We start from the raw sequence: 139951 nt of genomic DNA, 5'->3' as shown, positions 1-139951 counted from the left end.
CGGCGCGGTCGGGGCCGGCGGTGACCGTGGGGCGCCTCGGGGTCCGCCCGGCCCTGCCCGGCCCTGCCCCGACCCGACCGAGCCCCGGCGGGCGGGAGCGCGGCCGGAGATCCCGCAGGTGCTTTTCGCCACCCGCGGCGCGGTACCCCGGAGGCCGCGGGCTCCGCCGCAGCGGGGGGAGCGGGCGCGCCGGCGTCCCCGGGAGGGCTGGGGGGCACAGCGCGGGGCTGTGGGTGTGAGCTGGTGCTCAGCGGCTCGGGTGCTCGGGGGCTGGTTTAAAAGTTCTTAAACACGCGCAGTGCTGCTCCCCTGCAGGCAGCCTCGTCAGTGAGTGTCTGAAGGGAGTGCCAAGGGTGTGGATCCTGGCTCTTGCCCGTGGTGCCAGGCCATGAGACAAGAGCCAATGGGCAGAAACTGAGGCACAGATGTTCCACCTGAACATGAGGAGCAACTTCTTTACTCTGCAGGTGGTCGTGCACTGAACAGGTTGCCCAGAGGGGTTGTGGAGTCTGCCTTACTGGAGATATTCCAGACCTGCCCAGACACAGCCCTGTGCCATGTCTCTGGGATGACCCTGCTTGATGAGAGGAGTTGGACGAGATCCATTGTGGCCCCTTGCAGCCTTATTCAGTCTGTGATTCTGAGTGGGCAGCTATGCTGGAGAAGTAAGGCAAGTTGTTCAGTCTCTGAAATATCAGTGAAGAGCCTTTCTTTTATTGAAATGAGTTGCAGTGAAGTCATGCTAAAAAAAAAAAAAGGAAAATACTTTCAGTACTACAAATCTAGGTTGTTTAAAGAGCCTTAGATTGATTCGTGCAGTAATGATGTTAGTGTGAATGACACACTGGAAGGTAACTTGGCTCTATCAAAAGCTGTCATCAATATTCTGTCATCAGTGCTCAATATTGACTTAAATGGAGCTCCAGTAATGTGAGTTAATTGAGGAACTGATCCCTGATTTCTCCATGCTTCTTTGATTATTACTTCTGCCAGTAGTTAAATTACTCACTGTAAAATTAGGGATACTTCCATTGTAGCACTTAAAATTTTTCACATTGTTAGGTTGCTTGGTTGTTCTTGTTTTTTTAATCTTGATAATGGTAGAACACAAGAGGTCTGCCACCAGTTTGACCAATTACTGTGTAGGAAAACACATGCCAGGTTATATAACATTTCTAAATAATACACTGCTCCTTCTGTGCCTCTTACCTGAGCAGGTACATATGTAAAAACCCAATATTATATCTTACTTCTTGTTCTGTATATCACATTATTTTCAGTTTATTAGGATTTAAAAATTAAGAATTAATTCTAGTTTTGTCCAAATCACGTTTTCTCAAGGACTGAAACTCCACTGATGCTTAGTTCAGTAATGTGCATAGGCCAAGGAAACTATTAAATGTTCTTGGGTGTGTTTTTCTTTTTGCAGACCTTTCATATTTAAATACAAATGTGGATAAAATTAATGGGACTGGGGGATTTATGTCCTCAGCTTTATGTGCCTATGCCAACTTCACAGACAATTTAGCAAAAAGAAAAAGGATGGTCTTTTCTTGTACTAGTTGTTATTCTTCCATCTCTTCTTTCTGTTTTCACAGGATAGATAAATTATATAAAAATACTTCTGGTTTGCATGCAGCATTTCTCTGACTGGTTGTGAAGGCTCGTCATATGATACAGATAACTTGAAGAGATTTTGGACAGTTCTTGAAGGTTGACTGCATTTTGAATTGCAGTAAGTATAGCTGGTTTAAGCTGTTTTATTTAGGAAGCAGTAAAATCATCGTAGAAGGAGGAATTTCTAGCATCCTCCAAGAAGTAACCTATTGTCTGTTAGTGTTACTAAGAATAAAAATGTGCATGTGTTTTCTTTGTGATTTCTGACAAGTTTTTTTCCCCTCTTATTGCAGATAAGTGTTGCAACACAGCACATGTCTAAATATGCAGTTTGCTAATATGCTTCTGAGAAGAATTGTAAGAAGTTCTGTCCTTCCATTTGCCACACAACATGGGATGAAAAAGGATTTGTTTCCACTCAGTAGAACTCTGAGTTTATCACTTTGTCTGAAGCAAGACAAGTCATATGAACCCTCAGAAAAACTGGATTTAGATGAGTGGAAGAAGGTAATGAAATCTGGGTTGCAAGAAGAGGTCACTGAGATGGTCTCAGAGCCTAAGGAGCTTTCCAGTTTGGCTGCTGCACGTGAGACTTTGGAGATGTGGAGGCTAGCTGGCAGAGCAGTTCCAGAAAATATTAGTGAAGAACAGCTAAAAACCTTTATGGAGTGTCCTTCTAAGTCAGCTAAAAAGAAGTATTTAAAATATTTGCATCTCAAAGAACTTCACAAGAAAAATGACAAGAGAAAGATGGAAGAGAAAAGGGAAAGGAGGCTGGAAGCACAAGATCAAGATTCAAAACCAGATGAGATCAAAAAGAGTTCATTCCTGTATTTCTGGTCCCACACTATGGATAAAGCATACAATTGGAGGGCTGCTCAGTCCATGATCTTTGGCCAGCCTCTAGTATTTGACATGTCTTATGAAAAAGAGATGTCTCTCCGAGAAGTCTCAAATACAGTGAGACAGATAGTAATGAGTGAAGGCAGCAATCGGAGATCTGTGGACCCATTCCACATCCACTTCTGTAACTTCAAAGATGATAGCCTCTATCACAGGGAATTTATCAAGAATTATAGAGAGGCATGGGACAAACTGCTTATCACAGTGACAGATAAGTGCTACACAGAAATCTTTCCAAAGGATAAGCTCATCTATCTGACAGCTGATTCTCCCAAAGTAATGAAAACATTTGATCACGATAAGATCTATATTGTTGGGTCAATGGTTGACAGGAGCATAAAAACAGGAGTCTCTTTAGCACGGGCAAAGCGACTAGGACTGGAGACTGCAGCCCTTCCACTGGAGAAGTATTTGCTTTGGAGTACTGGTGCCAAAAATCTCACACTGGATCAAATGATGCATATTTTATTAACTGTGAAAGATACTGCTGACTGGAAGAAGGCTCTGGAATTTGTTCCGAAAAGGAAATACTGTGGCTTTGTAAACAAGCCTGTGAAGGAATTGAAAAAAACGTTAGACCTGATCAACACACTCAAACTTGGAAAGGGACGGGAAAAAGTAGAAAAGCAATTTGCCAAAAACTACCCCCAGAGGTATAAACTAAAGCAGAAGTAGAGTGATGGGGAGGAAAATGAATTTTTTACACACAAACTGTGCCGTTTTCTTGGAACCCTGTTCAGCTTTTAATCTCAAAACATATTTTGTTGCTTATGTTTGAAATTACCGTCATTAAGAGTTGGGTTTTTTAATTACTTTAGTAGTCCAGCTGTTTAAATTTATTCACACATTATTGAAATTATGTAAGAGAAATAAGATAATATGTTGTAAAAAATCTACACAAAGACTGTCAGTCTGTTCAATTGAACTGTGCTTGCACAAGGGTGATTGTTACTGAATGCAAAGGTCTTCAGAGCTCTCTGCTTTGGAGGCTGTCTACAGTTTTATTCTGTAAGATCACTAAGATGAAGTAGAAGAGACTCTCCCCATTACTTCCTGAATCCTCTTGTGTGCAAATGAATTGACCTTTGATAGCTGAACTAAATGGTTAAAACCTTGTGTGAGTTTGGGGAACTGCACCATTTATTTCTGGATGTTCTATCTGCCACAAATAAAGTCCCTGTTTGGAAGGAACCAGGCAAATTTCTTGACTGTGCTGAAAAAAAAATAAATTAATCTTACCTACTTTTGTGTAAGACTTTTGTGCCAGAGTTCTTGTGTTTTCAGGCCATGTAATGAAGATTTCCCGAAGTGCTGGAACTTCTGAGATGGTAAACTGTCCTATTAGTAAATACTTAGAAGAGCAGAGAGCCTTTTAATATTCCTCACAGCTCAGAATATATTGGTGTCTCTCTGGAAGTCTGTGTTCAGGCTGCAGAGCTGCCATGGGCAGCTGAATACAGGTCTGGTGCCTGTGGGATGAGGAAGGCTTTCTGTGTGGGTGATGCTTAAAGTCAGTGATGGCAGATGACGAGTTGGTGGTGACCCACTCCCTGGTGACCTCTTCCTACATGCTGTTGTAAGGTGGGGGTTGGAAGGCAGAAGATTCGCTAGCTTGATACTGCCCTTCACTGCCTGTGGTGAGGTGCAGGGGCCTGCAGGCATGGATCACCTCTGGCACAGGGAAAGACCTGGCTCCTTTCAGCTGTGTGTGGTTGGGAAGTACACAAAGCTTCACCCTAGGGTGGTGTTCCAGGTGATGCTTCGGAGCTGCCTTCAGCTGCCTGGGAAGCCCTAAAGTGCAAGGACTGGCTGTGTGAGTGCGTGTGCCTCACTCAGGCAGACTTTCCTCGAGGAAGAAACAACAGTGGAGCTGCCTGCTGCTGAGTGTCATGCTGATGTGGAATGGTTTGGGCTGGAAGGGGCCTCATCTAGATCCAGCCCCTGCCATGGGGTGGGTACCATGCCCCTTCTGTCATTTGCTCTTCCTCCGTACAAACAGCCTCTCCTGATCTGTAAACTGCCTTGCACGCTGGGGTGGGGGAAGGTGGTGTCACTGCTCACTTGAGCTCGTGTTACAGAACCACAGACCAACCTCCCGAATCAAGCAGGGTCATCCCAGAGCACATGGCACAGGGTTGCATCTGGACGGCTCTAGAGTATCTCCAGTAAGGGAGACGCCATAGCCCTCTGAGCAACCTGTCCAGTGCTCGGTCACTGCGCAAGAAAGAAGCTGTTCCTCGTGTTCAGGCGGAACTTTTGTGCATCGGTTTCTGCCCGTCGCCTCTTGTCCCATTGCTTGGCACCACCGGATCCTTCTTGGCGCACCACCTCCACACACTTTAGATATTTATACACACCGAGGAGGCAGTGAGGGAATGAATGATACTGTGAATCACGGGAGGTAATCGTTAAACCACGCGCAGCGAGGAGGGCGCAGCAGCGGACGTGGTTCCTTCGCACCCCCGAGACGCAGAGGCTCAGGGTGCGGTGCCGGGGGGTGACTTGGATCCCCCGCTTTCCCCGGGGGAGGGAGTGGAAGCCGTGCCCACGTGCGCGGCGGCTCCAGACGACCGTCAGCCGCGGGGGCGGGGCCGGCCCGGCCGCGAGCGGGGCCTCGCGGGGGCGGGCCCGAGCGGCGCGCGTGCGCGGCGCGTGAGGCGGCGGAGGAGGCGGGGGAAAATGGCGGACGGCAGAGCCGAGGGGGAGAAGGCGAAGCGGCCGCAGCCCGCAGGAGGTGAACATGTAGCGCCTCTCGCCGCGGAGCTGTGGGGTGGGATCGGGCTCTGGGCTGGTCCTGCGGGGGTAGGGAGGGGCTCCAGGTGTCCCTCACCCGGCCGTGAGGTGCCCGGCCCTGCGGGGAGAGTGGGTGGCTTGGGCCTGAGGGGACTGCGCTGGAGGAGAGGCCGGTCGCGCCTGCTGTGCTCAGCTTTACCGGCGCTTTTGTAAAAATACACCAGCTTCTCCTTGTCCATGCAAATGCGTTATTTCTCTTTCCTAAAAATACACGGAGTACTTACGCCGTGTTCTGAGAGAAATACGACTGTTGCTGTCTGCAAGGATGAAGACAGCCTTAAAGATTAACTTTCAACAATTATGGTACCTTTTTTATAAATGGGTACAGTGAATATTCTTTAACTGGTGTTTTAAGCATTTGGGGATTTTTTGCATGGCAACAATCTGTAAGTTTGCTGTTTGGTTTTATAGTATTTATGTTCTGACTGGATATTCCTGTAATTTCTGCAGTATTTGGTTGGAAAGTTTTAATTGTATGTTTCTTTTCTTCTTTCTTCCCTTAAAGTTGAGAGGACAGTGGCTTTGCAAAGATAAAGCTTTTCTTTCTTGGTGTGTTTCTTCTTTTTGTTTTAGTGGGGTTTTTTTTTGTTTTAATCTGTCTGTAGGGAGAGGGCACTTCTTAGATCTGTTGAAAAATTAAATCGGGCTTGTAAACCAATCAGGATAACCTCCACAGTAAATGTTATTTCTGATAATCGCTGACATTTGAAGAGTATTGATTTTAGGTAGTTCCTTGACTCTTGGTTCTCTGTTGGGCTTCGGTGGCTTTTTGGTTTTTATTTTTTGGTGGTGGTGTTGGGTGTTTTTATTAGTCATACAGTAAGTGGACAGCATCAGCACATCAGTAGTTCATACTGTCTTGTGTACTGTTTTGTGTGCTGAAACATGATCTGAAGGAGTTGAGGTACCTTGGCCCTCAGGAGGAATAGTTGTTCTTTGAGGATTTTTGAAAGCAATTTGCAGTTCTTAGCTTTTGGCAAGATAGTGGGGCTTATCTTAAAATTAATTTAGCTGTGACTGGTTTGTTCCCACATGCCCCAGTGGTTCCCAGGCACAACAGATCCTGAAATGCTGTGCAGCTGGCACTGTCACTCTTGTCACTTCAGCCACCTGGGCTGTGGAAGTTGTCCACTCGTGTGGCGTGTTGATTCCCATGAGTAAAACTTAGCTGTGAAGGAGGACAACTTTTCATGTCTGCAATCCATGGAAAGGGCATTAGCCAGTCCAGTTTGGAAATAGTACTGGTGCTTTCTGCAGGTGAAGTATGACCTCCAGGAAATGATAAAGCAGCCTTGATATCTTGGAATATATATGTGGACTGGCATGGGAGATGGTAGAGACCTGTTTAATGGTAAATATGCCTGCGTTTCTGTTTCCTGCAGAAATGAAACAGCACAACAGCTCCCTCCCCTTCCCTCATTGTCCTGTGCCCCTTACAGCTTTCTCATCAAGCAAGAGTGTTTCTTTCAGCAGTCTGGTGTTCATCCTTTGGCAAGCCCAGTAGAAATAATGCTCAGAATGCAGTGCTGATAGGAACTAATTCTGGGAGAGATACTCTTTAGGATTTGGTGAGAAAACAGATGTGGGTAGATTGTATTAGGCTTCATCTTGTGCTTAGTGGTATTTGAGAATTTGCACTTTAAATAAGTAAGCTGTAAGAAGTAGTGTAATAACCTTCAAGCTAGCACTAGTCTAGGAACTGGTTCCCTCTGCCCTGACTTTTGGGCTGCTATGGATTTTGTCTATTATGAAAAAGAAGACTTAGCCCTACGGTTCCAGCAATTTTAAGGCCAGTGAATCTTCTACTTACCCTTGAATCAGTCTCTAGTGTACTGAGGCTGCACTTGGAACATTGTTTAATGTGATTTTATGGATGAAATATAAGGATGCTCTCATAGTCTCTGCAGGCTGCTGTTTGGTAAACTCTGCTAAGACAGCTACCAGTGCCCAAGGTCACTTGTGTAAATTTTGATTGTTTCTCTTTCCTCCTTTGTTTGTCATTTTTATATCTGTATTTTCTGGATCAGTTTTCTAGTAGCATTTTTTTTAATACAGTGAAAATTATTAAAGTTACAATTTTTTTGTGGTCTGCATATTTCTGAAGGTGAATGATAAATCCATTTTGGTTTCAATCACTTATTGATACCTGGAAGAATGGGCTAGAAGTAGTATATTCTGCTTCTTCTGATTTGGGAAATAGCAGACAAATACATATATAGACTGAGTCCCTAGTTTTTCTCTTTCCTGATGTTGTTTGCTTCTTTTTTTTTTTTTTTTTTTTCTCAGAGCTACAATCTTGTTGACCCCCAGTTCAGACTTTCTTCTCTCCCATTGCTTCATCTTACCTAGCAGCTTTTTGCATTAGCAGTGCAAAGAGCTTTGTCCCCTGATGGTCGGAATTTGCTGTGCATGGAAGGTGCTCTTCTCCATTTGATGTTATGAGGAACTTGTGCTAGCTCCAGTTGTTTTAAACTGCTGCTGTGAGCACTTCCCTGTCCATTCCTTAATGTGTGTTTGTTCTTTCCCCCCTTCTGCTGCTGCAGTGGTTTGCTTATTGCAGCAGCAGGGAAGTGTCTTTTTGCTGAAGCATTTACTCTCTTCAGTGTGAGTTTTCCAAGGACACCTTTGTCTCTTGGTGTAGCTGAAGAAGCTGATTTTATAGGAATGGAAGTGTTACTTGAATGTTTTTTCTCTGTGGATCACTGTTCAGCTGCTGTGTTTTCCATGCCTATACAAACCCAGAAAAGATGAAATCTGTATATATGCTTTTTTAGTGCTGATTCCTTCCTCAAGCAGAGCTTGGCAGATTTATTACAGATGAGATGCGGACAAGCAGTGACTTGAAAGATGATTGAGACAGCCGGCCTCACTGTAGTCACTCCCATGATTTTAGACTTGTGCCAGACAAGCATAGAGACTGGCATGGACATGATTTTGTAGAAATTTAGTAGAATTAATTTTAACTTAGATTATCTACTCTAGATTTGGAATTGGGATTCCAATTATGAAAACTTATCTGTGGCAACTTAAAAATTTAAAAAGATTTAGTCATCTGCATTTAATTTACTACATGAACTTTGACTTCCATACTAAATAAAGAGATGGTGCTTCAAGATTGTTTTCCTGGCTCATACAAGAAGTTCTTTACAAGTAGTGGAGTGCTTGCAGTTTCTTCTTCTCTTTGTGTTTTGCTGTCCACTAAATATACATTGGTGGAAACTGCTGTCACTAAAAACATCTTACCTATTGCACCCAAAGTATAATGCTTTTTGAGGTTGCTGCTCCCATCAATCTGCTCAGTAAAAGTAGCTCATCTTGGTAAGTTGTTTCGACTTCACCAGGACCTGAAGAAGAGGCAGAAAAACCTGTGAAAACTAAGACTGTTTCTTCCAGTAATGGAGGAGAAAGTTCGAGTCGCAGCGCAGAGAAACGGGCAGCTAATGAAGAAGCTGAAGACTTCACCACAAAGCCTGCTCCTGCCAAAATGTCCAAGTTTGGATTTTCCATAGGCAGTCAGACAACAAAGAAGGCATCTGCAATATCCATCAAACTGGGAGCAAATGTAAGTTTACTGTGGGCTTTTAATTTTAGGGAAACTGAGGGAAAAGGAAAGTGCTTTGGGGGAGGCTTCCTTGCAGAGGAAACCTTGAATTCACGTGAGGGTAACTTGGGAAAAGCTTAAGCAGGCATTGCAGGGCCAGCTAGTCGTGCATGTGTAAGTACTTCAAGGTGATTAATAACAGGTCAGTAGTCTCAGGAATCATAAGACTTGATTGAAACGAACTGTAGGTCTTTGAACATGCAGAATAATTTTATAATGAGATTTGATAAGTCTGCAATAATTTCCTTAGGGAAGTGAGCAGACTTGTTAAGCTGTTCAGGCTACTTTGAAATGAGTGCTGGGAGCTTCATTGCATAGGATGCTTAAAGCTAGAAGAAAGCATCTAGATGGCTTAATAGGTTGTCTTCCACTCCAAAGATCTTATTTTAGCATGGGGAATTGTAGCATATTTCCATGACTTTGCCAGTTCTTTGCAAGGTCAGTATGATTTATTTGTGTTAAATGCAAGAGATGGAGCTTTGTTAGATAGATTTCTAAGAATTCTGATTTCCTTGCTTGTCCAGCGCAAGGTATCCTTGTGCTTGTTCAGATGTGAATCTGATGACTCTCTGTGCTTCCAGAGTAATCCTCCAAGGACAAGCCAGGGGCTGCCTCTCTGTTTAATACAGTTCATGTACATTTCCCACCTGTCACTGTGGTGGATAGCTTATCAGTAGCTGTCTGCATCAAATTCAAACTCTAATCATGAAAGGCTTGCACCCGCAATGCCAGCATTTTAGGAACCTGCGGAGTATTAAAAGGGTGCTCTGTTCTTTTGAGATGGAAGGGAGATGTGGGCTGGCAGCATTCTAGGGTATAAATGCAGCCAGGTCAGCTCAGACTTTGGAAAAATGAACAAGCCTTCCTTCTCTGGGCTTTTAGCATGCTTCAGTTTCTCATTTCCAAAGTGGCAATAAATTTGGCTCAGGATTTCTGGTTCACTGAACTTAGTGGGTGAGGGACAGTGCTGAACTTTACCTGTTTCTCTTCAGTCATTTTTACTCCCCTAGTACACTCCCCATTCCTTGGGCGCAGATGCTTTAAAAATGGTGTGGTATTTGTCTGTTGTGCAGCATCAGCAGGAACAGCTGTAGGCAGTTGCATAAGGGCTCTGCTGCAGTAGCAGCTTCTAGGAGTGTGCAAAGAATTACCAGTAAAGGCAAAATGGAGAAAGCACTGTATATGATTGATTTAGTACTATAGTAGCAATCTGTTACTACTTACTTGGTTTTTTTCTCAGTGGTGTTGAAGTAACTCTTGGTACCACTGTTGTAGTACATGTAACAGTTGTGAGTTTGACAGCTTCCTACACTGTAAATAGAGGAATAAAAAATTGGAAATAAAAGAAATACTCTTTAAAGGAACTTATATTAATTGGACTGTGTGCTAGATACTGATAGTAGGTTAAAAGCATTGAATTGTTTTAAGCCATCACATTGTTAAAATGGAAGAAAATAAACATTTTTTTTCTGACATCGATGGATAAGAATATCCCAGAAGAATAATGGAAATAGTGATGCAGTAAAATTTTGAATACCACAAGTTATTCAGGTTCTGTTTTAATTGTTCATGTCATGCCCCTTGGCTGAGTACCCCTGCAGTGTGCTAGAAAGTTAAGACCTGCATGTGGGGAGCTGTTGTATGAGAGGGCTCAGCTTGCTGCTCAGTGATCACACATAAATGAGCGCTCGTTTTCCTTTGTCATTAGAGAATCCTTTATGTGCTTGATTCAGACAAAAACTTTTTTCCCAGTTGCCCATTTCGGTGAAGATGTTTGATTTAATTTGACCAAAATACTTGAAAAGCCAAGGGTAGCTTTTTTGAGTTAGTAGACTTACGTTACTTGTGCATTTTGTCTTTTCCAGAAGCCTAAAGAGCCTGTTCCAACCCTGGCTCCAAAAACCCTTTCTGTAGCAGCAGCTTTCAATGAAGATGAAGATGTGAGTAATAAGCCAGTGATAACACAAAATACCATTGGTGTGGTAGGCAGAGACTGGGTTATTTATGGTTCTTAACATAAACGTCAGGAATTTTCAACCTAGAAGCATCTTTTTTGGCTCTGATTAATTACACACAATAGCTCTGTGTTAGTTCAAGAAATCATTAAAATGTTGATAACTTCTCCCTGAAAATAAGATGCACAACATAATTTGAATTAATACTTGCTCTCTCTAGGCTTGATTAGGGAGAGGCCAAGGAAAGTTGTGCTTCTGGTTTGCTAAATATTTTGTTGTCATATTACTGCTCCTTCTTTCCTGGAGTTGAACAAAGGAGTTTATATTTTGTTCTGGAACCGTGTAGGAGCGGCACTGTGTCCAAAGTCGCTTTGCTGCCCTGTAGGGCCGTAGTGCAGCCTTTACCTTGTGAGGCGTTTGAAGTGTGCACAGGCGGGCTCTGACCTCCTTTGTCCCTGCAGAGCGAGCCGGAGGAAATGCCCCCCGAAGCCAAGATGCGCATGAAGAACATCGGAAGGTAGGGCAGCTTTGAACTGTGCTTTGGAGAAGGGTGTTGTGTGGAACACCTGCTCAGGGCAGATCTTCAGGATGGTTTGAGAATACAAGGAGGTAGAATAGGTTAAAGAAGCATTTCTCCAGAAACAAGATTTTCAAATGGGTCATCTACAGGTTAAAAGTACTACATTTGCATTTGAACTTTGAATCTTATTTCCATTTTTTGAGGAGGAAATTGAGTCTGCATTAAATAGAAGCTCTATCTTGGTGTGGGTTTTTTTTGTTTGTTTGGGGGTTTTTTTGTTTGTTTGTTTGTTTGTTTGGGGTTTTTTTTTGTAAGTGTAATAGGTAGGAATTCCTGCTTGACTCTACTTAGTATTTTTCTGGTTCTCCCTTTTATAAATTGCCTTGAAGCAGGTAGTCTGGTCACATTTTTAAACTCATGTGCAAGGGGAAGATAAGAATCATCTCTCAGACAAAGAATTGCTTCTTTACTTTATAATAAATCGTGTCATTTTTCTGCTTGTCCACATTTGAGATGGAAGGGGAACAGTCCTAAAATAAGTAGGGATCTTTTCAGAGGAGGCTTCACTTAAATTAGGGATGAATTTTGAGAATTTGTATTTCAGAGGTGTTTATCATGATACACTGCTTTTAAAGTGAGTCATTCTGAAAGTTCTCTAGTTTGGTGGCTTTTCTTTTTTCTACAGTAACAAATTTAGATCTTCAGTTTCTTAATCTTAGGAGTTGGCAGCGGTTACTGCCACTGCCACCTCCTCTCCTGCCCCATCTCATTGCTGTATTTTGACATACTGTGTACAGATCAATTCTGTGGCCAGCTTACAGTTGCTAGTAGTGAGGGCTCCTGATGTAACAGAAGGAAATTTGTGTGGTAGAGGGGCAGACTGGGCTTGAAATTGGCATTTTCAGTGTCATGTGGCACAGTCTACTGTAGTTGAGCTGGCTTTCTCAACTGCTCTTGTTTTACTTTTCACAGGGATACACCAACCTCAGCAGGACCAAATTCATTCAATAAAGGAAAGCATGGATTTTCTGACAACCAGAAGCTATGGGAACGAAATATAAAATCTCATCTTGGAAATGTCCATGACCAAGAAAATAACTAAATGATGTGGATTACAAGTTGGGTGTTTTGGGGGGAGGGGAGGGTGTAACATTAAAGGAACAGTTTCCTTTTTTAAGAATGGTATGAGACTATCTTTGGAGCCACTTTTTTAAGACTTTGAGTGGTACACTAATAAATGAGTTTGAAATTAGAGGTAATTTATGTTTTGTATACAGATTTCAAGGCATTTGCTAATTTTGTAGTTCATGTGATTAGTTTCAAAAGGTTACAGATAATAAAGAAATTGGAGTGGTACCTTTTTAAGATAATTTTTTTTGTCAGTGATTAAATAAGGTGGATGAAAAAGGTTACTGTCTCTTTAATCAGGTTAAAATTGAATGCTCTTGCATTCTCACTTCTGGCTCCCTCTTCATAACAGGAGAAACAGTTCACTCCTATGAATTCTGCTAAAGAGAGTGAGCATTGTCTTGAACTAGAAGTGTTACTGGACTATTACTTTGAATATAATCTTACACAGGAAATAGTAAGAACTTGGATTTTTTTTCTCCCTGCAGTCACCTTTTGTTAAGTCTCTGCAAACTAGGAATTACGTTGCTCTGAGTGGCTCTGGTAACTTAGCTCTGATTTTGTTTAAAACTTCATGTAGGGTGTGTAACCTTCAGTGGCCTGTTCTGTCCTAAGGAAACTGGCCTTGTCTGTATATTAGATACAGTCTGTAAAGAATATTCATTACAAGGGTAAATCAGTATTTTCAGTGTGCTCCTTTTAAATCATTAGCCTTGAGTAGTGCTTGTCAGCATTTCCTAGTGGTACACAAAAACCACCACCAAAAATACAAGCTAATGTACATTAAGCTACACCTTTGATTGAAATATTTTTCTTTACTATGCCTAGAAGGAATAAAAGCCACACCAAAAATCAGTAACTCACTGCTTAAGTATGAAAAATCTAAGATGCACTTTCCCTGTCTTGCCATTTAAGACAAAATGCCTTGATGCTTATGACCTCAGTGGACACTATCAGGTCAAAGAATTCTGTGTCTGCAGTCCTGATGTTCCTAGCAAGTATCAGCTTCAGAAATCAAACTTGACCTTTTCCTGCCTGTCTTCCTTTTGCAGTGATTTTCAGCAGTGACATGAATCTGGTCAGTTTATTTCTTAGCTTCCATGCTGCAGGACAGTGCTGAAGGATTTCAGTGCTAGTAATGACTGCCTAAATTTTAGTCTAATTTAGATTGCCTATTTGTAGAAACATTTTATTAACAGAACTGGTTAAATAGAACATTGTCAACAGCAATACCACCACCTGCCCCAGCAGTACCACCTCCCATACCCCAAATAAGCATAAGGTTCTTTTTAAACTCAAATACCTGATAGTGTCAACCACTAAATTAATTTCAGCTGGGAAATGGTTGTAGCATTCAATATATTAGTTGCTTTCATCCTGCCTCTAAAACTGTCTTCTTGTGAAAGTTGAATTTGCAAGTGCAGAAAGGAAAGTGCATCTTGAAATGTATTTTTTTATTATTATTATTATTTTAGGAAAGCTCTGACCACTTAGACTTTTGAGTTTGTAAGTTCTAAAAATATTTTTTTGTATTTTTGTATTGTATGTGTAATCTTTTTTCTTTTGAAGTCTGATGCAGTTGAATACCTGTAACTGTTTTCTTTTAAAAGCCTTGTTATAAACTTAACATAAAAATGTATACATTATTTTTCTTCCATAGCAGAAATACTTGGTTTATTTAAAACACACTTTCAAAACTGACTTTCAGGACTTCCAAAACCAATTTGGGCATTACTGGAACTAGGCAACACAAACTTTTCACTTATTTTCATCACATGTGGTTATGTTTGTTTAAATAAATCCCTTTAAGATAGTGGTAATCCATAGTGAATAGCTATTTTCTTGTGCTCCTCAGTAGCTGGTTCGTACTATATCAATCACTTGTATAGGAACAAAGCAAAGCAGCACTTCAAATAAGAATGATTCAGAGATCTATTCCTTGTTTTAATTAACCTACCACCACTTTCTTTCACATCTTTGTCTGAAGTAGATGTTCATACCCAGAATCTCCTTGTACTTCAAAATCATTTAGGAAATTGCTAGGTGAAGGGCAGACATGCTATGAAATACCTTCCATGCAACTGAGAGAGCAAAAGTTATATTTATCTTCATACTTCCGTGGTCATTAAATAGTCCTAGACCTTGTGAGAGACTGCAGAAACTTCTAAATCTAAGCTGAAGGTGAGCAGTGATCCTGCCTCACGCAGTGCAAGTGTTCTCTTCCTTCTCTGGGCTGCATGGGAGCAAATCCATCAGGATGGCCTCAGTCTCCTCAGGACTGGATGCCAGACAAGCTGGATTTTGTCTGCTGGTGTTTAATGTCTGACACTTGAAAGAACAAACTGACTGATCTGAACAATATCATCAAGGTAAATGTTAGCTGGGATTTACTTGAAGCTGTAGGCTCTTGTTAGAGTAGTCATGGTTTCTGTATGCAGAGAGCCTTCTTTTTTTTTGTTGTTCTTGTGGGGGTTTTTTTGTTGGGTTTGTTGTTGTTTTGTTTTGTTTTTTTTTTTTTTTTTTTTTTTTTTTTTTGTTTTTTTTTTTTTTTGGGGGTTTTTTTTTTTTTTTTTTTTTTTTTTTTTTTTTTTTTTTTTTTTTTTTGTTAGTTGGTTTGGCTTTTTTTTTCTAAGGATGTTCAAGGCTCCTGAAACTCGTGATCAATGACCTGATTTAGCTGAAGTGCTTCCAGGAGGTGTGCTGAGACCTTGAACTGCTTAGTACGGCACGCTGTGTGTGCCTGTCAGTGGTTGAAATGCCAGCTTGTGTGGTTTTATCCCATGGGACTCGTGCTTGCTTAGCAGGAATTGCTACCTGAGCAGCCTGCAGAACATTGATGACACAAGGTGAGGGTGGGAGCAGTTACCCACAACCTTCTCTGCTATCCTGCAGCTGGGCTGCTCTGAGCCTACTGGCTTGCAAATGGATCCAAACTCATCTAACTGTATTCAAATAATAAAAAAGCCCAACAACCCCCACCCCCCAAGAAAATCCCAAAAACAAACAAAAAACAAAAGGCAAGAAAAGTCCCCTCCCAAAATTCCAAAACGAAACAGCCCCACCAAACAGTGCGGTGAACTGTGATGGCGTGTTCCAGGCAGTGCTGGGTGTGGCCCTTACCTAATTTCATTCCTTGAAAGGTGGGAGGTGCATTGTCCAGCATCTCAGAATGAAGATTTTACCAGCAGGAAGCAGTCCCCAGCCTGTCTCTAAGGTAACTGAGGGGTGCCAGTTCCCAGCTTGAGCCATTCTCGGAGATGACCCAATCCCGGTATTCACTGAACTTTGGCAAAACCAGCTGTGGTCCTCCTGGGAGCCCCAAGGCAGCAGCCACAGCTGCCATCAGGCCTGGTGAGCTTCACCTCCACGGCTGCCAGGTTTGTAGAGCACCCCTTTGTCAGAACTCACAGGACTCTGCTGAGCTCCGTGTGCTGCCAGTGGCTTCACCTAAGTTGGCTTTCCAGAGACTTGGCAGGAAAAGTCAGCTTTTGAGAAAACGGTAACTTGATTTCTCAAGAGGCAAACAGGTTTTAAACTATTGGAATTCATCGTGTCACCAGAACTCTTTATAGGTTGCTGTAAAATAAGATAAATCTGTTTGAAGAAGCTACAGAGTTTCAAAAATGCTTTTTGTCTGTGTATTTGGTAGCCTTAAAGGGTGTTCTGCAAAGAGATTTGGTTTTTTTGAATTCCTTATATAACTACAAGTTGAGGAATGCTGAGTAGTTCTGCTCTTAAGCTACACAAGCAAAGGTTATGTTCTAAACTCACCAGAATTTGTTTAGTATCTCTGTCAGGACTCACTAGAACACCATAAATATTGGAGAATTAAGTTTGCTTTTTTACTTTGTCCTATTAACACAGCCCTTATTTCTTCTGCTTTCATTAACAAAAAGATCTCCTGTTTAATTTTGAAATACTGGCATCTTATATTGTGCTTACTTAGGAAAGTGGCTCATATCTAAAAATGTGGAGCCATTGCCTGGGGTAGGTGCACAGTTATGCATGGAATTAAAAGCACGGAACATCAACTGTTGCACTTTAACGCTGGACACAGCATGCTCAGTTTGTGTTTGCAAACTTGCATTTAGCAGTCTGCAGTGGTGGGAGCCCAAGATTTACTGCCCACACCTCTGCAGCTTTGTGAGATCTGGACACTCCAACGCCAGCTGCCCCTCAGGCTGGATAAGGAGGAGGCAGGAGTGGCTGGGAATCAGAGCATGGACTTCCTGATGCAGTGGCATGGAACAAGGTCTGGAAAACTTCTGCTTGGCATGTGGCTCAGTTCTTAAATTTGTTTCTGGGGATTGGATTTCCTGATGAGATGGATATGCAGGAAGTCTTTGTGGTTCTGTAGCAAGAGCTCCACTAAAACTTGAAGTCATGAGCCCATATGGATGTTTTCTGGGGAGTACAAGTTTTTAATCTGAAGTTAATGCAAGTTTTAATAAAAATGTAATTACCTCTCCTTCCCCCCCCGCCCCCCACCCCCAGCATCCCCTAATTTGTAAAGATGGTAGTTGCATGTAAGGTGTTGGCTGATGCTCAGTAGCTCGTTACAGAATCACAGCAGTGCTTTGGTGACAGAAGTGTCCCCACTCACAGCAGCCGCCATCTCTACAGCTGCAGGGCTGAACAGGTAACTGTGAAACAAGGGCCTCAAGGGGTGCTTTAGTTCTGTTCCTGTTACTCAGGTGCTTGTGTGACAATCCTGTTCACGTGTAAAATTTAAAGCCATGACAAGAAGAGCTTGCACTACTCCACACCTAAAAGCACCACTTAACTCAGCAGTGCTGGAAGGCAGGGCACTTGACCCCTGAGGAGAGACAAAGCCTGCAGCATAAAACTTTTCCTAGGGGAACAAGAAACATTTCTTTTCTGCTAAGTCCTTTAAAGGTCACTCGAGACTTGTAAGGGTGCTTGCTCCCCAACAGCCCTGCACTTGAGGATGACAGCAGTGACCAGGGCCTCTCGCCTGCAGCAGCTGGAATTTTTCTGCAGAATAGGCCTTGGTTAAGGGCTGCTTCAGAGAGTGACCAGGGCCTCTCGCCTGCAGCAGCTGGAATTTTTTCTGCAGGAGAATAGGCCTTGGTTAAGGGCTGCTCCAGAGATGCTCGGGTGGGGGGTTCCACCACACTGCTGGCCACAGCTGTAAGACTGGTTCCTGAATGTTAGCATTAAACACTGGGGCTGCAGAAATTCATGGTGCTTCCTTCAACAGCAAGGAATGACATGGACATGGTTGTAACTCCTGTAATAACTAAGTGGGGCAAAAAAATTATCCACACGTCACTTGGCTGCTGTGCATCTGTAGTTGCATCCCTGCAGAGCAGTAGTTGTTCAACAGAAGCCTACCTTACTCCTTCAGCACTCAGCCTTTTGAAAGCCCACTTTTCTTTATAGACTTAGCTTGGTTACTTACAGGGGCTCACAGAGGAGTTAAGCTCCTAGCGTTCCCTTAGGATGAACCACAGAAGATAATCAGGCTTTTTGCAACATCGGTGCTGCCTTGAAGTTCCCGTAACAGCAAAGGGAAAGGCACGGGACCCTGTTCCCAGACCTGGAGGCAGCTGTACAGCTCATCCTTCAGCCAGGAGACTGACACTGGAGGACAGCCTCCACACCACAACCCCTTCTCAGCTATCCATCCCAGGGCAGAGCCAAGATGGAAGTGCTGGCTGGGGCTTGCTCTGGGGTGCAGTGCTGTACACCCAAGTCAAGAGAAACAACGTCTGAAACAAACCAGAATGGTTACAGCTGGGGTAACCAGCTGGGGTAACCAGAATGGTGCCAGGGGGCTGAGCATCCACCCTCATCCACCCCGAGCTCTCGCAGCCAAAGCAATTTCAGTGTCAATATGCCCAGTGTTTCATTAGCACCGTGCTCTTGCACAGCCATGTTCTGACACAATTCAGGAGGGCAGTGTGTTTCCTTTCCTCATACAACGTAACTCTTTGGGCCTTAAGCAAGAATTAAAAAAAAGGTGTTAGTAGAACTATCCAGGCCAGACTCTGTATATGGACAGTGAAATACTGCAGAGGAATCTGCAACATCTTCTTTCCCTGGAGAAAAAGAAAGTTTCTTGAAAGAGCAATTCATTGCAGAGCTTAGTTTATTTGGTGACAGAAATAACCATAACTTTATACATCTAACACTAAATAAAAACAGCAGAATGTACAAATCTGATTCATTATGTACAGGAACTCATTAGGAATACTTAATGAACAGATACTTCTCATTAACTTTATTTTTTAAAAAATCAAATACCAACTGCATATTTGCAGTCTGACTTCTGCAGAAGGGTAGTGAATGTCTTAAGTGCTGAAGTCCAAATTAAAACATAAGGCAACCCCACAGAGATAGGAAGAGCAAAGCCAAGAGTGACACTCCCTTCTTACCTCACACCGTTCTGAAAAGGTAAGGCACAGCATGTTAAGAAAGGGGTGCCACAACATTCAGCTTTGACATTCCTGGCTGAGTCTTGTTTAGAAAACAACCTTTTGTTATTAGTTTGGTTGGTGGTTGTTTTTAAACAGCAGATCATTGAGTCAGTAAAAGCGTTTTGACGGTGGATAAGAAGGCTCCAAAATTCAGATTCACTTTTGCTTTTTCCAGAGGTTGGGCAAATAAATAAATGCACCAAAGATTAAACTAAGGTGCTGGTAATATTATTTTTGTAAGGTAACACACTAAATATACAAATAATGTTCTAGCACTATTTACAGCTATTTTTCCTTGAACACTGCTTCACTTTAGTAATACATAATTAGTTTTAGGATACAAACATTGAAGTAAGTTTTCAAGTTTATCTAGTGCTCTTTTAAATCTTTTTCCATCATAATGGCAGTATTTTAATTTTAAGCAGGATGGCTATCTCCAGATTCTTTACCATACAAAATTCAAGTTACAGCTAACAGTATTTTTTTTTAATATTCATTTTAGTTTTACTCCATTTGGTAATTAGAAAATAATACAATTGTAAAGGGGTGCAGGATATATAAATAACCACATTATTTCTCTGAAATACGACCCTGACTTTTGAAATAGTCATCTACAAATTAATTTGGATCCAAGACTCAAACATAAAAAAATTTCAACAACTGCTTATCTACAGAATTGCAAAGTATAAAAAGAACAGTCCATTCTGTAGCTTAGTAGACAGATATCCACATAGTTAAATACAATGAAAAGCAGAAATACTAATTCAAATGAGGTGGTTACTTTGCCACAGGGTTTGCTGAAATTTTGTTTAGTGGATCTGTTTCACAGGTACCAGAGTTATATGCACGTCACTTTATTTATGAAATTTACCCTGCAATATTACAAGTTTCTGGCTGCTCAGGTATCTTACTGCTGTCCTAGAAAACATGATACCACTACAGACTGAGAAGAATTTAAAGACTACAGCTCTGATTGTTCACATGCAAAGCACTTTCAGTTTCCTTGACAGACATGCTGCTTGCTTAAAAAAACCCCACACAGCAACAAAGGAACCCACACCTTGTACAGATTAAGATGTGCCCTGTTCGTGGTATTAAACCAGGGACACGGAAACCTGGGCCAAGCACAGCTGTCATTCACACTTACTTGCAGGAACACCCCGTCAGGATTTTTCCAACTATGTGGTGAAACACCAGGTATCAACCGGCACTAGAAGTATTTCTCTTAAAGCAGCAGTAATAAGGTCTTCTAGAGATTCTGGTAATTTTGAAACAATTTAATTTTTACCCCATCCTAATATTTTCATATTTCCCTACCCTGATACTGTCATAATACCTGCTTGGCAATTATCAGGGCTCCTCCTTTCAATACAGTTCAAGAGAACGTCCGTCCATAACGACCTGGACTTAGTTCCTGAAAAAGTGTGCCATTAGACCTTTTTCCTTTGACAGCTTCTACATCAAATGTAAAGCTAAAACAGAAGCATCCCTCATGAATCTGCCTGCGTTGTGTTCACACATCAGTGCTGGCAACAGCTTCCAATTAAACATGGAGCTAACCGTGGCTGTGTGCAGAGGCTGCAGTGCAAACTCCTCCCTCGCAAAAGAAAAGGAGTTTACTTCCCTAAGCAGCCTCCCTGTGGTGGGCTGTCCTCTGGTCAACTTCAACTCACAACCACCTCGGAGAGCCCGATCACAACCATCTTGCTCAGACTCAACAGGTCCCCCTGCCCATCAGCTATAAAACATTTTACAGCATTTTGCTGAACCTTGAACCTGCCACCCACACACCTGGAATTTAAGTAAGTTCTTCTGAACTGGGATTCACTAACTACCAATGGTGCATTTGCCCAGAGAAAAAAGCTTCAGTTTTTCTGTATGCCACAGGAAGCGCAAGCCTACACAAAGCATTCTACCACCTCCCTTGTCTTGGGAGTAAACAGACAGAATCCAATACAGGAAATTTGCTCACAAACTTGATGAAATGCACATCAGAACAAACAAAAAAATTACCAATTGCTGTGCATTTCTAGTCTTTAGTGCAGCCTTTTAATGTTTTTAATTTTTCAAAGTTACAGTATGATGCTTCATGACACAAAAACATTATTTTAACCTTTTTGTTTTGTTTAAAGTTACAGCCAGCATAGAAATCTTAGCTTTCAAAGCCTTGGCCCACACTGGAGTATTGGTACTTTTTCCATCTAATGTGTGGTGCAGTATTCTGTCATCACAACACTCAGTACTGAGGATTAACCATTTGACAACAGTGAAAGCCTCAGATAACCCATTAAACACTTGGCTCTCACAGATACAGAACCTCACCCTTCTTGCTCTCTCATATACTAAATCGACTCTGTTGTTGTTACATGGGCCACTTCTACTTCTACAGTTTCAATGGCCTGTGTCACTTCAGCCATTTTCTGTCCCTGCTGTTGTGCCAGTACATAATTTACCACTTGCATGATGCTTTGGTCAGAAAGGGTAGAGACTGATGTGCATTCCTCAGTAGCTGCCACTGCTTCGATGGCTTCCAGCGTCTCTCCCGTCACTACCACAGTCTCGCCCTCGCCAGCGCCAAAGCTGATCTCGGTTTCTTGCTCCTGTATGTCTGAGGCTAGAATGCTGATGGCGTGTTCCACCTGCGTGCCCTGGTTGTGGAACTGCAGGGTATCTTTTTCCAGCATGATTTTGCAGGGTATGTAGTCCCTGTGGAGCTTGGTCATGTGCTTGCGCAGGGTCCGCGCGTCGATGTAGGCCTCGTTGCACACGGGGCACACGTAGGGCCGCTCCCCCGTGTGCGTCCGCACGTGGCGCTTCAGGGAGCGCGCGTCCGCCCAGGCCACGCCACACGTCAGGCACTCGAACGGCTTCACACCTGTGGGGCAGGCAAGCAAAGGTCACAGAGCTGGCCAGGAGCAGTGACAGCCAGAACAGCAGCGCGGAGGAACACAGCTCTCGGGTTTCCTGCGGTCAGGATGACCCCGAGAGTCCTTTTTTCCCAGCCCAATGAGGAGCGAGTCGGAATTCCTTGGCTCTGGTTTTCAAGGTTGTTTATTGTCTCGTATCTAAAACATTCTTTTTCTGATCGCAGAGCTCTGATCGCAGAGCTCTGTCTAGCAGGTCTGTAAGAGGCACATTGCCCACCCTTGGGCTGGTGTCAGCATTTTATACTATGAACTACATGTACTTTATTTACCATTATTTACCAATACCTATCACCTATGTTAGACTGTCAACTTCTATCCTAAACCAATCCAAATGTGCCAGCATCACCCAGAATATGGAGGCTAGGAAGAAGAATGAAGAAGGAAAGGACAACGCCCAAATCCCTCCATCTTGCCTTCTAGACCCCTATAGTAAAATCCCCAAAATTCCACTTTTCACCCTATGATTAATTCATTATCATTCTACTTAAACTTCTGTGATTGTAATTCTTCATACAAGGTTGGTAATTTGCACCATGGATTAGGATCAAAATCCCAAGTCTTTGGCTTCCTGCCAGGATTCCCCAGCCACCTGCCAGGGGCTTGGGCCATCCAGGGCACCCAGAGGGATGCTCTGGGATCCGACACAGAGCAATACTGTGATGTTTGCTGTGTAAGAAAGAGATCCTGTTCTATGGTATGTTACCATTTCTGTGTAACAATATAATGCAAACATAATGCATTCAGTAGATAAGATTCTCCACCAGTGCCCAGGCCAATCCAACACTTTACTTTAAAAAACTTTTCAAGATTCCTTTTAATGCAGTTTCTTCCTTATTTTAAATGTACAATGCTCAGTTCTGGAATTCTGATCATTTTGATGCCTTTCTGGACCATGTTTTACTTCACAGAAATTGTCACTTGCATTTCCAGTTATCCTTTTGCTTCTGTCAATCCTTCTGTACACCTACAGCTTTACCCCTCCTCTTCACTGCACATGTTCAGATACAGCACCTGATGTTTGTATGATCTTATTTTCCCTCATAACTTCTGAGTTCTGTGGTCTGTAATACCTCATGGGGCGTGTGGGTGGTGACAAATGCCATCTCACTACTGGCTTTTCCTCTGTGACACTTACTGTAGATTTAGGCTACATACCTACTACAGGACACTTTTGCTATTTAGAAACAAAATCTCTATTTCAATAGTTAGATAGCTGTCAGATTTACTCTTAAGAGCTCTTTAAAAGGAGACATGCTTCCAAAAAAAGTGGGTTTTGCCCTGGGACAGGAGAATATAGACTCCCAACACAGCTGAAAGAACCAAATACTCAAAAATCAATTTCACATTTTACATCTGAAGTAAAAATGCACACAATTCTTTAACAAGAAACACAAAACGTTTTCATATTTTCTCCGAATATCATACAACTTATCACTTGTCATAAATTAAGAAGCTGATCAACTTCCAATATTGGTCCTCTTTTCTTTTTAAATTTAGGGCAATCATTCTCCTATCTGAAGAGTACTTTGTTAACTGTGTGTGCCTTTGAGAATGGAGAATGTTTTAGTGCATCCAATTCTTTGCCAGATTTAGCCCTCTTAGTCCCTTGTAAAAATGTTCCTCTTCTATTCAGGTACTGAGGACAAACTGGCACAGTCCCTGTGTGTGACTGGAGCTTTAGAAACTCCCCAACACCAACTTCTGGGAATCACTGACAGCAAGTTACCAAACCAGGATTCACATAAAACTGGAGAATCTCTAAAAACTCCTTCATGTCTTGCCACACAGGGCACACAGACTCAAACAAACAATTAGCCCCTTGCACATTGTGTTTTTAGGGGTTGAGGGATGTAATGACTATTTGTGTTCTACATACCTTCATGATTGTTCATGTGTCTCCTATATTCCCGGAGTTGTGTGAATTTTCTTCCACAGTGCTCACAAACTCGTTCCAGATTTTGTTTTGCTCTTCCTTTTTTCCCATGTGTGGCTTTCTTTACATGTCTTCTGTACAAAGCTTTCTCATAAAACTCTTTTCCGCATACATTACATCTAAAATGTGTTAATGTGAGAAATCTATTAAAACCATTATTGCACATTTATGTCTTTTAAGCCAAAATGCACTTATTTATGGTAGGCAAAGTTTAATGGCAATACTGTCTTATATGGTAAGTAGTTCCATAATTAGAAATAATATTGTTGGACTCAACTACATTTCCTCTTATCCACAGCCACAAAGCTTCCACTTCCCCTTCTAGAGAAGTGAGATCACATAAGTTTCTAACTTTACTGATAGTATTTATCCTCCAATGAGTTCACTTTTTAGTTCCAGCACTGTGCCCCAGGTTAGCAGCCAACCCACGCTATGTAAAGTCACCCATCAATCCTCAAGTACTCAAGACCCCAAGTGACCATCAATCCACTGGTACTTCAAAGGTGGACTAGGCAGTGCCTTGTTGACAGGCTGTAGATCTCTACAGCCTCACTCTGACTAGTACATTTTATCTGTTAAATTAATTTCCTCTTACCTATAAGGGTCTGTGACAGAATGAGACTTTACATGAGAATACCAGTCTTTCTTCCAGCTGTAACATTTTCCACAGAACTGACACTGAAATGGCTTTACACCTAAATGTTTATTCATATGCTGCCGAAGATCCCGAGCTTCATAGAAACTCTTGTCACACCTGTAAAAGCAAATGTTTTAGCATCCATACAAGAAAAGCACTGATTTCAAAGGCATTGGGACCCTCTTTTTTAATAGCAACTGAAGACTGAGAACAGCTACTGCATCATCAGTATTTATTTAAAACACAATCGCATTCTAAAGTAGGAAAAATTAAAAAGAACAGCAGCTTATTTGAAAGCCTGGAATAAAACTTGAGGACCTCTGAAACCCTTTTGTCTGTTATGAGTAACTAGATTCTTTCTGCAGTTTTAGTGGTGAATAATCAAAGGCAAATCAACTGGGAGACATCAGAAATTTGTATTACACCATATAACCTCTCAGTAACAGCTGCTTCTTTCTTTAACCAAAGAGGACTGACACAAAGATAACTGGAGTTTGTTGTTTTTAATGTAGGGGTTTTTTTTAGAAAACAAAAAAAACTCAAATTCACAATCCTGCAAGAAAGCATCTGAAAGTATCAATACTAATTCTTTAGCTTGCTGCTTGTACATATCTTAACCCAGGCTAGCTTATGGTTTTCCTTCACTTATACTTTGCCATAGTATGATTATATAAGCTCCTCTTGGTACAGAATTCGGTCTAATCAAAAACATGGTTTCTCCCTTTGAAAGAAATTCTGCTGCTCATCTCTCTTCCTCATGTAACAACATACAGTTGCATGACTCAAGAAAGGACAGAGGCAGAGCAATGCTAGCAAGCAAAGGTGCTGGCAAAAAACTTCAATAGTATCAACCACTGGAATGAGGGAATCTGAAAATGGAGAAAAGCTTCCATACAGGAACAGAACATTTGATATTACATTGTCTGAATAATGGGCATTCTGGAGAGAAAAAAAAAAGGGTTACAGTAACAGTCCTTGAGCCACCCAAACAACCTCCTCCTCCTCGGCTGGAAAGTCTCACCTACCCAGTTCAAATGGGGCTCTCAGAGATCCTCAGTTTGCACATCCACATAAAAAGTATCAGAAAGACCTCTCAGGGGCTTGAATGGAGTTGGCATTTGGTGCTCTCTCCTCAAGGATTGTATATTTGGAAAAGTCATTAGAGAAGTAAAAGACTCAAACTACCACCATACACTGTTATGCATTACTGCAGTTTAATCAAACACACACTTCACTGCAAAACTTCCAGGAACATTTTAGGAAAATAATTCATAGTCAGCTTTGCTCAACCGGTCAGAAGTTCAGACTGAAGCCTAACAGGGAGCCACCAACTGAAGTCTGGTTATTGCTTAGTGAAGCTCCCGAAACCACTGGTGACAACATGAATTATATCCTTAGCAGAGACCTTTGCTGGAGAAGCAGCAAGGACTGTGTCTGTTTTGAAGAAGCTGGGGAGTCAAAGTATCTTCTCTGTCAAGGTGATCTCTTGCATCCACGGCCCTACTGCCTTGAGTAAAAATTTTTTGTTCTATAAATATATTTTACCTTCAAAACTAAAATTCCCTTCCATAGTATGTTTCATGAAACAGTGTCTGTGCAATGTATTAGCTCTGTTCTTTTTATTTTTAAAATTAATGCTTTTAGTATTAAAAATCACTGTTGACAGAACTGAAGTAAGTTTTCATAATTTAGAAAATATTATTTTTGCTAGTATGCAGCAGCACTGAGATACTTTTAACAACTCTTTCAATTATTGCTTTCTTTAAAACCTTGAGTTGCTACAGGCAATCATATAAATTGTACCACTCCTCTTAATATCTGATAGAGCTTCCCAGAGACCTCATTGTGAGTTCCAAAATTAAACATTATTTGTCCTTCTGCAGGGCACTTGAAATATTCCCTAGAGTCTGCTTGGTCATGGAAAAAGTATCCGTGTTTTGCTAATGCACTAAGAACACTTTCCAGTTACAGTTTCTGCTTTGCTAAAGTCCACAATGCTGTCATGTAAATAATAATAAATGCCATTCATAATAAAAACAAATGTAATTTATTGCAATATTTAAGTGGTCATATATGTTTTATAATCAAGAGAACTGCAACAGTCAGTGAGTCTCAGTATGCAATGTTCCTAAACACAGCCAAGTTTCAGCAAACACTGAACACAAGTGCAGGACATTGCAGACTCTACAGCTTCAAATCCAACTGGAATCCACTATCACACTAAAAGAGGGAAAAACCAGGCTGAAGACCCTTGGCCTCTTACAACCTTACACTCTTTTACCTGTTCTACAAAAAAGCTGTATATCCACACAGCTACTGATTACAGCACCAATTACAGTGCAAAGTCATTAGAGAATAGCTGCAAGAAACTAGAGCTAGGTAACAGCTTAAAACCAAGCCTCTGCTCTCCAGCACATGTATTTACAAAAATGCCTTTTATTCTCACGCTTTCCAAGTCTTATCCCAGGCCAATGGAACAGTTTTAACACTACAACAAGGAGTTGCTTTTAGTCTTGAAAATTACTAGGATCATTAATACAAAGATAAAAGCCCACTAAAACCACCCATCACCTGACTTACTGAGTACACTGATATCCACGAACTTCAGGCTTTGGCTGATGTTTCTTTATGTGTTTACTGAGTCCTGATGCCCTGTGGAAAGATTTTCCGCAGATGGAGCAAAGATATTTGGATTCTCCTAGCAAAAACAAAACAAAACATGTTACCAAGCCAGACCTTAATTTCGCTGGAGTGCTTTGTGAGACAGGTTTTTAACACATACATAACTTACCTTAAGTAATCAGAGCAGTACTATAAAGTCAAGTTTGTTTAATGACACACTGATGGAATTTTTAAGTGTATTTTGTATGTGCTAGTGTAATAACACACAAGGGGGGAGTAGCAACTATAAATTAGTTTATTTCATGTATTTAAACAGAGATACATTGCTGCAACTGCAATGTACCTCACTATGATTTAGTGAGGAAAAGTGAGCAGCCTAAAAACCTGCCTTCTTGTGTGAAAAAAACCACAACTTCTTCAGAAACACAGCATTGCTTATATCTTGCATTTGTGGAAAAACACCTTAAAAGTTTTTGCTCCATTTCATCAACATGGGAGTGATGACTACTAATACAAATTTCTTAATTTCAAGAACAAATTATCCTGAGTATCTCTCTTGATTCTGCTCAGCCCAGAAAACCAGAAACACAGACAACCTTAACAAATTACAATTTTAAAACTCCGCCTGTACTGAATTATTATATTGCCATCATTCACATGCTAAGATCTTTCAAGATACTAGGCTTTACAAAATGTCAGTATTAGTACAGAAAATCTTGTAAAACATATATGGAGATCCTGAGAGATTTAACTTGGCGTGTTTTTCCTCTAAAAGGACAGGCTGGGAGACAAGTGCATTAGAACATTCCAGCCTGTTGCCTATTTCTTGTTGAGTCGACATGATACAGGCATTAAATATGTACCTAAAACAACAGGAACAGACCAACCACAATTCCCTGCTCTTGTACAGAACATTTGCATAATAACACTAAACTATGGTTTAGCCCCAGAAAATGACTACTTACCTTGATCTCAGCTGCCTGACCAGAAGAAAAAGAACAAACTACCATTTATTTTTTTAACCAGTTTTGTTTGACACTGAAGAACAACATTAAATTTCAGCAGCATAAAATAGCCAAGCAAAGGAAAAGGATTCCCTTGCTCATCACTTACCTGTATGAATGCTCATGTGCTCCTGAAGACTTCTTTTTGTGACAAAAGACTTTTCACATAAGTCACACTTGAACTGTTTCTGTACTTCATGGAGAGCTAAGTGCATTTTCAATCCATGCTTATATGTAAAGGTCTTTCCACAAACCTAAAAAAAGCCATACGTGGTGGAAAAGGAATATAAAACTAGTTATGTAACAGGTGTTCAACTTCAAACAGCACAAAACCTCCTGTATTTCCTGGGAACTAGGATGGTCGAGCCCGTGATTTTGCATCAGTGACAGACTGGTCTGTTAAAAAACAGGAATAATCAAAGGAAGACATTCTTCTAGACACAAGAATATGCACTTGCACAGCTCATATTCATTCTAGTTTTCTCATTCTTGGACTGCAAGCAATTTTATCACGAATGTTACACTAGTTTTCCCTACTGTGAAGTGACCAAGATTAACATAAATTTTAGGGCAGAGCATCAATACCAAAATATTGGCAATAGAGAGCATTACAAATCTGCTCAGAGAGCAAAAGGACTTTACCTTGCATGCATGGGGTTTGACACCTGTATGTTTAAGCATATGTATTCTGAGAGAATAGAGCTTAGGCAGAGTTCTCCCACATATGTCACACACGAATTCCCGTTTGGTTCTCCCTTTCACCGAGGACACGCCTGTCCCCTCGGCACCTGCAGCTGCAGCGCTCCCTTCCGTCTTCCGCGTGTGCCGCACCAGATGGGCCCGCAGGGAGGCGCCGTATTGGAATTCTTTCTTACACAACTGGGACAGAAAATATTACAACCTTACTTTGCATGTAACGCTCAGAATTATTAAACAAAACAAACAGAAGTAATCAAATGTTTTAAGTACAGTAATATGATGAGTTAAATCTATAACCCAACTCCAACAGCCATTTTGTCTGAGGTTAATGAATAGTTGTAAATTTTTATTTTATGGCTACCGCTTGAACCACCCCCAGTGAGACTAACTTCCAGTCTGGACTAAACACTAATTTACTGGTAGGGTTAAAAGCAAATCCCATGCTAGCATTGTTTTGAGCAGCAAGTCACACACTACTGTCAGGCCAAGTGGCTGCACTCCATTCTACCTCACCCCATCCAGGTTAAGGCTATATCCAACTCTGAAATCAGTAAGGAAAATAAATATATATACACCAAAAAAGCCAACAAAAAATAACTACTAATACAATTACAGAATTAATTTTCATAAGGAGGAAGATTTACACAGAAAAAAAACAAACCAAACCCCTCAACTTACTGGGCATTTATATTCTTTAGATCTTTCATGTTTCAGTGTGTGCATTATAAGTGCATAGCGCCGCTGGAACACCATTCCACAGTCAGTGCATTTGTGCTGTGCTTCCACTTCGTTATTTTCTGTGGTCTCTCTTTTGGGCTGTTTCATTTTCTTCCCTCTTTGTACCAGCTTCATGGCAACCTAAGTTAGAAAAACAGAACCTATGAATGAATTTTACTGCATTGTACTTCACACCTTGTCTTAAAGTTTGTATTAAAAGCTGATCTGTGTTTCTGTAATACCTCTTAATTTTGCTCAGCTGACTTAGCTGCTTGAAAGTTACTTCGTTTCAGTTCACTACAAAACTACAGATCTCAAGGTGAGTGAAAAACCATTATTTTTTAAAAACCATAAACTTGCTATGACGATGGTCACACAGTGACTTACCAGTCCAGGGACAATGAACTCGTCAGCCCTGAGTAACTGCCTAAATGACAGCTACAGATAGTTACAGAAAAATCACAGAGTACTGCCAGTCAGGATTTCTGTCAAGTTGAGAGCATTCCAGCTTTCCTAGAGATTTTTATCTAGGAATAAGGCACTAGTGGGTTTTTTTTAGGTGCTATTGGCAGTGCTACCTGGAGCTGATAATCTCATCTTCCTTTGTAGAAACTTGCTGCCAAATTCTTTAGAATCCAAATTCTAATCAGGTTGAAATGTCCTGTATCAGGTGTGTCCCCTTTGGGTTCCTGAGAATAAGGCAAGGGAAGGAAGTACAAGCATCCCAATTTCTTCATCCTGTTCTCCCAACTGTTGTAGACAGGTAGAAGAATTATAAAAGGAAGGCCTTATGAAATCAAGGCCTCATTTTGCTAAATTGCCAGAGCTGCCCTGTCACTTCTTCTAAGTGCAGCTATCAAGCAGTTTGCAAGTTCCCATATGAAGCTATTTTGAGAATGAGACATTTGTTAAGATTGTTATGTTATGACACAGAGAAAACGTTCTAATGTGTTTTTTAAAATTTTCCTGTTGCTCTGAAAACTTATGCAAACTTGGCTGAATTGTGAAGCACAAAAATAATTTTATTCAGTACATGATTAGTAAGAGCTAGGAAAATTAATTCCTACAAAGCACACCTTATCCCCAGTATCTCCATGCCAGGTGCAAGTACTGTAATTTAAACCAGAAGCATCTTTCCTGTAATCTCTTTCCTGTTATTCTCCCAGCATCAAAATTGGGAACTCAGGAGAATGTCTTCTTCCCAAAGCTTACAGGATATCCCATGCCATAGGGGGAGTTGAGGGATGCACAAAACACTAAAGGCTACAAAACAAGTTAGGAAAGCAGCAACCTATTCCTGAGTCCAATCCTGAGCAATCATCCAAACCAATTTCTTTTTTCCATAGGTCTGTGCACTTCATCTGTCAAGGAGCTGGATTTAAAAACCGCAAAATACATTAACGGGAGCTATTCCCAAAAGTAAATATTCCCCTTCCCAAAACAGAACAAAGCCACAGTGCTCTCCAACCAGCATAAATAGGTTGCTCAAGTATTTTGATTGTGTTACTTTTAGCATCTGGGCTTTAAGCTGTCCATCTGTAAAAAGACACTAATGCTACAGTTTCTATCTACCAGGGTGTTGTAATGATAACAAATTATTGTCCTGTGTGTGGGACCAGTAGCTCTGGTACACAAAACTGCCAGGACTCCTTTGGAAAGGCTCTCAAAAGGGAAATAGTAATAAGACTGTTTCATAAAAAAAAAAAAATTGTGACTGGAACTAGTTCAATTACTTAACATTTAGTATGTTCAGGTGTTAGTTTTTAACGGCAGTGCTCTTTGAACCTTTCTCTTCACTGACCCTAATCAGAAGGTAAAAGGAATGCATTATTGTGACTCATGACTACATCTTAAGATCTGCTTGGGATGTTAAAATTTTTCATTCCCAATGCTGTTGTCAAGTCTGAACAAATGTAGGATCTCACTTCTCTAACAGATAGATGTATGTATCTATGACTGACATACACAAGCTAGCTCAGAATTAAATTCACAGATCATTAAGGATTTTGGGGAGATGATACAACTTCTGTCTAACCATAAGAAGCTGTGAGAAGATACTCAACCTAGACTGTGGCCAGTGAGCATTCTAAGGACCTTCAATATAGAAGGAATGCTGATACCAAGTCAATGCTTTTGGGATTTTGTTTGCCCAACTGTCACAGCTTACAAATTACTCTGGTAACTACAAGGTCTAATGACAGAATACCTGCTGCACTGCAGATTTAGGATTTGTCTTTCTATTCTGCAGTTTTTTTTCAATTCCTTTATGCAGCCTGATGTATCCCCCCTCAGTGACAGAACGCTGGCGAAGCTTGCTTTTGTAAGTATCATCCTGGCTGGAAGCGAGGCTTTCTGGCTGGGAAATGGAGCTGCTCTGCTCATCACTTTTTTGCTTGAGTGTCTCTGAGGAGTCTTCAGAAGCAGAGTCCACAAGTGCTTTATCACTCTGATTTTGAACTGTCTCCGTTTCCCTTTGGCTCTGTGTATCCATGGCTTCCGCAGCCGATGGCTCAGTGCTGAGTCTGTTGCAGAGGCTGTTTGAAATGCTCTCTACCAGCTGGATCTTGATGTAATTTTCAGTTGTTTCACACCGTTCCACAGGCTTGGAAGGATCACCTGCAGTGGCCTCCAGAGGCTCTGGGTGCAGGAGGTCAGGCTGGGGTGCTGCTGCCTCCTCTGCCCCAGCAGAGGAAGGAGCTCCATTCACAGCTACTGGCACTTCACTGGCTGTGAGTTTAGGTTGCTCAACACCATCCATGGGCTGCACCTGCACTTCGGCCTGCTCTGCTACATTTTGTGTTGACTCTACTGTTTGAATATCTCCCTTTTGGTACACTGTAATTTGTTTCTCTTCCATCTGTTTGTGCACATTCTCACAGATTTCAAGGACCTCTGACATGAAGAGATGCCGGGCGAGCATGGCTACTTCCGCCATACTACAGAAGTCAAACGTTAATTCTGAAGTATAAGCAAATTCCAATAAAGGCAGGAAACTGGACTTGCAGAAACCTACCAGGAATAAAACAAGAAATTAGAGCAAATAATGATGACCTGAAATTACCCCAAAATATCCCATGATGATTACAACAGTTCACCTTTGATACAGTTAAGCCTGAAATTTAGAGCAAAACACACTTGGAAACAACAAGCCGATCACTGGCATTCAATTAATTCTCATTTACACTACAGCTTCCTCCTCATGTAGTTTCTATGTGTGGGTAAGCTCAGACAACGTTTCCAATAGCGAAGTAGTGCTTAAAGAGTTTCACAATAAAATTCTTTGAGGAATATTTCAAGATGCTGGGAGAGCCACAATACTTTTGGAGGAGATTAACTGAATTAATTCAGTCTTTCTGGAACTGCTACATTCAGAAAGTACCAGGTCTTAAGTAACAAGCGATGTGGCAGAAAAATAAGGAAGTAGCTATTGAAAACAATAAAAATATGGATCTATAGATAGAAATGCTGAAATATAAGAATTTGGTATAACTGTCCACAGTTGCATAAATAATAAATAGTTAATGGGGGGAACCTTCTGGATCATCCCATTAGAAAATTATTGTTTGTGCATGCCTATTATTCATGCAGAGATAGACAGTTAATAAATGAGAAAGCAATGCAGAAGGCATATATTCTGTACACTACTCTTCATCACTACAGAGCTACTTTTAGAACATACATTTTAGCTTCTGTCTTTTGTGTACCAGGTCTGAGAAATAAGCAGACACACATAATTCTGCTTCACAGAAAGAAGAAGCAATTTAGCATTTGTTAAGCTGAACAACTCTCCAAGCAGCTTGTCAACATCCCCGCTTGATGTACTCAAGCATTTGATTTTGTTCCCTTTTTAACATTTGTGACTAATACAAGGAGGAAATACGCCCAAGCAAGGTAGAAATCCATCAAAAGCTTCTCAGAAATTTTAAGATTAAATACCACTGTCCATGGAAAATCACATTAGGCAAAACCAGAGTGATCACTTTTGCATTATGAACCACACAAAATACTTTTAGATTAAAACAGAGAAAAAAGCAAGATAAAAATTTGGTTGTCTTCAACAATCAAAAAAGACTGAATACTGTACTCCTTACTTAGGATATTATGATTTCTAGCTTTGAAACCCACAGCAATTCACCTGACAGATCCACTACAGCTTCATGACTAGTGACAGCTCCCTTTTCAATGAAGAGCTCTCGGAAGTACTCGCTGTTGGCTGCCAAGACAGATTTGTGAGCTTTGTACTCCTCTCCTTCAATCAGCAAAGTCACATCACAGAACTGATTGGAAAGCCTCTGCTGATTCAGTTGGTTTAAGACTGACAGACAATGTTTGGAAGATGACTGCTTCACAAGGCCCTTACTGTCAACCTGTCATAAACAACATTTGAGAACTTCATTACATTTAGATTGTGCCTTTTTAAGCATTCATATTGAAACACAGAAAAGGATTATTTTCTGCAACCATAAAATCAGTTCAAGCCTGCAGAATATAGAGCTTAACTTTACTATTGTTTTCTTTCTTTAAGTTTCACCCTCCCTCCAAACACAATTAAAACAGACTGGAAAAATGAGAAGACACATTCAAAAAGCTCTTTGTATTTTTCTATGCTACAGTCTGCAAAAGTTTTTAAATTCAAATGTCTTTATGTGCATGTGAGCCTGCAGTTATGAACAAGAATTTTATATATCAGTATAGCATCATTTATTAAGGAAAAGATATAGAGCCCATAAGAATCTTGTATGTGATGGCAATTGTAAGCAATGGCAATTCTGCCATTCATTTTATCTTAGATTCTATATGCATAATATATAGCGTGACTTTATTTCCCAGCAATGATGCCCTATAACTAATTCCATGACATATACACCAGTATCCCATTTCTACACATTCAATATCTCTGGCAAAATTTATAGTCTTATTGTTACAAGATTATCACAACAATGGAAAAGAAGTATATGATCAAGAATGCAGTAACAGAAAATGCAAATCCATTCAGATGTAAACAATGGTACTTACAAACACAAGCTCGTGCTTTGCTATTGGTTTCTTCTTCACAGGCTTTGGGGATGCTGCTGGGATTGATGCTGTGTTACTCAATTCATCATCTGTTTCATTACTGTCTTCATGAGATTTTGCATCCAGTCCTAGTTCCTCCAGCATTTCAGAAGGATCTGAGAGAGATCTAGAGCGATCTAACTTTTCCTGGCACTTGCTGCATTCTTTAATGTAATCTTTAACCTGCTTAAGAATACCTAAGAAAAATTAATGGAGCTTGATTAGGCTTCTAATCTTAATTCAATTTACTATAAACAAATAACTATGCAGAAGATCAGCAAAACATCAATAATTAATAATCAAAAATATTACATACTAACCAAGAGAAATAAAGTCAGTCACCTACACTCTCCCTCTCTGATGCAACATTACCAATTCTGATTCTCTCACACCATTGTATGATATTGTATGTTTCTACTGCTCATTTGAGATAGAACATTTAGAATGTCACTACATCAAGCAAACCCTCCTAGAAAGATTATTAAGTCTGAAAAAAACAAAAAAAGGTATTTAGACATTTAGTCTCACCATCCCAAGGTAATGACAAATGTAATATAATTCTGTATTTAGCCCACACAAATGGCTGGTTCCTCCTGAAGAGGACAAAAATTGGAATGCTCACTTATGAGCTTTTGCAAAATTGGGATCAACTGTGCTACATGCAATGACACTGATAGGTACTATTAACACTGATTTAAATAAATTGCTGATAATTTTGGAATTTAAATAAATCAATTTCCCACCAGTACTTTAACCAGTGGAACCAAATATAAATGACAGGACCTGAGGAAATAGCCTGAATTTATGTCAGGGGAGGTTCAGGTAGGATTTTAGGAACAAGTTCTTCACCCAGAGGGTGGTTGGGCCCTGCAACAGGCTCCCCAAGAAAGCAGTGACAGCACCAAGCCTGACAGAGTTCAAGAAGTGTTTGGACACTGCTCTCAGGAATGACTCTTGTGACTTTTGGGGATGGTCCTGTGCAAGGCCAGGAGTTGTATTCAGTGATCCTTGTGGGTCCTTTCCAACGTGGCACATTCTGCAATTCTGAAAATAAGTTTAGATACTCAACAGGTCCTAAGTGCAGGGTCCTCTTCTGGATCCCATGGCATTTTCCATGCATGGCTTTCAATCCAAACTTGTTCTCTTCACTAGGACAATATAAAAGCATATATAGCAGCTGGGCCTCTATGGTTTAAAATCCGGCACAGCTCAAAAGCTTTGCTGACACAGACTTAGACTTGCTTGCTCACATCTTCTCAGAACACGACTTGCACTATCATTAAATACCTATCTCTGTAAGGATCAGGAAAACAGAAACTTAAGGCAACCTAAGATATTAAAGCCCATTTCAACAGCTTGTACATCTCCTTGATTTCATCTGAAATAGACAGGAGGTCTCTGGCCTGCAAATACATTCCTAACACTGTTCCTGGCCCCTGAGCCCATGGCCTTGCAGTTACAGAACACACACCAGGCTGATGTCCGTCTCAGGATGACAGCTGGGCCAAAGCTGCTCTCCATAGCAGCCAGAGAGTACTGTAATGGCAGGGAAAACATTGTTTTAAGGGAGACACATGTAAGAAACATAAAACTTGAACTGAAATGAATTTTAGTATTCTCAGCATAAGAGAAGCAAGACGATTTAGGGTGTGCAAATAAAGGTGACCAATAAGATCAAAATAATACAGAATGCCTTCTCCTGACGAACAGAAGCTACACTGAGACCCATGGAGGAAGTTTCCAGCACAGGATGAGAGTAGATGCCAGAACAGTACAATGCTGAGAATGCAGATAAAGGCAAGGAAACCACCATCCAGAATAGGTATATCAGCTTTGAGATGCCACATCCCTTCTTCACATGAAAAGATCTTCAATTCAACGAGATCTGGACTGGAGGGATTGGCTGCAGCTAGAGCAAAAGTCCTCCAACTGAAAATAGGGAAAACTAAAGCTGAAATTACAGACTTGCTGATGGATGAAGAGAGCAGAACAAGAGAAGCAATACAGACACACACTGGGCCCACAGCAAGTTAAAAGCAGGCTATTTGTTTAATGGATACCTAGGGCTAAAAGCAGAACACCAAATCCAAAGGGAACAAGATACCAAGTCATTCCCTCAGGCGAAAGAAAGTCCCAATTGGGAATTAGTGCTGTTCAGGCACCACCATTTGTAACAGCTGCGGCATCACTCAGAACCCAGTGAGAATTAGTCTGGTCTTTTCAGCTTCACATTGCAAGAAAGAGACAAGTAAAACAACGAGTGCCAGGACTGCCACCACTGGCAGCTGTAGTACTTTAACATGAACACCATCGCATGCATGAATGAGGTCCAAAGCTAACCCAGGTCATGTGGACTGGATTATCACCCTATCCCAAGGGCACAGTTGAGATGTCACTGTCTTACCTGGCCTGTGTGCAAGACCTGGAGGGGACAGCTGTACTCTGTGCTTCCATATATTCAAGGTACCACCACCAGATGATAAGCCCCGGACAATTTGCTGACCAAGATGTACTGTGCAGAGTGAGCCCTGCCTCTCGGGGTGTGACACAATGCCACTGCCCACAGACCACGTGCTTCGAGGTGGCGTTTAAAGGCACTGGTCATACTGCAAGTGACAGTCGCCCTCCTGGTCCCGCCACGGAGGGCACACTAACATCCCTTCAGCAGAAGGACGGGATAACTCCTGGAGCGGGTACAGCAGGGCAGGAGGGCAACAAAGATGATTAAGGGACTGAATAATCTCTTTTACAAGGAAAGGCTGAAGGAACTGCACCCGGTCAGCCTCGAGACGCGACGACTGATGGGACCGTATTAATGTGTATAAATATCTAAACAGACGGCGTCAGGAGCACGGAGTAAGGTCCCGGTGGTGCCAAGCAATGACACAAGAGGCAACGAGCAGAAACTAACGCGCGGGAAGTTCCACGGAACACGAGGAGAAAATGTAAAGGTGACCGTGACCGTACAGGCTGCCCCGAGAGGTTGTGAGTCTCCATCAGTGGAGATACTCAAGAACCCCCTGGACGCGGTCCTGTGCCATGCGCTCCGGGGTGACCCCGGGACCCACGGCGGTGCCCTGCAGCCGCGGTTCTGCGGCTCCGCGCCGAGCAGCCGCCCCCGCCGCGGCGCTCACCTCTCCACCAGTACTTCTGCGAGAGCCCCTGCCAGGTCTGCAGGCGGGTGCGGTGCGCGCCGTCGGGCGCCAGGTGCGCGGCGCGGATGAGGCGGGCGCGGCGCTCGGCCTGCAGCACCACCTCCAGCTCGGCGAAGCGCTGCTGGTCGCGCTGCCGCCGCTGGTAGTACAGGGTGCCGCCGCGCACCACGTAGCAGGCGGCGGCCTTGCGGATCTTCCGCTTGGCGTTGCCCTCCGTGCCCGGCGCGTACGGCTCCCGCTCGTTCGTCAGGTACCGCAGGATGGCCAGGTAGCTCTCCTCGCTGGACATCGCGCGGCAGGGGCGAGGGAGCCGCGCCCGAGCTGCGGAGGAGCCTCCCGGGATAAGGGAAGGGGGGTCGGGATCGGCCCCGGCCCGGCGGGAGCCGCGCCCGGGGGGGAACTGGAATGTCGCGGCCCGCGGCGGCAGGAGGGAGGGAGAAGCTCGGGCAGCAGCGGCGGCGGAAAGACAAAATGGCTGCTGCACAAGCGGAAGTGAGGTGAAGCCGCGCGCGCGCAGGAGGGGCCGGGAAGGGGCGGGAGCGCGGGGAAGCCCCCGGGGGAGCGGGTCCGCCATCTTGGAACCGGGCAGGGCAGAGCCCGGGCCGCCATGTTGGAGCCGGGCAAAGCCTGCTGCGGGGCGCGGTGGTGGCGGCGGGAGCCGGGGATGCTCCCGAGGCAATTCCTGCGTAGCCTCGTCTCCGAAACCGTAGCGGCTTCCGCTCCAGAACGGCCTCGGGAGCAAGAGCTGCGAGGGGAGGGGCAGGGTCATTCGTGCCGAGCGGGAGCAGCACCAGCGCGGCGGGGCGGCGCCGCAGGCACGCCGCGGGGCGCTCGGTGCGCGCTGTTTTCTTTGTAGGAGGCGAGAAAGAAAATCCATTAGAAGTGAACTGCGCGTTTTACTTGTCCGAGCTTTGCGCTGGCTTTTCCACCCGTAACAGGGACACGCGAGGCAGGAGCCGGGGCTGTCGCGCCCGAGGAAAGCGCAGCAGCAGCGACCCTTCCTTCCCCTGCGCTCGGTACCTGCGGGACGCACCGGGAGCAGGGATCCCCAAACACCGAGATACCGACCAGAGGGAGCAGGACCGGCCAAAGACGCTATTTATATAGAAAATGGGTCTGTATTTAGCTTTTCGGTTTAACAATAGCAGTGGTGGAATACTGCAACAGGTGGCTCTGCGAGGTTGTGGAATCTGTCCTTGGAGTTGTGTTCAAGACTCAGCTGGATACGAAGCAATCTCATCTAAAGACACGTTTTGAACAGTTGGGAGTGGATGTTCTCTGGAGGTCCTTTTTAACCCAAATTATTTTGTGGGTCTGTGACAAACTTAGCTACTCAATTTCTTCTGACAAATACTTGATAAGAGGATCAATTACATTACATTAGTTAAACACAAGGCCTTATATTAAATTCCATAATTCATTCTATTACATGTATGTTTGAGGTGAATAAAGTGCTGTTACACCAGGATAAGGCCCTGCTCTGAACAGCCTGTCTCACCCAGTGCATAGCTTGTAAGAGGAGTAACCTGATGGGCTGTTATTCTTTCCTTCTTCTCACCACATCAGTCAGAACTCAGGAATAAACATCAAGGAAGAGAAATCATGAAGCACTTCTGTGCACCACTGCAGTGACACCAGGCAGCCAAAGCCTGCAAACTTCAAAGCATTAACAAATAATAACTTATTAATTAGTCATATCTGCCAATCAGTTTCTGTATATATCATTGGTGGTATTTCAAGCAGATGGTAAAAGCTCATCTTTATTTTCAGCTTCTTAGCTGAAAACATTCACAAGGACACATTTGGGGTACCAGGTGCCTTGTACAAGACACTGATGTGATTTGTATAAGCACCACTTGCACGTCTAATATTTAGAGGTGTTTTCAGCCTTCAATTTTAAATTATTAAAAATTCCTTTCCCTGCTAACTACAGGCAATTTTTCTTCCTCTCTTTTCCCCTTTCCTCTCCAGTTTCTGGCTCCTTTGCTTTCAAATGTGTTAAAAGCCTTCAATTTCTTTCTAAACATGAGCAGTGCTGGGGTTTGTTTTTTTAATAGCAAAAAGCAGAATTGTTTGGAAGATCATGGTGCAAATTCATTTAACATCAAGCTAGACCTTTTTAAAATGGGTTGTAGCCTTCATCCAGACCCATATATATTCTACTAAAACTCAAGAAAGGTCTAAATATAGCCCATAACCCACAGTGCCCATTACAGCCATTGTTTTTGAAGCCCAGTGGGACTGCAGGAAGTTAAAACACAGCTGTCTTCTTGACTGGTGTAAGATAACAAATCAAGTCCTCAAACTATCAACAGAAAAGCAACTGATCCAGAAAATAGTGAAGGTTTGGTTTCTATTTTGGTTCTGGTAAATCAGGACATTGCTTTGCCAAGGCTATTGCTGTCCAGCAAAACCGGCAAAGTCTGGGCACGCTGTCTGCACAGTGCAGATACTCAGGCAGACAGAGGAACTCCCATGAGGAATTTCAATCCCTCTAGCGGTGGGAGGGTGGAAAATTACTAAGGGAACCCCTATGTGCATTCAGCAAGTTAAATATAAACCTAAATGAGCTTTAACTGTGTAACACCAGCTGCATTTGAAACCCATTCAATATTCACAGGCTTCCTTTTCCTGACAACAGCTTCCAGCAGTTCAGTTTTGTAACTTCCTGACCCAGAAGTTATGTTAAAACACAGCTGTCTTCTTGACTGGTGTAAGATAACAAATCAAGTCCTCAAACTATCAACAGAAAAGCAACTGATCCAGAAAATAGTGAAGGTTTGGTTTCTGTTTTGGTTCTGGTAAATCAGGACATTGCTTTGCCAAGGCTATTGCTGTCCAGCAAAACCGGCAAAGTCTGGGCACGCTGTCTGCACAGTGCAGATACTCGGGCAGACAGAGGAACTCCCATGAGGAATTTCAATCCCTCTAGCGGTGGGAGGGTGGAAAATTACTAAGGGAACCCCTATGTGCATTCAGCAAGTTAAATATAAACCTAAATGAGCTTTAACTGTGTAACACCAGCTGCATTTGAAACCCATTCAATATTCACAGGCTTCCTCTTCCTGACAACAGCTTCCACCAACTTCCTGACCCAGAAGTTGCATCTGAATCTTTGTGTGTAAGAGCCATGCAGTCTGTGAAATAATCCATTCCTTTTTTTTAACCTTCTCCATATTTGATTCTCTGTATCTTGCTACACACATTTCACAACACAGGACCTTTGTAAGTAGTTTACAGATTGTACTGCTCCACACTCCCTTTTAGCTTGTATGTATCTCTGATCTTAGAAACCTTTTCATGTCATTTGTTATAGATGCAGAATAAACTTAGGTGCTGTTCTGTCCTTCAGGCAAGAAGGCTCCTCAAATACCAGCTCCATCTTCCCTCCTACCTGAGCCACTCAGTGAAGACTGGGGAAGCGTGTGCTAATGCAGCAGACTGTCTAAGAAACCAAGCATTTTCTGGCAGGAAGATGCTTTTCAGTCTGCAAAACCCAGACATGGTCATTTCACAGATTCATTCCCTTCAGTGTATCTCACACAGCTGAGCAGACCATGGCACAAGTAATGGAATTCCATCAGATGTTTATTCAGCATGACCAAGAGTTTGGCAAGTTAGCGCTTTCCACCAACACGGGGAGCAGAAACCTTGACTGGTTTCACAATCTTCTGCTTAGGTGCTGCCTTCGTAGGGGCCTGTAGAGAAATAATGAAGTATGAGTGAAAAGAAGCTATTCATCTGCAGTTCTGAAAGTATCCCTGTACGTACTCTTGACAGAAATCAGATCAGACTAGAACTGCAAACTGTAATACTGGGATCATGTTAACATTTGTTTACACACATAGCACTAAGCCAACATAAGGTATTAATTCAGAAGTGATAATGAAACACATGGTAGCACTCATCAATATATTGTTACCAAGTTCCTAGATAGGGAAGATGTCACATTCAGACAAGTTTTTATCTATTAATTATTTCTGATATTAGGTCAGAGAATTGATTTCCTGTAATATTTACTTATTCTGTAAAAAAGATTCATTCTATCCAGCTGTTTGAGTATGCTTAACTTTAGTTTAACTTTAGAAGTCCAGTCAAGGAGCTTTCACATCAGAAAGTTACAAAAATGCTTCCTCAAAACATAAACAGGATTTTCCAATTAAGTGCCACAGCAGAACATTGTGTGTCATGTTGCAACACGGTGTATTCCATTTTATAATTTCTATTTGCCTATTAGATCTCACCTTTGCAGCAGAAACAGCCGTTTTCTTGGTTGCCTGCTTAGCCTTCTTGGCTTCCTTTGCAGCCCTGTTAATTCATAGAAAAAGTGGAAGTTATCCATGTCTGCCATTCACTGTTTCCTTGTTTCAGCACTGTAAGAGCTTCCCAAGATCAGGAATGGAATGCATTACTCCAGATTTCTCCTCTATATTCACTATCCCCTGAAGCAGTTTCTACAGAGACAGTGGAACTGTGAGGGACAAAAGTACAAAGGGAAAAGGAGAAATCCTTCTCTGCTGCCACTATCTCTTGCCAAGATTACTCAGTATTACATACAAATAAACAGATTAAAAGCAAACAAAAAAAAGTCTTATAAAACACAGAGCTCACCTAGAGTTTAGACTTTTATATGAAAAGTACTGTAATCTTTGAAAAGCTTGGGATAGCTCCACTGATCTGACTTCTCACCTAATAGCTTGTTCCCTCTGCGCCTTCCGTACTTCGGGCTTCTGGTTTCGCTTGGCCATAATCTCAGCCAGAGAGGCTCCAGTGATGGCTCTCTGAAACTTCACAGCACGGCGCGTGCGCTTCTTCTGGACCTCTTCCTAAGAGGGCAGGAGACAAACAAAGACAATTAGCATCACAAGACATTAAATACGTGGCTGAAGACAATTACAAAAACAAGCTGCTACTCAAACGGAAGCTGTTTAAAACTGTACACTCTAGTAGAATTTTACTCCTCACTTTCGAGAATCCTTCTGTTGGGTACAGAGAAGTGCTGCCCTACCTCCACATGGCCCCTTCTCCAGCCACATCCTGTACTTTTCAGTGTGTTATTACCAACAATCCTTGGTTGGCTCCCCAGCTGTCCAGCTACCAGTGTTGGAGACACACATATTAGATAGACCCTGTATCTTCTACACTTTTACAGCAAAGTACGAAAAAAAGTATTTTAAAAGAATGTTAGAAGTTCAGCCATCTGTAACTCTCAGAAGAAAAAAGGGGGGAAGGATAAACCTTCAGTGGTGTCTTCTGAAAGGAAGACACTCCACACCTATTCAAGTGGATCAGGTGCTGGGGAGCAGTGTAAGCCATCATGCATCAACTTCCAACCAAACTGACAAGAACACAGATATTGCACTGATGTAGGCCTTTCTCAAAGCTCCTCTGCTGCGCAAGTTTAAACAAGAACACTGCAGCATACCTCATGCTACATGCCTTCATGATTTATCCTTTTAATGCAACGACAGCTGCATAGGGAAAGACCTCATGCTAAGCCCAAAGTTTTCAAGGAGAGTATATTAGGAGTATCATCCCTGCCTCTCTAACCCCAAAATCAGCTCCCTATGCTGTCACCACTGAGGAAGTTTACAAGACCAAACTTTTATGAAGTCTGCTTATTAAACAGCATTACCCACCTTCCCTAAAACTAACTTTTAAAAACATGCCATTCCTACAATTATTAAGATCTATTGAACATACTGTGGCTCTGAGTGGCCTCTCAAAGAAGTGCTACAACACTTTTGCTACAACACAATACAATGCTTTTGTTGAAGTGGTGTATAAACTCATGCAACTGCGCTCACGTTTTCACCATTATTAACCAGTCTTCATCCTGGTAACTTGGGTCATGCTTCTGCTGAACACTGGCACATTTAAGTGACCTTTAACAGACCATGGACCATATCTTTTGGTCACCAAATTCCAGTGCCATTAGCTGGTATGTACTTACTGACTGTCCCTTCTTGTGCTTACGCCTGTACAGAACAGTCCAGTTGATCTGACGAGGGTTTCTCTTGGAAAGGAATGCAGACTCACATTTTGCATTCAAGAACTGAAAAACCTGGGAAGGCAAAATGTTTTGTGTAAGCTTTGTTTCCATGAAAAGCATTATCACAGTTTGCATTAAGTATTCCTTGAGTCAGTGTTTTTCGACATTGATGTTTTTGGAGTTCTTAAATACAGCTCTGAGTATTCAAAATTTTATAAAATAATTCAAGAAATCTCAAGTTTTGTATTTTGCTACATTGGTCAAACCGAAGTCTTGCAAGGCATTCTGAAGTATCTTCATTTCTCTCAAAAAAGTTCAAATTACCACTTGCATCCAGTGCTGCTGTGTATTTCAGCACAGCATGAATAGCTGTGCTCAAATACACAGCAGCACTGGATGCAAGTGGTCCAGCATCACGCTTTCCAGCATCACGCCTCCCAAGTGTCTGTCCTCAACAATATACTTCCTGTATGTGGGAGTGACTCAAAACTTGGCCTAGGGAACACAGGGAGACCAATGCTCCACCCGATTCCCCCTTGCCTAGTGACACTAAGCTGTTTGTCTAAAACAACAGGCAGAATGTGCAAGCTGGTTTTTTATTGCCTGTATAATTCCATTTAAAGTACAACGTAATTCTCAGGAGCGCACACAAGGACTCAACCAATCGATCTCCTGGTCATTGTGCTGGGAATTCCACAGAGAAAGATGACGGTACTGGGATACTCAAAAGCCAAGCCGTCCTTTCACAGGTAGGGACAATCTTGTCTGTGTATGACATGACAGCTTGAAAGGGCTCTCCACCCAATTTTACCTCAAAGATTTTTACTCAATTAATTTGGAAGACCAGCTGTTGGCTCCAGCGAATCTTAACATTTGATGCAGGACGTCTAAGCAGCATTTTCTACACAACTGTGGTACATTACACCTGCTTCTTCAAGACTCCCTTTGGAAAATGCATTCTACAACTCAACCCCAAGCTACAGCACAGCACGGATCTCCTGCGGAGCAGCCACGGCACCTGCACGCCGATGCTGTTTTCACACAGCTCCATGCGAACGACTCGGGCAGACGTCACATCAGCACTACCGGAGTCTCCGGACAATCCCAAAGGCGCGGCCTCCGCTCCCCGCGCACGGCCCGGCCGCTCTCCCGGGCGCAGCGCCCTCCCGTCCGCAGGGCCCGCTCCCTCCCGCCCGCCCCCGGGGCTCGCCCCGGCCTCACCTTCCCGTCCGTGCGGGCGTAGCGGCGGCCATGGCCCGGGTAGATCTTGTACCCGCTGAAGCTGCACAGCTCGACCCTGCGCGGGAGAGAAGAGTTAGGGGAGGGCGCAGGTGGCCGGGGGAGGCGGCCGAGGCCCCGCGGCGGCCTCCCCGCGGCGGATGGGCCCGGATAGCGGCGGACGGGGCGCTCACTTCATGATGGCGGCGGCTGCGAGGGGCCGGAGAGGCGGAGGGGACGCCGGGAGGCGGTGTCGGCAGCGGCGCGCGGGGCCCGACGGGAGCGGAGCGGGAAGGGCAGGGCCGGGCCGGGCAGCACCGCCCTGCCCCGCCCCGGCCGCACCGCGGCAGCTTCACGGAGCGCTCGCCCGGCCGGGCTACCCCGGCGCAGCCCCGGACGCTGGACCCCTCGCTCTAGCCAGCATAAAAGGCGCGGCGCTGCCATAGCGGAGCGGTTCGGCCCATCGGCGCTCGGTTGCCTGGCGGTGTTGTCAAGCGCGGGGCATGGCGGCAGCCGGCGCTGCAGCCAGGGCCGAGGATGAGGCGGCCGGAGCGGGTAAGGGCAGCCCCGGACAGGTGCCGGGGGCCGGCGGGGCCGCAGTGGTGGGGGCTGCGGGTCCGAAAGGCGCCGTGGCGCTCGGAGGGGTGCGGGGGGCTCGGCACTGTGGAGGCGGCGGCGCCCCCTCCTCTCGGGGCGAGGGGCCGGCTCCGCTGCTCCCGCTCTCAGCCGGCCTCGGAGGGCCCCGCGGGGCAGGAAGCGGCCGGGGCAGCGCGGGGCGAGGGCGGCGGCGCGGGCACCGCTTCCCGCCCTGAGGAGCGCCTCTGGATCGGGGCAGGACGAAGCGGCTGTCCATCGTGCTGGAGGGTCCCGCCGCCTTGTAGAACCTTTGTAGGCCAGGATTTGAATGATATAGGGCCCGTTTTCCCTAGAGGGGGGTGCTGAGAGGTCTTGGGGACAGGGTGTAGTTCACCTACGCTTCTGAGGGCGTAGTTCCTTGGTCCCTGCCAAATGAGAAATAAGCAATTCTGAAATGTTTTCCTGGGTCCTGAAAGCCTATTCGGAAAATCTCGTTGCCCAGGTATTATATCAATGAGTCTTTATAGAATGGAATCATATTAATTTTCTAGAGTTACACGTGTATGTATAATTCATGCTGTGTACTGAACTGCCATGCTTAAGCAAACAAACTAAAGCTTGTTGCAAGGAGAAGAAAGTCAAATGTTGAAAGAGGGACTTAGGCTTTTCAGAATCTTGAAGGTGCTCATAAACGATACCCCCAGACAGGGAAGGTAACGCCAGCACTCTAGGTCGTTTAACACCACTGTGAAAACCTTCCTTTGTAGGCATCCTGGAGAAGTCTGACTGCAGGGATGTCTAGTTCAATAGCAAAGCAGGTGGATGATGTTGCCATAGAAATACAGGTCCTTTGCAAATAGTTGTGTGTGTTAAGTAGCCATTGGATCACATTATACTTGAATGCTGGAAATCTAAGAGAACCGTGTGTAAAGCCACATTCCAAGTGCCCCGGTTTGAATGGGACACCTCATGTGCATGAATAAAAGCATTACTCTTGTAATTCAGTACTGTGGGTCCTTACCTTCCCTCCTGGATTGGAGGGGTCAGTTGTGAATTTTTGTAACAAACCCTTGGATAAATGAGCAGTGGGACAAAGTTTGTCTGGTCAATTAAAGTGACCAAGCGGTTGCAGAAGTGACTGCTTGAGTGAGAAACAAGTGGTACTTTCTCCCTGAATGTGCAAAGACAGGAGTGTGATGGAGACAGGAGGTTGCTGGCTCTGCCTTGCTGCTCTCCAAAGCTCTTGGAGAAACCGTGGACTTGAAAAAAATGATGGGAATATAATAAATATCATCAGAATCTTTTTTAGAAATGCATGTTCTCTAGATGACAAAACGGTACACAAAAAATGTTGTCTCCATCCATAGTGTAACTAAACCCTAAAAACCTATAAACTGTAATATTAATATGTGCATCATATTAATATAGTGAGAACACTATTTGGGATATGCTACTGAAAAAGGAAGCATTATTTACTGAACAGATATTAAGAGAACAAGAAGCACTACAGTGATGTTTGTACATCAAATACACAGCCGAGGCTTAGTGTATGAAAATTATTATGATTATCAGGTGTCACTTTGGGTACCAGTGATTCAAGCTCCCTGTAGATGGCAAATGTTTGCCTTTTGACTTTATGTAGAGACCGTTTTTGCATGGAACATTTGAATTGTGTGTTGCATTAAGTAAATGATATGCTAACCAATTTACAGTTTGTTCCTCCCAATGCTCCCAGTACTGTAGTATCGCTGCATGAATGGCTTCTTAATTTAGATTAGAATGCTTACACATAATTAGTTGTCAAGCTGCTCAAAACTTTAATTATCTGAAGAATTTTAAAATTTAGTTTCTTTTGAAATTGGGGGTTTTGAGGATCACACCTTTAAATTTAGCTACCAGAATTCTGCATCTCACTTCAAAGGGTCTGCTGTGACTCTCCCAGAATTCTGCCGGAGTTCTTAACTGGGACAGTGTCTGGTATGTATATCTTCCAGTAACTGGATCAGTTACTCTTAAAGTGTTCAAGCTGAAGTCATTTGCTTCAGTTTTACATGGAAAAGAAAGTTAATCCATTTCCCTAAGTTACCTGCATCTATTATAAAAGAAATCTTTTTATCTTGTGTTGCTTTTCCAGTACATGTTCTTGTATATAAACTTGGTGGTGCTTTTTGTTGTTTTTTTCCTCCTTTTTATTCTAAGGCTTGGTAGTCAACTGCTCAGGTCAAGGATTGCAAAAACTGGGTCCAACCTTTCCCTGTGATGCTAATACTCAGACTCTGATTCTGGACAAAAATCAGATAATTAAATTGGAACACTTGGAGAAATGCAGGAATCTGATGCAGGTCAGTGTTACTTGATTTGAAATTGTTATCAAATAATGGTGCCATGATGTTAGCGTCTTCTGCTGCATCTTCTGCCTTCAGACCATATTATGTAATTGAAGTAAGCCAGCACTTACTGTCTTCACAGGAAAATAAATGATGGCTGACTAAAGTATAAAGCTTTGCTTTGCAGTGGAGGTCTTCAGTTGACAGTGGAGGGGGCTGTAACTAAAAATGAGCTAAATAAATCCTATTGGGGGAGGGATATCATAAGAACACGTAGAAAAGTCATTGATAAATCAGATTTTGACACTTCTTAGCTTTTGAGTACATAAAGTTTGTAACCCTAAAAATAACTTTGTATTATCACTGAAAGTTCTTCTGGATAGACTGGAAGCTGCTTGATAGCTTCTACAGACCAGCTACACTGAGTTGGCAGAGGTGGGGTTTGTTGCTACAACAAACTTTCACCATACTGCCAGCTTGGTGATCATGTTACTGAAGCGTGTGCCTAGTCAGGACTTTAAAAACTTTAAAAAAACAAAACTTTAAAAAGTTGGTGGTTTACAGTCCTATTAGCACAGGACCTGTTTGAGAATTGTGTGAAATACCTTTTGTCCTCTGCCATATCGACAGTAAGTGCAATTTTACACCAGGAGTGGGGCAACAATTTGCACAATGAATTGGCAATTCTGATATTACAACCTTACTTTTATATGACACAATTCCTCATTCTTTTTCCTTTATTTAGCTGTTGCTAGGAGAATTTCCTCTTAAGTTTGTGGAGTGAGCTGTGAGGACCCATATTCTTTGACCAGTAATTTATTTTCTGGCTCTTGCAGGTTTTTTTGGTCTATGTCATTTACTTGAAAATGAAATGCGTAGATTGAACAAGTATCTGTTGGAGTAGATTTTTAACGACTAGAAGTAAGATCTTACTCTGCAGAGTTAAAACTGTTTATTTCGCGCGTGTCCGTCTGCAGCTCTCTGTAGCCAACAACCGTTTGGTGCGAATGATGGGTGTGGCAAAACTGACCAAGCTCCGAGTGCTCAACTTGCCCCATAATAGTATTGGGTACGTGGAAGGGCTGAAGGATTTGGTGCACCTGGAATGGCTGAATTTGGCAGGAAATAACATTAAGGTAAAGTATTTAGTCTGTTGCATTTACCAGAATCTTGTGTTATAGAAATTTGGAAAATGCTGCGAAGAAATCGGAATATGTTTTGATTGGAACAATAATGTTAATATTTTGTGTCTACTGGCTTATGAAATAGAAGACAGCAGCTTTTGGAGTAGAGTTGTCTAGGAAAAAATAAAAGGTTTGATATCAAAATGAAATGCAAGTAAGGAAATGGACTCCAAAATAGAAAAAATAATTATTATCTTTAAAATACAGCTGTATTAAAACATGGTTTTTATTTTGTGTTAGTTAGCTAGTGGGCTTTTTTATCTTTCAAAAGAATTTATAATTATTGATACCTGTTTTTATTTAGTAGCTACAGAAAGGTTACTGTGAGTAACTGATTTCTTTATTTTTATAGGCCATTGAACAAATCAATTCCTGTCTGTCTCTTCAGCATCTTGATCTGTCAGACAATAACATAGCTCAATTGGGTGATCTCTCCAAGCTTACCTCACTGAAGGTAGATGTTCTGTCTCTGCTTTTATTGCATTCTGTTCACAAAGAAATTTGCTTTGAAAATTGCTGCCTTTAGACATTCACTCTTTGAACACTAGCACTTAGAGCATTTTAATTCATTAACTGTAATTTCTACAGGGAAGTGTGCTAATATGCTCTTCACTGTTTTGAAGTTGCAGGAGCTGAGGCAGTGATTTTTCTATAGCCACTCTGATGGTTTTGGTAAAGATACGATGGTGATATCTTCTTCATAACTGTTTGTTCTTTTATTTCCTCTCATGAATCAAAACAAACCATACTTCTAACTCTTGCAACGTGCACACTGTAGAGAAAAACGTTTCCAAATACTTTTTTTGGTAACTGTGACCAGAAAGCCTTACTTATACTTCTTTTGCACTGTATTTTTGTCAGGTGATGCCTGAAAAAGAAATCTGTGGGTTTTGATCAAACATTCATTCCATCATGTGTTCATCATGTGTTTTTATTTTATAGACTCTGTTGCTACATGGAAATATTATAACTTCACTTCGCACTGCCCCTGCTTGCCTACCTCAGAGTCTGACTGTTTTCTCTTTGGCAGAAAATGAAATCAGAGACTTAAATGAGGTAAGATACAGAAGATAGATCAGCTTGTCTTTAGGTAGACTGAAAGAAGGAAGTTGAACAATTTTTTTGAGGTTGTAACTGAAAATGGGCTCTCTTCTTTGAAACAGCCCAACTTCTAATAGTTTAATTGTTTATATGTAATAACCATATTTACATTAGCTGCATGAGCTAGTGGTGTCTTTTAAAATTTAGTCTGGAAAGAAATTTGCCTTTTTTCTGTTAAGTTTTTGTTATTCAAGGATGTTACTTTTAGGCCTAACCTTTTCTAGTTGTCTGAAAGTTGAAAGCTGAGCTGATTAAATGCTGCAGAGAGTTTCTGCAGCTGCTGGTATTATACCAGAGGTTTGAATTGCACTTGTTGCCACTGACCAATTTTTCAAACTGTGTAAGAGAAACAAATAATCTGCCTGTGACTTTTGTCTTTATTGTTTTGTTTGTTTGATTTATTATAAGTAGCAGCCAAAACTCTTGATTGGGATTTCATGTTAGAAGAAAATTTTTTTGTAATAATTTCTCTTCAAAACAGGACAGGGTTTCTCTAGCTTTTTGGCTTGCCCTATTTTTTTCTTCCTTTGTTTGTTTTCAAAATCCAACAGTTGTTGTAGTAAACTGGATTCATACTACACCTTTCTATACATAAAGCCCCGTTCCCAAATTTTAAGAGAAGGTAATACTTTCCAAGGACTAATAGCATTTACAGAAGAATTATTGGGAAATGGCGGTAACTGATAGAATGTCCTTTATAGTCCTTTGTGTTCAAAAATTGAATGTGATTTTTGATTTATTTGTCATTCTGTTGTTTTGCACAAGCTGTCCAGCTGTAGTTAGGAGAAATGTGTAATGTTTTGCTCCGTTAACAAATGTGTCTTATTTTCTCGAGGTTTGTTTCCTGGGCTCTCTTCACCAATTGGAACAACTGTCAGTTATGAACAATCCTTGTGTGATGGCCACACCATCTGTCCCTGGCTTTGACTACAGGCCTTATATTGTCAGCTGGTGTCTGAACCTTAAAGTTCTTGATGGATATGTGATTTCTCAGAAGGAAAGGTGACATAATAGTATCATTAAATCTCTAAAATTATTACATGAATTTTGGCTAAGTTAAAATTGCTTTAGCTAAATTTTTCATCTGTTACACTGAAATTGTTATTTAGTTTGCTTAGATAGAAGTATGAAGTTAAACTTTTGTTTTGTTGCTCAAATCACAGAAGCACTTCTATAAAGCAAAACTGTGGTAGCAGTTCATCAGTGGTCTGGTACCCTTTCTTTACAGTCTCTTTGACTTTGCAGAATGTGACAATCAGCAGGAGTTAAAGCTGTTGTCCTTGGGGAAGCTCTAACTTGCCCTTATATAAGCATGATTTGCATTTGCATTTCTAGATTTGGCTTTTTTTTGTTATGAATTAGTTAAATATTATTTTGCTCAAATCACTTGTTACTGTATCACTGTGCTCATTATATCAACATGATATCTGCATGACAAAGTTTTGACATCAGAACAGTCCAAGCATAAGTATTATCCAGTATAAGCGCATTCCAGTCCAGGACACTAACATATTCTAGGAAATTAATGTCCTTTTTTCCCTGTTACTAAAATAAAAAGGTGCCCTTCTTTTGGTTAAAGGTAAACCAATTCTATTTCTGTTTTACCATAGCATGCTATGACTTTCCAGGAAAGTTGCCTGTTGGAATTCTAGACTTCTTTTTCATGACCAATGGGATGTTCTGTATTAATTGTATTATTACATGTAGATGTATTATATTAAATAATCTCAGGCAGAAATTAATTTGAAAAACAGACTTGCTGAATACTTCTTAGCAAAATGTGCTCTCTGTTTTGCACATTTTTGTGAACTTCTCTGTTTCTGTGAAAACTTTGCTGATAAGTTCATTGAGACAAATATGTTTTCAGTGCTCAAAGACTACACACAAAGCAAAGACTGCACAGTTTTGGACAAGTGGGTTTTTCTTGTTTTGTTTCATCGGTGCTTAAGTGAATTAGTACATTATTCATTGTTCTGATAATGACATTGCCAGTTTCCCTGGGCATTGCACATGTTCCAAGTCTTGCTTAGAGTTGTAGATTAGCTCTTGGGTACCCACTAGAAGAACTGTAGTGAAAACAGTTACTGTTTCTATGCTGTTTATTAAAGATGCCATTTATGAAACCATTTTCCCCCTTCCTAACAGTTTGAAAGCAGAATGGCTCTACAGTCAAGGGAAAGGAAGGTCATTTCGACCTGGGCAGCATGTTCAGCTAGTTCAGTACTTGGCTACTGTTTGTCCTCTCACATCTGCATATGGACTCCAGACTGAAGAGGATGCCAAACTGGAAAAAATACTGAGTAAGCAAAGGTGAGAACTTAGTTTCTTTCTTAGAGAATGTAATTAAGAAAACAATTATATATCTGATGTGTTAGAGGTAGTAAGATTTCATTTTAAGTATTTCAGAGTTACAGTGAGGGCTGGAGATGCAAAGTGTCATGGAGGTACAGGATGTGTCCTAGATGGGAATGAGAGGCAAGGCAGCAGCAGCAAAAGTGTTTTCATGCTTTCTGGGCCATCTAGGGGAAAATTCCTTCATATTTTTCAGTCTGTGCTTTGGAGGATACTTAAAGTAATTTGTGTTAGAACTGTGATTAAAATAAACTATGCACTGGGATTTTTTTTTTAAATTGCCACACAAAAAAATGATGAAAACTTCAAAAAGGAGCTTAGCATTTGTTCTAATTGTCAATGAGGACTATTTGTTACACTGGTGTATTAGCCACTTTTTTATTGTTGGGATGTTTTTTCTTGGTTTTGAAGTTGTCCTTTGAGGGACTCTGTTCCCAGCGATGCATTTGTCCATCTGTATCTGGCATCTGAGGTCTGTCAGCAGAGGCCTCTGGAGAGCCTGCTGGTTCTGCCAGCAGTAGCTGTGTTGTTAAGGTCTGTGCAGATAGATGAGTAGAGTTATCATGGTGTGTTTCTTGTCCATGTAAAGGTGAGCTAATTTTGGTTAGAAGCCAGAAAAAGCAATACAGGTTCTATTCCTCAGAACCTGTTGACAAACTTTTTCTTGCAGAAAGAGCAGAAAATTCAACTCCCAGGAGCAGGCTACCTAAGTGCCATAGTGTGGTTAAAAAGCTGAACAGCAAAAGCGTTGTAGTTAGCAGAAGGGTATCTCATCAAAAGGGCCAGAAACTTGGGAGCATCTGGAAGGAGTTACTGCCCACTTTGCAAGTGTAGATTGGTCTCCAGGAGGAAATTATAGAAATGTTTTAGCTGTTTCTGAGGAGAAGGTGCAGTCAAGGCATCTTGACCTTGGAATCTCTAGCTAAGTGGTCTAGCATTCACATGTTTCTGGGGAAAATCCAGGAAGCTGTTCTGCTAAATATAACTCTTCAAAAATTAAAAAAACCCTCAACAACCAAGCAAAAAAAAAACCCTAGTAGAAAAGGCAATCCCCCCAAATCCTCACCTGTATATATGCACATGCATATATGATTTATAGGACAGCTTGACTTTGTCCTCTGTCTCCTGAGCTTCTAATTTACCTGGCCTGAAACAACCTGTGTGTTCTCTGAGTTTGTAAAGGATGATTTTTTAATTTTTGTGCCAATATTTGTTGATTTGTACTAGCATTTAGGGTTGTTAGTAACAGGAGCACCTATTCCTTGATTCACTCACTTTGAAATGTGAAAGATACTCTCACCATTCCTCAAACTCCTCTATACCTACACAAATAATGTATTCCACTTAAAATATCTGCATGCCTTCTTTGTGTGTAGAAATACCTCATGATTTTCAGTCTGTAGTCAGAATTGCATGTTGGGATTTTTCTCATTTTTGTTTGGTTGGTTTTTGTTTGGTTTTTTTTTGAGTTTTGGCGTTTTTCTCCTTTTTTTTTTGTTATGGGTTTTTTGTTTTTTTGGTGGTTTTTTTTTTGGTTTGGTTTTTTTTTACATGTAGTGAAGAAAGAGTGGCTGGAGGAAGGGGAGCAGGAAAAGACTACAATTTCTTACTTTGTGAGTAGTTCTGTTAGTGTCTTGTGTGTGTAGGAGTCTGCATAACAAGCCTCTCCTTTAGAATGTTTTGATCATTTATTTCTTTTGAAATAGTTCATAGTTTCTTTTAGATGTTTTCTGTACAAAAGAAAGTTTAAATGAACCATAAAATCTATTGTTGGCACTCTGTGCTTAGACTCCACCAGAGGCAGTTGATGCATGAAAACCAAAATGAGGAACCACGTACATTTTCTGCTCCGAGCAGAACAGTGCCAGTTGCTCATGAACACAGTGGCCTGGCCCAGCCATCACTGATGGTTCTTGAAAAGGGTAAGTAGCTTATCTACACCTGTGATCTAACCTGTGGAAATAAATATTTTTCTTTTGAGCATAGGTAACTTTGTGGAAGGAATTTCAGAACAAGGCCCTGTTATTGTTTTATTTTATTGATCTTCTATTTTCTCAACTGAAGGTACACATTGTTTCTTAAAAAAATCCAGTCCATGCTTATTTGTGTCTTGAAATGCTAGTAGGCTGGTTATCCAACAAAATATGAGTTACTACTTTGACTTTTGCATTTTATACAAGTTTTTTCTCCAAGGAAGTGCAATTTGTGCAATTTCTTGTACCCAGTGTTTGCCAAGTTTGGATGTTACTGTGGTAAATATTGTCCTGATACAGAAATAATGCTTGCCATTACTAACATGTTAGATCATCTTACCCACCCAGGTGCTAACTGTCAAAACCAAATTGGGAATCCCTTTGAATGAAACAAACTATTAATATTATTGAAATACTCTGATGTGCATTTCTGCCTATCTAGAACCTGTCATCCAGAGGAATTCTTGGATTGGACCAAGTGCAAACAATGATCATTCCTATGCAGTAAAGAACACTTTTCTTCATGAAAGAAGCTTTCCCAAGGAGCTGCACCTCGAAGATGTACAGACCGATGAAGACAAACTAAACAGCAGCCTTTTATCCTCAGAGTCTACTTTCATGCCAGTTGCTTCAGGATTGTCTCCAGTGTCTCCTGCTTCAGACCTGAAGCTACATGGAATCAGTTTGGGCCTAGAAGATGATGATAATACAGTGATTGAAGGTGTGAGAGATACTAATAGTAGGGAAACAACTAAAAAGCAAGAAGCTTTGTCTCTTACAGGAGAGCACCCTAACAGAGCAGCAGGAAGTGCGGAAATGCAAGAGAATATCAAAGAAAACCTGCAGGTGCCTGCTCCTGATCTGGTTACAGCTGGCCTGGCTGCAAAGACTGGCAACTCTGTAGGGGTCTCTGAAGGCCGAGTTCTGCACAGTCACCCCAGCACCTTGTTAGGTGCTGAATCAGGAGTAAAAACTCCTTGTCCTGACCAGATGACAGAAGAAGGGTCTGGTTCACTGGCTGTGCAAGGTGCAGCACCAGCTGATCAAGGTGCATCTGAACTGCAAAGGATGACTGAAGCAGCTACCAAGCTTCAAGCTTCCTGGAGAGGATTTTACACGAGGAACCACCATCCTCAAGCCAAGGAAGTGCGGAATGAAATTCGACTACACAGAATGCAGGAGCACATCATTTGCTTAACAGCTGAAATAGACAAGTAAGTTGAGGTCATGCTGTGTATTTGCAAGTCTGTCTGAATATAACCATCGTTCCAGAGTATTTCAGAACAGATATAGATGATACAACTACTCACAGTAGAACCTAGCATTAGAAACATAAAACTGATTACATTACAGGATCAGTTCCTAACTAATTAAAACAGTTTTGCACATTCATACTCTCAAAGTGCCTTCTATAAATGAGTTGCGTTAGAACACATTTTTCTATTCCTATTTTAGCAGGACTTGCATATTTCAAAATAGAAATTGCTAGAAATAGAAATAGAGTGGGATTTTTTTTATTTGTCTTCTTACAATTAGAGTCTATAAATCAAGTGTCCATATTGAGAGTCATTCTGTTGCTAGTAAAAATAATTTCCTCTACCTTGTATGATACAATTTTAAAATGTGACTCTGTATTTAGTTCTGTTTTAATTTTTGATCCTGTGAATCCATGTTTGGAGAGGATCGTGGTCAAAGTTCCTCAATTTGTCAACCAAAAATTCTGGATTTACTTGATATCTTTCTGGATCAGTCAGTCTGACAGGCTCTTTTTCTTCACTATCACAAGAGACAAAAGCTCTGTAAATCAAGTTGAGTGCTCAGTGAACCTCTAGAAAGTCCTAATGCTTATACATCATACTCCATCCATATATCAGTGGGACAGCATAATTTGAAATGAACAAGTACTATTTGGTGTGTGGGGGGTTGATAGTTGTGCAGGAAAAAATAAGAGCTCAGGTTCAGTTTACAAAAAGACACATTATTTCCAAGCCAAGAAATGTGCCGCAGTAAAAGGAAGCAGAATTTAAATGTAACTGAAAAAGAAACTTGAAGTCAGCAGCTGGGTATTTATGGCAAGCCAGACTGCAGTAATTTCTTAATGTTAGGCTCTGTTGTATCTTTCAAAAGTGCTGTTATATAAGTAGGCATTTTTATGTGTTCTTGTTGCTCTTGTTACCCAAATGTTGCTTATTTAAGCTGCATAAATTTTGGATGTGTGTTCTTGCAGACTGAGAAAAGAAAGAGAGGAAGATAAAATGCAGAGGCTTGTACAGGAGGAAGCTATCAAATTTCTTTGGAACCAGGTAAATAATTTTAGTCCTTTTGTTTTTTTGCTTAAATATGAATTTGGAATTCGAATTTGATCTGCCTGTATGTGAATTTGCATTATTTCTTACTGTAGATCCTGTAGAGACAGTCAATATGGTTCAGTTTTTCCAATGATTTGAGTGGTTTAATAGACTCTTACTGCTGTGTTGTCTGCTATACTGATATTGTGGGGGAAAATAACCCTCAGAACATTAGTGCAATAACACTGGCTTTATTACTAAAGACTAAATAGTGGCCTGGTGTGAGAAGGAAGACAAAATGCAAGAAAAGCTAAATAAGCATGAGCAGGACTGTGAAGAGTTATGTAACTGCCCATGGCACATGAAATGATATCAAGCTGTGTTGCTTGTGAGCAACTCATTTTTGAGGCAGGAAAGTTGTTAATACACTTTTTAATAAGCTTTTCTTCCAAAAATAAAGGGTTTTTTTTCTTAAAAATGGATAGATCCTTTCTGGTTTTAAGAACAGATTGCTTTTTCTTCAGGTACTTGAGTTGGGAGCTTGTGTGCTCTGTCAGTGTTTGGCATGTAGGTTTAAAAGCCATGATTTCACAGTGAGAAGGACAAAATTTCCCTAATGATATAGGAAACCTTTTGTTTGTCTCTTGGTCTTGGAGTTTATACTAGAGCTTGGTTGCTGAATGCAAGAAATCCACTAGAAATCAAAATACATTTAACTGCATTTCATAATGATTTTTTCTCTATACAGGTTAAATCCCTTCAACAATGGCAGCTTTCAGTGATGCAGAACTTAGGTGGTGCTGTGATCCCTTCAGCCAATACTTTATGTTCATCCAAACCACCTCTTCAGTCATCCACAGTGAAGCAAGAAACCCCACCAGCTGTTAGTTCTGCTTTGTTAGTTCCAGCTAGTGAGGATGATCTTCAGGAAAAGTCCTCGTTGCAGTTCCCAGATTCTGGCTTTCATTCTTCTGCAGCTGATCAGACTCATGCCAGTGAATTGTGTAGTTCTGAAAAGAGCTTAGCTGAAGGAAGTGAGAGCTCCCTTTCAATGGAAACCATCAAACAATGTGGTGATTGTGTTTTAGCATGTTGTTCAGATGGAGAGCATGGCCCTGGGGAGTGTGGGCAAAGTAAAGAGAGCTCTAGTAATGTGCAGGACAATGGACTGATAGAACAGTATTTAAGATCTGTTCAGCAGCTGGAAGAGGCTGATGAAGACACAGATTGCAATGAGGAAATGGAGGGCAGCTGTCTACAAATGTCTGTGTCAGCAGAAAGCCAAGATTCTTCCTCTGACACTGTCTCTGTGGAGCTCCCTCAAGACACGTCTTCCCCTGTCCGAGGTGAAATCTGTCAGACACCACCAGAAAGCTACAAACTGAATTCAGGAATAGTAGAAGGGAAGCAAACAGACTGTGATTCTTCGTTTCAGATGCTGCATGTTGGCATAGCTGTATAATAGGATCATTTCCACAAAGGGCTAGGGATTCCATTTCACTTTCTCTTTCTTTTTCCTGTTTATACAGAACTTATTTTTCATGTGTGCCATTTCAGATTTTGACTCATGTTATGAATTTATGTTGTAATTACTATTTGATTGATGTTGCTGAGGATTGACACTAACTATGCTAACCTGAAATCAGCAAAGTTCTCAGTGACGATCATGATGCACTTTATTTTCAAACATAAAACTGGTATCCTAACAACTGGCCTCCATTAAATTAATTCTGAAGATTGGGGGGTGAATGGTGGTGATGGTAGTGTTTGCTGTAAATTCACTTTGGTGAATGTGTTAGTAAGTATTTGTTCGTTTTTTTTCCTGCAAAGAAAGATTAAGTTCTTACTTTGCAAAGAGAAGAAAACAATATGGGAAGAAATTGAGTCAATACAGGCAGTATATCCTGTCATAGGCAGGGCACAGCCTCCTGAGAAAGATGAAAAGTTGCTTTTCAGACTTCTTTGACTTAAACAAGAGTACCTTGGTCAGTGTATCAAAGATACATTCCAGAAAACCAGTGTCCGAGTCAGTGACTTTTTTGTAAATAACTTGAAGCTGCTGGCAAGGAATTAGATCGTTTACATACACACTGAAACCAGGACTTACAGGAGAGAAACCTCAGGGAGCTTCAAGCAAGCTTAGATCTTTGTTTGCTCTGGGGTTGAATTTCCCTGCCTTCTCAGGTAGGACTCAAAATGGAACCAGTAGCAGCCAGGACTAAGTAAGAATTTCAGAAGGGCCTGTGATGTGGGAACATCACTTCCAGGACTGCCCTGCTGGGTTACAGCAGCAGACTTGGTGGTATATATTTTGCTCCACTAGGATGCTAATGTCTGTGTGGGATTTGGATTTGTGTGGCTTTCTAGACATTAGTGAGTTTGATAAATCACAACTACTTCTATCTAAAGGTATAAATACTAAAAGCAAATGCCATGACTTAACCATTTCCTAATATCTCTGTTGGGTTTTTTTGGTTAGTTTTTTTTCCCCAGTATGTCCACCAGTTGACATTTTAATTAAACGTGGATAAAAAGTTGTATTTCTTCCCTGTTAGCAAATATGCTGAGATACCTAGACTATGCTTTCCACTTAAACACTGGGAAAGCAGCAGGCTTTGTATCTTACCTAGCCATTGCTCTGTTGGGCTTTTTAATTGAAAACAATCAGGTATCTTAGTATACTTCAACAGTGACAAGGGAAATCTGTTTTGCCATGTGATTTCTGGACAATAGTGAAATAAAAGTTGATGTTGTGATTTACAGGGGTCAGTTGCATTTTGCAACATGTACTGGAAGCTCAGTGTTGCAGTAGTTTTTCTAATGTTTACTTCTCAGTTACAAAGACACATGCTTATTGTAATTCTTTGGATCCACAGGTTAACTTCTGATGCTATGGTGTCACTAAAACAAACTAGCACTCTTTTAAAAGGACTCTTATGGCCATGTTACCATGTAAAATAATTTAGTTTTTGTGAAAGTTTTGGTTGCATGTCTGCTTTTGGTTCCAAGCTGAAATTTGCCACTACTCAGGAGTTTGGTATGAGGCCAGTATCTGCTTGAGGCCTCAAAATATCCTTTATTTAGAACATAAATGGTGTATTGGACTTGTACCAGCCATGTTCCCAGTGGTGAAGTTCACCTTGAAAGAATAAAGCTTGCCTCTGTGTATAGAGTAGCCATCATCTCTTTTTCTCCCACCCCAAAAAAGTTCTAGGGCACCAATTTCTCCAAAGAGCTGTCTCTGCAGTCAGGCTGACCTTTGACTGTGCCTTGCATATATGGGATCATTAAAGAAAACCCAGAACAGCTGAACTGGTAGGTTCTTAATGTGCTGTCTTTCTAACTGAATGTAGTCACAGCACATTTGTAGCATGACCATATTCATAATTAGATCTTAGAGTGCAGTTGTTCTTGGGTATTGAAAATGGTACAGGTGCATTAATGTATCTCAGTGTCTGATTACTTGGGCAGAGCAGTGTGTAGTCCACAGGATCATACCCTTGTCCTCTGAAGGTGATGAACTTGGCTTTAAATCTGCCATGCCTGGGGATCTGCAGTTCATAGGACTTAGCTCTTTGAATGCCAATATGTTATATAAAACCCCCAGATGTCAAAGAGACTTCTTTGCATATTGAAAAAGGAATTATTTCAATCTTTGAAACAGTTCTGGATCTTGCATTCTGGAAGCAGTGGTCAGGTGTGTGTTCTCTTTCATGGCAGAGTGCTTTATTGCAAGACCTGGAAGAAACTATACCACTGTCTGGATAACAATGTTTCTCTTACTGGAGACACTGAGGGAGCATATGTATTTTGCTGTTTTGGATTGTCACTTTTGCTGCACAGTAAGAGGTAAAACAACTTTAATTTTGGAGTTGTCAGGGGGAAAAACTTAATGCAAGTAAATTTTTTATGGAAGCCCTAGATGTTTCTTGATATTTCCTTTTGTTATTAGAACTTGCAAGCACAAAGACAAGACAACTTGCTTTAACTAATGCTGAGGTCAGCTGTTGTCCTTTTTAATGTGTAACCTGTATATACAAAAATGGTTTTATGCAGGTACAGCAAAGCATGTACCAACAAATGTTCAGCTTTATCTTACTTTTTTTGGGAAACAGTGAAATACTAGAAATTTTTTTCTAATGTTCTTAAAAGTATCTTGCATGTGTAGAAGATGAGTTGCCTAAATATAGAGAAATCAAAGAATGGTGAAGTTTTGGATTAGCTAAATGTAATTAGTTTGTATATACAGAAAATATTTTTATCCTGACCATTAAAATACATGCAGGGAAAGACATAATGAAGGATACAGTGGAAAAATAAGGAGTAAAACTGGATATATACTTAAAATTGTCTTCTTTCAGCCCTGTTTTGAACTCTCAAAAAATCATGATGTGGAAGTATCATAGTTTATATATGGCTTAGCATTTACTCATCTTTAAGTTAGTTTCCTTAATCTAGGTATGTAATATTCTTTTAGCTGGATGGGGATGCACAGTTTTCCTTTGCAGGTGATGGAAATTTCATAAAGAAATTGGAAGGCCTAAAATAGACCTGAAACTTTCCTGTGTTAATATTGTGTTCTTTCCTTTTGAAAGGCTTCATGATCAGCAGAAGAATGTACTTTGTAGAAGAAAAGCTTATCTCTTGTGTTTGGGCTGATCCTCCAGTGTTAGTGGGAGAGATCACTTGGTTATTTGCCAGGTAATGTTGCCAGCTCTGCTGTGAGTACAGTTGAAATGCTTCTTTAATTTGCTTCAGCAAAATCAGATAAATATAGCTCAGACTATTTAAACTGCACCACAGAAGTAGTTTTGCCCCAAATGTGGTAGCTGGCACATGAAAGCTTGTTTTCAGCTAGTCTGTGATAGAATTACTCATTTGCCTCTTTTTCTGAAGGCTGGGACAAGTGGTTCTATATACCATAAAGCAGGAAGACATTAAGATTGCAAATTTGATTTTGCTGCTTCTAAACCGCAAATGTCCTTCAGCAAATACTTGAGAAAATCCTTGCTAAACTAAATTGCAGAAGCCTAACAGTTGTTGATAGTTAAGTTTCTTAAACAACCATAGGTTCCACTATTTGCATGCAACAGTTTAAATAATGCACTTAGCCAGTCTGTATATTAAAAAGTTGGGTTTTTTTTCTGAATAATGTTTGTATTTGAGCTTGCAAACTGTTCCTGTTTTTTATGAATTTATATATATTGTCTGGAAAATTCCAATTTTTGTTTCTACTTGTAGCAGGTTATCTGATGAACAAAAATGGACTATATGTTCATTTGAGATTACCTGGGTAATTTTTACTGCACTTAATGTTCTAGTGTGTCTCACACAGATACACTTTTTCCTGAGAGGATAAAATTGTAGCAGTTAGGGGAGACTGACTGAATGACAATAAAATGTAAAAACTGGTCAGTTCCCTGCTAGTGGAAAAGACACTTCCTTTTTTTTTACCTCTCCTGTTGTATTAACTCCCCCCCCCCCCCCCCCCCCCAACTCTTGAGGACTGTGCCACCCAAATAAGTATTTATCAAGTATTCATAAAGTCTTTCAAAATGTCTTCTTTTAATAGTTACACTTCTTTTTTTTCCCAGATTGGCTTTCTAGGACAAGTTACTGAGAAACACTGGCTTTCTATATGCCTACCAAAAAGTTGGTCTGTCTATTTGTAAATGTTTTCTTTGTCAGTAATGGAAAAAGCACAGGATCCCTTCCTTTCTTACAAGAACATAAACCAGTATTTATCAGGAAAGGTGCTTTATCTCTTGGAAAGTGCCATGCCAAATTTTATTGTGCAAGAGCTCTCAGTAAGAATCTTTTTTTTCTGGCTTCATTACATTTATAAGTATATGGGCCAAATTTATTTGTAGCATAATTCTACTGAATTAATTTTTTGAGACTTTCACAGTGGTATTCTACCTCTAAACTAGAATTTGAGAAGAAAACAACAATTGGGTATTGGTTTGTCTCTCTATTTCTTGCTGTTTTCTGTGAAGAATGGTGGGTGGTTAAATTGCTACAGTTCATCTATTTTCTATAAGTGTTTACATTTTCAATTTATTGTTTCTTAAGTATTTTGTTTGTATTGCTGAGTTTTGAATTTTAAATAAATGATTTGTACATTTATTGAAAATTGAGGTGTACATTATATTGACTTTTATGGCTATAGTCATAATCTTACAATTGCAGAGCTCTTCTGGACATGGGAAGCTCAGGAATAGAAAGCAAGTCATGACAAGATAACTTTACTTGGCACAGCTAAGACATCTGATGGCCACTGTTCCAGTGCCCAAGACAGTAAGAGTGTAGTAGGGTACATGAAATGAGTTCACCAACAACTCTGAAACTGGTCTTTGTGATTTGCAGCCCTTTGTTTCCATTACTGGCCTTCTTTCGTGTTCTTAATTACCTGCTGTGGTTAAATTAAAAGATGTGGCAGTATTCTGTACAGAGTTTTCTAGAGAGAGAATTAAGACTTAAGGGCTTATCAAGAGAAACACAACTGCAACGTTTGGTATTGCCTCTCTTGGTTTGGTCAGATACCTGCTCTCTTCTTAAACAAAGGCTAATTAAACATCTTTTAGGCTTTAACAAAAAGAAACAGTTGCATTCAGATGTACACGAAAGTCGTATTTCACTGCAACACAGTTCTCTGAAAGGTAAAAAAAAAATACAAGAAAAACAAAACTGAAACAACATAGCTAACTTGTTTTCACTCAGCTTGTAACACGTGGAGGTTTGTAGACATTTTAAACTCTTTACTCTGTGTTTCTACTTCATTACGCCAAAGAAAAGATTTTTTTTTTTTAAGTGGGACTCTTTTGTGGAGGTATTTACTGTAGAGTGGTGTTCATGACCAGGTTGGATGGGGTGTTGAGCATTCTGCTCTGGTTTCTGCCATGGGCAGGAATGCCCCTGCCCATGGTAAGGGAGTTGGAACTAGGTGATCTTTAAGCTCCCTTCCACCTCATTCTAGGACTCTATTTAAAAATCAGGAGTAGGCATAGCTAAAGTAACTCCGCTTCAGGTCTGAAAAGAAGAGCAGTGCCCTTTTCTTTTAAAGGCCTTACAGCTGTACTACTAAGTTTTAAGTGCTGTGTGTTGTAGGGATAGTAACCATAGCATTTTGGGTTCACTCTTGACCTGGGCTTTTATTCGTATTTGTAATAACATCAGATCTTAACATCTTTGGCTAGATTTGGAAAATAAAGGGATGGCTAGTGGATGGGTCCATTTTGATCAAATGGAAATAGTTAATTTTATGGGCTGAAAGTCCTTACTTATGCTAGGATTTATTGTGAAGCCCAGCCCACTTGGTGGTGGGGTGGTGTGAGAAGCAGGAAAGCACTTGGCTCTGCAAGCACTGCTCAGCAGTAGCTAAAACAGCCCTATGCTATCACACTGTTTCCAGCACAAATCAAACACAGACCTACCACAGCCACTGTGAAGAAAATTACCTCTATTCCATCCACAACCAGTATAGCTGCTCCTTCTGATATGTGCCAGATGATGTTCACCTAGGGAAGGAATATCAAACAAGTTGCCTCTGACTTCTAAGATGCTTTAAACTGTGAAAATTGAGAAGCCCGTGATCATAAAGAATGCTCTGGAAAATGTAAAATCTGGCACATCATGTTTAAAGTGTTCATGTGTTGGACTGAAAGCCATAAACCATTAGAAAAGCCTAAACAATTCTCCAACAATGTAGTGCTGTGGGGAGCAGCAGTCTAGCAGTCAGGGATGTTTGCTTAGCATTGTGCTAAACTGCATTCAAGCAGCAGCCTTTGGGAAATCTCTTCCTATCCATTGTTACACCAGCTGAAGTTATCCAGTCCCTTGAGCATTAGCAGCATGTTTTCTGGTGTGGGAAGAACATGGAAGATGTGCTGAGCAGCTTACTACTGCTTATGCCTTAGAGTCTGTGTGACCTGGGGAGAAACAGGAGACGCTGAGAAGTTCTACAACCAGGATTCACTTTTCTTCTTTCCATCAGTAGTTCCTACAGCCCCTTCAACCTGAAGTTTTGGGCACATGCATGTGGTATTGGAGCCCAGACTGGCTCTCCAGCTGTCTTGTACTGTTGAGCTCTCCAGGACAGAGATGTACTTGTCCTCCCCTCATTGCAGCTTGCTCATTCCCAGGCTCAGTAGCTTTACAGCAGATTGGTTTTCCTGTTGGTCTCTGATTCTTTGGCTTTACTCACAGATATGGAAATTTTTAAGCACACAAACTAGGTATTATTTTACTAGTAGGACTAGTAGATAAGCTGCCTTTGTCTCCCTGCTTTCTCATGTTCCTAGCTGCCTGATGCTGTCTTCCTTTGGTGTAGCAGTGTCAGTGTTACACTGGCAGGATCTATTCTGGGCAGCCCATGGCTGAGATGGCGTGGCCATGCCCATTGTCTGGTGGAGAAGTAGAAAGGAAGACCAGGAAGAGTTTCTCTTAGTCCCAAAGGTGAGCAGAACCATCTGGAAGAAATGGAAACCTATGTTCCTTCCTGCCTGTCCCTGAAGTGGGAATGCAGCACAGCTGCTTGAGGCAGGTTCATGGAAAGGCTGATGCCTATAGGAAAGCTTCTCTGTAACCTTTTGGAAAAGGACTTGAGGAAGCTGTAAGATGATTCTTCTAACAAAAGCATTATCCCTTTAAAGCATTAGATGATGTGAAAACCATCTGGATGGCACCAGATCAGCAAAAGAGTTTTTCTAACAGTTAAATAGACCTTATTGTTATTATGCCTGAAACCAGGGGCCATGCTGAACTTATGTGCAAGATGAGAGTGAAACTTGCTGTTCTAAGGACTGCAGAAGTACAAGACCCAGATGATTGTGGAAGGGAAAAAAGACTAGAGAAGTGATAGAAGGGTAATGTAGCAAAAGGAGACAGTTCAAATGTGTCTACAGAAAGGGAACAGTGTGGGTTGTGCTCTTTGCAGACTGTCCCATGCACTGTTTGTTAAATCTCACCGTTCTTCATCACAAAAGCATGTTTTAGTTTGCCTCAGGGAGCAAATCCTCAACACTTGCCTATAATCAAGAATTGGTTCAGTAGTCCCATATATATTATCAAAACCACTGTGTTTTATTCATTATTTTTTGTAGATAAGAGAGAGAAGGACAATGGGGCCAAGGGCCCAGTATAACTTCATCTTACTGCATATTATTCTGGAAAAAAATAAGGAAAGACTTATTATTTTTCATTATCCAGCTTTCTGTACTCAAATCAAAATAACTGGCAAGTGCTCCTGGTGTGATAAACAAGGAGGGATGTAAGGTGAGCAACAGCTGCTTAGGCTGTTCTACTTTTGGCACTAGTGACATTTAGATGTTGCAGGGTGATGAGGTGGAACAGACCTCACTAATGCCACTGACTGTCAAATAATCCAAACAGCTTTTTACATGGGACTTTTGGTAGAGTAGGGGGGCAAACACAGAGTAATTGGTTTCTGGCCCCTGTGCAAAAGTGCTTACCGTGTTAGAGATTAGAAAGGCATATTTAGTTCATTATTAGGCCTTCATCAAGACTAACTATAAGGATAACTGAAGAATTTATGGAGAGAAGTGGTGTGGGGATCACTTCCCATCTCTGAGGGGAGGTGAAATGTAAAATGTGTCAAAAGATAGCATAGCAGTACCTATTTCCTTGAAGTGACAGGTTTTCTCACTGTTGTCAGCTTCCATACCTTCACCCCAACATCACTCCAGCTATATTAGGAGATGGAATAATGCTTGGAATTTGGCACACAAGTTTTGCCTTAGGTTGCACTTTGAGCTGCAGAGTTTGTCGGGGAATTTGATGCACTGCATGGCTCATGAAGGAAGAGTGAAGACAAATGAGACTGCTATAGAACTGATAGGCTTTGTATACTGAGAGGGGGAAAAATCAGTACCAATAATCTTTCAAAATACTGTCTTTTAAATGTGTTCTGCTTGTACAGCCAGATAGATGTCTTTCAATTCTTGACCTACAGTGTATAATAGAAATAAAAGCTGGTGCCTGTTGAAATTTTGCTTTCTATCTCTACCAGATAACCACTGTTGTAAGAGGCAGAAAGGAGAAAAATAGAGGTAAGATCACTTCTTCAAAATAGCTATGGCTGGGGCAGAAGACAGAAGTAGGCAATTTCTAATGGCTAAAATACTGTGTTCACAAGAATATTTCAGCTGCTCTCTCTTGTTTCTGGTTTTAAGCAACCCACATATTCCTTAGGAAAAATAAGCTCAAGCTCTTGAGCTGTATTCATACAAAGAACTTTCTGGCAGGTGAGTGTTTTGGCATTCCCAAACTTATGCAGTGTTTACAAGTGTTTACAGAACTAAGTGCAGATGTGAGATGTGCTGCAGATTGAAAGTGCCACCCGGCTCTGGTGCAGGGTGCAAAGCTCAACACTGACTGTGTGCGTGTCCTCGTAAAGCATGTTGAAGTCCTGTCCTCAGTGCAGCTGCGTTTGTCCAGTTCTGCTGCGCTGGGCCGTGCCTGTATTCCCCGCTCAGCCCCTGCAGCTGCTGAGAGGTCCAGACTCTCCTTCCACAACCTTCTCTCTGTCCAAAACGCCGCCTCTGCTGCTTCCTGCTGCGTTCGCCTTCAGGCTCGGCAGCGTCTGACCTGCTCTACTGCTTCGTGTCAGAGCCTCCTCCCTCGGCTGGGGTGGCGGCCGGGGACCATGGTGATGCCACCCAGGCCATAGTGCTTGGCTCCGCGCCACCCTCCCCACATCCTGCTTTCTTAGGCTTCACCTGCGGTGGCTCAAAAATTACAGGGACGGTGGTGTTGTTTTTGTTGGGTTTTGCGTCTGTTTCCCTTTTCATTGCCCCTTCTCGGCACAGAGGCTGCGGCAGCTACGGCGGGGACAGAGCCGGTATCGGGGCGGGGCGGGGCGGGAGGAGGCGCGGCGGCCGCTGCTGCTGTGTGAGGGGCGGGCAGGAGGGAGGGGCGGCGGGAGCCGGGCTTTTACAGCGAGCGCCTCCGGGCCGGGGGCGAGGCCGCCGCCTGGCCCGGGGGAGCGCCGGGGGCTGCGGTGAGGGGGCGCGGGCGGTGCGGCCTGGCGCGGCTCGTCTGGGGAGCGGGGGGGAAGGAAAACCTGGCGGGGCAGCCGGAGCGGCGGTGGGCTCGGGGCCGCCGGGCGAGGCCCGGGGCGGGGGGGTCGGGGTCCCGGGTTTGGCGGATGCCCTGCTCGGGTCCCCCGTCGTCGCGGCCGGGTCCGCCCGCCCGCAGGGCCGCGCTGCCCGCGCCGCTCGGGCTGCAGCGAGGCGGCGGCTGAAGGTGCTTCCTGCCGGTCCAGGGGCTGCCTTGTGCCGCTCCCCGGGGATGCCCATCCCGGGGCATCCTAAAAAGTACCTTTGAAGCAACAAAACAGAGCTGTGCGGTTCGCACTGCCGGCAGCGGTGCTTCCTGCTCGCTGCCCCCGTCCCTGGCTCGTGGGTGCCCGGTCCCGTGTTCCGCGGCCGGAGCGCCGCGGGGGCTGCGGCGCTGTCCCCGGAAAATCAGCGGGCTGGTGGCTGGCGGCTCCCCGCGCCCTGGGGACCAGGGCGGAATCTGCGAAAAACAGCAGCAAATCTGTTTTTCCGTGCTGGCAGCCACGCGAACATCAAGCCCCTGTGCCCCAGTGACATGGTTTGGGCATCGCCAGAGGCAGCGGCTCCTCTGTGCCTTGGAGATTTGCGTGACAGAATTTGGAGAGGTTGCACTCATACCTGCCTTTGTAGCGCTGCTGGCTTAGAGAGCTGTGGGGATAGAGAGCTGACAGTAATTGACAACTTGTAAAAAAACCCAAAGCAACAATCCTGTGATGGAGCATGCGGCATAATTTAGTGACGTATTCATAAAATTGTCATTAAATCCCTTTTTGTTTTTAACATTGGGTAAAATGGGGCTTGTGGTAACATGGAACAAAGCTGAGCGAAGTAATACTTAGCAATAAATAGCAGAAAATTCAAGTGCACAGCACTGAAGTTTAAAAGAATAAAATACTTCAACAAAATCCTTGAGTCATTGTAGAAACAGAAGTGATTTTACAGGTAAAAAGTTGTAACTGCCATTTTATTTTGTGCCACTGTAAGCAAACCACCAATGTATAAATTTTATTGAGAAATACTTGTGCGTATTTCTACAGATATATTTATTTTTTAATGTATTTTTTCCAAGGTTATCTGGCCTTTTGTGTGGATGGCTTCAGAGGACATTTCAGGAGTAGGGTAAGTCCTAAGGCTTTTTGGTGTACTTATGGGCTTCCCTTATACAAAAAATGAATGGGATCAATTGTTCACCAGTTGTGATGAAGCTGGCAGTATTGTAAGCCTTTAGCATAAAGAAAGCTCTAAACCTATACATTTAAATATTTTAGGGCATATGAAATATGCCCTAAAATATTTAGGGCATATTTCATTTCTACAGAATACAGAAAACTTTGAATAAAAATATATGGAACAGCGTTTGTGGTATTTTTAGGCATCTGAAATTACATCTGAAACTTTAGGCGTATGAAATAGTGTTACATTTTCAATGTTTTGTGCTTTTCAGTGATGTGGAAAGAATTCTCAGTAATAGAATTGAAAATTCTGGTTTTGTCTAATGTATTTGTTTTTCTTCCTCAAATGGACATGTATGTCCTTAAATTAGCATTTTCATGTACTCTAAGTATATTTAGTACCAATTTATGACCCAAGCTGCTGTTTTATGCAAATTTCATATTAGTGCAGAGCTGTTCCAACAAAGCTATGTTTCTGTGGTGTTTTGATACTTTCACTTTAATGGATGTCTTGTTCTTTCAATGCTAGTTCTTGGTCAGAAATACAATCTCTCTAATTCTCAGCAAAGCATTTGAAGTTATAATCCCTATAATCCTTGTAAAGCAATTTGATGTGTGGTCTATTTTGAGGCTGTCCTGGTTATACCAGTAATGTATTTCAGTTTTCTAGTCTGTATTCATTTTTTAATCTTGATATTTAATAAATCATTTTTTCATTTAAATTTACACAGCATTTTTCATATGGTCTTAAAAGTATAGGTACTATGTATTATATTATCTTAATTGTATAAATTCTCAGTTATACTAATTATAGAAAGTTATACAAAGTTTATGTAATCATTTGATTATGTTGTTGCTCTTGGTGCATGGTTGTATGAGTAATGCTGCTTTGAGGATATTGGGTTTGGAGAGATTGGTGTCTTTTGAGTGCCTCTCCTTGCCATCTGTTTTCTGTTTCCAAGTTTAGAGCTTCTGCAAGAACGGTGCCCTTTTTGCTTGCAAAAAAGTCTGCATCAAAATTGTCCTTCTCAGAAAGAAAGGAAGGTTTAAGAGTCATTCTGAACAAGCATTGGGAACTTTATCAGTGGCTGTTAAGTCTGTGATTTTATAGTAGATCAGTCATCAAGCAACCTTAAAGGAATGATATTGTATGAAAGTTAAAGTTTATGAAAGACAGTACTGTTACTAGATTTAAAGAACCAGAAACATTGAATCCCAACACATTGTATTCTTTCCAGAAGTTTATTTTTTTATTTCCTAGAGCTGCATATGAGTACCTGAAATAAAAGGAATTATAAAAAAGCAAAACAGGGAAGGTGTAATGTAATGTTATAGATGATGCTTGAAGTTAAATTTTAGTGCTCTCGACTCTTAGGTATCTCCTCTTTAATGCTACAGTTGATTTATTTTTCCCTTCTTCCCAAGCAGAAAACTGGAGGAAATAACTTTTACCTTGCTTATTCAAATTTGTTTCAGACACTAGTGTTTAATAACATCTTAATAGAATGTGTAAACATGTAAATGAGAGATGTCTAAACCTGCAAGTTTCTGCTATAAAAGTTAATGGCAGATGTCCAAACCCACGAATTTCTGTTTCAGTCTGGTAATGTCTGGACAGTGGTGGTGTGGCCTAACAGATAAATAGGGTGATGGTTATTTGTTTTGGTCTTTTTGTTTGCCAGAATGAAATCTTGCACTCTTCTTTTGCCTTTTTTTTTTGGTATCCACTACAGGTGAGACCAGCTTTCTGATAAGGGTTTGCTTTGGCAGATCCAAGAGAATTATGTAACATGATAGATAATACTGTTCAGATTAGCTCCAAAAAATAATCTGTGTTGACTGTTCTATTGTACTAGTTATTGCCCCACCATTTGTAAGCTTTCAGTGCAAAACTTGACTTTAATTCTAGTAATATTTTGAGACTTAATACAGTTTTTGTAAATACACTTGCAGGAATGAAGTGGAAGTCAGCTGAATTCTCTTGTGCTCTGCTGAGAGGAAATGACATTATGTTTGTGGCGAATGGAAGCCATGGCAATGTGTAACATGGGAGGGAAAGGCACGAATGGACCATGTGGCGTGACTCGTTCAGACTGCAGCTCTTCTGCCTGCTCATGGCAGTGCTGGCTGTTGTGGTGCTGGTCCATAACTTTTTTCAGTTAGAGGTAAGTGGAGCCTCTTTCTACTACAAGATGGCTTGAGCAACATTATTGGCTTTTGAGTGTGAGGTTAGAATTGTCTGACTGACAGCATTTAGCTATAAATTGGAATGACAGAAAATTCATAGTTGAAGGCATGTCTGGAGGTATTTAATCCAACACCCTCCTAAAAAGGCTAGCATCAGAGTTAGCTTGGATTGCAACAGGGTATTTTGACTTGCAAGTGTATTCAAGTACACTCATATTTCACAACCTACCTAGGCAGCCTGTTGCAATGCTGCATCTCTCTTAGAGGGAAGAATGTTTGCCTTAAGTGCAAAAGGTAGTTGCCTTTTATCCAATTAGAGTGTACTTTAATAGGTTCTCTTTAGCTCTAATAGTTCCTCTGTGACTCCCCCGTGATTAGTGAAAGACTGCAGTTAGGTTCCCTTTTGGTCTTCTCTAGATTTAAAAAAAGATGCTTAGGTTCCCTTAGTGTCACTCTAGTCTAAGCATCTCAAGGGTTCTTAGCTGGTCTTGCCAGCTTTACTCTGGCATGGGTTGTCCAAAAACCAGACACAGTGTTCTAGGTGTGGCTTCACCATGGTCAAGTTAAGGAAAACTCTAACTTCGCTCAATCATCTGGTTAGGATCCTGTTAATTCTTTGCCACAATGCTGTGCTGCTGACACGTGGTGAGTTTGCTGTCTCCTGCAATCCCTAGGTCTTTTTCTGCAGAGCTGTCACTAGCTTGTTCATCTCCGGCCTGTACTGATGCAATTTTTATTTACCTTTCCCTTTTTCCCTCTGCTGTGTCTGTCTTGCATATTTCTTCAGTTTACTTCTCACTTCAGTGCAGAGGTACTTTCAAACTGCTTAGATTAAAGTCAAGGAGGATGAGGAGCTCTCTGCAGGAGCCCTGGAGGCTGACCCTGCCCACTGGCTGCCTGCCTGGCCAGGCCTTCCAGTGCTGCACTTGGTGGGTGAGCATTGTAATGCTTAGCCTAACACCTTGTTAAATTATAGCTGTCCCTTGTGCATGTCAGCCAGTCAGCAAGTGCTTTATGCTTTTAAACTTGCAGAATCTTCCTTCCTCCTGGCTAGTGATGCCCAAATGAAATGATCCAAAAGAGGGGCTGTAAAGCCCCCTCACCCCACACAAAAATACAGTTGAATTGGAAGAGGATCACCTAAGGGTAAAGAAGATGTTTGGGAAGTCTAAAACCACAAGTGATTCAGGATCAATAACTGAAGAAGGAGTGTTTGTTACATATTCCAGTACTAGTGGACACATTAAATAAAAACTGCAGATGCTGATTTTAAAGGAAGCAGGGATATTTTTTAGGGGTTGCAGCAAAGCTGCAGAAATCTTTGCAGTAAGTCTTTGTAGTTACTAAATGCGTATATTCAAAAAATCTGTATGAATGCACAGAGGAAAAGTCCATTAGGGGATATTAGATCTTAAGATGTTTACCCTAGTGTTTAAGAAATCTAAACCATAAAGTGCTAGAAAGTGTGTTAAGTGTACAGGAGGAAATGGCACAGCATGTTTGATCTGTCTTCTTTTCCCATATACCTGCTGTTAAAAACTATTGGCAATCAAAATACTGTGTTTGATGGACTTTTGGTTCAAGTTAGCATGATCCATTTTGTTTGTAGGAGGTAGCTTTTGTTTTCTCTTTCTGTGGTTTTATTTTGTTGTGGGTTTTGACCTAGGATGTTGCCTGAGGAGTGTTGATATTCAGAATCTTAAACTGTTTCTTTCTATTTTAAAATTACATTTCTTAGAGAAAAGGGCTCTAGCAGTGCTTTGAGAGCGAAATGGAAAATTCAGGTTGGGTGTTTGCTCTGTGCTTTTTCTGACCACTGTCCATGATAAGTGTCTTTGGGCTTTGTTGCCCTTTACATATCTGCTATTCTAACCTCAGTTAAGTATTGTGTTGCTGGTAAATCTTGACACTATAACATACAACTCTAACCCTTTCTGTTGTCATGACTTTTCTGAATGGACCTGCTCCTGTATTTGTCTTGGCTCAATTTTCCAGGGAGTCTAATATAAGTATTTATGCTGATTCTTTTCAGTCAGAGATCAAAGCCTGAAAAATATCTTATAAAGCTTTCACAGAATATCTGTAACCAGATCTATCCAGGCTCTGGAAGGAGAGCTCATTGTTGGTTACTGTTGAGAATGTGTTTGTAAATGCATGAGACATACTTCTCATCCCTAAATCATCCAACCTAGCTGGCTAAAGCTCAAGATCTAAGGCAATTGCCAGCTAGTGTCCCTTCTTTTTTGCTTTAGGATTTTATACCTTTTAGTGTTGGAATGTTTTCTCTTAATTTCTTAAACTACTGATGACACCCTCCCAGTAGTCATACCCATGTCAGAATTTTACTTTTCTTATCTTGTGTTTAAAAAATCCAACAAGCTGTCCACAAAAAGTTTGGTAGCCAGCTTATTTACTTTGCTTTTTATTATGGAATAACTATTCCCTTGAGGTCACATGGTTGATCACACAGTACCAGAAGAAATGTTGTTTTATTTTATTAGAATTTTTTAATGTGAATATAGCCAGAAAGATAAAATGTACAGTAATATTTTGTGAAGTATCAGGATGTTACCCAAACATCATGCTCTCAGGATGCAGGAGGATTTGTGATTTGTACCAGTGGCCTTTAGGGTGACAGAACCACTTTGGGATTGACTGTGAGTGGTATTTTATTTAAAAGCACCTAGAAAGAGAGTCTGTGGGGAGAAGAGAAGTTTCTTGCCAGGAGAGTATGAAATCAGATAGCTGAAACTGAACAAAAGAACTGTGTAACAAAGTTTTAAATCCTTGCTGCTAAACTGCAAGTGCCTACAAAAGATAACTTTATCTTATTCCAATTATTTCTGGAACATTTGACTGCCAGGTGATGGCTTTTGAAGACTGGCTTTTGACACTTAGAGCAGCCACTCAGTGCTGTGAGATGGTAATGGTAGAGAACTGATTTCATATCTGTCATAGACAACAAATAAAGTACCTGGAGTGTAAAATTACTGAATATAAGATGACTGACCTTTCAGGAATTGATATTTGTTCAGATTCAGATGCTATCTCCTGGAACTTTTATTTCCCCACTGTGCCTGTTGCCTGGGAATCTCCTGTGTTGTTTCCTGCTCTAGTGACAGTGACTTATGCAGGTTTGCAGCAGTTGTTCAGCCCAAGGCAGGAGTTAACATCTGGTGGAAGATACTGGGCATTGAGGTGGAGTTCCCCTTTTTCAGCAGCAATGGAAATACTCAATGTTTTCATCAGCCCTCTACACTGTGGTGTTTAACTCAGGACACGTGTGTTGACACGGGGGTCTGTCTCCCTGACACGAGTGAAATTAGCACTGACTCTGTGATGTAGAAGGCTGAACCATTGCTTTATTCTTCCATACTATATTCATACTATATTCTTAAGAAACCCATAACCCCTTCCAGCCTGTCTGATACAGCTTTGACCTCATTGGTCAACCAACCAAAACACCACCACCCTTTGGTAAACAAATCTCCATAACACATTCTGCATTTGCCTAGCAACAGGTGCAGCAAGTGGAAATAAGTATTGTTTTAATTCTTTCTCTGAGCTTTCTCACAGCTTCTCATAGCCTTCCCCAGGGAAAATGCCTGGGAAGACCTGTACCTGCTCTCTGTGGCCAGAGAGCTGCTGCCACACAGGTGTTCATTGTAGATCTTCCCAAGTACTCTGTGACCATCTAGAATATCTTTGAGAGCATTATTGCCTGGGTTAATCTATATGTTGTATCTATTTTTTGCCTAGTTGGTGGTGAGAATGCCAAAAGCTGAGGAGATGAGCTGAACTAATGAAACTTCCATTAGTTCTCATAAAAATACATCTTCCTTTTTTGCCTTTTTATGACATCTCTAATGCAGGAATTGCTAGTGGATTTATTTGTGCTTAACTGACACGTAATCTCTTCTGTCCTGCCTGTGTTACTTGGCAGATAGCCATTAAATTACTTTGTGGTCACATTTGGGTTCTGGTTAGCTTCAAAATGCAGTAAATTAAAAAAAAAAAAAAAAAAAAAAAAAAAAAAACCCCCAACAGGTGTTCATTGCAGATCTTCCCAAGTACTCTGTGACCATCTAGAATATCTTTGAGAGCATTATTGCCTGGGTTAATCTATATGTTGTATCTATTTTTTGCCTAGTTGGTGGTGAGAATGCCAAAAGCTGAGGAGATGAGCTGAACTAATGAAACTTCCATTAGTTCTCATAAAAATACATCTTCCTTTTTTGCCTTTTTATGACATCTCTAATGCAGGAATTGCTAGTGGATTTATTTGTGCTTAACTGACACGTAATCTCTTCTGTCCTGCCTGTGTTACTTGGCAGATAGCCATTAAATTACTTTGTGGTCACATTTGGGTTCTGGTTAGCTTCAAAATGCAGTAAATTAAAAAAAAAAAAAAAAAAAAAGACAGAAAACCCCCAAAAAACCAAAAAAATGAAACTAACTCCTCCCACACAAACAAAAACCCCTCAAACCCAACAAACAAACAAACAACCCCCCTTGGGAATTGCACTTAAGATACATGACACCTTGAATGGAGTGTACATGGAAATAAGCAAAGCAGGTGTTATCCAACATGGAGCCTGTAATGAACACTAAAAGAATGTCTGTCATAAAGGAAGAGCACTCTTGAGAAATGCTCTTTATCTGCTTTTCATAAAGGAATTTTGTTTAGTTTAGCTACTAACTACAATAGAAAGCCCTCCATTCTGCACACTCTCAGTATGGCAACAGAGAGGAGCCAGAGAGATTTGGAAATGCCAGGAGGGAGTAGGAAATGGAGTGGGGACAAACTAAGCAAATTATTTACCTCAGAGCAGGCCTTGTGTATCCGTAGGGGCAGGAGAACTTAAGTACTTGTTTGGAGCTGAGCCTGGGAAACACTTAAAAAAGGAAGATTGGTTTGGAAAGCCTTTATATTCCAGTCAGGGATCTTTGGTGTATTAATTGATGCTGAAGCTTTTTCTGCCTTTACTGGCAAAGAGAATCTGTGCAATATTTTCTCCTGTGAATAGCATACATGGTCTAGCTTATTTTCACACAAGCTTGTAATTCTGTAACAATACAGGATCCTGGTTGGGCTTGAAAGAGGGCTGTAAAGATGAACAAGGATGCTGGAGAAAGAATGGTCCTTCAGGATGTTGAAGAAGCTCTGCTTTTACTTTCATGGAGCTTCCCCCTCAGGCCCTTTGAAGATAGACTTAGGAAATATTTGTGGTATGATCTATTCTGCTTAGTGAGACATAACCTGGAGATGTTGAAGTGACAGTGCATGTCCTTGTTCTCAGCTGCATACAAGAAGAGCTTTGGCCTTATGCTCTGCTAAAAATCTGAGTAGGTGGACTGATTTGGAGATCTCAAACCATATTTTGTTTTCTGAATGAGTTTGTTGGCTTGGTGTTCTCTGCACCCTTTCCCACTGAAAGATAGAGGTATGCCTCTGGAAAGACTTCAGAAAGCCTAGTTAGGGCAGAAATGGCATCTCTACATCTCTGACAGAAAGACTGGGTTAAAAACCCTGAGGAAATTTAAAGAATATTAAAATTAGGGATACATCAATTTTTAAGCTGTTTTAGATTACCATCTCTTCTTAATTTGAAAGGATTTGTTTTTCCCATGTCCACCAACCCGAAGAACCAACTGAAAATCAGAAACTTTCTCTTGGGCACTTACACTGAAAACAACAATTAATCAAAACACATATTCTCCCTTTCCACTCCTCTTTAGGAAAATACGTAAATATTTTTGCTGAGACATTGTTGCTGGCTTATTGGATGCATCAAAATATATAGGTAACTTTTAAAAACGTTTCCATGCAGTATTTTCTGTGTTTATATATATATATATGCATGAGCAAGTGAAGGGAAGAAGTTGTGAAGATATCCAAAAAGAGAAACTTGGCTTAATTCAAGAATGTATGTAGGCAAGATTTAAAGTAGAACTGTGCCTGAGATTCACTCTCAGCTTTGGCTGAAATTTCCTGGACTAATAAAAGTAATGTGCAACATACATCTGCAGCTTGGCTTGCTGCGATGGAAAACAAAAATTATTATGAATTATAGCCTTCAGGGAAAATTTATTAAATCCTGTGTGGGAATATGAAACTGAAGCAAAAGCTTCTATTGTGATGTTAACATCTGGTGTATAGAGGGTGTATGTCAATTTATGCTTTAGAGCTACAGTGTAGCAATTCACAGTTTCAGGTTTTACAGTTAACTTGGATATCAAACAAAGAAGATTTTGTGTATCCATCCTACATCCTCATGTGCTCATCCTTTTACTCTAAAGCTGACTAAAACCATTTTATGTCGCAGACTTCAATAGCTTATATGTTTCTATTGCTTGTTAGGTTTACCTTTCTTCTAAATAAGTCTGTTGAATCTCAGTGTGGTTCAAATGATTTTAAGACACTGCTGCTATTTCCATGGCCTAAGAAAGGTTTATGACAATGAATGAGACTTTAATATGAGTGCCGTGACTTCTAGTATATTACTGAGCAGTTAGTTAAGGAGGAAGTAAATGGAAAACACTGGGGTATTGGTAAGTACAATGGTATTTTTAAAGATTTCAAATAATGTAGTTTGAATTTTTTAGCAATCTTTCAAATATAAATGAGCATATCATCTGATGCTGTATGAATGGTACACTGTATAATTGTAATATTTGCTTGAAAAACTATTTTCCTACTTTATGAAATAGAACTATGGATAAGTCCTACTATATGTACCTGGTAATTAATTGCTCATTAACTGCTGATTTTGTGTGTATTTGAAGGGGTTTTTCTTAATTTGTTGATTAGAAGTCTCATGAGTACCTCTGGAGTCTTAGACTGTGCTATTTTTAAAATTTTCCTAGTGCAAACCTGCAAAATTACATGATGTCATTAAGAAGATGGTATCTGCAGTCATTTACATGCAAATAGAGTTTTGGACACTGATTTTTTTTCACAAGATACAGTTTTATCAAGTTGCAGCAGAAGCCTCCTCTCTTAGTCTAGTTTTGTATTTAAGTATTTTAATTTTTAAACTCTTGTGTGATTAGGGGATGCTTTGCTTGCTGCTTCATTTGCTGCTAGAAGAAGCTGTATATAGATTTTAAAATCTTTCAAATAAACAAGCAGGTTTTTTGCCTGTTTAGTCCTAGCTTGTCCTGCACTATTTTGCTGGCCAACTGGCTCATTAATTCATTCTCCCAGGAGGATCTGGGCTTTTGTTCTTTTATTTCTTTTAACGTGTACATTACTGGGAAGCGTGCATTTCCTTGCATTACATGGGGCAGCTATTAGAACTCATGGTGCTCCAAGACTAAAATGTTACTGCAGAAGAAAAGGAAACATGAGTTATAACTTAATCTTGCAACCTTTTGCCTTTTTTTTTCCATTGCTGGTATTTGGAGAGTGTACTGGTAGCTGAAACACTGCCATACGTTGGATGTGATCTCTTTAAATGCTTGTTTGCCAAAGCACAATAACTACAGGCTGCCCACCTGCTTCCTTAGAAATTTCACGGTCAAAGTACTAGATTTGGGTCTTCTAGTGAAGTTGCTTCATTTGGTCAGCTTCAAAGCTCTGTGAAGCAAAGCCTGTTCTTGGGATCATTTCCTGACAAAGTATCCATTATTCCCAGTGTTTCATTTCATTGCACAGCTTCAGGCAATCTTTTTCTCCCCAGCACCTGGATGATGACACAGTTTCAGGATCGAATTGGATAACAGAAAACAATGTCCGGCATTCTCTGTCACAGACAGACAAAACCACCAGGAAGCCTTACTGTGGGTACATGCAGCAGACCTTGTCCAAAAGGGAACAAGCGGAGCAGGAATCGTTGCTTGCTGCAATACAGTGGCCAAAGCCCCCTGATGGTAAAATCGACTTTGCACAAAGCACTGATCCCACACACAGTGACTTTGTGATTGTGAAACCCAGCAGGTTCTTCAAGGTGGGTGATCAGTTAGAGGTACTTGTTCGTATGAAGGATTTCCAAGGAAAACCCAAGCAGTATGGTGGAGACTATTTACTAGCACGAATTCACTCTCCTGGGCTGAAAGCTGGAGCAGCAGGAAGGATTGTAGATTGCCAAAACGGCCTTTACAAAGTCTTCTTTACCTTGCTTTGGCCAGGAGAGGTCAAAGTTTCTGTGTCACTTGTCCATCCAAGTGAAGCAATCCAAGTCCTCCTGCGTTTACGAGAGGAAAGACCAGACAGAGTCTATTTCAAAAGCTCATTCAAGTCTGGGAGGTATTCAGAGACTACAGAGTGCAATGTTTGCTTGCCTGGAGGTCTCCCAGTCTGTAACTTCACAGATCTCTACACGGGTGAGCCGTGGTTCTGTTACAAGCCTAGAAAACTGTCCTGTGCCAGCCGAATCAACCATGCCAAAGGTGGATATCTGAAAGGTCTTCTGACACAAGAGGAAAGCCTCTTTTTCCAAAGGTTTGTATGTTGTTGAATTTATATTTGTTCAGTCAAGTTGTTTTGTTTGGGTTTATTTTATACAAATGTTAGCCTATTGCTTAAATATGACACATTGTCTTAGAGGAGGAGTGTATCTGCAGGACCAGACCAGGTGTTTGGTGTTAGTTGTTGAATAGTCTGTTCCCCTCCATTCAGCTGTGCAAGAATCTTAGACAGCAATCTTAAAGAAACTTGGCATGTAGTCCTCTTTCTGTGCTTTTAATTCAACCCTACTGAATTTCACAGGAGCATGCTGTCTAAATCTGGTGGTGGTTTGGGGGACTGTTCCCTTATTTTCTGTTTCCGTAACTACACTTGCAATATTAATAACAATGCTTTGAGAAGTATTTTTGGCAAAATCTAAACTACCTGAAAAAGATCTGGGTTTTAGGCTCATTTTTACAGAAATTACCAATTGTTTTTGTCCTCATCAAAAATTTTCTTAAATGTGTTCCTTGTTGCTCAATATGACTTTCAAATCTTAGAAACAATTTTCATAAAGAATACACCTGGTAGAACAAATTGCTGAGCAATACCCATGCAAGTGGAAATGATCTGTGCATGTTATTTCAAGTGTCAAACTAAATTAGTTTCACGGTCATATTTTTTTTCTGCATTCAGCATTAAAAAAAAAAAACCCAAGCCATCTCTTATTGCCTGCAGATGTGTGACAGAACTGCTTCTGTATGAAATTACACAGCTGAATTTAGATAAAGTTAGTTACTGTGTAGTGTCACAGTTGTAGTTGTAGGCTAATGCCTTGCTCTCCAACAAAGATGTTGTAGGAAAGTCTTTTGGCACTATGTTCACTTGAGGCCTAAATAGGGAAAGATTTTAGGGTAGCAGTTCCAAATAGTGTAATTTAGGAAAGTGTGTATGCTTGTTCATAACCAAGACCAGAAATAAAAAGTAAGCATCAGCTCTTCCATATCAAGTTTGTAAGTGGGTCTTTTGACTTTCTGTGTCTCTGCCAGCCTACCTGTCAAATATAGCTTATATTTATTAGTGATGTTTCCCTATGGGAATGGGAAAAGTGTTTTTCTTGGTTTAGTTTTGATTGTTTATTTGTTTGTTTGTTTGTTTCATTCAGCTCTGAGATCCTTGACCAAAGTGGCTTAAAGAAATTCCAAATAATTTATTTCTTAAATGGAGAAAAAAAAAGAAAAATATTCTCTTCAAAACAGTAGGAAAAGGCAGAACAAGATCTTAGTATTATTCAGCTGGGAGCTGCTGCTGTGGCCCTGTACCCCTGCAGTGGTTTGTCCCCAGAAGTTCTGCAAGCTGGGAACATCTTTGGGGCAAATCCCCAAAAGCTTCCTGCAGACCTCTGACAGCTTGATTGCTTTATTGAGATTTGTGTCAGTACAAGCTTGCATAAGATTTGTGTCAGTGCCATGAAATTTTGAATTTGGATCAAGAATAGCAATGGTGGTCTCAAAGTAAATGTTAAATGAATTCATCTGTAGGAAGTAGAGTAAACTTAGAGTAAAAATTTGTAGTACTGTATGTTTATTTGAAGTGGAGCAAGAAAAAAAATGAGATAATATTAACCTTCAAGTTTCACAGTAACTTTTACAAATATTGCTGTGTTCATTTTTTGTTGAAGTGACGTGAATATCAAAAGGCCGATACTCTCCAGTGGACCTGATTCAGTCATTGTGGCCAAGGCATTTACAGGTAAGGTGAACTGCATCTTGTTTGTAATGAATAATTAAATTTATAAAAAGAACAACAGGCATCAAATAACAATTCGGGATTTTTTTTAGCATGGCCACAAAATCAGTATCAGATTTCTATTGAGATGATGAAGGCTTTTGGGTGTTAACTTTAATACAAGATCAGAAATAGTGAATTTTTTTTCTGAAATTACATACATAAATGGGACTATTAGCAAAAAAAGAAATCAAAAGAGGAGAGAAGTTTGTTCTATTGCTAAAAATGTCTTTTATTCTCACTAGCATTTACTCACAGTGTAAAATATATTTGAGTAACTGCTTACCAAACTCTCAATTTAATGAAAACAGCTGTGTGGTGTTTCTTAATTTCTTTCTTTGTTAAGAATGTTGTCTAACAGACTTTGATAACTTGCATTTAAGTATTGCTATAATTTGTGTCACCACAGGATGTCGAATCTACAGTTCTGTACCAGAACCTAATTGTTCTGTGTCCTTTCTAAGAACAGAACAAAGACAGTCTGTACTAAAATGAACTTAGAGGCTTTATCTCATTCATATCCAAAAGCAAGCTTTTTATGCTCCTAAAAAGTCTGCATAAAATTTGAAACACAGATAATTATTTGTTAAATGAAAACTTTTCATTTTTTTTTTCGTAAGGTTATAAGAGACTTTTAAGGTAAAGTTACTGACCTGAGCAATAAAGTCTGAGCAGAAGGCAACTTACAGCATTTCTTGCTTTTAGTTTCATTGTTCACTAAAAAAACAGTGGAGGGCTTGCAGCATTTTACCCTCCACCTCTTTTCTTTGTCCAGATCCTTTACCTGATGTGTTTTTGTTGCTTTTTTTTATCCTGTATGTTTCCTGTATGTATTTTTTTTTATCCTGTATGTATGTTATGACAGAAACTGCTGAAAATTCAAAATTTGATTGTCACCTCTCTTCCAGGAGCTAAGAATGATCAAAGCCTGCCTACAATGTCCTGACAATTAATGCTGGGTTAAAAAGTGTTGATAGGCATAGCACATTTCCTCAGGGAAATTCCTTCCAAGTACAGCAGTCTCTGAATAAATAAACTGAACTCATTGGTGTAATGCTAGTGGATGTGTGGATTTGTTAGAACTGATAACACACACATACTCATTGTTCTGCTGTTGTTCTTTTTGTAGATGTTTTTCTGTGTGGTGGTAAATGTAGATCAAGTTTTTTAAAACCTTTCTTTTTCTGAAATACAAGTTTTTATTTTTGTCCTTGTATTTTAACTTCAGATTAGAGCTTTCATTCTCTTTTACAAAATCTCAAAGTAAGGGTCAATTCTGAATTCTGGGCCAAATCTGGTATGATACTATACACAGATTTGAAATGCTGATTTACTGTGGGGCACCAAAAAGTTGTTCTAGTACCACTGTTATATATATATATATATAACAATCCATCTAAAAGGCAAAAAACTTACTGTGGGGCACCAAAAAGTTGTTCTAGTACCACTGTTATATATATAAGAATCAATCTAAAAGGTAAAAAATTGAATTGCTTTTGCATCAAAACTTAGAATGAAAAAAACTCAAATTGTGAATTCACATTCTGAATTAGTCTTTAAATGCATGACCATGTGAAAGCATTTTTTTTCCTTTCTCCTGTTTATAGGTATTGGATGAATCCACAGTATTAGCTGGGTTCTCTTTTTCTTTCTTGTTCCTGCTGTCAGATTTAAATAATCATCCAGAGATAGAATTTTCTGATAGCTTTGTTCTGTGGTAATTGTGATGATATTTTTTGTGTTATACAAACATAACAGTAGTTTGCTTTTTATTGTCCCTGTGAGGTCTAAGGAGGTTAGCATCCTCTAACCTCTAAGGTTAACATGTACTAATATAACATGCAGAGGATATTGAATAGAAAAAGAGCAATTAAAAATGCTTATTAGGAAAGATGGTTATGGTTGGCTCTGTCTGTGTTATAATAAAGCATCTACCAGAGGACACTTTTGGGCTCTGAAATTCTGGAGCTTGTACTTTTACATCATTTGAACAGTCCTTGGCATGATTTTGCCCACGGCAAGGTGTGCTTTATTAATCAGCTGTAAGTTGGGACAGGGCGTGGACTGTTCTTAGCAGTCTCCACACCGAGATGAGTAGAAGTGTTTAGACAGCTGGAAGTGTCTGCTCCATGGAGCTGGTGTTTGTGCTGGGGAAGATCTCCATGCTTGTTCCGCTGAGGTATTTGAATACACAAATGGCAAAGGAGAAACCTGAAACAGCCTTACAGAACTTTGATGTACAATATCACCCTGGTTACTAAGAGAAATATGACAATATTTGGCTGATATAACCATGAGATTGCAGTTTATCTTCCAGTACTCTCCTGTAATCCTGATACCTTTGCTTGCAAGGTATTGCTCAACTACTTCGAGTTAAAAAGGCATCCTGTGGAGCAGAGGTTCCTTGATGTGTAGCTGCTCCTCATGGGGCTGCCTGTCCCAGGCAGTAAATGGGGAGTGGGCTAGATAGCAGACAGAAAGTCCGAAATCCATGGAATTGGAGACTCTCATAATTATCATATTCAAATGGCATATACACCATTTTTTGGTCATAGCTTCAATTCTGGCATTTTCTGGGTTTGGAGGCATTATGGTTCAGACTTAACTCTTCTAGAGTGCCGAGGTATGTGTTATTCCGTATGAGTAGTTTTCTGGGGGTTTGTTTCGGTCTGTGTGGGGGTTTTGGTGGGTTTATTTCGAGTTTTTTGGATGTTTCTCTGAGCGTTGCCAGGTTGTCCCCGCGGGGTCGGTGTCCCCGCCGAGCAGCGCTGCCGTGCGCAGGCCGGCCGCTGGAGGGCAGCAGTGCGCCGCGGCAGGGCGGCCGCGCTGGGCTCCGCCCCGGGAGAGGGAAGACGCTCCGCTGGTCTCCCTGCCTCCGCTCCGGTCTGCCGGGCAAACACCCGCCACTGGGCGCTTCTAGCGCAGGGAGAAAGGTGCCAGATACGTTTTTGTATTAGCGGCAGAGATACCGTTTAATTTAAACCAAGTTGAACTATAATCGGCCACCCAGCTCTTGTCAGCAGTTGCTGACTACATGCCGGTGAAGATTATGGAGGCTGCTTTGGTTGCATGTTAATTTCAAAAGATTTTTCTCTTACAGATTCAAGCAGTATGGGCAGACCTGAAGATCCCACAGCTTCCCCTTCTGGTTATTATTATGAAGACCAGTGGAGGTCCAGAACACATTGGATCCATAATTTTAACAAATCAGATGATATAACTGAGTGCTTACAAGGAAAAGTCATCCACTTGTTTGGAGACTCTACAATAAGGCAGTGGTTTGAATATTTGACAGCATTTGTTCCAGGTAATTTTTTAATTTAGCTTTGTCCTTAAGGACCCTTACAAAGCCTTATTTCTCACATCTCAGACACAGAGCTGGTTTACTAAGTGCCAGTGACAAAATAAAGGAAGAGGAAAGGTAAAGCCTCATCAGAAGCCCTGGCAAACGGTCAAATGTTTGAGCAGACATTGAAAACATGTAGGCCTTGTAAATGGGGCGACCAGGGATCTTCAAAGTTGTCCTTGTAACAGGACTGCTGCTGTGGTCATGAGTTAAGGTGGCCACCCCGGGAGGCATGGCAGGAAATCACTTGGGTTGCCTCTGTAAGACCTTGCAGCATCCCAGTCACAGGAGAGATTTTGGAATGAAGAAGCAAATTACCTCAATTGCTATATATATAGGTTTTGGGGCCCTTTTCATTATTCAAGTTACTTAAGTAGAAGAATTTCAGTTGACAAATATTCCTGCCTCCCTCATCCTTTTCCCCTGAACCACTTCAGTTGTGTTGGAATACAGTCTTTGTGCTGCCTTAATTCCTACAATTTGAAGTAATCTTTAAATTTATTGGAGTCCTAAAATTGCTAGAAGGGTTCTTGGGAACCCTGGATTCAGAGAGTAAACAATGACTATCTGGAAAACCTATTTTTTACAAGAGAGAAGGAAATAGTTTGGGAAACTTGGAAAAGGCACCGACAGCGTTATGAAATCCAAATGTACTGTCCTGAGATTTCAACACCTATAAACTCCACTCTGAAAAAAGATGCTCACCTTGTGTTTAGTTTTAGAGTTCTTTGAAATATGTTCAGATTTCCTTATCTACTCCTGCTTTGCCCTGTGGCCCAAGCATCTTGTTGACAGCTTGAAGTTCTTGTGCCATCTTTCGCTAACGCTTGCTCCTGGGCTTTCAGACCTGGTGGAATTTAACCTGGGCAGCCCTAAGAACGTGGGCCCTTTCATGTCGGTGGACCTGAAGCACAACATCCTGCTGAAGTTCCGCTGCCACGGGCCGCCCATCCGCTTCTCCACGGTGTTCAGCAGCGAGCTGCGCTACATCGCCAACGAGCTCAACAGCATCGTGGGCGGCAGGAACACCGTCGTAGCCATAACCATCTGGTCCCACTTCAGCACCTTCCCCGTGGAAGTGTACATCCGGCGCCTCAGGAACATCCGCAGAGCCATTCTCCAGCTGCTGGACCGCAGCCCCAAGACTTCAATCGTCATCAGAACCGCCAATGTTCAGGAGCTTGGGCCAGAAGTGAGCCTCTTCAACAGTGACTGGTATTCCTTTCAGCTTGATTCTGTCATGAGGAAAATGTTCTCAGGAATTGCTGTGCACTTTGTGGATGCTTGGGAGATGTCTGTGGCTCATTACTTGCCGCATAACCTGCACCCTAATGAAATAATTGTTAAGAATCAAATAGATGCATTTTTATCTTATGTGTGTCCTCTGCAAACTTAGCACAAATGGGTGTCCCTACGTCACCTTTTGCTATAGCCCAAGTACAGTTGCTCTTTTGAGCTGTGGAATGAGGCTGGATGATATGGAAGAACTCTGGGTACTGTACTTGCACGCAGGATAAGTAGGGTGGCCTTAAAGTCTGGGCAGCTGTGAAAGGGTGGTAAAGAGGCGTTGACTCTTCAGGCTATATCTTCCTGCAAGGTTGATTCTTTCAAGCTTATAATTCATACCTGAGATTATTACAGAGCACCTTAAATTAAATTGGCAGGATTCAATAAGAGACTATTTGGGTTATTAGCTTTACTAGTTATCTGCACTGTATGCCTAATTTAATCTGTGTGACACTGATTCTGTTGCCAGGGTCTTGTTGCTCAGTGTGTGAAACCTGGGAAGGATTTTGGGAATGGTCTTTCTCTTAGCATTCCAGAGCTTATGGGATGTCTCCTCCAGTTGTGTGTCAGAGAAGCATAGTGTCTGTTCTTGTTTCAAAGTCCTAATTAGAAACATGAGGACAGTGTACCAAAGTCACCGATAAAGAAGCACAATCACAATATCTGTAGAATTAAGTCATGAAGAATTTGCTGAAATTTAACTGAGCACCCTAGTTAGGTACCTTTGTTGTTTACAGACGGCTGCTAAATAGTGCAAATAGCTGGTATTTAGTTTGGTTTCTTGTACTACTGAATTTCTTTTGAGCTTTGATGCAGTCTACTTCTTGATTTGTCATTAGTGAGGATATGTGTGTTTATGACCTCAGTGAAAAGACTGTCTCAGGCGGTTTCTGCAAGTTCAAGTTGCAGGCTCGCCTACTTGAAGCTGAAAGCATTTGCCAGTGAAAATGTTTCATTTACCAGTGAAAATGTTTCATTTACCAGTGAAAATGTTTCATTTACCAGTGAAAGTGTTTCATTTGCCAATGAAAGTGTTTCCATTGCCTGCCAGCTGCAGCTGTTCCCTTGCGGTCCTGCGCAGGCAGGCTCCCCATAGTGGCTCTGATGTGTCCCTCACGCCGAATCAAGACGGGGAGGCCAAGTGACCTGAGGACCCCTGGTGTGCTTTGGCACTGGTGGTCAAGGCCACACAATGACTCCTCTTCAGGGTCTGGCACTTGTGTCATTTCTTCATGAACCTCACTGCTGCCAGTATAACAGGTGGAACACCCTGCACCGAACAGCCAAGCGTGCCCAGGGCTGCCTTGATCTATCTGCTTGGCGCAGACCCAGGTTTGCTGGGCTGACAGCTGGTGGCTCCCTGCCTCCTGGCCTGGCTTTTACTGCTGCTTACTTGATTGAGCCTGTCTACAGTTTTAACTAGAAGCACTTAGAAAACAGTTTGTAATAAAGTCAACTCCCAAATTAAACAGCAGAGAAGTGTTCCGTGCTGTCTTATCTTTGGTCTAGGCCAAAGCCAGTCTTCACTGGCTTGTGTCAAAACCAAGCTGAGTCTTTGTGAGCAAACTGAGAAGATGAATAAGGCAAATTGGCAGGTTGCACAGAGTGAAATTATCAAAATGTCTTTATGTTAGAAAAGTTTCACTCCTTGTTAGGGTTGCTGCTCTCCTAAGGAAGTTTGCGCTCTTATTGCCAGAGCCCTGGGAGAGCCAATGCTGCCAGCTACAGCAACAGTGCTCCTTATTGTGTTCATTTTAAAGGGCAACTGAGAAGTGGTTTAAAAACAAATATAAATAATTTTAGCATGTAAAAGGCATCAGTACTATCCATCTGTAAACTTTACAATTTAAAAATGTTTAAACATGTCTGGAGGAATTGTGTACACTGAAATAGCACCTATTCTTAGCTTTTCAAATCACAGTTAAGAGGTCCAATTTGCTGGTTCCTAGTGACAACTGCCTCACACAGCATCTGCCCATACATTAGTGTTAGGTAACTATTGCTTACTTTAATATGGTAATGGCAATTTATCCTCTGCTAAAAAGAGGCCACACCAGTTCAGTTCTGGGAAAGTAAACTACCACAAAGAAAAATGAACTTTTATCTTTTCCAGTTGTGATTTTTATAATAGGTAAAGTCTTTCATCCTGAATAACAACTCTATCCTAATAATGCTCATGGAAATAGGACTTCTGACTTCTTTGAAGGAAACTACTGAATTTGTGGACTGACCATTAGGTTTAACTCATAAAGCCATATTGTGTGTGAAAATGTTGTGGCTGCATGCGTCTTCTCTGGGTGTTGTAGTGCTTGCTACTGCTCCTCAACAGCAGCTTTATATCACTGTTAGCTACCAAGCACAGAGAGAGAAGAAAATATTCTTTTGAGTACTTTGACAGTTGAGGGAAAGAGAACAGAACTGCTATTAGAAAAGGTGTCTAATTGCCTTCTGGTAGAACCTCAGCCTTTAGATTAATTAGATTAATTTTTTAATAACAGATGAACTAACTTATTGGTAATGAACTTCAGGGAAATTGCCAGTTGGTTTAGAATGAGGGTCAAGATTTTATTTTTTTGGGCTCTGAAATAGACAAGGAAGAGAAATGAAGAATCTGAGGATTTACCCATGTTTGGGGACACTGTGCTTTTAGATGTCATTCAGGTGATCTATGAATGGTTTTTCATTTCTCTTCTCATCTTGTTACCATCTATCTCATGTATGCGATATGCAAACACAGAAGCAATAAAATATTTTTAAATCAGTTTCTTTAAACTTCTAAATGGATTTTAATAGGAAATGTGAAACAGGACTGGAAAGGAAATTTTCAGCATCTGTTAAGTATCTTCCTCAACACATAAAAAATTAATTCGCAAGGTTTTCAAAGCCCTGTCTTCCCTTTCTGTGCATTTTCTTCCTTTGAAAGGAAGACTTATTATTTTTTATATTTTCATTATTGTACTGATCATTTTGATTATTAATCTTTCATTAAATATTTTTTATTTTTAAATTTCTTCATTCAAAATCCAGCTCTCTCAAATTCCAGTGAAAGAAACTACTTTTATTGTTTTATTAGATTTCAGAGTAATTTATTTATAAAGTAAGTAAACTCAATTTTATATATATTAATGTTGCACTGTAACATTTTGAGAGTCTTGTTTCTCATGTGTATCTTCTTAGGCTGATTTCTTTCTTCTAGAAATTTAGTAAAAATGTTAGTTGAATTGTTGATGAGAAGGGAGGATAAAAAGCAAAAGCTTCCCTTTTTTCAAGTTTTCAGTTGCTTCTAATTTCATCTGCAAATGTAAGCACTGCTTCGTGAGATTTAAATTACCATTTTTCATTGCTTTACTTGTTATAGGTAAGCAATTAAACATGGAAACTTTGCTTACCACAAGTGTCTGTACAACTTTTTATGTACTGCAGGTGACAATTTCATGACAAAGACCAAGGTTTGAAGTTGCCCTCTAGAGGGGTGGAGGATACTGGGGTTTTGCTTTGGTTTTGTTGCAGAAGTGTGGGTTAGAACATTCTTCCATTCATGACAGTTTAAGTAACAGCAAAAAACTTCAGTCACAAATGTGTTTTTCATTTATAAAGCACTTACTCCTTAAGTCCAGATAATTTAATGTATATTTAGACTGTTAGGAAGGCTCTTACTCTCTGTTGGGAGCAATGAAGAACTCTGTATGTTAGAGAAAGAACTTGTTTTCAAAGAACTTGTTTTTTTTCTAATATATGTATGTTATTGTAATGTTTACAATATACAGAAGGCTCTACTGTCTTGTTTCCTGATGTCATCAGAAAAACAATTTAAATAGCCAAAAAACTCGGAGAAAAGCAAAGTTCCTAATAAAGAGGGCAAGTTTACTTGAACCATTTAATCTGATTTCGTCTCAGTTTATCGTTTGCTGTAACCATGTCCTTTATATTTTTATAGCTGCGTAGTAATTCCCTTAGTTTTACCTATTATATTTTGTGCTGTGTGTTGTGTAGGAGTTTCCCGCTATGGTTTATAGATTAAATTCACTCTGAGTAATTTTTTTAATGTGATTTGTGTTTGGAGAGGGGTGATCTGTGCCTAACATGAGACCTGGCACTAAAGTACCCTGATGTTTCTCTCTGTTGGTGTGTCAGGCCTGACACATAATAAAAGCTTGTACATAATCTAGGCTTCTTTCTTCGAGGGTTTTTGCAGCCCAGCTGACCCACAGGGCATCCTTAAACCACTTCCTTTAAAAAAAGGGGTGAAGACAGATGAAGCATAGTCATTGCTTCTCTATCTTATGAAGAGTTTTTACTTAAGTAATGGAAGAAAAATTGAGGAGAGGTGCGTCCTGTCAGTCAGTCAGAGTGTTCAAGGGCTGTAGGGCATCCTACCGTGGAGGCTCTGTGTCCACTGCCCCGTGAGCCCAAGGGCTGTGTGTGCAGGGTCATGGGAGAGGGAGAGAGTGGCTGCCTGGCACAGACTGGGGAGTCTCTGGGATGGCCTAAGGGTGCAGGATTTGGGGAATGTCCACTGGCTTGCCTTGGAGTTAGCTTGCAGCCAGGGTTCGCAGCTGGGAAAGTAGGAAGCAGAGCGCAATGCCCTTTGTGCTGATTCCTGACGTAGATAGCCAAAAATATCCTGTTTGGCCAGGCTAAAAATCCCTGAATGACAAAGTCCTGACAGCTAGGAGAGAGTGCTGAGGCAGTATTGCCAAGTATTTGTTCTGGTTTTCTGTTCCCCTCTCTTTCTGTGCTGACTGCTGAAGGGGGCAGGGTAGGGCAAGGGCCAGGGATGTGATCTGGGTGCTGCTCTCACATTGCTCCTGAGCACAGCCGGGGCCATGGCCCAGCCTGCTCTGCCCAGTCCCAATGGCCCCGAGGGGACAGGGCAAAGGCAAAGCAGCTTCTTCCCAGCATTCAGCTCTGGAAACTGTACTGAAGTGTGCTGCCATTGTGTCCAACCTACAACAGCCTTCACTCAGCCAGAAATGGCCGAGAGACGCTGAAAAGTATGAGCTGCTTTTCAGTGTGGTGTTAGGTCAGGCCCCAGGCCTCTTCAGAGGGGAAGTGAGAGTGACGAGTAGGACAGAGAGGGGAAGCAAAAAAGTAGGATGTACTTAAGGTAAAACAACACACAAAGGTCTTACTCTGTGACACAAGTGAGAGGAAGAAGGTCAGGGATTTGGTCACGTGGAGATTGATTTCCAAAGGCAATACCAATTGTGTAGGACAGACCCACTCCTCTGAGTATGCACATGTGGAGTATTGCTCCACATGTTTTAAAAAAGGAACAGTTCTTCCCACCCAGGCTGCTCACCCACCTCTTCCTCTATGCCCTCCTGACAGCGATGACACAGCAATCGTGTTAGGTACAGTTCCAAACTCTGCCTGGAGTTGGTTTGAAGCCATGTGTATTGTGTTTTCACATGACAGTAGATGTGACAGATATCATAGCTGAGGAACTTTTTAAAAGAAACCCAAAGCATTTGTAATCAAGCTAAGGAGGAGTGCACAGGCAGGTTTTCATCATGTGCCATCTGTGCTCCTCAGAGGCTGTGGTGACTCAGAGGAGGCATGTAACTGGCCTGAGACAGCATAGGTTGCTTGGCAAGGGCAGGGGCTTGAGCCTCATTCATCAGAGACAGAGACAGGAGGCTCACCAGGGCTGGCAAAAAGCCAAAACTACATGGTTTCTTATCTGGTTGGAATGGGGCTTCTTGTGTTCATCCCATGGTTTAGCCCTGCATCCCCAGTTAGCAGTATTTAAGGTAACTTCTAACATTAGCTCTTCTATTTACAGTGCAAGATCAATGTATTTGAAACCAGGGAAATGTTTTATGTCCTTGAATCTGGATCTTTGAGTCTTCCTGAATTGTTAATTCATCACAGTGCTTGTCACCCCGATCTGAACTCTCATGTAAGGGAACCTAGCTTGTATCTGGGCAGTGATTCTAAAATCCTGTCCCAATTACTTCCTTCACTGTTGGTGTTACTAGCCTCTTGTGGGCATATTCAATGGCCTTCTGGGGTGATGTAAGCTGGTCTGCTCTGTGAGTCTGTCATGGTGAATTGTACAGGAGCTTCTCTGCTTGGAAGGGGAAAGAGGGATTTTTGTGGGGAATGCTAGAGAATTGAGTGTGTGAGCTACTTTCTGTGGGCCCCAGCTGCAGAGTGAGCACGTTGCTAAAGCTAAGTGAAAGTGCAACGCATCCGCCCCCACATCCCAACTCTGTCAGCTTGGGCTTAATAGATTAATCCCTTAATGAATGTGGCCAGAAGAGGGCTTTGAGGCACTGAAAAAGAGTCTGGGATGACTCTCAAATGAAAAACATAAGCCACAACATATTTGTCGTGGTTTGTTTTCTAACTCCTGTATAGTTAGTGTTTTGAAAACAAATGTCACAAATACCACTGAGGCTCTTTGACTTGAAGTTTGTGAGTGAAATCAGTTGATGACATAGATTTGATAACTCTTAGATTGAAGACTATGCTTCATAGGATTTTTTCCCCCCAAAATATTCTTTTAAATCTGATTTTTTTTGTCCTAAGCCACAAAAGGATCAAGAGGAGTAAACTTTACCAGGCTAGAATAGTATATCTCAAGTTATTTCTTTCTGCAACATAGAAAATTAAGCAGTGTGTGGTGTGAGAGCAAGACATGCTGTGGCAGTCAGTGTTCTCTGGGTCAGCCACCCATTAAACATTTTGTCCCCTCCAATTTTTACTCTCTCCTTCCCTGGTCAGTTCTGAAAACGGACAGCTGCTTTTCACCCTTTGCCCTTGTGTTTGGGCCCTCTGTAGGCACATGTTGTTTTCTGGTTCAGTTTGGTACAAGACTGTCCCTTTTCTCCCTAAATCTCTGCTGCAGGCTGTTTGCAATGACCAGGAGTATTTATATGACATGGACTATTCCTCTGCTGTGGGGTGGCAGCTCACTCTGAAGGACCTCACGGAAGAGCTTCCAGGTGGGACATGCCTGTGGGAGTGCAGTAGGTGAGAGGCGTAGCACAAGGAGTACCTGTAGTGAAAGAACCATGACAAATTACAGGGTTTTTCCCCTCTTGCCATCCTGCAGTCAGTTCTTTCCACGCCTTCCTACCCTTTGGTTTTCCCTGAGCTGGGTGAGTCATGCTTTCCAGTCCTGCCTGCCCTCTTTTCTGAGTCAGCTTCTCTCAGGGAATTGTCACTTGCTCTTGGCTAGGCAGCTATTTCTGTCTCTAGCTGTTTCTTCCTTCTAATGGTTTCATATCTTTCTGCTCCACATTTGCGTATTTTCCCCCATGTATTATTATTTGCTTTTGCTGTGCCTTGCTTTTGCCCTTGCTTTGAGAAGTAAAATTAGAAAAAGTTACTTTACTGAAAAAATATCCTGTCTTAAAAATCCAATTAAAAATATCAGGTGCTCCAGTAACAAGCTGATATTATAAATACATTGTTGTAAAATGTGTTCAACATATGTGTATCTTCCAATCCCAGAAGTTTCATATCTGCTGGTTGAAATGTAGGTTCCCTATGTTAACACATTTCTTCCTGATGTCCTGTTGCCCATGTTCTTGTGCACAACAAACATTGTTACAAGTAGATATTTTCATTTGTGGCTGGAGTAATGACTTTTCATCCTGACCTGCCGCACATCAGCCATGGCATTTTTACTCTTCCTGTCCTTCTTTTTCTTGTCAGGCTTGGATTTTCCTTTTCTTTGCAGCAGGTACTCACCTATTTGCACAGGTGAGTGGTGCCCAGATGGGGGCTGGCCTCCATCACATATTCAACCAATAAAAATGTCCCCTGTGATTTTTGGAGTCAAAACACCTGAGCTGCTCTAACTCCAAAGGCAGTGACACCTGGGAGAATGGATGAGCTGAGTGGTGCTCCAGGTGCTACTCCTACTGCCTGTGGTGTTGGGCCATCTGTGCCTCTTTGGGGCTGCAGCCTCCTGTCTTTGCAAAGAGAGATCTTGATGCCTTGTGAAGGCACTCAGAAGCCCCTCAGGTCCCCAAAGGCAGCAGGTTTTGCTTCACAGCTGCTGCAGGAGACAGCAGGGCAAGGGTCTGGATGAGGCCCCGCCCTGACACGTATTAGACAAGACTGAGGCCACCACGGGCCTTCAGTAAGCAAACAAATACCAGCCCCAGCTGCAACAAACCATCCTGATTTCAAAGAGAAGTATCAAGTCCATCAAGATTATCAGTTGAACATGTTCCAGTGATACAATACATCTGCGAACAGGAAGATGGAGCCCACGCAGTGTTTCCTGCCTGCAGGGGGAAGGTTTTGAATTTATCACCTTTGGGATGGAGATGTTCTCTCCTAACTCCCCCTGCAGCTTGCTGGGGCAGGGGCAAGGGTGGGGATAAAGTCTGAGGATGTTCTGTTTGTTTTAACATCTATGTTCCAGTGCAGGAGGCACTGGGCACAAAATGGGCAAGGGGACCAGTGGTCCAGTGCTTTTGCCTTGTTGGTGCCAGCTGCTGGAAATTGTATCAGTTAGCTGCATTTGGGAAGGGGCAACACAAGGCACTGAAAGTTATGGGTGTTTGCTCTGAAAAGATTTGGGTGTCCTGTCCTTGGTCACCACGTTTGATGTGCATGGTGAGTCGTGGCCCATGCTGCTGCTGCTGAAAGAAGGAAAGGAAAGGGATTATGATTAACATGGATCTGCTCGCATTTTAGGAAAATTCAGGACACCTTTTTTATACTGAAGGTTGTTTTTATCTACTGGAGCAGGTGACTATTTCACACCTGATACGTCTGTGAAAAATGAGACTATTTTTTCCCTTTCCCATTTTAGGAAAATTCAGGACACCTTTTTTATACTGAAGGTTGTTTTTATCTACTGGAGCAGGTGACTATTTCACACCTGATACATCTGTGAAAACATGAGACTATTTTTTTCCTTTCTATTTTTTTTTTTTTTTAAATTATTTTACACATATCCCCCTTCCTGTTTTAACCAGGCTCCTGGCTGTATAGAGCTTTCACACTGACACCCTCTGAAACTCATTCCAACCTTTCTGAAAGCAAAGTCCTGCTGAAAGCCAGCCATTTGCCAAGGACAGGTGTTTGTCCTGCACCACCTCCCAAAGGCTGGAGCGATTTTTTTTTCCTGTGGGACACTGGATCTCTCTTTCTTTCTGTGTGAATGCTATGCAGGCACCAGCTTATCCAGTTTACCCAAGTAGTGCCAAGACAGAAAAGGGACAGCGAGATGCAGCTCAATGCCTGTGGCCACACAAACAGCACTGCAGGCAGGAGGTGGGCAAGGAGAACCTGACCCTGGCAGGCAGGAAACCCCACTGGGCTGTACCTGCAGGTTTCTCTTCACCACATCGTTGCACAGCACTTTTTCATTGTTCTTATCTCATATCAGTGTTTTTGAACCCTTTTTTGGCAGTGTTACACCAGCCTGGGATTTCCTGCCAACCTCTTTGACAGGGGAATGTCCTTAACCAGGGCTTACCCCACCTGGGAAATTCCACTGTGCAGAAAAAGTCCAGGGAGCCATGCTCACACCACTGTCCTCCTCCGCCCTGCTTCCTCTCACATGTCACAACATCCCCGTTTCCTGTTAGCCAGAGCCAAAAGATAAGTGGTGTGTGAGCCACTGCACTGAAGGTGCCCTGTGGGTACTCAGTCAGGAGCTGAAAGAAACTTGTGGGGTGTCCTTTAGGGTTTAGGGGTGTTTTTTTTTTTTTTATTTTTTATTTTTATTTTTTTTTTTTTTTGTGAACAGAAAGCCAAATAAGCAGGACTTTTGTGAGGGAGGGGAAGAAAAATTTCCTTACCACTGCTTCTCTGTTTCACACCTTTAAACCTCAGAGGAATTTATTTCTCAGTCATTCACACAGGCATGGCCATAAGGAATGCTCAGTTGGCTATGGGGTGCAAAGAACTGGCTTGTTTTCCATAGAACTATTTCTAACTTCACTCCTCCAACATGAAGGTATGCTGGTATAATTTTATTTGACTTATTGCTTAGAAAACTTAATTGACTGAAACAATATTGGTTTCTAATAAGTTTTTTTTTTATTTGTAATAGCCTCACAAATGGCTTGTGCTGTAATAATCTGTGTGTTTTTGGGTTTAGTATGGAAGAATGGTTGGCTTTTGGGAAGGTAATGGGTAACGGCCAAGAGCAAAGAAACCACAAAGAACACAGTGATTTTTGAAAACCCTTGGTGAATCTGGTGGCAAAATACTCCTAAATAGCTTAGCTGTTCTGGCTGACTCTCTCTGAAACAATCTGCATTTTTAGGGGAGGGTGTAATAGCTTTCCAGAGGATGGATGGATGGAAAGCTAATTTGAGAGTACTGATTGGAAGAAACATTTTTAGTGAAAAAAGGTGTTTTGTATAATCTTGATTACAATTCTTTCCTGGCAGCTTATCAGTAATTTTGGAATAGCAGAGCACCATCAGCATATGAGCCTGCCAGCTTTAACAGGACAAAAGTACACTGTCATGGTGCAGTGTGAGACAACACAGGAAAGCATATAAAAATAGGGATCTACACTTACTTTCTTGTAATTTAAAAAAAAAATCAGTGGGAATGAAAATAATTAAGTTTAATGAGCTTGAAATTCACTTTAAATTTTGTTATGCTAAGGGGTTTATTAAACCAAACCATAAACTTATTTTCATCACCTGGCGAGGGTTTCCCTGGCTTACCACATGAGGCTGATTATGCAGCACCCCGGTTCATTAACCGTGCCTGTCTCTAGCAGGCAAGGAGGGCAGCTCAGCAGGAAGAGTCTTGCCGAGGATAAAATGGGTCTGGTTTTCAGACCCCAAATGTCTGGGGGCATGTGTGTGCCATGATGACACTGGAGACGTGCGTGCTACCGGGGGTGGGTATCTTGCATGTGCTTCAGATGGAAGCCAGGTGATTTCAGCTGAGACCTGGAGGTTTGCTGGAGGCACACAGACACCCAGAGGGCAGGGAAAGGGAGACACCCTGGGCTCTCCCTCAGCCAGACTGGGTGACCAGCAGTCAGGGACAAATGTCATCTAGGGGCCATATTTCTGCTCCAAACAAAACTCCAGTATCAGCTTGGTGATCACGTTCCAGCAAGTGATTTTTTATTTTTGCTTGTTAGACTTCTATTCACTTTCTTTGCAGCAAGTCACGTTTCCGGTTGCATTTGGTGGCAATGCGTGGGAGCAGGGTGTGTGTGGGGAAGAAATGCCCTCTGTCACGGGGGGCCAAGCACCAGACCAGCCCTGGGCTGCTTGGGGCAGCCTTACAGTCTGCCACCCTGGAGGTCGTGGTTGGGATATCATCGTCATCATTATCATCATCAATTGCTGGAAACAGGTCTGCAGCAGCAGTCCTGGCACTGGGGATCTTCCTTTCCCATCCCCAGGCTGCTCGGAGCAGCAGGGTGGCAGAAACAATCCCATCCCTTTGCTTCCTGCTGCAGCCCCGGTGGTCTGACCTAGTTTTGCTTCTCACCTGGACTTTGAAGAGCAGCAAAACTCATCCTGATGGTGCTGCTGAGAAACCCTGCTAAGAAACCCCTGTGTAACTTTATGCGTTCCCAGTCACAAACTCCTGAGACAAAACGTGCAAGGCAGAAACAAGAGCTGCCTTTACTTTTGCTTTCTTCTTAAGAAATTGGCAGGAAATTAAAAGGAAATTTAAACATCCATGGGCTGGCTTCTGTGGAGAGCAGTGTCCTGTCAGACAGGATGCGTCTGGCTTTGGAAGGTGTCTTTTCCCAGCTGGGAACTGGAGGAGGGAGCCAACGCCTGGGAACAGAGCTCTGCACAGTGCCCCACCAAATCAAAGAGTTTATTTCCAGCTTTCTTGATGTTTTATGCTAACTCGTGCACAGTTTACATATTACTGTGAAGTTGTCATTACTGTCATGTATTTCTTTCTAAACCTGTAGCAGGTGGCTGTTAAGTCAATAGAAAGAACAGAGTATTTGGATCCTTTCTGTGATATTTGTATCTTTTATGCAGACATCTGTGATTGAGACTTGTGTAACAGCAAATTCTGACCCATAGGTGGAGAGATATTGTCCCAGCTGTTCCAGAACATGTTTAACTGAAGATAAAACCTGCCTTTGTAGATGCAGTTCATCCTAAGTACCAGGAAAATTTTTGTGTCGCTGTTTGGAAGCGACCTAACATTTTCCCTACTATAACAAAATTTTATTTGTCTGCCTTGATTTAGGTTTTTTTTTCAATGAGAAAATTTCCTGTTTATTGAGTTTTTGTCTGACTAATGGAGGACAGCTCTGTAGCTGAGTTTCAGGACTTTCCCAATGGTCAGACAGACATGTATTTTGAAAGCTGGATTTCTCTAGTGAATAGATGTCTGAACTGAAGTCATTTAAACTCTATCAGCTGGAAAACACAGTGAAATAAGCTCAAGACATTAGATGAGGGCATTCCTTTCAATGAACTCTACAGCGTCAACATGCTACAAGTGCTTTTTACTGGTTGTCTTGCTTCTGCCTGGACTTTCCTGCTCGTTAACCTGCACCCTTGAGCTGATGATATGAACACAGGATGTGTAGGATTGTGCAAATCAGTGCTGAGGCTTCCTGCAGGTGTTGATCCTGCCATGCAAGTGCTGCACAGGTGGGCTATATAAATACTGACATTGTGTCCGGGGTTTCTGAACTGGTCAGCTGTTAGACCTGCTGTCTGGTAGATGTGACTGGTTTGCCATGTCCAAGAAGAGCAAAAATTTTCAAAATCTGCCTAGACAATGTTTTTGAGTGGAAAAATGCATGTTTGAGAAACCTGGATGTATGGCAACCTTAATCTTAGATAGATTACCTGCTAATACACACAAACTGAGTCTAGGAATGCAAGTGTCTGGGTAGAGAACAGTTCAAAAAATCATATTTTTCTAGGTTCAAATCTCACTTTGAGATTTTTTTCCCCCGTTCCTGTGCTGAAGTGTTGCGTGGCAATGTGCATTGGGACAGCTCTGCAGTCCCTGTTAGACAGTGGTTTTGTTTTACAGGTGGTTGAAGTGGTCCTTGTTTGTGGAAGGTAGGAACATTGAAATCAAAGTGCACCAGAGCCCAGCTATCTACTGCGCTTGCAACATACGCTCCTGCATCCGACAGCAGAACATGACATTAATGTGAGCTATAAATGTCGGGTTTTGGCCCAGGCTGATCACCTGGCTCAGGAAGAAAAATGTCTTCAGCATGAGCAACAAGGAAAACTGATGCTGACCCCTCCAAACCTACACCGAGTCTCCCTAACAGCACTGAGAAACAGTGCCAACTCCATTTCTGAACTGGAATACCACAACAAGCCATGTAGTTTGAGGCAAGAACATGCACTCTCTACCTCATCTATGTACACACAGTATCCTTTAGGATAGGCAACATATGACGTTGTCCTTTGCTATGGGGAAACGGCCTCCTGCTCCTTGTTTACATGCTGTGACATCAGTGGTGCGTGTATTTCTTCCCTGCTGCAAGGCACTAATGAACTAATGAGATAGGTAAGCTGCTGAGAAAACATGACTAACCAGGGCAGTGAGTATGTTGGGAGGAATGTCCCCAGACTCGAGGTATATATACAAGGAAACTGCTTTCACAGAACTCAGGTCCTCTCTGCCAGCTTTGCAACACTTGCTGGGTTTAGGGTTTCTTTTCTTCTGTACTGATTTCAGCTGTTTTATATACACAGTTGAAGGATCTACTTAGGAGCAACCCACTTTTTTTAAAATTTACTTTTTTTTTTGTTTGTTTGTTTTTAAATATCAGATGGCTTGAGAGAAAAAAAGCAGAATTGAGGGTGTTCTCTGGATCAAAGGAGTAAAGCCCAAAAGAAATATGTTAAACAAGAAGTCTTAAGTTTTTCTTTAATATTAAGAATTATACATACCCCCTTTTGATGTTCATGTTAATCCCAGAATGTCAGTCTTGGAGACCAAAGTCTAGGAAAAATGTAGCAATACAAGTATAGCAAAGTAGGAAGGAACACCAACTCCTCTGTACCAGCTTTTAGAGTAAAACTGTGCCATGGACCTCTTCCAGCCTGCTGAGAAGTGCTCTTCAGAACCGTTAAAGCAAATGCAGGTACAGACCCCAAATGCTCTCTAGGAGTGGAATAGTTCCTGAGATTTGACCTCTGTTTTTCTCAATGCCAGTCTAGAAGCAAAGTGAGTGTTGTGCTGCATGGTTTGGGAGGTGTGTGCTGTTGGAAACGCTGCTGGGTGCAGAGGTGTGGCAGTGGTGTTTGCACACCTCAGCTCACAGTGTGCAGCAGGAGCCTCAATTACACCCAGAGGAGAATAGGGCATGTTTGACATCAACACCGCAAATATTCACTTGCATTAAGCAACTGCATTGTAAACTACCATTTTTATGTCCAGTTTAAGAAATACCACAAAGGTCATGCTGCTCCAGAAACATGTTGCAAAACCAAGTTCTTGTTTTTAGTAGTTTGTGCTCTGACACTTCACCTAGAGGCTGTCCCTTATTCCATGCTGCTGCTTGGGAGACAGAGTGAGGGGAAAGATTTGATCTGCTCCCATACCTGCCGAACTATGGGCTGCTCTGAGAGCTGGCATGTTCCTCATTCACAGAGGGAGGTTATACAGTGTGCCTGGCAGAGTGACTACGTGCTACTCTACAGGGAAGAAAAGCTCCACTTACTGGGCTTGCTTTATTCATTCATATATTTATTTAAAGCCTACATTCCCTATAGCATTCACCCCAGTACGTGCCCCAGGGACCAAGCAGTGCAGGCACGCTGCATCTTTGCTCTGTGCTTGTTCTGATTAGGATGGCAAAGGGGATAAACATGACCTTGGTTAGCCTAGATGTTCAGCAGGTGGTTAAAGTCTAAGGTGTTGGTATTCAGCCTCTGCTTTCTGTAATGAGACCCCTACCCAGCAAGCACAAGCTTCAAGACAAGTGGATTTTGGTTTTGTTCTTAACAAAAGTTTTTCCAGATTCCATGAAGTAGCTCATAGGTGTGCACAAGTCACACTCTCCAAAGTTATTTAATGAATCAAGTATATTGGATTAACTTAAACCAAGACCGATTGCTTTTAATGCTACAATACTGGGCTGTGCTCTGAAGAGAGGGAAGAAACAGAGTTTTCAGAAACAAGTGCATTCTGTTTCCTTTTTGTTGTTATTTGAGATACCAAGAGAGGCTTATCTCACTTTTTGCAGGTGTATAGAAAAGTGGTTTCGGGACAAATGCTGCTGCTAGCGGCCACTAGTTGGCATTATTGATACATCCCAGTAGGGAGATGGTGCAATAAAAACGTGGGCAGACAGCACAGCGGGGAAATGAGGTGGTGCCTTGTCCTCACCTCGCAGCCTTCTCCAATCCTGAGGCTGGCGGGTTACACTGAATTACGGCTCGGCCAAAGAAGGCTGAAACCAGCTGGATGTCTTCCCAAGGAGAAGAGGTGACAAGTGCTTTTTTCTTTGGTCACCACCCTGCCCCAGAGGAACTTACTTTGGTTGAAGATGCCTCACAGGGTTTTGGTCACCACAGATGTTACATAGTGTTTGGGCCAAAACCCAAAATCCATTAATGCTCAAGGTCTGCAGCATTAATAATTACAGTTTGTGGATGTAGCAATAACTTACCAGTAACTCTCATAGAAGCACTTTGAGAACACAGGACTGCTGTGAGCCAGCACATCTTATGCAACCAATGGGTGTGTGTATATTTTTGAAAGAGCCTTTTGTTATGGAGCTTGGTGGAATTAGACTTGCCTTAATCTGCTTTGAGATTTATGCCAGGAGACCTGATAAATAAGATGTCACCGATGAAACAAGTAGGAGCTGAGGTATCAAATTGCTGCCTGAAATGGATTTTGCTTGGTAAAAGGAGAGCAAGTCAGCAATTCAACCTTCAGGAGAGTAGAGAGTTTGGAATAGAAGAGAAAAAGAAATTCTATGCCATCTTTAGGGAAAAAAAACCAAACACAAACTCATTAAATTGTTTTATAGAAGAGTTTTCATTCATACGTAGAGACTAATCTCCAATTAAATCCATTCCAAAATTGATATTGAATAGCAAGGATAAAGGTGCTGCCTGTCCCTGCCTGCATGTATTTTAGGAACCTTCTATGACACAGAAGAACTACAATGAGACAAAGACACTTTTGGTTTGAAATCTCTTTTACTCTCAACATTTTAAAGGGAATGGCAGGCAACTGTAATGACAAATCTAATTTTCTGGATTATCACCTTCTCAGATTTGCACTACCATCCACTTGTTGAAAGACAAGATGCATTTTGTAGTAGCTGTAGACCCTCCTGTGAGATTGAAATTAGTAGCTTTCTGGGCTCCCTGGCAGGGATGAGAATGAAAAGGTCCATCAGTTGGATCCACTTTGGAAAGCTGAGTTGTGGGTCTTCCACACAGCCACCGAATGTGTAAAGAGCATTCGTGGGCTCCAGACCTCTGAGCACAAAGTGCTTTTCAATGAGGAGAAAAGCATCTGCCTAAGGTTAAGGTATCATAACTGAGGTCTAAGACTTGAACAGGGAACCATCTTTTTGCTTGTTTAAAACACACAGCCTGATTTAATAAATCCTCACTTGTGTAAAATGCCTAGTTAAATGAGGAAGAAGGTGTGCTTGGGGGTGAGTTTCTGCTCAGGGAGCAAGTGAATTTTTACCTTTATTGGGGTATTTTTGCCACTGCTTGGCATCTGATTTTGTTTTATGGGTTCTGCTTGCAAAATTGACTCTGGCTGCATAGATTCAATCTATGGTGTAAAACAACAGTCTTTGGAGTAGAAACCTGCCTAGACAGTTCTCAGCAAAACTCTTCGTTCACTTGATGGTGGGAGAGATATTTGAATAACATAAAGCAATTCCCTCTTGCCTCCTCGTGGGCTAATTAATGTAATTTCATATTGCACCTGGCCCATGCTATTCAATACAATTAAAATATATAAATTATAGACCTCCAGTTTGCATAATATACTTTAGAAAGACCATGTTGTTTTACTATATATTTATTGGAGCAGCCACAGTGCTAGAAACATCCTAATCTCAACCTTGTGGACAAAGTTGTTCACTTGTATTTTAGAAGATGGTGACTTTAGTGGAAATGGGAAAGCAGAAATATTGGTTTGAAAAGTAGAAACCTGAGAAATCTTCCTGTGAACACTGGTAATAACTCAGTGCTGTTAACAGTAATCGCACGGTTTCGCCCAGTTTTTGTTTTGGCATCGTGTTGCTTTCCCGCTTCTCCCCAAGAGGAAGGTTGAGGTGGCCTAGGCAGAGAGGCTCTTGCCACCGCAGTATGGTGCAAGCTACAACCAAAATCACTCCTGGTCTGCCCCTGCCTACTCCATAGTGGGTAAGAGGAACACAGATGACTCATCTCAACCGTGAGTAACTGCTCACATTCCCCTTCTCACTGGATGCTGCTCATGGGATGCACATGACCAAAAAGTCTCTGCTCTTCCATGCCTGTGTCCTGGAGCCAAGGACTGGCAGGACTGGGGTGAAGTGTGAGGGAGCTTGCCAATGGCGACATGAGGTGGCACCAGCAGCAGTGGGAGGCTGAGGGAGATTCTGCTCATTCCCTCCTCTGCAGCTCCATAAGAAGGTGGCGATCAGTGGTTGCACGCGTTGTGAGCCAGGGTTGCCAAGGCTACATTGGGACAACGCTCTCAGGCTCACGGGTGGTTCTTGGGGTGTCCTGGGCACGGCCAGGACTTGGACTCGATGGTCCTGACGCGGCCTTTCCAACTCAGGATATTCTGTTCATCCCGCGAAGCCCACGGGGGCAAGCCTGGACGACAAGGTGCGAGGCGGCACCCCTGACCACGATTCCCACGCGGGATCCCCCGGGCAGAGGCAGCGGGCCCTCACGGCCAGGCTCCTCCCGCCGCCCTTACGGGAAGCGCGGCCCCGCCCGGCGCGGCCCCTCCCGCGGGGGGCGGACCCCGTATAAGCGCGGCCGCGGCCCCGCGCCCCCAGAGCCGCCGCGCCGCCCGCCCGCCGCGCCGCACCGCCATGATCGTCGAGAGCAGCCGGGACGCGGCGCCCGATGGCGGCGACGGCGGCGCCCTCAGCAGCCCCATCAACCTCGCCTACTTCTACGGGGCCTCGCCCCACTCCAGCGAGGGTAGCTGCTCGCCGGCGCACTCCTCCGCCCCGGGCTCGCCGGGATCCGACTCGGACCTCTCGGTGAGCAGCCGCGGCGGCGGCCGGAGGGACCCCCGGGGCGGCCCCCGCCCCGCGCTGCAAGGTACGGCGGGTCCCCGCGGCGGCCCCGGCCCCGGGGGGTGGCGGGGAGAGCGCGGAGCCGCGGGTCCCGCTCCGTCCCCTCGGGGGCGAAGCCGGCCGCCGATCCGCCTGCGTGCGAAAGCGGCCGAAGCGGTGAAAAGCGGACGCGTTTGGCCGGCGCTGCGTGCCCGGTGCCGCGGTGTTCCCGTCCGTGGAGCGGGAGCGGCAGGGCGGTCCCCGGGAAAACCGCACGGCCGTGGAATGGCGAAGGGGTACGCGGAGCAGCTCTCTGGCTCCTCTGCTAAATCAGGCTTTGGGTGCCTTTCCACTGGAGTTTCTGATTTTTTTTTTTCCTATATTTATTATTTGTTAAACGTAAACGAAATAGGTGGCTTACGTTCGGGTTTTGTTTTTATGTCTCCACAGTTGAACAACACATGGGGGGAGGAAAGCAGCACAGAGGACCTTTCCAGGGGGTCCGTGTGAAGAACTCCGTGAAGGAGCTCCTGCTGCATTTCAGGAGCAGCAAGCAGATGTCCTCGGGTCCTGCCACCGAGGAAAGCAAGGTAACTGGCAGCTTTCTGCACTGGCAGGCTTGATTTTAATGGTTGCTGAAGCTGGCAAGAAAACACATTGCGGTAATGCTAGAAATGAGCTTCTACTTTGCTGTGGATGGAATCAGTGTTTTTCCTTTTCAACACATAATGGAAAAATGCAGCTGGGAAGAAATCAGAAAGAAGGTTTACCATGAGAGAAGGAGAAATTTAAAAATGTTCTTACTAAGCTTTATTTTCTAAAGGGAGTCTGGATAAAGATACGTTTGTGTTGCGAAACCACAGAAATTCCATGTTGGCTGGAATGAGATCATTCATTGGAAGGGTTAGGGATTTTTCTCAGATTTGTTTGTCATGCTGTTGTGTCTCTCTGTGCAAAGCACACAGTGTAAAGGTGGGCCCTTTCAGTCTGAAAGGACCAAAAATACAGGAAATCTGGAGAAGATTAAAGGGTGTTTTTGATTAGATTAGATTATTTTTTCTGAGTGTGTTTGAAAGCTTCCTAGATGAGTGTTTTCAGAGGAAGATTTTTGCATAGGAAAGTTCATGACACTAAAGACGTGTAAAATTGGCTGGGTTATTTATGTTTCAAAAAAATCATCTGGTCTCTGGAAGGAATAATGCCTTTCTTTAGATTTTCTGGAGTTTTGTGGTATTATAACAAATGGCTTGAAAAGCCTAAAGAAAAACAGTGGGTTTTATTTAAGTTTCATTAAACTATTTCCATTTTCTAACCTTAATTAAAAGCAATTAAGTTAGGGTTAGAAAACCATGTACTAGAATTATTCTAAGGTATATTTGGTGTTTATAGAAGGAAGTCATGGCTACTTTCTTGTTGTTGTTGGGGGTTTTTTTGGGTGGATTGTTTTTTGTGTTTATTTGTTTTTGTTTGTTTTCCCCCAGAAATAACATTATAATAACAGAAAAATGTGCATTTTTCTTAACAGGCACAAGGAGGATTGGTGAACTACGAACCATACACAGGTAGACCATTTTTTAATATATACTCTGCAGTAACATTTTAAATCAATTGTAAGAGTAATCTCTAAATGGATTCTAAATTTATTTTCTTTTCACCAGAACTCAAGAACATACTGGGCCACAGTGGCAAAAGAAAGGCTCCTGAGCTCCTTTCTGATGGACCTTCTTTCAAACGCCAAGCGAATGTTCACCCACATCTCCTGGTAAGTGTGTAGTAATTTTTTCTGTGCCTTTATTTTTCAGTTTGCTTTGTATGATCAGAAACTACCAGATACAACTATACCTCTAATTTTCTGGGGCTTGTTTTGATTTGCCTTGTGTTGTTTTTTTCCCCCCACCATCAGACCCCACCCCAGACACCAACTTCTATGGATAGCATGGAGGAGACCCATAAAACTGACCCAAAGCGTGACAGCAGTTCTGATCTGCTTCAGAACATTATAAACATCAAGAACGAGTCGAGCCCCATCTCCCTGAACACGGTGCAGGTGAGCTGGTTGCACTCAGTCTCCAGCCACGGCTCGCCTGCTGAGCAGTACCAGGACAGCCCGGGAGCACAGGCTTTCTCCCCGTCCCAGAAGTACCAAGCATTCCAAGACCACACCAGCCAGCATATGCTTGATCCACCCCAACATTACCAGTTCCCTGCGTCCCAGAACCAAGATTTGTCACAGAGTTATCCTTCAGATGCCTCCCTGGACTACAGGCCGTTTGTTGCCAGTGACCAGTCTCCTGCCTACCAGCAGAGCACCTTTGAGAGCCACGAGCTGCCGTACTGTCCGCCGCAGAGCTTCTCTTCCCTCTTGAACGACTCGGAAGGCTCGGACAGCATCTCCGGTCCCCTCCAGCCGCTGAGCAGTGCCCACCCACAGGCCGAGGTTACCCCTCATGCCCCCAACTTCAGTTTGCTCTCCAGCAGCGTCTGTGGCAGTCTGGAGCGCAGCATCTCTTTGGCTACTCTGAATGTCTCGCTGCCTGACCAAAACATTGCCAGAAGCACGACGCAGCTGGGCAAGTCATTTTTTCAATGGCAAGTGGAACAGGAGGAGAACAAACTGGCTAACATCTCTCAAGACCAGTTCCTTGCAAAGGATGCTGATGGAGACACGTGAGTGCCGTTTATCTTGGTGTTTCTTTTGTGGGAGGTTGGGGAATGTTTCTGTTGGGGTTTTGGCAGACTGTGGGTTGTAGCGAAGCAGTTCAATAGCAGTGTTTGTGTCACAAGTGCAGTGGTTTGGCTGATCAAGGGAAAGGTGTGGTGTTGCTGATGGCTGCCATGCAGAGCTCCAGCACACTTGAGTAGATGTATTTTCTAATTTCAGGTGCTTATTTTTAGACTTGGCTAAACAGGGAGGAAAACATTCTAATTTAGAAGCTTTAGATTTCCTTGTAAGAAAATACCCATGTTCCTGTCTTAGTTACACAAAGGAGATCTGAAGCTGGCAGCCTAACACCCCTTCCTATACATTTGTTTCTGTGCTGTCTTGAGCCCTGTTTTGTGTCTGGTGGTGTAACTCTGTTGCCCCTCTTTCCTGCAGCTTCCTCCACATCGCTGTGGCCCAGGGCCGTCGAGCACTCTCCTACGTTCTTGCGAGGAAGATGGCTGCCCTGCACATGCTGGATATTAAAGAGCACAATGGCCAGGTGAAGATCTGAAAAAAGTCTTTGCACCTGCTTTGTGCACCTGGGTGTTTCTGTATGTCTGAACCCTGGGAAAGATGTGGTGAAATGCTTATTTAATATTAACCCCAAGATTTAGCCTGCATACTAATATTAACCTTGAGCTATTAATACTTCTTGGGATCACCTTGAGCTGGTAAAACTATGTGCTCTGCTTCATTTGTCCTGGCTTCCCAGTATTCATAATCACTGCTTAAATAATACCAGGTAGCTAGGGTTTTTATTTGTTTTAGTTGCTCTTTCCTGTTAGAGATCAGATGACTAATAGCTTAAATTTTCTTCTTGATGTTTGCAGAGTGCTTTCCAGGTTGCTGTGGCTGCCAATCAGCATCTCATTGTGCAGGACCTGGTTAGCTTGGGGGCTCAAGTGAACACCACAGACTGCTGGGGTAGGACGCCGCTGCATGTCTGCGCTGAGAAGGGGCATGCCCAGGTCCTCCAGGTAAGAGCCAGGCAGGCACAGCTCTGCCCCAACCCTTGACTCTTACCCTTGGTGTTAGCTGTGTTGGGAAACTCTGGAAACACCACTCCTTCCTTTAGCTTTCTCTCTGGGTAGCCTTGTGAGTCTGTCTACACATAGAGCTTAAAGTGGGACTGAATTTCTCATCAAGGTTTTCGAGTAATTTTGGGGGAATCCTCTAGTTTACCAAACCAAAACAATAAGTGTCCTCTTAATCATGGGATCATCGAATGGTTTGGGTTGGAAAGGACTTCAAAGATTTTCTAGTTCCAACCCCCTTGCTGTGCTCAGCAACACCTTTCACTAGACCAGGTTGCTCAGAGGCCCATTCCGAATGCCTTGAACACTTCCAGGGATGCTGTTATTCATTGCAACTTTATTACAGCTATTGCAGTAAGACAATAAACAAATTTGAAGCAGTATGTGGTTTGGATAAGACCTAAGTGTGTACCTGTTCCCACTTTTGTAGGCAATCCAAAAGGGAGCTATGGGAAGCAATCAGTATGTGGACCTTGAGGCAACAAACTATGATGGTGAGTAGTTAAGAGTTTATAATTTACAGAGTTACTGGATAGTACAGTGTTTTATAGCTACTGATGGGAATGCAATAAAATGCAGTATTTCCTTTTCAGATGGAAATTTACAGGTGCAATTGACATATCTGTCAGATGACAATGTGGTTAGTCTGTGTCTGTCAGGAGCTCTTTCCTCTTACATGTGATTGCTGTGTTTGGCATGGAGAGCATAGGTTGTAACTGGCCATTGTTAAAACATCGGAGTGCCAGCATTGTGTCAATGGATACAGTAGCCACAATCTGGCAGTAGAAAGCTGTTCTGTTTGGACCCCTTTTCCATAAAATAGCTCTTTCTAACACATAGTTTGTACAAAAATATATTAGTAATTGATTCTTTCATCATCTGCTGACTGAGAGCTCACAGTAGGCTGCTACCTCACTATTCTGTTGTTGATGGACGGTCCAGATCTCAGGCTGCTTGGGACCAGTCACTGTCAACTACAAATATGGAACCGTCCCTGGGCTTAATGGGGGTAGAAGCTTCTTTATCCAACCTCTGAAACAAGCAGCCAGTCAGTACTTCTGTATTGCATTTGTTCATTCATGATGATTTCTATGGTTTTTTTTTTGATGTTCAGGTTTGACAGCATTGCACTGTGCAGTTCTGGCCCATAATGTTGTGCTGCATGAACTGCAGAACTGTCAGCCACCTCACTCCCCTGAGGTCCAGGAGCTTCTGCTGAGAAACAAGAGCCTGGTAGAAACCATCAAGATCCTGATACAAATGGGAGCCTCTGTTGAAGCAAAAGTGAGTAAAATGCCTTAGTCTGAAGTGCCAGATCCAGAGAGAATGTGGAAGCAGGCTATGTTCCTTTCTCCCATGCTGCATTTATTACAAGGGAAGAAGACTAATTTGAAAGCTTCCCTACAGCTTAATTTATCCAGATGGGATGAGAATGCTCCATTTATTCAGAGCATGGTATTATCAATGCAAATGAATCTTGGGGAAGGAGGGAGGTGACAGTCTAATCTCTAGACTAAGAATGATGCTACGCTGGCTGCAGTGAGTGAGTGTTGTAAACGTAAGAATATGTTTGGAGCACTCTGAGGTACCCATAGTAGTAGGGTGCTGATGACACCTTGTTCTTGAACTGCAAATTTTAATTAAAAACTGCTTACCTCTGCACTTCAGGTCTGTGCCGTGCCAGACCATTACTTAGCCAAAATATCAAATATTACATTATGTAAGCTTACCTACAGATGAGATCAGGTTCCATTGTTCATTAGATGTTGATATTAAAATATATGTATTCAGATTCACTTTTGATGAATTGTAGTGCAAGTATGTTTGCTCAACACTCTGCAGTTACTTAGCTTTCTATTTTTATTTGTCTGCATGTTCCCCCTGGATAGGTGAAGCACCTGCAGGGAAGACTAAACAGTTTCTTTTTTTGATAGGATCGCAAAAGTGGTCGCTCCGCTTTACATTTGGCAGCAGAAGAAGCAAACCTGGAGCTCATTCGTCTCTTTTTGGAGCTGCCCAACTATCTCTCTTTCGTTAATGCAAAGGTATGGTGATTTTTCCATAATATGGATAGAGAAAGAGAGGCTCATGCCCCACTTTTCCTTCATGGAGTTGCTTTGTGCTCCCCAGGCTTACAATGGCAACACAGCCCTGCACGTGGCTGCCAGCCTGCAGTACCGCGTGAGCCAGCTGGATGCTGTGCGCCTGCTCATGCGCAAGGGAGCCGATCCCAGCGCCAGGAACTTGGAGAATGAGCAGCCAGTTCATCTGGTTCCTGATGGCCTTGTAGGGGAACAGGTAAAAAAACTCATAGCAGCCCTCTCCTTCCATCTGTCCCTGTCCACACAAAAGCTGTGTTCCGCTCCAGAAGTTTCTTTGGGGTTTTGAGTTGCAGCTTTCAAGGAAAAGATTTAGCAAATACCATTTTATTCTTCAGATCTTCAGATTCAACACCAAGATCAGGCAGAATATGCAGACCTGAAATTTTAGGTTCCATGTTATTTTTTCCATCTCAAAAGCTTTTACCTGTCAAGATAGGCTTTGTTTCTGTAACCCTGCAACATACTGGATTCAATACTCCTTCTCTTGCTCATCTCAGTATGGCCTGAGTTCATGCTTTTATTGCTCTTGTCAGAACTAGTAATGACAGTTCTTAGGTCTGAGTAACAGATGAAGAAAATCACTTTTTCCTCCTTGATGAAAAACTGACTCTTGACCTAAGACTAGTAACTTAAGTGCAGCTGAGTTGCTGACTGTTGCCTTTCATTGGTTCAAATGCTGTGAAGTGGGATCACTTCTGGTGTAACTGAACTCAGGACCTAGGCTTGGATAAATGAATGCAAAACTCGATCTAGGGTGGGATTTTTTCAGGACTCACTTCAAGATGATGAATACTGATGTTTCTGTCTTTTTCTCTTCTCCAGATAAGACGTATCCTCAAAGGGAAGGCGATTCAGCAGAGAGTGTCGCCGTTTTAGGCTCCATGTTTCTTGGAGTTCAGCAACTTACACTCACTGTCAGTCAGGCAGTCCTAATCTATCTGTAAATAGAGCATTTGCCTGGTGTGGGCAAATGTTAGTTGTTTCTGTGAAACAAAAGTATTTTGTTCACTATTATATAGTGGGTTACATAAGAGTAAAAAAGCCCCAAACCCAGCAATCAAATTCCTCCAGCCAAAAGGGAATGCTTCATTCCCAAGTATGTGGAACGTTTTCCTGGCTACCTGTATTTCTGTGTTTCATAGCTATGGTGAGACTGAATTTATTTAAACAGCCATACAGATAACTTCCAAACAAGGGCAATTCTTTGGGATTTTTTTGAGTGCTGATACAGGTCAAAATTGCAGAGATTTTTGTTGTGTTTTTAGTAACACTTAAATGCAAGAGAAATGAAATATTTTTGAAGTTGAACCTTTATTTATGTAACTTTGCGGCTTTGTTCTAGTATCTTGTGCAGGATTGTATATAGTCACTGACATTATTGTACATTTGTATAGTTCTAAGAATCTATTGATCACTTGGGGAAGGATCTGAATAAACAAGTTCCTTGATCTTGAACTTGAAAATTGCATACAGAGTTATAATACTACACTGATGCAAATCAGGTAAATTCTGTTGTTCTGAAAGACTGAGGTTGGAAGGTAGAGTTATGATAGATTGTACCTGGCACTGATTTGTACATACTTTTGGAGTTGTGTAATAAAACATGAAAAGCTGTGCTTATTCAGGGGACTGTGTCAGATTTTCTTGTACCCAGTAGGGATTTTTCTTGTGATAGAACAATAGATTGAGAGAGGAGGATCATTATTTTTATAGTATGTATGTTACTTGTACTTTTAATCCTGATTCAGTGCAAGTGTTCGGCCTGCACTTCACTGTTGATGCATGCTGAAATCTCTCAATGTTAATTATAATACTTCGACGTGTGTAAGCCTTACTGGTTGGGCTTAAGCCTTACTAGTTGGTGAGGCTTAAGCACATGTATAAGTATCTTGCTGAATTGCGCTCTAGTTAATTCTAGAGTCTTAAAGTTTTCAATCTCCTAAGCAGAGTTAGTCCGTTTATGGTTTTACCTTATAGGTATAGTGGCTAGAAAAGTAATATTTGACATTAACAGTTTTTCTATTTTTTAATAATTATTAATGGAAAATGTATACTAATGATGCTGTATACTTATGTTCTGTTGGATAAAACTTCCTCCTGTCATTTTCTGAATGATCCATGCTGGGCTGTAATCCAGTAATATGTTCTCTGTATGGTCTTTGTTCTTAAACTGTTTTTTTCATCACATGCAGTTCTCTGTTGTAACCATTTAATTAGTCTGATTATGCTGTTTTGGCAAAGTATGTCTTGTAGACAAGCTAAATGAAAAAATCTGATATGCAAAGGCTTAGTTGCAATGTATTTCTTGAAGGGTTATGTGTAACTTGTGTTTGAATAAACATGCTCATTTAGTTCTGGTGGTTACTGTGTGTGATACAAATAATGCCATAGTCAAGCTTGAGGTAAAACTGATTTAGCATGGTGAGGCTGAAAAGCCATTTGCTAAAGTGAAATGAATTCTTACCATCATGCTGGTTATTCTTTGTCTTGTTTGATGCTTGTGTTCTGGGTCATGCGCTGTGCGCTTGTGTTGTCTGTGAACTTAGTAGATGTGCCCCAAATCAAATTAATAGTCACCAGGTTGGAACCTGAACACTTGTCCTTGCATACTGGAAAGAATGATAGCCATTCTGACAATGTTATGTTCTCCCCAGGACTTCCCTGTCTTGGTCCTCAGTTCTGGCAGCTCAGGCACAAGTGTCACCCTAGCACACGTGACAGTCTTTGTTAGGAAATAGGGCCGTACACATGGGGATGGGCTCTCTGTCTCAGAGGTGGTGATGAGATGGTTCTGAGCTGGCAGTGACCCTTCAGGGGAAGAGCTGTCATCACAGCCTGTCCCAGCTGAGGATGGAGCTGGAGAGATTGCAATAGTTGAGGTAAAAGTGGATGCAGCATTAGGATCTGTAGGAAAGGAAGAAGACTAAGGGCTTCTATGTAACTGTATGAACCTGCTGTCCAGCCTGCCGTACTGCTGCTTGTGGTGAGGGTGAAAGTGTGGGAATTAGAAGAGGCCCAGAGGTGTGGAGGAGCCTCCCTGTAAGGAGCAGCAGAGTAGTTGAGGACAGTCCTGCAGAGCCAAAACATGCCAAAGAACCTGAGTGGGGATGAACTTGCTCTCCCTTCCATCATGAGAGCTGGAAGCTATTGATGAAGGTACTGCACGCACAACAGGCAGCAGGAAACAGAATTGAATTTGTTATTAGGATATGCAAAGATGAAATGGCCCCTCATTATGTGAACAGATAATTGTGTCTAGATTGTGTTGAAGATGCTGTCATCTGCACCTCTCACTGCAAGTGACCCTGCCTTGGGTATAATGTTTTTTATTTATGCATGGAATCTGATAGTACTGTTTCCAGTTAATTTTCATTTTCATAATAAGAGATGATTACACTTGAGAGAGTTACTGATGAGATATTCTGGCCCTTCAGATCAGGCTGATCTGACTGCCTGGCACTCCTTTCTGGGCATTGACTGAGTCATTTCACATGGGCATTAAATACCCTGGGCTTGTAAGGGTGGCATGTGTTCAGCCAGTTCTTGAGCTGAAGGAGGTGAGAGCATTTAGCAAGCAGTGTGGTGCTTTCTGTGGCACTTGTGCCCTCCTGCAGGGGCACTCCTGGCACTCCAAGTTAGAAAATTCCTAGGGGGAGGCTCTAGTGTTTGAAACTTCATCTGCCTGGAGCATAATATCATTGTCTGGAGAGTTCAGTAGGTAATTTCACAAGAAAGCATCCCTGCTCTGACTCATTTTTCTTATGATCTTGGGAAGGTCTGGCATATCTGACCCAGTTTAGTTGGCTAGTCGAAGCAATTCCTTTTTACTGAAGGCCAAGTGACACTAAATATTTAGCACACTAACAGTGTTTTCCTGATAACTTATGATTCTTGGAACTGTTGAATAGCTTTTATTGATGTGGATGTAGGCTCACCATTTATTTCACTAGTTGCAGTAGAGACAGAAGAGACTGGCTTGGTCCCGAGTAGGAATATTAAGACACATTTTTTTTTATTCCCAGGACGTTTCTGATTTGTTTGTCTAAGTAAGCCAAACCTCAGTAAAGGGCTGCTTTTTGATTTTTGTGGGCTACTCATCCATCTGGAGTTGGGGAAGGTGGCAATCCATGGTTTACAAGAAATGTGTTCTGCTTCTGGAGATGGAAAATGTACATTTCCCACATTTATTGCTCACTTTATATTTTTATCAGAAAAAACATAGCCAGGAAATACGTTCTTAGAGAGGTTGGGTGTGGTAGAACTGACTGTGAGGACACGACATGAACAGCTTGTTCTTTTTACCTGACAATTTGCTTGTCTGGTGGCCTTTCTTTTAAAAATATTTATGCTCTCCTGTGTAAGGAAAGAGCTGAGGCTGGTTAAAGTGCAGTGAACATATAAAGAACAGGTTCCTGCAATTACATATATGCGAAAAATTGACCTGGTATTTCAACACATCCAAATCTTTCTATTGTTATCTATTACTTTTCCTGAGTGTTTGGTGATATTCTTGGCCTGAGATACTGATGCTTGGGAGGAAATGCTCATCTGTACACGGAGCCTGTATGGTCAGCTCTTTTCCTGGCAAAATTTCTGACTATTCTTGGCAGTATTTCTTTAGATCTGCTTCCTGATAGCAAAAATCTCAAGGCAGCACTAATGAAATTGGGAACCACATGAGTGCAGAAGTCCTACATCTGAGGTTGTCTGTCTTATAATAGTGGAATTTAGACACTGGTTTCTTCTCCAGGTACCTATCTCAGTCTTGCTGGAGAAGAGTAAAATATCTTGGGCAGTGTTTTCCTAGTGTCTGTTTTCAGCTTTTGTTGTTGAGGCTGTCTCAATAAATCTTTACCTCTTTATCTCTTAGCTCTGAAAATGTGATCTAGACTGTTTTGAGAAAGTGATTGCTGTGTTAACCAACCTATACTTCACACATGTTTTTCCCCTTGGTTTCTGGTGAAATTTTTCCCTTCCGGTTGTCTGTCTTATAATAGTGGAATTTAGACACTGGTTTCTTCTCCAGGTACCTATCTCAGTCTTGTTTCTGGTGAAATTTTTCCCTTCACCTTTGCTAGTCAGAAGGCCTGATGGGAAGATGACTAAGGTGGTGCTTTAGCTTTGGAAGGGGGAGCAGACAATTGAAATAAGTTGCACATTTTACACATGTTTTTCCCCTTGGTTTCTGGTGAAATTTTTCCCTTCCCCTTTGCTAGTCAGAAGGCCTGATGGGAAAATGACTAAGATTTAGAAGGGGGAGCAGACAATTGAAAGAAGTTGCACATTTCTTCTCTAGATGTGTCTGGGCTGCAAGGCAGACTGAAGAGTGAGTGAACTGTCTTGTGGATGCAGTGCAGAGTTGCTTTTGCATGTGCTTAATGGAAGCTTGTAGTTCTGTTCTGATGAGCTGGGCCACACAGATGACCTGTTGGTACCACAGTGGGTACCATCTTTTTCTAAGGTAGGTCATGGTATCAAATGCTGTGTGTTGGCCCCAGATAACAGATTTCTTCAGCAATGCTGAGTACTTTCCATTGACTCAGCCTGGGAGAGGGATAGAACTTGGGTCATTTCAGTCCATGGCTCCTTAGGACAGCCTTCAATCTATCTTGAGGCTTTTGTGGGAAGGCCCAGAGCTGTCCCGTAATCTTCAGAGCCAGGCTTGCCATACAAAAGGACAGGGACTCTGTAAACACTGCTATTCATGGCTAGCCAATAAGCCCTGAAGAGCTGAGCACCTACGTCTTGTTTATTCACAGGAGGAACACAGGTCCTTGCCCAAGGACTTTCACTCCACTAAAAACATCCCATTAAGTGGTGCCAATGAATTTGGCATTTCTGTAGGAAGAATTGGAAATTTGAAGTCACAGTGATGAAAACTCCTGAGAGGTGCTTACAGTGTCCTTTGCACTGTGCTGCAGTTGGATGTACGGTGTAGAAATAAGAACTGGGTCACCAGTGACAGCCCATGTTCATTTTGAGGGGAAGTGTTTTAGGAGCAGTTTGAGAAAAACCATCAAGATAGTTGTGTGCCATTATCATTATTCATCAGTAGATTTCCAGGTGGCTTCAAAAGCCAGCAGTAATCACCAGTGTCATCGGCAAGATAAGAAACCTGAAGCAGGGAGGAGGAAAGAAGCTCATCTGAAGAGACTTGAACCACAGGAGCTCCATCCAAAGGCTGTGCAAGCTTGCAATTATTCTAGATGCCTGCTCTTTCTAAATTTGCCAAATAGCACAATGAGTAATGCCTGATCTATTGGTTATTCATGATCCTTCTGTAGGTCATTCATGTTGAGTTCATGTGTTTTGCATGCTCAGTTTGGAGACCCTGCCTGTGATACTGCTTTTTTGCTAACTGCTAGGATTATCAGGCTGTTTGGAGCAGCCATTGGACAATGCCTCAAAAATAAGCTTTTTCACCTGAAAAATTTAACATTTCTAAGCCCTGATTGCTGGAACAGGAAGAGAAAAAGCAGACCCAGACTAGTAAAAAATGCACCAGAGCAAATTGAGTATGCTACAATGGCAGGGAACTCTGTGTTAGACCCATGACTCTAGACTCACTGCTTCTTGTGAACACTTGACGCAAAGTTAAGGAAACCTTTTATAAGTGAGGCAAAATCATGTAAAGACATTTTGAAAAGCTAGTCATGAAACATCGTTGGTCATTAATGGATTTCTTAAAAAATAAAAGGGAAAATGAGTCAAACTGAGGAATAAGCATTTGTCTTAGTGGTTTGAGGTTTTAATGGCACTTAAGACATCACCATGAATGCTCTGATGGAGCTATATGAAACATGTCTTCCTACTGGGATAGAGGTGAGGAGATTGAGCTCAGGACATGGATGACTCATCAGGAAATAACTATGCCACTGGGATAGACGGACCTCTCTTAACAAAAATAAACATGGGAGGGAAAAAGAAAGTATTTAAAAATTAGCAGATAGGACAAGATGCTTTACTGCTTTTATTTTTTTTTAATCTTTATTTTTACACAGCTTTTATCCACTTCTGTTCTAGCCCCTGGCTCTAGTCTCAGGCTGGTATGATTATTCATTTTCTCAAACTTTCTCACACATGTCTGTGAATAAAATACATGCATATGTAGAGTAAGTTTATAATATGGATCAATTTATTTTTGTATTCTGTAGGAGAATTGTATGTATATATATGCATGCAAAATGTAAGTATGTAAAATGTATTGTGTGGGAGTACATAAGGCAGCAAAACTCTTTCAAGAAGATGAATCTTTTTATCCAGGAGTAATTCATTACTTTAGAAGTTTTTGCCTTCTTTTGTTAAAAATAGAAACTTTTCCCATGCTATTCTCTTGAATTTGCAAATTGAATGCAGTAGTGAAAACCAAAGTACTATGAAGAATACAAGTTAGGTTTCTAATGGTTTTCTGTCCTGAGAATGACTGCCAGTGTAGACTCTCCCATGCCTAATAAGGATGAAGCACATTCCTTGGCTCTTGGTGAGGACCCTAAAGTTCTCCCTTGTTTCTGATAAATCCATAAATCTTGACATTTGTGTGAAATAGTAAGTCTTGCCATCTCTGCTCTCTTTTACTATAAGGAGAAGGACCCCAGGAAAGGCATGTACCTTGTGTCATAGAGTGTTAACACTGCAAAGGGTGGATCTGCCCCCTGGAAACCAGCATACAATGCACCAGCAAGTTCTAGTCCTCACCCAGGGCTGAAACCTGTCTGTGCAACCAGTAGTGCAAAGACAGGTACCTTTGTACTTTATTATAGACACAGTAAACAAAGAATTTTTGTTTCTTCTTCCTTAGCTGTCATAATGAAATTTTATTATTGCAGTGGTTTTATCTGCCTTCTGATGAACATGAATGTCGTTAGCCTCTTTCCCACGCTCTCTGCATCCGTGTCTCAAGGTGCGTCTCTTGATTCCAGGGCAGCCCTTCCTTTCCATGCCTCGTGTCCCCAGCTGGCAGAGCAGGCTGGGCTGCGGTGGCTGCGGCTGAGCCCGGGGACAGCCGATGGAAGGGAGCGCTGGAGCAAACCTGGCCGCCGGCATGCGGTCACTGGCCACTGGCTCCTGGTGGAGCAGTCTGGGCTCAGGACTAGGGTTTGCTTGGATGTGGAGAGCAGTAGGACGGGTGCACTTCTGTCTGGCTGGCTTTGGACACTGGGCACAAGTGAGAGGTATCCTTGCTGCAGGGACAGTAGCAGTCGTCTCCTGTTTGTCTGAGCAGGACAGAGCAGGAGCACCAGGAACATGGCTAATAAGCTTCATGTGCTTTCTAGGAAGGTGGTGTAAAGATGCAGCAACAGCTGTGGGGAAGGTAGCCTGCTCCTTCTGCCTTCCTGCTCCCAGGTTGATGCCTGGACTCGTGCTTCCCTGCTCCCATGGGAGGATGGTCCTTTGCTCTCCAGACAAGGGCTCGGTTGTCACTCCATAGCTGGGACTGCAACTATGAAGATCTCTTGACCCTTCCTCTGCAAGCCCAATAATAGATCCCTTTCCTTCAGGGATCTACTGGTGGCTGCCACCCTCCTCCAACCTTGTGTCTGTTCCCACCCTGTCCTCCCCATATGTGGTGTGGATCTTGTGACAACCTCTGCCCCAAGAGCTCTTGTTTGAGATGCTGGGTGCAGGGACAAGTGCAACAGGGGCCCAACTTCAAAAAGATGCGTCTTCCCTGATCACTGGCTTGATATCTTCCCAAAGTCCTCCTGGAACAGATGGGTGTTCAGGGAAGATTTGAATAAGGAGAGGGAGGAGGTCTGACAGCTCCATCTGGGACTCCATCAGCTGCTCACCATTTGTGTACAGACTTTATGCTCTGCTGTGGCATTGTCCTTGTTATCATGCTGGTGGCTCTGGTTCTTGCTCTGCCTGTTTATTTTTACTCCATTGTTGTATTTACTGCTCCTGAACTCTTTATTCTTGTTGGCTCCTGATAAATTACTGTCTCTTATTAGCCTGAAATTACTTCCTCTTAACAACCTTTAATTATTTGCTGCCATCATATCTTGGTGCTACATCCTCTTAATTAGGGTTGCCATACTAGTAGAGACTCTTCTGTGCCTTTGTTAAATCCATTAGCTTTGCTTCTGGCTTGTCTTGGCCATTCTCTCATCTTTTCCTACTCCTGCTTCTCCATCCACTTGTATCTTCCATTGATACTATGGACCATCCCTCCTGTCCTTTCCTGTTGGCTTTTATGGTCCTACTGCAGCCCTCTGGTTGCCAGGTCCTTCTTGCCTTGTTCTTTCACAACCTACATACTACCTGCCTTTTTTGGGCACTGGAGAGTGTTAATCAATTTATTTTATTTTTTTCTTTATCTTCTCTGTTTGCTTTTATGCATTCTTTGATCTGTCTGTCCATATTTCCCCATCCCTCTTATCTCTTGCTTTGAGAGGGGTTTTGGTTTCTTTTCTCTGCTGGTGTCCCTGTTCCTTTGGTTGGATGCACTTTGCAAATTTCTCCTCCCCTTTGCTGACAAACTTCATTTTGAGAACTGTTATTTTCTCAAGACTAGTTCCAATGACTCTTTGGGGACCTTTTTCTTTAGCAGCTCCCAGAAACCTCCATCTTACTGTATTCAGTCCACCAAATCTATCTCTGGTACTTGTTTACCATAGAATTATGGAACGCTTTGAGTTGGAATGGACTTTAAAGATTATCTGGTTCCAGCCCCTGTGCCATAGACAAGAACATCTTCCACTAGAGCAAGTTGCTCAAAGCCCCATCCAACCTGGCCTTGTCCCCATTTTCTGCTCAGGCTCCTGCTTGGAGCACTGTCTCTGTGCTTGGGCAGTCGGATCCTGCCTGTCCTGGTGTCTTTGAGTGTTCCACCTCTATGGAGCTTAGGCTTACCGATTTGCTACAGCATTCAGTGTCCATCACCACTCTGCATTGTGCTCTGTGTTGTTCCCAGAACTGAATCCATTTTCAGCATCACTGCTGTATTCATCTTCTCTCCTGACATTTGCTAACTTCTGAAAATCCTACCAGCTTTCCTTTGTAGCACCACCAGCACATTTGCTCTTGTGTTGGCTGCTACTAAAGTGTTGGCTGTGGAAAAAGAATTGAAACTTAGGAGACTAGAAGGGGAAGAAAAAGTGATCAAACCTAGAAACAGATAAGCCTTGTTCATGAGCGTAGAATTAATCTATTCTCTCACCTTAGTCTCTTTTTCAAATTCCTCTGGTCGTAACCCATTGCTGAAATGTCAATTGCCTGATTCTGTCCCTCATGTGCTGGTACCAGAAGTCCTGCAGCCTCTGTGCCTCTCTGTTCACCTGTGTTGAAAACTGGCACAGCCTGCAGCTCACCCTCCTGCCCAGCCTGCACATGGGGCCATCCTGCCTTTCAGCGCAGGGGCCAGCAATTTCCACAGTGCTGTCCTTTCTTTCCCAAAACTGGAGCACGAAGATTTCCAGCTGCTGTCTGTGTTTACCCAGAAGTGTTTTCTTTGCTGTGCCACGTCTTCATGGCCTAGGCCATGTGCCTCATGGATGCAGTTGACAGAGGCTGGTGAGGCCAGGGTGTTTTGCTGGTACTGGGGAGCCATCTGCAAAGTAACCTTTGCTCAAGAGTCTCATTCCCCCCCAGCCAGTGCTGTCAGTTCTCAGGACCTGTCTGCTTGCTCCAAGCATTCGGCAAAATTACGGGAATGATTCTCTCTGTGTAAGTCATTAGTTTAACTAATATTGTATCTCTTTATTGTAAAAACGTTCTTTGAGGTTAATTAATGAGGAGTGGGAGGAGATAAAATGAACTCTGGTTTTGCAGGTGAAACACCATTCCTTTAAAACAAAATTTTTGTAATGTTAAAAAAAAAAATAAACCCACTTAAAAGAAACCTCTGCTTCTTCCTGTGGGGAGACTGTTTCCCACAGAAAGTTGTACCTTATCCCCCCCGCCCCCCACCCCTTCCTTTTTTTTTTTAAAGCAAGATATTCCCTGCATGTCCATATCTGCCTATCTTCAGTCTTTCTCTTAACAAAGTGATAACATCTTGGATCACCAGGATGCATGCCAGTGGCTTGTCCCTTCAAAACACATCAGGTGCATAACATAAGGTATGGAAATTCTGTGATGTCTCAGATGGAGGACACAGCTTTCTGACTTTCCTTCCATAGTACCGTGGCAGCTGCCAGCTCCTGCCACATCTCACAGGGCCTCTTGCACAATGTGTGGTGCCTCAACAATAAATCTCAGCAGACTCTCAAGATGTCCATGTGAAAATTACTCTGTCTGTGAAGAAATGGGCCTGAGAGTAAGTGTGGTGCCCAGCACTCCCTGTGGTACCCCAGCTGTCCCCCAGGAGATGGGAGGTTGCTGTTGCCAGGGACATCCCAGTGCTGCTGTGGAGGGGATGGCACAGCCCCTCTCTGCCCAAAACCACCATCTTCTGCCAAGGCTGTCAGAGACCTTGCAGACTGCAACAAGCCCGGGAAGAGCTTCCTTAGGTGTGGCTTCTGACTGTCATGCCCTTATCAGAAAGCTGTGGGGAAGTTTGTGTTAGGCCTATTCTCTTGCTAAACAGAACTTCAGCTTCCAAGTCGGTCAGCCCAGCTGGCAACTTCATTCCAAGTGAGGGTGCCTTAGGGAAAAAGCAATGTAGAGAGACCCTGCAGCTCTTGTAGCTTTCCTTGTGTCCTGTTTCTAGTACCACCAGCCTCTTTTTGTGCCTAGCTCAATAGCACCTTGGCAGTACCTGTGGTGGTGGGGGAGGAGTTCCTGCTTGGCTCTTACAGAGGTCACAGCTGCAGCACTCTCACAATGCATTCAGTATTCTCCAGCTCTGTTAAAGACAGCTTTTTGCTTTTTCTCCACAAGACACATGCTAACCAGAAAATAAGGCCGTACTAAACAGATTTGGAGCTACCTGGTCATTTTGATTGTATGATACACAACGGCCTTGAAAGGAGCCCTGGAGCACCAGTGTAGGTTTTTTCCTACCACAGGTGCCTTGTGCTGGTTAGGGTGAGGATGGGCTGTGAGACTGATCATTTAATTGCAGAAGTGGAGACTGGGCTGCTGAGCAAAAGATGGATGAATTTGCTCCAAAAAATGTGTGTTTGGCTGCAGCCCAGTGCCTGTGTGCCTTGGCACGCTGTGGGCTGGGATGGGCAAGGAGCAGGAGGGGCAGGCGTGGGGGATAGGCCTTGGCACCACGGTGGAGCGAGCGGCACGCCTGCTCCGAAGGAAGCAGGTGGGAGGTGATGGGAACCTGGGAGCTCTCGGTGGCATGGCTCGGCTTGCTCTCTTCTGCCCTGCCAGGCTGGGGCCCTGGCACTCCCAGCTGCTATGCTCCTGTTCCACATTTTCCTTGTTGCTTTTCTTTGCTTTCTGGTGAGCCAAACCTTGTTTTGGAGGGGGAGAGAGAGTGGTGCAAGTGAAAGAGATCTTCATCGGTGGGGAAAGCAGAGACTCATTCTTAAAATCTCTTGTCTTCACCTTTCTGACTCTCAGAGGAACAGCAAAGCACTTCCTGTGTCCATGCAGGAGCTTGCCTGGGATGCTGGCTCCAGGAGGATGCTCTCAGACCCCAAGGTGCTCTCTTGCAAAGCTGTCCATGGAAATATGTGTTTGAGTGCACGGGAAGGGCCAAAACGCAAAAACATCCTGTTAGTTCTGGCAAAGCTCATCATCACACACAGCCCAGCCTGGAGCTGTGTGCAAATTCCTGAGGCAGGCCTGATAGAGGTCTCCATGATGGGAATTGAGTTTGGTGTTAATCATCACAGTAGACTCCCAGTGTCTCTAGTGTAGGGATTTTGGAAGAGTGACTCTCTGGGTGCTATCAGAAGGCATGTAAACGCATGTAGAGCCAGCTCATGCACCCAGCAGGGAACAAGCCCTCCCTTCAGGAGGGAGTGGGTGGGCCTGCATGTTGTCTGGGCCTGAGAGGTAGGAAACACCCCAAAGTCAGTCCTGGCTCCAGAAGCAGGCAACAAAACTGTGTGGGTAATTGCAAGACATGCGGGGATTTTTGATGGCCCTACCCCACACTGGTTCATTCCTGTCTGGAAGGAAAGAGATGTTTTTTTTTGCAGTGGGCAAATGGGAGCTGTGATCTCTCCATTTCGGTCACATCCATTTTACAGCATTAGGAGTGGCACTGGCACGACCATCCTGGGGGGATGAGAGGCCTTAAATGCTTTCTTGACATTTCTTTGGACATCAGCTGTCACCTTTGTGGCATGGATGTAGTAAGGGAGTCCTCTCCCCGGAGAAGTCAGAGGCAGCAGGGGTAGCTCAGTATTGGGCAGAGTGGGGAATGCAGAGGCTCTGTCGTGTTCCCTCTTTCTCTCTCTGGGAAAGGCTGCTGAGGTGCGGGGTGCCAGCAGCACCCTCTCTCTTGGCTGCTGGATGCTTGGGCTTGTCTGATTCCTTTGGCAGCAGTCCAGGTGTCTGCTCCAGTGCTGTCCCCGTGTCGGTCATACACAGCTTCTTGTGGGTGCTAGTTGGGGTGGTTCAATGACGTGTTGTTTTGGGGAGGGACATGGTGGCAAGGTGCCTGCACATAGTTGGGAAGAAAAATCTTGTTGTCCTGAAGACAGTTTCTCTGAACAGAGTGCCCAGCCCCTAGTGAAAGACCTGTCTCCAGCAAGGAAGGCTTGGCACTGATCCGTCCAAGGTTTCCAAGCACTGGTGCCAGCTTTTGCAGGACAGAGAACATCAGAAAGTGGTGGGAATGGACCCCAGCTCTGACCCTTGCAGCGATAAATGTTGAGACACGAGGTTTGCCCCATTCTTCATGCCCACTCCCACTGATTGCCACCTCCTTGTCTTTGCCAGGTGTTGAATGGCCTCAGTGACTCTTCCCATGCACTTTCTTTTTAAGGGGTTATTTTTAACCTGGACTCCTTCAGTGTCTGCTCACAGATTTGATCCTCTGGACAACTTTGGGGTCCCATTAACAGACACAAACCCTGCAGCTTGGGGATGGAAGAGCAGCAGCATAGGGAGGAAGGTGATTGGTAGAAGAAGCTGGCTGCTGTGATGCAGTCACCTTCTCCCAGACTGCATGGTGAAGGGCTTGTGCTGGAGATTCTTTGGCCTATCAAGGCAGAGTGATGCTGGCTCAAGGAGCACTGAAGCCTGCTGGATCTGGGTGGTGGTTTGAGATCCGATATGGTGAAATCCTGAGAGCCTTGTGGGGATGTGAAGGGAGGTGGGGTTTTTTGACTGTCTGTAGAAGGGTGTGGAGAGCCTTCCTTGTGTTTCTGAGAGGTTATAGCAAGTGCAGAGGGTGAACAAAACCAGTCAGTTGGTAAGACAAGGCTATAATTAGAGCTTTTCAACCTCCTTGCCTGACCTAATTTTTCTCAAATCGAATCTTACCTACTTTTAAACTTTGCCTTACCCAAGGATAAATGCAAAGTAATGCAATTGGGTTCAATGAAAAACAAATGGTAGAAAACTGATCAGTGATAAAAATCTGATTTGATCTCCTATAAAGTGGTGGTCTTCCTGCCGCTTCCTTGCCCTAGCAAAACCTAAGTTGCCAAGGGGACCTTTGCCTCATCTATCACTCAAAAATATAATTTCCCTTTATTTTTAACACCCAAAATCTCCAGCCAAGCAAATAATTAGTGTGCATAAAGCTTGCATCAAACAAACCAGGACAATTTCCACACCATTGCAATTAACTTCCAACACTGTTCCTCACTCTCAAATGGCTGGGATATACCTGCAAGGTGACTTTGGCTCACCAGAGTCTTGAGGCCTCGTACAGGGCTGCTCTGGCCACTTTTCCTACAGCAAATCTTTTTTTTCTTCCCCAGGAAAGGATTCCATTTTAGGTGTGAGTACATCTCCCTGAGTAGCAAGGGTGTACATCTGCCTGTGAGACTGAAGGTGGAACTGGCTCTCCTTGGTGCCCATGTGTTGGAAGCACAACAGCATAAGGTGTGGGATATCCCTTTGGTGAGTTGGAGTCAGCTGTCCTGGCTGTGTCCCCTCCCAGCTTCTGATACACCCCTGGCTCAATCATGGGCAGGGCAGGCTGAGGAGCAGAAAAGCCCCTGATGCTGTATAACACTGCTCAGCTGTAACTAAAACAGTAGTGTGCTTTCAACACTGTTTTTGTCACATATCTGAAACACAGCCCTGTATGAGCTGCTATGAAGCAAATATCCCAGTCAAAAACCTGTATACCTCTTATTTCCAGTGAGGAGGCTAAATCAGAGCTTTTATCCTGGTATTTTGTCACAAAAGGACAAAAGATGGATGAGATTTGTAGGTAAAAACATAATATTTCATTAAACCACCTGCTATAAATGCAAAAAAAAAAAAAAAAGACACTCTTTTTTTTGAATAGGGCAATTCTTTGGTTTTGGGCTGCAGGCATGACAAGTTGTTTTTTTCCTACCTATACCAGTTAGATTAATAAAAGACAGGTTTTCAATCATGTACTCAGAGCAGGTGACTGCCTCTATACTACTGAGGCTACAATGAGGTAAGAAGTATAAAAGCAACACCTGAAGAGGAGGAGACTTGCAAGTATACAGTGAGTGTATAAATCAGGTCAAAGAAATGAACAAATTAACTTGTCAAATTCAATAGCTCAACATGGCATGTAATCCAAAGTTCAACTTTGTATAGGTTTTTATTGCTTGCTCAGGATCAACTGCTCCAGTACCCTGCTGTTGTTTGTGTTGCTTTTGAGTGTGTTAGTGCTGTTATTCCACAGAAGTAATAAAACTTCAACAACTGGACTTTGGGTTTACACTGTTTGTGCTTGGGAATTGAAATTTTTTAATGGAATTTGTCTTTATCATCTAGAGAGAGTGTATGTGAGAGAGAACAAGCAAGAGGCAGAGTTTTACATATCTACATCATCATGAATTTCAAAGGGCTTTACAAATCCTACTCTCCCAAAATCTACTAAAATGCTGTGCTTTGCATATGATTATATGAAGCTCATTAGTAAGAGTACTAATGAGCCTCTACACACCCGAGGCAGATAAATGAGGTTCCAGAGTAAAATGATTTGCTTAAGGTCAGACTCCTGAAAGTTGACAGCAGAGCTGGAAATAGAAACTATTGTTTCCCAGTCCCTTGTACCATATTCCCACGGATGGAATGTGAGGTGTTTTTTTTTTTTTTTTTTTTTAAAGATGAAAACACTGCTGTTTGTTCAGGCTGTTTCATTTCTTGTGTCTTCAATGTAATCTTCACAAATGCAAATGTCCTGACCTAGAGCTATATAAGGCCTTCATTAAAGCCTCTCCACAATACCAGCCTTCATGCAATTGTATAAAGCAGAAGGGGTAGCCCAATTTAACAATTCCCACGCCTCATAAAATGATTGGCCTAGTTTCTTTAAAGTGGGTTAAAGCCATAGCCCCCAACGTGATTGAACACGGAAGCCACACTATTAATTGTCTATCTTCTGCCATTAAGGTAGTGAGTTACTGGGGAGTGAGGCAAACAGTGTTTGTCTTTCATGCACTAGTGGAGAATTTTGCATGTTTTTTAATCTTTATTTTCAGTCTGCAATGGAGCACATTGACCTCCCTTCTTCCTTCTCCTTTGAGGAGCTGTAATTGGGATGGGGATGAGTGCAGGGAGGTGTAGAACAGGTGCTGCACAAGAGAAGTTCCAGTGTTGACCTCATGGCTCTGTCCTGGAAACAGGCAGCCACTGAAACACCCTATGCCCATATTGCAGAGAAACTGGGCATAGTGTTCCCACTCTGGAATGAAAGCAGGCAGGCTAACAGGCTAACAGAGCTGCCTAGAAACTCCTGGTTACCCCAATCAGAGGGTACAGCAGCTCCATAATGGTGTGCTTTACTTGTGAGTGGTGAAAGCTCCTGCCCCTCTCTCCATGAATGCCTTTTCTTCCCTGCTGTACACACATGTGTTTTCCTCACTTCCCTGAACAGCTGTTGCTCTTATCAACAATTTAGAGTAAGGCCAATGAAAGGGGTTTTGCCAATTCTTGGCTTGCAGGAAGGCTTGTGGCCCAGAAAAAAAAAATACATATACACGCACATATATATGTATGTATACATACATATATATGCATATATACATATACATGTAAGAGAGAAAGCAAGAGACTGAGCCTGGCAACAAGCCTCCCATGTGAATATGTGTGTGTACTTCTTGGCAGGGCACATGTGACTTTGTGCCTACACATTTTTTACCATTCCTACACACTCCTCTTATCCTGAGCCCATTTTAAACTTGGATATCCGGAGACACAAAGTCATCCCCTGGGATGGCTGTGCTGAGGAAGCCATTGGCACCCGTGGTCATGGTTTGCCAGCCTTTGTGGCACTCGTAACACAGATCATCCATCCCTGGGCAGATGTGTTCTCCACCAGCTCTCCAGCTGGCACTGGTAATGCTGGCAAGAGCAGCAGAGTATAAGTTTACTTGTTGTGTAAACCAAACAGATAAGTATACATTTTCCTACTTATGATCCAGCAGGGCTGGATCAAATGATGGCCACAGAGTTCAAATACCTCATGTCGATTAAAATTGGGGTATTTTTGTAAGTTATCTGAAAACAGATACTTCAATGCACTGAGACAATAGCAATAAAAGCTGTAAAACTGTTCTTCTTTTGGCAGTAGCCCATTGTAAACAGTGAGCTACTGGGCTTAATGAGGCAATTCTGAACCATTGCTTTTAATAACTGAATGTTTGTCTCCCGGCTATTCAGGTGGGCTATTACTGGTATTTAATATTACTGGCAATGTTGTTGTATATTTTGTGCCAGTGCTGGCAAAGACCAAGGTGATTATTCCAGATAACAGCCCTGCAATAGTATTTTTCTGATTTTAACTGAGCAAAAAGCCAGGCAAAGCCACTGCACACTTGTATTCAGCTTTGCCTTTTCCTTACAAACTTTATTTCAAACACTGAAAGAGTTAAATGAAATAATTACATGCATAAGCATGTTGATTCTAGCTTCTGTTATGGCAAACAAAAAATGTATTGACCTAAAAGGTAAATGTTGATTGAAGCAGAAAACTGACGTCAATATGAACTCCAAAGTATTTTGTATCTTGATGTTTGGCACATGAACACCACAGTGTATATATAGTGTGAAATACTTAGGTTTGTTTTAATTAGATGTATGATAAACTGGTGATTGTGGTTCTGATTTCAAGTGTAACAATTTACAGCATGACTAATTCTGCTGAAAAACCCAAAATTGTCAGCAGCAATCTGGAGGACTGAGCAAGAGCAGCAAACTGTCAAATGGCATTGATGGGGTTTTCAGAGAAAAAGATTCATATGCTCTGCTTAGTCTGCCCAAATTATCAGGGTGATTTTTTTCCCCCACCAGCATGCTTTGTACCAGTACTTCCTCCTCACTCAGAAATGTGCGTGATGAAGATCAGTTTGTGGTGGAAGATGTAGATACTTGGTTCCAGCACCATGATTCCCTCCCCTGTAGATGTGCTGGTGCTGGTTTGGGATTCTCCCCATTCTCTTGCCTCCCACAGCCCAGACTGGGCCCCTTGCACAGGGCACTTCACCACTGTCAGCCTTTCTGTCAACCAGTAGGTCTGAGCTCATGTTTTTCTCTGTCTGCAGTTGTGTACAGCACTGACTGTCTCCTGGGAGTTTGGCAGCTCTGGGAACATTGGTCTGCTGAGGACAGGGTGGCAGTAAGGTTGAGTCCTGTTGAAGCATTGTGGGTGGCTCAGAGAAGTCCATCAGTGTGCTTACTGGTGGGTCCAACACTTCCACCAAGTACAAAGTGAGGGCAAATTTTGTCTTACCTTTCCACTAGATCCCTGCTTGCAGAGTGCAGAGATGGATCATGGCTGGGGGCAAAGGGGTTGTGTGGGCAGCTCCTGGCTCCTAAAAGCGAGGGATAGGGCTGGGTCCCAGACAGTGGAGGCGTTTACAGGCGCTGGGCTGGAGCCTGGGGATGCGGGTGTACTGGGACAAGAGATGGCCAGGAGCTGGGATGGTCGCCCAAGGCGTGTGAAGATGGAGCACGAGGGGGTGGTGTGCCTGCAGCTCTGCTAGCGGCCATGCTTGAGTAAACTACACTTAGAATTAGACTTGTAAATGTCCCAAGAAGCCCTTGGGAAAGTGCCCATTCTGATTCACAGGGCTTCCCCCTCGTCTGTATGGCACTGTGTGCAAACCCTGGCCAAAGCCCTCGCTGCCCCTCCAGCAGGGATGTTCCTCCAGCCGTGAGATCTGCATGCTCAGCAGCTGTGTCTGGCACTGCCACAGAGCCTGCTGAGGAATCTTCTTGGATCAAAGCCCTCAAGCATGGGCTTGGGCTTCCCTCTGCATCTGTGAATTGACTAAAGCTTGCATTTATTTTTGTGAGCCTCCAGTGGGGGCCACAAGCATGGATAACGTAGACGTGTGTGCTCCAAAGCAGCACCCAACAAAAGATCGGCAAGATGGAAGACCATAAAAGGACAAAAAACCCAGCTCTTGGTTTCTTAAGAAGACTTGACCTCATATATAAGCTTGTGATTTTTCCTATTTCGTTTTCCTCACTCTGACATGTAAATGGAGAATGAATGGTTTATATGGACTGCTGCTCTTGCTAGCTCAGCATTAACCCAGAGTTGGCTGGAGAATGTTAGTTAGGAGAATGACTTGATCTGAAGTTAACTTGGAGCAGTGCTTTTTTCCCCCTCTGCTTTTAGAGTCATGTCCCACTTTCAAACATTTCTTTTCCTTTCAGAAATTTTAAAGGAAAGTAACTTTAATTAAAATTTTAAAATTAAATATAAAAGAGGACATTATTGAGATGCAGCTTAATTGGGGTAATTTATGTTTTAAGAAAGAGATTACTGACTTGAGACCTGTAGTATTCTCCTTTTTCATAACTTGGCTACATTAAAAACACTGCATATGTCAGAAGATTTCCTTGGAATATGTTCAACAACTTAATGAAGAAATAAATAATTGACTAGTTTTCCTTGAACCTTGATAGGCAATCTGCAGGTTTTTCTTTTAAATCAAGAATAAATTTTTTCCAAGTATTTCAGGTATTTTTGCTATGCAGCAAAACAAGGTCTCCAGCAAGCAGTTTTTTTCTGCTTTGCAAGTCTTTTTCTTCTGTTAGCTTGGCTGCCTTCAGGGAAAAAAATGTGGCAAACAAGACTGGTGTTTAACAGCAAAAGCCAGCTGGGGAATCCCACCACCTCTCCTTCTGGGGAAAAGTGAGCCAGACATCCAAGTCAAAAAATGAGCTAACTAGAGAACTTGCATTTTCTTTCCTCTTCCAGGTGGCTTTTAACAAAATACCTTTTGGTGATAGTAATCCACTGCTTTGGGCCACTGACCACGGATGTGGGTCTGGAGGGAACCAAAATCAGACACTTCAGAGGAAATTTTATAGTCCATCTTAACTCAGTTATGTGAGATGGCACACTCAGGGTGTTTCCATACCTGCTACAATCTCTCACTTGAGGACTGAACATCCAGCTTCCTAAGAAATCGCAGTGACAAACTATTTTAATTTCCCTGTTTTGTGTGATGCAGAAATTGGGTCTCCTGCATTTTAATGGTGTGCTGTTTGTGACTGCTTTTGTGGTTAATGTCCCAAGGTAAAAAGCATCAGGATGCACCAGAAGGAGGTGTTTTAAATAGAAAGCAGTCAAAAATGAAAGGCTGCTTCTATGAAGCATAGCTGTGCCACCTGGATCATCAGGAAGGAGCCTGTCCCAGGGGTGGGTGGGTGGTCTTGCTCCACAGCTCTGAGCTCAGGATGCAGTGTGCTCAGCATGTTGCCTGTGTCTGGCCATGCAAAGTTATCTCGGTCACCCAAGATATCTATTATACTCTGACTCACTCCGCAGAGACACAGCCTGAGGAGGGATGGTAATTTTTCAAGGCAGTTTCTTCAGAGTAAAACCACACTTGAGGAAGCCAGTTCCTTCCCATCAATGAGCTCAGCAGCTCTGCACCAGCACTTCTCATCTCAAATGATGCTTGGGGGTGTTTGCCTGAACAGCACAGCCTGTTCGGAGATGAAGAACCCAGCCCACTTGTCACAATTTACCAATAAATCAAGGTTTCATGTAGCTTGGGAACTCGGTGATTCATCCTTCTCTTGGTAGGTGGGTGATGTTCTTGTTGCTAGATTGGGTATTTCCCTGACTTCAATACTGATGCTGTGGCAAACTCATCTTTCTTAGGGCTCCTCTGCAGGTGGAGGCTGAGTTTGGGTGTCCCCAGGCACATCACTGCGGGTTGGGAAGGATGACAGGGAGCAGCCTGGCAATGTGCTGGACATCCTATCTCTTTGGCTTTCTAAAGGTTTAGAGATCTCCTGCTCCAGTTCTTAAATGGACACCAGATGCAGGATTCCTGCTTAATCAGCATGCCTTCCTCTTTTTTTTTTTTTCAGGAAAACTCAGCTAACCTGCCATGTACAGGACAGGTAAGGCTTCATAAAGCTGTGTCAGAAACCAGAGCTGCCTGACCAGTGCAATGTCAGGCCATTTTATCATGTCACAGTGCTGGCTTTGCCACTGACTGCACACAACTGTTGTGTTTGGTGGCCAGGATAGTTTGATGTGAGATGAAATTCTGCAGAGCTGGAGAGAATCACAGGAGCTGTGCAAGCACCAGCCGTGTCTTGCAGAATGAGCCTGTGTTTTGAACAGCACAGATGGCAGATGGTATCTTGCACCAGGTTCTTTCCATGCTGTCAAAATCAATGCTGCTGGATGATCATGTAGTTATCAGAGAGTAGATGGTTTGACCTAATTGTTATGGTTTAAAGCAAATGAATGCCTTTTATGAATTCTTATCCTGGTGTAAGTCTAGCTCATTTCTGCCCATTCAGAACAAATAAGTGTGAGCCTTAGGAGTTTAAATACTATTAACTTGTTACACATCCATTTCTGAAACTGATATCCAGTGTCTGCATTTGCAAATGGGCAGCATGTGGGATCCAACCAGGGGAAAAAACTTGTATGAATTATAAATAAGCCCTGTTTGTGCTCTGTGCTGGATGTTTCTAACAGTTATTTAGCTGAAATAACATGCAATCACGTAAATATTTGGATTCTGCTTAACAGGTGGAATGGCAAAAAAACCAAGAGCAAGTAACATTATACAATCCAATATAATCCAAGCTACACATGTACCTTGGGTAATACAAGTGTTTATATACACTTACACATATCTGTGGAACTATATTGTTAATTCTTGAGGTGGAGCTGCTACTGTGTGTGATATGCTGGCTTCATAAACGGTTTGGACTGAAGTGGAAGAAACTGATCTTTTATTTGCAGAATAAGAATGTAATGATTGAAACTTAATTCTTTGCATTTGCTGTCCTGAAGACATAGCACACTATTTCTGGTTATCTTTTGTACTGATCTTTTGCTTGGTTGTTTCCTGTACTGATATGTTTTTTTCCCATTTCAGAATATAAACTTCTGGATTGCTGTGCTTCTTGTTTCCTTGGGAAGCAAAGAGTGGTAACAAATACACAGCTTCTACTCCAGCGACGAGTCAGCCAACACCAGCAGAGAAGAGGTGGCAGTCAGCACTACCTGGGGGCAGAGCATGGCTTTGTCTGGACACCAGTGTGCAGCCTGGCCACTGGGAGCCTCACCTGCGGCAGAGCTCAGGATGGGGGCCCATGGCCACACACATGGAGGGTTTGGGTGGCTGGGGAGTGTTTCAGGTCTTGTCAAAGGAGCCCTGGGTGTGCTCCCATTCCCACTCCTGGGCATTGCACTGTTTTCTGTTTCTTACTGGCTACTTACTGATGATGGATGGTGGGTGCAGGTGATGGGGACTTCTGGAGGTCTTCGCGCACTCTGTCCACTAGTGTGGGATACTGATAAGATTTTGCTGCCCTCCTTAACTCCCACTTCCTCCTCGAGGCCAGAAGCTGTAAAATGAAATTGATGAGAAATAGTTAGATGGTCTATTTCTCTAGTGTCTGTAGGTAACATTATCTAGTGGAGGAAGCGGCAAATGCTCACTAATACTCCAGTCAGTTTAAGCTAAGCAATTGACCATCCCCACTTTCCCCCTTCTTTTTTTTTTTTTTTTTTAATTTTTTTTTTTTAATTTTTTTTTTTTCATGGTGAGATATTTTCCTTTAAAAGGTACTTCATTTTCCCAGCATTTCATGCACTTCTTCATTTCCAGCAGGGCTTAATTTCCAATTAAAATGTGGTTTGCTAACAGCTTATATAACCCTGTAATGGAAAAAAAAGGTTTCTTAGATGGAAAAATATTTACCCAGAAAGAACTTAGCTCTATGCTTAGAGCAAGCAGAGAAAGTATGCAAAAGCATTGTCAGTAAATGAAGGTCATCCTTCTCCCTTGATACTTTGCTTGAACTGGTAAATAGGAATTTGTTCCTTATGGAAAACAGAGACACTGGATACTTGAAGAGGCAGAATGCACATATACACCTCTTCTTATGACACCAAACCAATCAATGCATAAAAAGACAAGACGTCAAGGATGTAGTCACTAGTAAAATCCAGATAGCTGAAAATCTGAAAATCTGTGAAAATATGCAAAATGAAAATAAAAATAGCTGTGCTGGTTTGGAAATGCACAAGCGATGTCTGGTTTGTATTCCTTAATAGGGGCTTACATTTGCATCAAATGAATTTCATTACTTGCTACTGAAGAGATCTTCCTAAGGGGCATGCATTTCCCCCTTATTAGCCCAGGTTATGTCTTCTTGCTAAGCAGAGATCTCTCCACGCTTGTATAGGTATTCTCTGATTACTGTGAATGCCTTGATTTGTGACTCCAGGCATGTACAGTGGTCTCAAGTAACAAGGCAGGGCTGCAATGGACTTCATTCTCACAGCCTGCTTTGTATTAGCTGTTATCGTGTTACTTTACTCCAAGGGGTCGGGGCGTTAGAGGCAATGTTTAGACACATGGAGTCTTGTGAGATTGTGCTTGCAGGTGAGTGCTACCATTGACCTGGAGAGAGATTTTCTTTTGAAAATAAAGTGGAATTTTATTCTGAGGTCCGCAAACACAGGCTTTTGTGATAGGAAGAGAACAGCAGTGATACAAGGTCCTCTCGAGAAAGGCACCAATAGCTTAGTGCAACAGCTCACTCTTCTCTTTCTTTCCCCTGCTCTCTCTAAAGATTCCCTATGCGGCACAGAAATACTTTCTGAACCCCTACAACACACCCTCTCTATCTGTCAAATATGCTCTTGCACTTGCACTTACGGGCTGACAAGCCTGGTTGGCCCAGTTCTCCACCCAGGCTATTTGCTACAGTTTAGCTGCCTGCTGGAGCTGAGTCTGGATGTTAGGACTGTGTAATTCAGCCATGACAAAGCAATAAAAACAAACAGTTTATCTTCATGTTCTGGCTCTTGGAAGACGGATATGCCTAACAGCAGGAAGTCATGGTTTACCTAAAAACAGGTAACCCTGACCACGGTAGGTGTGAGCTCCATTTGGCTCCAGACCATTACATCAGCAATGGACTTAATCCACAGAAAACATCTAAGGGTTGCAAGTATGAGGGATCTGGAATTAATATGTCCACATTTTTACTTTTTTTTTTTTTTTTTAATTTGGAGGTGATTACTGGAAAATGGTGGTGTTACTAAGTAGTTGGTTTTCCTTCCAGCTCTGTAGAATTTGTATTCCTTTGCCTTGTTTAATATTTTATGAGCATTTTTTCTTGGATTTGTTTGTAAACAAGACAGCAGAGGCCAAAAACTATTAGAGATGTAATCCAAAAACTGTGAAAGTTGGGATTATCTTGCCTATGAGATCAAATGACTAATAATCTAATAGGGATTATTATAAAACCCAAACCAGAGACTGAGTAGCTCTTCCATGCTTTTACAGCAGTAATTCCAACTATTCTTTTTATCCATATGGACTAGGTAGTTGATTCTTTGCTCCTTATCTCCCACCAAAGCATCTCTGAATGCCAGTGATATGTAATTTTTAATGGGAAACTGTGAATTTGGAGTGAAATAAACTTTACACGAATTGCAGTTAGTCACTAGTCAATATTTGGTGTTTTGTTATTGAGGACAAAAAAAGCAATATCTGAAGAGCTCTGGCTTGTCAATTCTGCTGCATCCATCCTGCTGAGAGCTGCTGTCCTCAGCCTGCCTCAACTGCTTCTGTGTCTCCTGTGTCCTTGATGCACAGTGATGCCTTTGCATCTGGTGTAGTAACTCGCTGCCACACCAAAAGTCTAAAATCCGCTGAATGTCTCCCCTAAACTTCCCCATACCTAGATGGTAAGTTCTTATTTCGTCTATCCAATTCTCTCCAAAGGGACATCTGATGGAAATGGTGGTAATAGTATGTTTTCCTGCCTTTTTTTAAAGTTGTATAAAAGATTGCCTAGGTATATGATTTAAAAACACTTGGCTCTTTGTAGGGCTACAACTGGGGTCTGCGTGTTTCTTTGTCAGGTTGACAGCAGCAGATACAGGGATGGCTCCCTCAGAGCCAATGGTTTGGCAGGCTTTTTCTGGATGTCTACCTGATGATGGAGAGATGAATAACTGACAGCTGCTGAGGCAGAGAGACACATCACATCTCACTGGTGCTATTTGAATTGGTTGACTTGTGACACATAATAGAAGTGTTTTCCTTTGGATCTAGGGTGAATCATGAAAATGTCTGATTACAGAGAATGTCAACGAGTTTTCCATATTGGCTCCAATTTCTCTACATTATTGCTCTCCTTATTTCTAGAAATGACTTATCAACAAGCTTGATTTGTGAAATGCTAAAAATGAAGCTGCCTAAAGGAACACCTCCAGTGTTATGATTTCTACTGGCCAAAGTGAGCATCAGCAAGCTGTGGACATTTGCTCTGTGAATGTGATTCCCTGTCCTTATGAGCCTCTGGCAGTGGAAATCCCCACCAGAGCCCAACCTTTGCTCTCTGGTGGGAAGCGAGTTGGCCCAGCATCTCCTTCCATGCAGTCCCAAATCTGTCCTGCTAAGACAGCAGGCCAGATTTGAGCAGTTCTTTACCTTGGGAGGGTGTTTCTCTCCACCAGCCCGGCTGCCCTTACGTGACGGTGCAGAGTTCACTGCAAAGCCTCGGTGTTGACATCAGGAATATGACAGTCCTTATCCGGCCACAGACGTTTTCAAAAGCGCTGGCTGGTGGCCCGAGGTACCTGAAGCAATTACTAATTGTTTGATGATGACGCAAATGACTGGGTCCAATTTCAGCCCTGCTGCCGGCTCCCGGGCAGGAATGACCTGCTCGGCTATTACTGCTCTCCATATCCTGGTGAAAGGCAGGCCTGTAAATTCCCCAGGAGTTGAGCTCCTGCTATAGGTAGGTTATATTGAAAGCGGGGGTTAATTTCTTTTGGTGTGAAATACTCTTTGCTCTGGCCTTTTTTCTGATTTAAATACGTGACTCTTCTTTTGTCCCCTCTACATTATACGTAGAAATTGTTTCAGATGCCTGTCTAAGCATAATTTCACATGTTTTTGCTATTATCCAAAACTGTTTAAAATCATATTAAATGGCTTAAGGATTCTCCTTTTTGTCCAGGTTCCTGGCCTAACACTTCTGTAGCAGACACATCATACAAGATTGTTTCACCAGGACTTGTGAACTGCCCTCACTGAACTGGAGCTGTCCTCTGCACTACTGGTGACACTTGTGGAAAACTGCTTCAATATCAGCTCAGTATCACATCACTTCCTACATTTTCGTAAATGTTTCCACTTCTGATTTGGTCATTTACAGCAGATGCCATCTCATGTCATTTATGCAATGGCCAAAGCATAAGATATATCCTGGGTATTAGTGGTGGGAAGCACTAGACCACAGCCTTTGCTTCCCTAGCCATCCGGCTCTGTGACATGGCTCTGCCTACTCTCCCTATGTAAGATGGGATAATAATGGATGGATTAAAAAGCTTTCAGAGTCTATCAGCTGCCATTCAGTTCCCACGATTAGAGAGAGAAGTGAGTCAGAAACACAGAACAGAGGCTGTGGAGGTCCCCTGGAATCACACCACATGTGTCAGTGGTCTTCTGCTGCAGTTGGCTTGTGTGGGGTCAGTTCTGAGAGGCAGCAGGCAGGCAGCTGAGGGAAGGGCTCTTGCATGAGAGGCTGAGGCTGGGTGAAGTATCCAGAACAACTGTGGGAGATATTTTCTGTGTACAATCCTGAGAATATTTTCTCTATGACTTTGTCACCTATGTGGTTAGTCAGACCTGTCCAAGTTTTTGCAAAAAAAGAAAAGTGAAAAGAGAAAAATAGCTCCTTGTTTTTAATAGTAACATTTAAAAATAATATAAACCCCTCCTCAGTGGCCAAACCACAGAAATTGCCATGCAGATCCAAGAGCAGGTGTGCCTCCTGGAGCTACTGGAACAGCATCAGAAACCTGCTAGATCTCCAGTAAAAAGTGTCCTCTTAATTCTGGGTCAAATTCTGCTCCAAATGTGGTTGAGAGCAAAACTCCTATTTACTTTAATGCTTGCTGCCTTTCATCTGTTGTTTTTGGAATAAACTGGGATCAGACCTGAGAAGTGCACACAACTGGTGTCTGTTAGGGCAGAAGGAAGCTAGCGATGCTGGGAGAGGTTTGGGAATGGAGAGGTTGGTATGTCCACATTCTTGGGAGGAGACCTTTCACAAGTGTAACATGGCAAAGAATATTCCTGGTCTTTCAGCAGGAAACTCAAGTTATGGCCTTCCATTTTCACTCCATATTTTCCTTAATTTCACCCACAGGCTGCTTTGGATATCTGCAGCCAGATGCCTGTGTGGCACTGAGCTCAGTAGGTCATTTCCACAGGGTTTTTGTTTTGCTCCCTCCTGCCAAAGCGGTGGCTCTGGGGGAGCCATCCCTGTATGTGCTGTTGTCAGTGTGACTAACCCAACAAAACAGCCTGGCCTCAGCTATTGAGCTGTCCCCCTGTATTACAGTGCCTGAGTAGGTGCTTCTGCTTAGTTGGCTTCATTGAGCTTTATGAACTTCAAGCTTCACTCAATGAAAAGTATCTACCTTCTTCAGCTTGGGACATGAAGGATTTCAGCCTTTTTTTTTTTTTTTTTGCTGTGGAAGTCATCCCATCACTTCAAGAACAGCCGGCTGTCTGGATATTGTCTTGTATTGTGATGGAAATAAGGAAAGAAAGAAGATAAGTTGTGTGCATAGGCTACTACAGGATGTGTTTCCAAACTCAAATTCCTAATCATATAGCCAGTCCAGGTTTTGGGTCAGTGTGGATTTGGGATGCTAAGTCATGGTTAACACAAATGTCGAAATAGATTCAGACCTTCCAACATTCTTCTATCTAGTTGTACGTATCACAGACTTCAGAGATAATTGACCTATTATTCAGTGGGAGAACTCCTTCCCACCTACTTTCCTCCCCCCTGTTTCCCAAACCATTCCCTCTCACTTAAAGCCTTCCAAAACTTTTAAGACTTGATACTCCAGAGTGCTAAGCTCCCTGGCCCCGATTCAGTAGAGCACTTCCACATAGGAATAATTTCATTTGAAGTCAATGCAATTATTTGCATGCTTTAGTTGCTTTGGAGAGAATTGCTCCATATTCAATAGGGTGGAGTCCACCAAGTCCTTTCCTGGCTGTGTCCCTGCTAGACAGGGAGGAAAGCTACAGTAGCTCTTTTCAGTGCTTGCCCCACTGGAGAACAAAACGAAGCGGCACCTAGAAAGGCTATTTCTGGGCAGGATGGGGTTGTGGTTCACTAATGCTGTGTTGTAAAAGGCTTGTTCTCATTGTAGTCTTATCAGAGCCTGAGAGATTATTCTTATCAGAGCATGTAACAATATTTTTATCAGCTTGAAAGATGATTCTTTTATACCAGGGTGGCTGTAAGCCTCTTAAGACCTTTCCTTTTATTTACTTCTCTGCTGCATTTCTCTACTTCTCTTCAATCAGCATTTGCCCTTTGATATGAAAACTCTCAATGGAATGACATTTGACATATAACATTGTGCTGGAGGTGTTTTGCTGTGTTATATACCTGGATATGTGATTTAGGCCACTGCCTCTTAGTTTGTGACTAGAAGTCCATCTCAAGAAGGGCTCCTGTGCCTGTTTTAGAAGATTTGGCCCAGCAATGCTCATTCCTGACTCGCCAGGCTGGAGGTAGAAAATAAAAGCTTGCAGCTGTGATTTTATCTGTGCTACTTTGAGCTGATAGTTTGTGCTCTGGAGTGAGCTGAGCAGCTCTTTGGGACATCCTCCTATTACGTATGGAGTCCAGAGCAAGACTGAAGCTCCTGAGTCATCCTGGAAATGGGTACTTTTTAAACAACAACAATAATGATAATAGCCCTGTTCCATCTTCTGTGTCAAAACCCCCAACCTGGCCAATATCCACATCCTCGCCTTTTGGTATCCCAGTTTGGAAACCTGAGCAGACTCCCTGTCCAGTCCATAGAGAAGTGGTGTTGGAATGGCATCAGCAGCTGCTCTGGGCCTCTTGTGAAGTCTGTTTGTGTTGCCAGGATGTTACCTTTGGTTTCAGCAATGCAAGGGGGTCTATAGGATAGTTTTACTCTGCCTGTTTCAATAAGAATTAAATTAAATAGTCACTCAAAGGTGACTCTGCAGGCTCAGAACCGCCAGGCAGGTATGGGGGCTGCAAAGGGCTCCCAAAGTGGTCCCCAGAGGTTCCTATGTGAAATGCCAGCACAAAAAGAGAGGGAAAAGAGTTATATCTGCACCAGCCACAGGAGCAGGGCCAGAGCAAGCTCAGGGGCATGTCCCCTGGGCAGGCAACCTGCCTCACTGCCAGAGTGGTGCCTTGGTGAGAACAGCCCTGACCCTGGGGCAGCAGGGGTAGTGCATCCTTGGGGGCTGTCCCCCACGGCAGTGCAGATGGGTCCCAATCTCCTGGCTGGGAAGAGAAAGGCTGACTGCAGGGGAGCAAGCCTTGGCCCTTGGCCTCTGGCCCTGACTCCTTTTGTTTCCTAGCTTAGCCAAAGTCAAAGTGATCAGCCTTGGCTGTTCATGTTTGCAGTGTAAATGAGGACACAGAAAGCAGTGTAAGTACTCAATGGTTTATTTTATCGCATTCATGCTCCTCTACGC

The 139951-nt window shown here is 42.4% G+C and overlaps 7 protein-coding genes across 10 annotated transcripts; 5 read left to right on the top strand and 2 right to left on the bottom strand.

The window, feature by feature from the left end:
- TRMT10C (tRNA methyltransferase 10C, mitochondrial RNase P subunit) lies at window positions 1–3762 on the top strand. The gene is made up of 4 exons (XM_041422456.1): window positions 1–118; window positions 468–665; window positions 1599–1735; window positions 1911–3762. The coding sequence occupies exon 4, from the start codon at window positions 1942–1944 to the stop codon at window positions 3193–3195; it is 1254 nt and encodes a 417-aa protein (XP_041278390.1). The 5' UTR covers window positions 1–118; window positions 468–665; window positions 1599–1735; window positions 1911–1941; the 3' UTR covers window positions 3196–3762.
- A 1410-nt stretch (window positions 3763–5172) lies between these two features.
- LOC121345443 (PEST proteolytic signal containing nuclear protein) lies at window positions 5173–14163 on the top strand. Its single transcript, XM_041422373.1, has 5 exons — window positions 5173–5254; window positions 8655–8875; window positions 10780–10854; window positions 11331–11386; window positions 12362–14163. Exons 1-5 carry the CDS (start codon window positions 5200–5202, stop codon window positions 12489–12491), a joined length of 537 nt encoding a protein of 178 aa, XP_041278307.1. The 5' UTR covers window positions 5173–5199; the 3' UTR covers window positions 12492–14163.
- Window positions 14164–18611: 4448 nt separating this feature from the next.
- ZBTB11 (zinc finger and BTB domain containing 11) lies at window positions 18612–39931 on the bottom strand. The gene is made up of 11 exons (XM_041422346.1): window positions 37686–39931; window positions 34513–34748; window positions 33632–33863; window positions 31703–32505; window positions 29458–29637; window positions 28723–28959; window positions 28190–28334; window positions 27035–27152; window positions 24413–24571; window positions 23761–23936; window positions 18612–21832 (listed from the first exon to the last, which is right to left on the bottom strand). The coding sequence occupies exons 1-11, from the start codon at window positions 38581–38583 to the stop codon at window positions 21300–21302; spliced, it is 3717 nt and encodes a 1238-aa protein (XP_041278280.1). The 5' UTR covers window positions 38584–39931; the 3' UTR covers window positions 18612–21299.
- A 1345-nt stretch (window positions 39932–41276) lies between these two features.
- RPL24 (ribosomal protein L24) lies at window positions 41277–45242 on the bottom strand. The gene is made up of 6 exons (XM_041422351.1): window positions 45111–45242; window positions 44920–44995; window positions 43660–43770; window positions 42396–42532; window positions 41951–42014; window positions 41277–41404 (listed from the first exon to the last, which is right to left on the bottom strand). The coding sequence occupies exons 1-6, from the start codon at window positions 45113–45115 to the stop codon at window positions 41324–41326; spliced, it is 474 nt and encodes a 157-aa protein (XP_041278285.1). The 5' UTR covers window positions 45116–45242; the 3' UTR covers window positions 41277–41323.
- A 104-nt stretch (window positions 45243–45346) lies between these two features.
- On the top strand, window positions 45347–62797 carry CEP97 (centrosomal protein 97). 2 transcript variants are annotated; one of them, XR_005953969.1, is made up of 12 exons: window positions 45347–45471; window positions 47692–47834; window positions 48797–48955; window positions 49356–49457; window positions 49946–50059; window positions 50940–51106; window positions 52250–52414; window positions 54245–54378; window positions 54872–55643; window positions 56657–56732; window positions 57466–59126; window positions 60438–62797. XR_005953969.1 is itself a non-coding variant. In XM_041422350.1 (11 exons), exons 1-11 carry the CDS (start codon window positions 45420–45422, stop codon window positions 58177–58179), a joined length of 2598 nt encoding a protein of 865 aa, XP_041278284.1. In that variant the 5' UTR covers window positions 45347–45419; the 3' UTR covers window positions 58180–62797. The 2 variants fall into 2 exon arrangements, 1 of the variants encoding a protein (XP_041278284.1); XM_041422350.1 differs by having other exon boundaries at window positions 57466–62797.
- Window positions 62798–67653: 4856 nt separating this feature from the next.
- On the top strand, window positions 67654–89887 carry NXPE3 (neurexophilin and PC-esterase domain family member 3). Of its 2 annotated transcripts, none has more exons than XM_041422447.1 (7): window positions 67654–67734; window positions 68862–68911; window positions 70918–71129; window positions 78834–79594; window positions 81222–81292; window positions 84429–84635; window positions 85520–89887. In XM_041422447.1, the coding sequence occupies exons 3-7, from the start codon at window positions 71037–71039 to the stop codon at window positions 86068–86070; spliced, it is 1683 nt and encodes a 560-aa protein (XP_041278381.1). In that variant the 5' UTR covers window positions 67654–67734; window positions 68862–68911; window positions 70918–71036; the 3' UTR covers window positions 86071–89887. The 2 variants fall into 2 exon arrangements, with proteins under 2 accessions (XP_041278381.1, XP_041278380.1); XM_041422446.1 differs by lacking the exon at window positions 67654–67734 and adding an exon at window positions 68636–68734.
- Window positions 89888–103917: 14030 nt separating this feature from the next.
- On the top strand, window positions 103918–112303 carry NFKBIZ (NFKB inhibitor zeta). 2 transcript variants are annotated; one of them, XM_041422471.1, is made up of 12 exons: window positions 103918–104152; window positions 104557–104696; window positions 105632–105668; window positions 105765–105868; window positions 106010–106773; window positions 107204–107309; window positions 107641–107787; window positions 108275–108338; window positions 108959–109128; window positions 109779–109889; window positions 109975–110142; window positions 110769–112303. In XM_041422471.1, exons 1-12 carry the CDS (start codon window positions 103918–103920, stop codon window positions 110820–110822), a joined length of 2100 nt encoding a protein of 699 aa, XP_041278405.1. In that variant the 3' UTR covers window positions 110823–112303. The 2 variants fall into 2 exon arrangements, with proteins under 2 accessions (XP_041278405.1, XP_041278406.1); XM_041422472.1 differs by lacking the exon at window positions 110769–112303 and having other exon boundaries at window positions 103966–104091; window positions 109975–110708.
- The last annotated feature ends 27648 nt before the right edge of the window (window positions 112304–139951 follow it).

This window comes from Onychostruthus taczanowskii, unplaced genomic scaffold, assembly GCF_017590055.1.
Source record: "Onychostruthus taczanowskii isolate IOZ18803 unplaced genomic scaffold, ASM1759005v1 scaffold73, whole genome shotgun sequence".
Taxonomy (NCBI): domain Eukaryota; kingdom Metazoa; phylum Chordata; class Aves; order Passeriformes; family Passeridae; genus Onychostruthus; species Onychostruthus taczanowskii.
This window is presented reverse-complemented; position numbering and strand designations above follow the sequence as displayed.

Coding starts and splice junctions, on each gene's coding strand:
- RPL24 (XM_041422351.1), bottom strand. Junction 43,771..44,919: donor ACGCCCGCACGGACGGGAAG/GTGAGGCCGGGG, acceptor TTGCCTTCCCAG/GTTTTTCAGTTCTTGAATGC. Junction 42,533..43,659: donor AGCACAAGAAGGGACAGTCA/GTAAGTACATAC, acceptor CTGCCCTCTTAG/GAAGAGGTCCAGAAGAAGCG.
- CEP97 (XM_041422350.1), top strand. CDS start 45,420: ATGGCGGCAGCCGGCGCTGCAGCCAGGGCCGAGGATGAGGCGGCCGGA. Junction 51,107..52,249: donor GTGATTTCTCAGAAGGAAAG/GTGACATAATAG, acceptor CCTTCCTAACAG/TTTGAAAGCAGAATGGCTCT. Junction 56,733..57,465: donor TCAAATTTCTTTGGAACCAG/GTAAATAATTTT, acceptor TTCTCTATACAG/GTTAAATCCCTTCAACAATG.
- NXPE3 (XM_041422447.1), top strand. CDS start 71,037: ATGTGGCGTGACTCGTTCAGACTGCAGCTCTTCTGCCTGCTCATGGCA. Junction 71,130..78,833: donor ATAACTTTTTTCAGTTAGAG/GTAAGTGGAGCC, acceptor TTTTCTCCCCAG/CACCTGGATGATGACACAGT. Junction 84,636..85,519: donor TTTGACAGCATTTGTTCCAG/GTAATTTTTTAA, acceptor CTGGGCTTTCAG/ACCTGGTGGAATTTAACCTG.
- ZBTB11 (XM_041422346.1), bottom strand. CDS start 38,583: ATGGATTTTCTTTCTCGCCTCCTACAAAGAAAACAGCGCGCACCGAGC. Junction 29,638..31,702: donor CTAAATCTGCAGTGCAGCAG/GTATTCTGTCAT, acceptor TTTCTAACTTAG/GTTGCCATGAAGCTGGTACA. Junction 23,937..24,412: donor TCTGTCACAGACCCTTATAG/GTAAGAGGAAAT, acceptor AACACATTTTAG/ATGTAATGTATGCGGAAAAG.
- LOC121345443 (XM_041422373.1), top strand. CDS start 5,200: ATGGCGGACGGCAGAGCCGAGGGGGAGAAGGCGAAGCGGCCGCAGCCC. Junction 5,255..8,654: donor GCGGCCGCAGCCCGCAGGAG/GTGAACATGTAG, acceptor CGACTTCACCAG/GACCTGAAGAAGAGGCAGAA. Junction 8,876..10,779: donor CCATCAAACTGGGAGCAAAT/GTAAGTTTACTG, acceptor TGTCTTTTCCAG/AAGCCTAAAGAGCCTGTTCC.
- TRMT10C (XM_041422456.1), top strand. CDS start 1,942: ATGCAGTTTGCTAATATGCTTCTGAGAAGAATTGTAAGAAGTTCTGTC.
- NFKBIZ (XM_041422471.1), top strand. CDS start 103,918: ATGATCGTCGAGAGCAGCCGGGACGCGGCGCCCGATGGCGGCGACGGC. Junction 104,697..105,631: donor CTGCCACCGAGGAAAGCAAG/GTAACTGGCAGC, acceptor TTTTCTTAACAG/GCACAAGGAGGATTGGTGAA. Junction 106,774..107,203: donor AAGGATGCTGATGGAGACAC/GTGAGTGCCGTT, acceptor TCTTTCCTGCAG/CTTCCTCCACATCGCTGTGG.